The sequence below is a fragment of the Rhinolophus hipposideros genome, assembly GCF_964194185.1.
Source record: "Rhinolophus hipposideros genome assembly, chromosome: 1".
NCBI classification, from domain to species: domain Eukaryota; kingdom Metazoa; phylum Chordata; class Mammalia; order Chiroptera; family Rhinolophidae; genus Rhinolophus; species Rhinolophus hipposideros.
In genome coordinates, this window is record NC_138047.1 from 74,565,802 (window position 1) to 74,709,980 (window position 144,179).

At 35.1% G+C, this 144,179-nt stretch overlaps 1 protein-coding gene across 2 annotated transcripts; it reads right to left on the reverse strand.

Annotated features, from left to right (window-relative positions):
• Positions 1-13,685: 13,685 nt before the first annotated feature.
• On the reverse strand, positions 13,686-109,713 carry EMCN (endomucin). Of its 2 annotated transcripts, XM_081046030.1 has the most exons (12): positions 109,400-109,713; positions 70,727-70,843; positions 62,252-62,329; positions 52,941-53,051; positions 42,107-42,145; positions 35,967-36,059; positions 35,339-35,392; positions 33,666-33,761; positions 29,656-29,680; positions 27,585-27,646; positions 22,549-22,622; positions 13,686-16,601 (listed from the first exon to the last, which is right to left on the reverse strand). In XM_081046030.1, exons 1-11 carry the CDS (start codon positions 109,464-109,466, stop codon positions 22,588-22,590), a joined length of 777 nt encoding a protein of 258 aa, XP_080902156.1. In that variant the 5' UTR covers positions 109,467-109,713; the 3' UTR covers positions 13,686-16,601; positions 22,549-22,587. The 2 variants fall into 2 exon arrangements, with proteins under 2 accessions (XP_080902156.1, XP_080902155.1); XM_081046029.1 differs by lacking the exon at positions 22,549-22,622 and having other exon boundaries at positions 13,785-16,601; positions 109,400-109,696.
• Positions 109,714-144,179: the final 34,466 nt, after the last annotated feature.

Here is a 144,179-nt window from a genome sequence, read left to right on the forward strand (position 1 = left end):
AGGTTTTCCTATTGAGGTTGGTTTTATTGAATTTTAGTGCCAATTTTATTTCCTTCCCACTTTGTAATATGGCTATAACTATAACAAAGGCCAATGACTTGATTTGGAAGCTTTGATATGCAAGAAATTGTATTAAGATCAATGATTCATTCCACAAACATGTACTGAGTGCCCATTTACACTGACACTGGGCCATGACAATCTTCTTTCTAGCTCCATGGGGGATAGGGGTTGGTGGGTGGCTAAATAAGTATGAAAAACATAGGTTAAATATATTTTAATACATTTAATATCAGTATTTTTATATTAAGCATAATTATAATATATTATGAGATATAATAGGCTTATGTAAGATGTGCAGGGAGATACAGAAGGAGTAACATTTAACTTGTGCTATTGGTCTTTAGAGAGAACAATGAAGGTTAATAGAATGGAAACCCAAGAGAAGGACCATTTCTGGGGAAGACAGTAATACCCAGAATCTGTAACATTTAGGGAATTATATATAGTTAATTGTGGTTGAAAAAAGAATGTAGATGCTAATTGACAGAGTTTTGAAAATACAGTTAGCGATGGATGACTGAGGATAACTTTTACCTAGAATGCGTGGATGGTACTAGATTCAGAAGGGTTGTAGACCATAAACCAGTGTGATAATGATTGGGGAAGACATGTGAGTGTGGGACTATGAGAAGTATATGTGGGTAAGGTTATATAATTGGATAAAGCTTCCTACGAGGAAGTGGATTTAAAATAGTATTGTATAGTTTAGAAGAGAGAGTGGTGAGACAATTATTTTACTTATAGGAAGAGATGTGTATGTGTGATCATAAGCACATTTGAGCTAGAATTTGAGCTGTGTTGCTGCTTCAGTCAGCCAGCATTTATTTGGTATCCCATGGAGTCATGACTTAAAACACTGGCTCAAATCCAAGACAGGAAAAGCACAGACAAAATTAAAATGTAAGCTAAGAATGCTTGGAGAATAGAACAAAATGAACTATCAGTAAAGTTTTTGGAGAACCATCATCACAGATCTTCAAGGACTTTGAGCTGATACCAAGGGATTGTATAATCTTAAATAGTAAACATAAAGATGGAAAGCTGCTATAAAGCTAAGGAAGGGGTTTAGAGCAAGAGTGGGTCCGGGAAATCAGAATATGAGAATTACGATGTTAAAATCATTAAGAATGGATTTTTCTTTTTGTCAGTTATAGTTGACATACCATATTATATTAGTTTCAGGTGTACAACATAGTCATTAGACATTTATATACCTTGTAAAATGATCACCCTGATAAGTCTAATACCCATCTGGTACCATACATAGAGATGACACTCACAAGAATGAACACTTACTTTTATTCACAGTGCAGTTCCTTATCTCTAAAAACTGTTGTATAAACCCCGTCACGACAGTACCAAACCTCTACCACTTCATTCAAAACCAAATTCCTCTCCTACCAATATTGGCTTCATTTCTTATATCCCTTACATGTGCTCTTTGGTATAATCTAGGTTTTCTAAACTTTTATTTCTTCATACTCTCTTTTAGAAGTGGTATCCATTGTTATGACTTCTACAATATGTATATAATATTCACCGTTTAAATTGTTATAGAGGTCATGATAATGGATGCGACTTGTAAATGAGAATACACACACACACACACACACACACACACACACACACTCAGGTGATTTTAAAATAACTTTTAAATTAAATCTAGAAACTATAGTATACCCAAGAATGTTCTTGAGCTTTTATTTATAAAGGTGTCCAAGTATCCTGTGGGTGGAGATAAAAATTTTCACTATTGTGTCATATCTTTTAGTTACCTAAATTATTACCCCACCCACAGTGAATATTTATAGTGCTGAGATAGCTCTACTAACTTCCCAGTTAGTAGATATCTGCCACTGGACATAATAATAGGAATCAAGGTAATGATAACATTAAGATTTTTTTTCCTTAATATAATTCCATTTCTGGACTTCTTTCTAGAAAGACACGTGCAGCATTACAACAACCACTAAGGGTCATTGCTCAAAGGTGCCCGAGTCCTGTGGGGCAGAGGTGTGTGGGAGAATACCTGGGTGAGAGGAGTGGGAGCTGCTTTTTATCTAAGAAGTGTTTAAGTTTGCTTTAAAAACTAAAAATAATTTTAAAAGAAACAAATAAAAATAACGAGATAAATCCATCTTTTTGTTACCAAGCATATTAAATTAATGAATTAATATATTGATTAAATTTTGAGTTTCCTGATAACTTAGGCAAAATTGGAGGCATGTTAGTTTAATATTATCTAGTAAGAGAAATAATACCAGCTCATCTGCTGAGACAAACTTTGGTGGCACAAATTTAAAGAGGCATCCATTGTGTGAGCCTTTATATAAGGGCTATGGGGTAACATATCTAGCATTGTTTTCAATCAGGATTTTGCAGAGGGCTCACCTATGTTAGTCAAAATGGAGTTTTATGTATCACTCGGGGAAAGCATTTCTTCTGAAAAAAATGAGTTTGATTCAAGAATATTACATCCTAATGATCTTTTTAAATACAGGGATTAAGTTTAGGGAATCTAGGAGAATGCTTTGTTTAAATGGCATTATGTTATTTCTCTGACATCAGTTGCTTAAAATGATCCATTCAAAAATGATCAGAGTTGACTTTTGGTATTTATCTGATAAGAACCCAGAGTAGGGCTATTATTGAATGAATCTGCCTTATTGGGATTCATGTGTTTGATTCTCAGGAGCTGAGAATTCTATTGATGCTTACCTCGATCTGCTTTTGTGCCATTTCTCCCTCTTGGTTAGTCACCACCATCTTACTATTCAATCCTGATTTTCTTTCTGTCCATCCTTTACATGTTGGTACTTTTCATTGTTTTATTCTCATTGTATGAACTCTTCCTGTGACAGAGTATTCATTCTCTTCAACCACATGCACATGCTGATCCAGTTGGGACATCTCTCATGAAATCCAGGCTTTTAATTCCAACCCATCTCCACTTGGAAGAATATATGTTTGTATAAATATATTGCAAACTCTACTTCTTCAAAATCAAACTTATAAAATTATTCTCACTTCTATGTTTCTTAAATTAATAACACTATTCAGCCAGTCATTCAAGAAGGCCAACCAATCAGGGAATCAACCAGGATGTATCTGCTTTACTCATCTTTCATATCTTACATTACAGAATTCAGTCAGTTTTCTAATTCTTCTTTTAGGCTAATTGTCTTAGTACAGATACTAATAAAATTTAAGTGGAACTATTATAATAACTCCTCCCCCTCACACACACTAGACTAGAGCCCCTTAACAGATGAATTTTTGTCTCATTTTTGCTTTATTTCTACGTGATAAATATTTGCTGGATAGGTGTGTAATGGGACAAAAAGAAAGTCATTGAATTATGACTGGCTCTATCTTTCCTGTTTTTCAAAAGAGGTTAGAGGTTTTATCATTTTGTTTCCCTTTCCTCAGCTTTCTGGAGGTTTCTGCTTCTGTTAGACTGGACAGTTCTTTGGGATTTTGTAATAGAGAATTAAGATAAGAAGAAGGGGAGAGGTAAGAGAAGTCTTGAGATAAGGCTTGGTTAGGAATTACTCAGAGAAACTTTGGAGAAGATTTGAGAAAGGTAAATGTAATATATGAGTAAAATCGATATGACAGAAATGAGCGATTTCAGAATATGTTGTTTTGGTCAGGAAATACCCTGCAAGTGTTGAGTAACACATGTAGAAGACAAGAGATATGGAAGATATAATTTGAAATGACTTTTTCTTGCCTATTTGGGAATGCACCTTGATAAAAGAATCACAGACTCAACGCAGATACAAATAAGTGAATGCAGAATACATAAATGATTGAGTGAATGAGTGGATGAATGAATGAATGGGTAAAAGCCTGACTGCCATTGTCATCTGGATGGAGGGTATTTCATATCTGCATAGAATTTACTGCAGGTTGTCCTAAACAATGGTTTGTAACCCAGAATTCTGAGGCATTTGATTTACAAGAGGCAATTTTGATTTAAACACTTTCAAGTTCAGATGATAATTATTTCATAATGTTTTAATACAACTTTATCCTTATGATAGGTGATTTTGTGACAAAGCACTGAATAAGTTGATCTGTTTGATAAGATTAATTAATATTTTCCAATTAAATTGTATTTGCAAATATAATGAGTTGAATTTTAATGTAGTTGGTATGGAGATTTGTATGTATATATTTTGTTATGGATATTGTTCAGCTAATATATTCAGCTCTCTTTAATTCATCTCCTAGTTATGATAGTAAAACTATTATCAACTTAGCAAAGAATGATTGCTCTAGCAGATACATCCACTCACCTAGTAGTAACTATTTAAATGTATGTTTCAGATTGAGGACTTTAGAACATAGGCTTGATTTTCACATCATTACCAATGGATGTTTACATGATGAGTAGTTGGTAAAATTGAAAATAATCTACCCTTATCTTTATCTATATTAATTGTTATCTTACTGTTGATACCAAACAGAAATATCTGCTGGGTCTATGTGTAGGATTTTAGATATAAAACCTAGTTGCAACATTTTTTGAGAAGAAAACTGGAGAGTGAGAATATCTAATAGGGTAACTGATTTATAAATTAAGGTAGGTTTTTTTTATAAAGATACTGTATACAAAACTTTATTTCAGATAATTACTTGGATAGTTTGACAAACATGATTCCATCACTAAGAACAGCTTCTGAACTATTTGATAATCTGTTTACTTAAAATATTTTTCAACTACAGTTGTCATTAAACATTATTTTATATTAATTTCAGATGTACATCATAGTGGTTAGACATTTAAATAAGTTAAGAATTGATCCCCTTGACTAGTCTGGCACTATACATAGTTATTATCATATCATTGATTATATTCCCTATGCTTTACTTAACATCCCCATGACTTTGTAACTATCAATTTGTACTTCTTAATCCCTTCACCTTTTTTACCCTCCCTACCAACTCAGTTCCGATCTATCACCTCGATAAATCTAGTACCCATCCGACACTATACATTGTTATTACATTATTGACTACATTCCTTATGCTATACCCTATATCCTCATGACTAATGTAACAACGAATTTGTACTTCTTAATTTCATTCCCTTTTTTACCCACCACCAGCCCCCACACCCATCTGACAACTATTAAAACGTTCTCTGTATCTATAAGATTGTTTCTGTTTTTCACAACCAGCTATTGTGAGGGCTCCTCTTCCCAGTACTAGTACCCTGGGCCGGAGAGCCTGGACTGTCGCTCGGGTCCTTCACTCCTCCAGGGGGAACCTCTGTGGCTGAGGCATCCCTCTCAGTTTTCATCCACCACAGGAAGGTTTGGGACCAACCCGTTTCACTTCTCCACCCTTTCTACCAGCCTCAACATGGCTTCTTCTTTATATCCTAGTTATAAAACTTCTGTTCAGCCAGACTTCAGATAGTTCTCCAGGTTCTATAATTCAGTTGGAATTTTAATGTATCCATGAAAGGATGCAGGCACAGTGTTTATCTACTCTGCTATCTTGGGTCTCCTAAATTTAGTTGTAATTTTAATGTGGTCATGGGAGGAGGCAAGCACAGCTTTTATGTACTTTGCCATCTTGGATATCAATTATTTAATATTTTAAAGTATTTTCTCTGTTTCCCTGCTCCCCCTTTTCAGTTTTGGGTATTGGAGTTTGTAAATCTCAAGATTCAGATCCTTAGACTCCTTAAACCTGTGCTGTTCAATATGGTAGCCATTAAACATGGTGGTTATTGAGCATTTGAAATGTGGTGAGTGTAAACTGAGATGGGCTGTAAGTTTAAAATGCCCACCCGGTTTCAAAATTGAGTTAAAGAAATGTATTTATTTCATACTTTTTATGTTTTTATTTTTTACATATTAATACATATTAAAATGATTAATTTTATCTGTTTCCAGTTTTTGATGTGGCTATTAGAAAATTTAAAATTATATATGTGTTTCACATTCCATTTCTATTGAATAGATGGTCTTAGACTATAGATAAATTGTCATAGGATTATGAGTCTAATGATATAATTTGCTTAGATGTGAGTGGATATCTGAGCTTTAATAATTCCATTAGCCCAATACATTTTGAAAATAAGTGTCTTCAAATATATACCTATTAAATTCTTTTTTTCCTCATGAAGCTAAGGTATTGATAAGAGAATTTGTTCTTAAGTCTTTGGTGACTAAATGGCTTCTTATTGACAATTTTTGGTAATCCGGTCACTATTACATTCCAGGCAGGATTGGCAGTAGCTGATCTTTCATGTCAAGGGATAGCAAACATTTTAGCTTCTCTGATAAAAATGGCTCTGAACTGGAAGTCAGAAAACCAGGTAAAGCCAAAACATTTTTGGCCACTTACAAACTTTCTGTATGTTCTCCAGTAATAAATTATCCTACTGGGAGCCGACAATGCATTTCCATACCTACAAGAGGGGAAAATTAATAATAGCAATCTAACCTATCCACAAGGTTGTTGTGGCAAATGGAATCAAAATTGTTAGTGTTCAGTAAGTTTTTTTTGTAAAGCCTCATTGCATAAATAAGATGAGATTTCATTACTTTTCAATATACAGACAGTGAGATTATATGTATATTTGTTTTATGTTATTTGAAGGAGGAAAAAACATATGTAATATTTATATAGTAGAGGTCTTGCCAAAGCTGTTATTTACTTTTACCTTCTGCTCTCGAATTCAGCCAGAGATAACGACCTTGGCTGTTTCTGTTTTCAGTTATTCTGAGGCTTATTACCACAATTGTAAATAATAAATGTATATCATTTTCTGTAACAACTTTTGACAGTGGCTAATGATCCCATGCTATGAATAAAAAAGAATTTAGCTCACTAACTCTACTTTGCACTTTCCCTCCTCTAACCTCTGAAGTTATATAACCTATATCACTATTTACTGGTTTTATTGCTTCTTTTTTTAACTATAAATAATATAATGAAACACATCATTCTCTTTTTCATTAACTTCGGCAGTGTCTTTTGGTTTCTTCCTGTGTAAAACGAAGGCGTTCAGGTCCCTACTGTATCTTTCACCTCTCCTTCCCTCCATCTCATAACTTTTTTTAACTATACAATTATTTTATATCTTCAAAGTTTGGTTCAATCTTGAATTCTGTTTACTGAGTGATTCCAAAATCGAAAAACTATAAACACATCTTACATTATCATGATTAGGTAAAGTGTATACACAGCAGAACTTAGCAGGAAGGTTTACTTTTCTTAAAAGAGTTTTTGGACAATTCGGAGGCTTCCTTCCTGTGGACTTAAAAAAACATACCTAGGTATGACAGAGAAAGCCTTATGCTATTCTATTCAAATAGACAATTTATGTATAAGATGAAAATTATAGCCCAGATGCACTTAAGTCATCATAGCTTGCACATTTATAAGAATTTCTTCCTACATGAAACTTTGCAGTGTCTTTTAGAGAGTAATGGAGACCTGAGTCCTGATTCCCATAATATTAATAGGAAAGTACAGACTGTAATTGGTTATTACTGTCCATGACCTTGGGAGAAAAGAACAGGCAGCTTACCTCAAAAGACACATTCAGTGATCTGTAGACCTTGACCATGGATAAATAAAAATTAAAAACTCCACCCCTTTTAAAATGGGGGCAGAGTGGGGTGAGTAAAAGAAAACCTTGGGCCTTTGAAACAGTTAAGAGAGACTCAGGTATCTGAAGTTTGAGAATCCCGTGTGTGACAGTTGATTATTAATTAATACTGTGTAGCAAACAGAGGGATTTTTTTGGAAATCTTTAGACTGATGTTTGTAACTTAAGGGTGTGAACTTTTTTATTGCTTTAGTAAAATACCTTATTAATTAATTGGGCTCAGCAAGGAAGAGGGAGTCGTTCTTGATCTTTGGCCAAAACTATGCTCTAAAATAGACGAAGAGCAGGAAACATGATCCTGTGTCATTCAGTTGTGCCACTTGAAGTACACTACTCTAAGTATCAAAATCACATAGGTTCTTTTGGAAACATTCTTGACTATGTTTTTCCCTCCTTTCTGCATTAAAAAATAATAAACAAAGCAAAATTAAAAGGATCTCTTGCATCTCTCTTAAACAATGTCTTGGCCTCCATAAGATACTACTTAACTGAAATACATTTAGAGTTTCTTCAATGCCTACAGAAAAAGAGGCAGAACTTTTCTAGGATGTGGCTCCTGTTTACGCTCTAACCTTATACACCTAATTATTACATAACTCTCTTTTTGTTTGTTTGTCTTGAAGTTACCGTTTTTCATGCTCGGTTTACATGTTAGGCATTGTGCTAATCTTCTCAAAACCTTAATACTGCCATTTTAGAATTGAGAGGGTAACTAATGGAACCTGGACTTAAGCTCATATCTAACTTAGAGCTCATCGTTCATTCCACTCCTGTGCACTGTACCCACTGTATGCAGACTGAGAACAAGCAATGCCACATAATTGTTAGTGTTCCATTTAATCACTTCAGTTCACCTGCCCATATTAGCAGTAAGTCAAAAAGCCCTCACCTTTAAGCTATATGTCTTATCTTTTGTACTAGACAATAAGCTCTTTAAGGAAATTATCACTTATGATGTCTTTTCATAATTCCTGTGCCTAAAATAATACCTTGGACTAGTAGGAGGTAATAAAGCTATATTGATGATAAGAAAGATAACAACTATTGGCACTTGCTATTAATAGATGATTTCGATTTCTATTCCCTTCCCACACACATTTCTTAAAGCTTCAATCTTTGAAAGCTTCCCACGCTTCTCTATCCAGACAGTTTGACTTCAATTCCATACTTCACATTCTGAACCTCCACAGAGTGAGAAACTCAGCTATCAGAACTTTAGAGTCACTGTTTTTCTTTTGAAATAAAGATTTATGCCTATCCTAGGGAGTGGGCCATATCACAATGATGGGATGGAGCTGAGATTGAGCCCATCTTTCTAGAACGCGAAAGTGCAGTTTGACACTTTTCTGACCCATGAGTCTAACAATATAGGCATTAATTAAAATCTGCCTCTTGCAGAACATGTGACTAACAGTGGTATTGCACTCAGCAGATAAGTGGGCTTTATGCAGAGCCAGAGGAAACCTAATCAGTACCTTTTCCAATCTATCAAATCATCTAAGCTCTTTGAGATAATTAAATGGCATTGCGATGGAAACAGCAGTGTAGTGACTGACGGTTTTTTTTTAAATGCCTTCATTTGCTTTAGTTCCAAGCAAAATGCTCTAAATCCTGCACAGTGCTTACATTTATAATGTAAATGCACACAGTATTATTATACTACACTGCATCACCAGCAAGAGAAGCCCTCTGCTAATATTATCACCAGTAGACCAAAAAAGCTGTGTTCTTTATCAGAGCGCACACACACACACACACACACACACATTTGCTATATTTGTGAGCAACGAAGGGCATGGATATCACAAACACCTGAGACTAATGAAGGCCAATTAAGACCTGACCCTAAAATTGAGTGCACATATAAGGTTTTATACTTTAAAACATTGCAAAAAATTATCGTGTTGTAGGTGTTTTTCTTACATTGAGGGGATCCAGGCTTATATTTGGTCAACAAATAAACATGTTTACAGAAATAAAACAAATCCACATTTAGAAAAAAGTTCTCTAAAATTACTCATTCTTATTATCTTCTTCCTCATTATCAAAACACGGCACTAAACACCAGTGATATGTAAACTAACTAATCATAGGTATGGTATGGGTCATTGACTTATAAGAACAGATAGCCTCCCTTTTTCCAGGCATTAATCCTTTAGGTGTTGGATCCTAAGGAGATCTAAAGTCCCAGGGGAGAGTACCAGGGGTGCTGTGATGGAGGGCACTTGATAATGGCGTGAGCTCAGGATAGCAGCTATTTATCAATTGTACTGAAGCATTTCAGTATTTTCACAGGTTTTCAGACAAATGTTAACCTGGCTAAAAGTTCATTTATATTAATAGGTGGTATTAGAATTATGATACTTAGAAATGTAAATGATTCTAATCTAGTGGTAGAAGAGAAAGGTTTAGAAATTCTCCCAGTTGTTGGAAAGGGATATCAGACTTGCACTTAATTTTGAATGTAAATACAAGTATTAGGTTGGTGCAAAAGTAATTGCGGTTTTTACAATTATTTTTAACCTTTTAAACCATGATTCTTTAGCATCAGCTTAATAGTTCCAATCTTGACTGTCACTGAGAAGATCAAGGAAGAAAAAAGTTAATATTTCTTATGTCCCCAATACATCATAATCTCACTTAATTACATCAACAATCCTGTAGGAAAATGTAATAGTTTACTTGGGCTACTGGAACAAAGTATCACAAACCGAGTGGCTTAAACATCAGAAATGTATTCCCCCTTAATTCTGGAGGCAAAAAACGTTGCATTTTCAGTTTACTATGCTCATTTTAAAAGGAGAATATTCAGTTTTGATAAAGTTCAACTTATCATTTTGTCTTCAGTTTTGGTCTTTTGTGCCTTATTTAGAAAATTTTTACTGACTCTAAAGAATGCAAATGTTATAGATCTGGATTCAAGTTGTTTTTGCATGTGCTATAGGTAAGTGTTGAGCTTCATTTTTTCTGCACACACATTCTATTGTTTCAGAGCCATTTGTTGAGAAGACTGTTCTTTTCCCTTAGAATTACTGTGGCATCTTTGTCAAAAATAAGTTGACAGCATATGCACATGTATACAGGGGGACAGCATACACTTACTGTTTAATTTCTATTTCATTCCATTAATTACATTCTGTTCTCAGGTCAATATTGCACTGTCTTGATTACTGTAGCTTTATAGTAAGTCTTTAAATCTAGTGGTGATGTAGGAGTATTTTCCTGTGAGTCCCCAAATGATGTAGATGATGTTGGATCTGCCGGCAGTTTCTGGGCATGGGCCAGGGTCGTGTCTCCTGAGACCAAAGAATGGAAACACGGACCCAGGAGAGGCAAAGAGTTTTAAAAAGAGGACAGTTTATTGAAAACAAAGAGTCAAAGCTCCAGAGTAGGAGAGGGTCCCGAATGGGGGTGGCCCTGTGATTGAGGCAAAAGCTCTTGCTTTTATACCTTCCCTTCCCTGTTTGGGGAAGGGGAGCTGTTTGAAGAAGGGAACTGGCGCTTTCTAATGAAATCCGTCTACCAGGTTTGTTCTGCTTGCCAATCCTAAAGGAATTAGCAAAGTAACCCACTCTTATCTATCCGATCTGCTCCATTTGTCAGGACAAAAGGGAAGTTTATGATTCATCTCAAGACCATGTTACATTATGTCAAAACCTGGAGTTTTAGGATATGGCTGTCTTTGTTTATTCCGACAGGGACCTCCCTGTCTACCTAGGGACATGCTAGCTAACTTGTATCAGTAGTGTGAGTCCTCCAAAAAAAAAATAAAAATAAAAATAAATGTTTTCAGACTATCTAAGTTTGTTTTATTTCCACATAAACAAAGAATCATCAGTTTCTACAAAGAGGAAAACTGGATTTGGACTGGAATGGTGATAGATTTATAGATCAATTTAAGTAATACTGACATCATAATATTGAATCTTTTAATCTATGATCTGGTGTTCTTTAATTTCTCTCAGAAGTTTGACAATTTTAAATGTACTAGGTGTGCACAGATGTAAAATTTATCCCTAAGAATTTTATATTTGATGGTATTCTAAATGGTATATTTTTTAAATTTTCATTTTTCATTACTAAATAAATCCATTGATGCTGTATATTGATCTTATATTCTGCAACTATAACAAATCCATTTATTAATTCTATTAGCTTTTTTGTAGATATTATAGGTTTTATGTATTGTTCTGTTATTTTCCTTTCCAATCTATGTGTCTAAAGCATTTAATTTTTCACCATTTATATAAAAATTAGCTGAAGGTTTTCCATAAGTGTGCTTTCTCAGATTGAGGGAGTTCCCTTTAATCCTAGTTTAATAAAACATTTTTCATAAATAAGTATTGAATTCTGCTAAATATTTTTTCTATATTTATTGCAATAAGCATATGGAGTTTCTCCCTTACTCTGTTAATATGTTGAATTACAGTGACTGAATTTCAAATGGTAGACAACATTAGATTTCTGGGATAAATCTTACTTTTTTTTTGGCTAATATTTAGTTAATTGTTTTGGTATTTTGGTTTTTGGTATTTTGGTATTTGGTTCATGAGGGCTATTAGCCCATAGGTGTTTTTTCTATTTTTTTTCTTTTCTTTCTTTCTTGTAAAGTCTTTGGCTGGTTTTGTTATCAGGGTGGTACTGTTCTCATGGAATTAGTTGTGAAATGTCCATCCTCTCTGCCATTTCTGAGTTCCTTTTTATTAATTAATTTTTCTCACGGTTATGTTCCACAGTTGTTGTTTTTTTTTTTCGTTTTTTTTTTTTTTTTGGGGGGGGAGGCATCTCTATAATTTTAGATTGGATGATGAATATTTGGAACCTCATGTTGTTGAGTTGTTGTTTTGCTGTATTTTGTTTTGTTAATAAAAGATTGTCAGACTTTGTCTCAGGAGGGCTTGAGGCCTTTAAATATTTTGTGGATTAGCAGCTTCATTCTTTTAGGCTGTGTTGGAGGTTTACTCTAGGAGTATTTTAGCACAACTACTAAGGTGTGAATCTTCTGGGGTCATTAATCAAGGTGATCAATGAGGATTTTCCACCATGGTTAATCAGACCTTGAATGTATGATACCTAGGAATTTTCAGCATACAACTTCTCAGTAGTTCTTTGTCTGGTTTCACGGAGTTTTACCTTAAGTGTATGTACAGCGTAACATTCCATTAACAGATACAAAGTCACCTACATGTAGATTTTTTTGAGGTCTTTCTCTGTGTAGTTCACTCCTGTCTAGTACTGCGCTCCACAAATTCCAGCTACCTTAGTCTCCTTGCTCCAGTCTATGTCTTCTCAATTCAGGGTGACTATTGTGTTCTACGTGGGGGTCCTCCAGTGGTCTGAAATGTTGCAAAGTCGGGGCATTCGTGGGGCTCACAGCTTTGTTTCTTTCTTCACTCACGGATCACAGTTCATCTCTGTGTTTGTCCACTGTGGAAAGCAGTTCAGTTTTTTAATTGTTTGTAGTGGGATGATACATCTGGTCTCTGTTTTTAACTATGGCCAGGAGAATAATACTTTAACCTCTTTTATAGATAAGTAAGTTGAAACTAGAAAGATTAAGTAGTATAGTGATGAAGAACGGATTTGGGATTTAGGTTGGAATTCAAATTTTTGCTAATTTACCAGTTGTATAAACTTGAGTGAGTTATTTAACTTTCTGTCTTGGTTTCTGTATCTGAAAAATGGATTGCTTATGATGATGATGATGATGATGATGATGGTTATAATAATTGAATAATAATAATTGAAATAATAACATAATGTTAGAAATTATCTCTTACTATTGTTGTGATGATTAACCAAGATGAAGAATGTGAAGATTTTAGCACAGTACCTGACACATAGTGAGTCTTGGATAGGGTGTTAGCTAACTAGTGATATTATCCATGATCACTTGGGTAGAATTCTGACTTCAATTTCAGGAATGTAATATTGACGGGCAAGATGTTTTTCCATTATTTATCAAAATTGTGTTTCCTTTAAAAAGTATCCAGAACAAGAAATTGGTATATTCAGGCCCATAGGACAAATCTCTTTGAAGCAAAGACAAAGTATACTCATTTAACGGAACATGAGAATTCTTAAACAAGATTGTTTATGGGGAAATTTTTAAGGAAAGTTTTGTGGATAATTCATTACAAATTCTCAGTTCAGGGTACTTATTATTTAATTAATCACAATGATGGATATCTTTAATATCAAGCAACAATTAATAGTTTTATAGTCTTGAGACTTCATTACTCAAAACACAACTTTTAAAGGACATATCCCGTTTTCTTTTTAGAACCCCCCCAAAATCTTCAATGATCATAAATAGAGTTCAGCAGAGAAAAATCAGGGAAAGCTAGCAGGTTTATTGTTGAAGATTCCTTGATGTCCTGAGTTGATCCTCATGAACTTAAGCATGGCAGGTAGACAAGAAATAAGACACAGATTTGTTAGAAGTGTAATGGAATATTTTAGCTCAGTAGGGGAATTTAGAAGTCTTTTCTGCTGGCTGATCACAGCTAGTGTGTCAGCCAACAACATCAACTGACTCTCAGATGACAACGGTGCCAGTTAATTAGCTTTTGTTTATGTTTTGACTATTGATAGACTTAAATTATATTCATATTGTCATGCAGAACAAACACATAAAAAAGTTTGTCTTTGATCTAAGTACAGCCAATCTTTTGCTGCAGCGACATGTGAACTATTAGGTTGGTGCAAAAGTAATTGCAGTTTTTGCAATTATTTTTAACCTTTTAAACCGCAATTACCTTTGCACCAACCTAATATATAACAATAAAAAGCTTATGGCAAGTCAGGCATAAAAAGTAGATCATCTAAATCAAATATTTTTTTAAAAAAAACATTTAATTAGTGATGATAATTTTGTCTTGATAACAAAATACCCTATTTCAACAGAAATTTAAGTTGATTTATAAAAATCAAGACATTACCTCTGAGAATGATGCTACAAAATGCCATGAATATCTCTGCAAATTCCTCAATCCTCTTATCCCTTTGACTTTTTAAAGATTTAATGTTATAATTGTTAGTATAAAGCATATTTTTATGTACAGTTCTTGAACCAGAATGAATTTCATTCTTTCATGACTATTAAAAAGCTTTCCCTCCTCCTGATTGTTATAAACCCTTCCAACAATACTTATGAAAAGTCAAGAAAACATTATTTTCCAAAAGCTAGAATATCACTTGCAGTCATTTAAATTGCAGAAGAGCTTGTTTCTTTGCAATACATTCTGTGTAACAGGTGTCTGCTGAGGAGCTGAGTAAAGCATGCTAAGGGTTGTTGGAATATTTTTCTTCTGAGGACAAATGCCCAATGGTTGGCATGCTCTAGCCACTGCTGCACTCATTTGAAAGACCTCTAGGTTGGAGTTACGCATGGACAAAGCATCTCTCAAGGGAAAGTGTGTGTGTTGGAGCTCCTAGCCATTTTCTCTACGCTCTTACTTTCCTTCGCCCCACCTCAACCCCCCAAGTCCCCATCTTTCTTCTCAAAGAAACAGAAGGGGACTCTAATCAGAAATAGAGATTAGAAATTGGTGTCCTTGATTAGAAATAGTCGAGACATCATGAAGCTAAAAGCAAGATGATTATATAATCCTTAAAGCTGAAAGTTTTCAAATACATTGCAATGGAAGAAATTTTAGTAGGCAGTTTTATACACACCATTCTCTCTCCACTACACTGCCCTCATATCACTAAGATGATTTAATATTGAAATCAACTTAGATAATCATAAAAGTTAAAGAGCTGCCACTGGCAGCTTATTAGTTTCAAAGCTTTTCACAAAACTTCAACCAACGTGACATTTTGATCGCACGTGTCAAAGAAGTGGTCAAGGTTCATCAGTCAGCTTTCAACAGACGAGTGTGCTCCTGGTGGGGTGGCAGCTATAAGTGTGTGGTGTTTCCGGGAAAGGGTTACACTGAAAAATAATATCACAGTTATGTATTCATGAAGTGCTAGTTTCTACAAACTGGAGCTTTCACACTGATTGCTAGAACGAATCATTATATTTTTAAAAGATAAAAAATGCAGAGAGAGTATTAACCAAAAGAATTATGAAAAAAACTTAATCATGTTTGTTATCTTCTTAATGAATGCAGTTCAGTGTGTCATAAATGCCCTATATCCTTGTCACACAGTGTGCATTACAAGTGGAAACACTAAAGAAATTGTATAACTTCCCTCTAACAGGGTCTGATATGTGAATTCTTTGTCTCTTTCTCACTTATTACAGATGTCTTTCATTACTGAGTCCTTATGTACTAATAATCAATACAAATATTCATAATTATGGGAAGACAATACCACTACCATTTTCACATTCATATTATGATATTTTTAGTGTATTGAATACAGTAATTATTTATTAAAAGTAACATGAAAATATGAATAAAATATCTTTATGTACAAAGTGGCACATTGTGATTTCTACCTAACATTTAATAATACACTTGCAAATTTTCTCTGCATTACTATAGTAGAAAACAATAAATACAAACATTAGATAATATAAGAACACCAAGAAAGTAGGAAAGACCCCCATGAATAAAAACTGTCATCTCTGGAAACTTTAAACACAAAGGAATGTCATGTCATCTGTAAATCCACTTGCCTGGGCTGTCAAATTGACTGCTCACAAACGCCCTTCCTAAAATTCACTCTCCTGAGAATATTCCTGTAAGATGTAGTAATGTGCTTTTTCATGTCTCGAAGGATAGGAGAGGTCCAAGATTCTTTTTGATTCTATCAGATTATCGCATGTCATCTGGGCGTCGCTTTTTTGGGACAGGTGACTGGTGCAGACTGGCGAGCAGGATTGGAAGTCAGGATTAATTCCACACGGCTTTCTCTCTTTCTACCCCTGGAGCATTGAAGCTGAAGATTAAGCCTGTGGGAGGAAAAAAAATGTTCAGAGTCCATGAAAGCAAAGAAGTAGAGATGTTGGGGGAGACTTTTGTTTTTGGTAACAAAAGTTAGGGGCTAACAGAATTTTTTCCACCCAGTCGAGTCAGTTGAACACCTCCCAAGCACTTCAAAGTCAAACTCACGTCTGAAAGGAAAACCCCTATACTGCCTCCCTAACCTGTTCCTCCTCACTCCATAATTTCCGTCTTTTGCTCTTAACCTCCATGGCATCATCTGCAGTCCTAATCTTCCTCATTCCCCACTGCCTACATTCAGTCAACCACCTCTGGAAAATTTTATCTGCCAGACATTTCTCTATTCCATTCTGTCTCTTCATCTCCATCCCTACTGTCCCTGCAGACCCGGCAAGGCCCTTGTTCTTTTCCTAGGGAACACTGCAATAGTCTTCTTTCTAACTTCTGTTTCCAATCTCACTCATTTTGAATTAATCAACCCCAGTAAATATCAGTGATGTGTCTCAAGCACAAATCCTATTATATTCCTCTTCTGATTAAAGTCCTTAACTGTACCTTGTCACTAATGGGACACAATTTGAGGTATGTTGCTTGGGGTGATAATGTGAGTCTTAAGAAATTTATAGGGAGAAGACTACGTATTAGGGCAAAGAATGAACAGGCAACTCTCTACTTCTTCACAGGAAGGAGAGCCAGGGCTTTGGTTGATTACTTTGTTTTTTTGTTTGTTTGTTTGCAGCACAGAAACTACATTCTCTGTTGGTCCAAAGGGAAGCAGGAGATGGAGGCTTTGTGACCCAAGTGGGAAAGGGGCAGGTCCTGCAGGGGTTAGATATTGTCTGCTGCTGTGGCAATACTGGTGATTTGCTGGAGTCTGGGAGGAGAATGATATGCTGGGGGTTAGGGGGGCAGTGGTGCCAGAGTGGAGACCGGCACCCTGCTCTTTCATGGCATGGTTTTGGCAGAGGTAGAATCTTTGGTTGGGATGGTTGCACTGTTGTCTTGAATGAGGAGAAAGCTAGACACTGGCTGCCAGGACTTGGAGGGCAGTTTGAAGAGCGGAGTAACCACAGGATCCACGTGAAGACTTAGTCTGTGGGGAGGACTGTAGAACAGGGTATTTCCGATGTTCTCCTAGAGCCTCTGTGGCGGATAAAGGGCCCAGCCCCTGCCAGAGCATCGTGTAGCTCTAGAAAGAGCACGATGACTATAGGCATGTCAGCAGAACAGCCCCCCTCTCAAATTTTGGACTGATTTCCTGGGTGTGTTTTACATTCAAGGTTGAAGTGTCTCCCAAAAGGAGACAATTCTTGATGGCATTAAGAAAGAATGATTTTACTCTGCTTAGAAAAGGAAAGTAGTTCATTCTTGCTTTGTGAAGTCCTTTCTAGTCCATTCTTACCCTGGGGAAAAAAGGCCTCCCGAGATCTGCTGCCCTCTACTGCTTCAACCTGATATCCCAGCCCTTCTGGCATGGAACTGAAGGCCAGTGCTTCCCAAGCTATCTATGGTGAAAGACTAGGTTGTTTTTAAATTTATACTCAGCTGCCAACTGATATTTTTAAAAAGACGGTAACATGCAGAGAATGTTGCAGCGATATCAAATTGTTCTAAAAATTTTTAAATGCTTACACACAGTTTCTGTTCTTAATCTTATTGTGGAACAACAGTATCCATAGTTCGCTGACACAGCAGCAGATGTGTACAGCACAGCTCTAGGCTAATCAATTATTTCTAACTTGTTTCGTATACCATACTGTTTCACAATTCTTTTCATTAGTATATGCTGTTCCCTGTGCCTAGAAAAACCTAGGTCACTTTTTTTTCTAATTCTGTAAGTCTCAGATCAAATACCATCCTCGCTAAGAAATCTGCCGTTAAACTTCACGGTTCCATGTCTATATTTCCATACCACTGTCTTATTATTTGCTGTTATGCTAAAGTGATCTTCCTTAGATGTATTTCTCTTCACTTCTAAAAGCTCCTTGAGGACAGCAACATGTCATATACAGTTTTATACCTGGCCTAGTACTTGGCAGAAATAAGATCTCTGTCACTTTTTGTTCAACTGAACCATACTCCTCTGTAGGTGAGTTTCCAAGTGGAGTCAAGAGTTTGCAGCGTAGATCACAGCTATGTAAACATCTGGATTGGTGTGAGTAGGATAATGCTCATGATTAGTATTATATTGACCTTTGTTTTAAAATATCAGCAACCAATAGAGGAACAAACAGGAGTTTTTATCACAGTGTCTTCCCTATTGATACTCTTTCTGAAGAAATGCATCTTGCTTTATTAATGATTTTTTTTCATTAGTTAATAATTTGTTGTGTTTCCAACATTATAATCCTTCTAAACTTCAGAGTGTTGGCTTCAATAATAACAATAAGGCAGGACTTTATCGTCACTGAAGCTCTCAGAATCCTATAATTTTATAAATTTGTGATTCTTACAAAGTATAAATGATCACGTTTATAACAAAGTATCATGATAGATTCTTGAAGAATATAGACAACACTTTATAAACAAAGAGGCACAATGGTCTTAGAAAAGATTGTTCTGTCCTGGCTTTATAGATGCGGAACCTACATTGCAAAAATTGTTCCAGCTTATACTTTCAAATGCAACATATGAAACTATTTGTTTCACTAGTATGATTTTCAAAAATTACAAAAAAACCCAATTCAATTGGAGGTTATAATTTTTTTGGTCTTGATACACATTTTTGAATAGTAGTAGTATAGGAACTCATCTATTTTATGTTGCCCTTTCTATTCCCTCCTCTAGGAGTTATCTATTCATAGCCTTTGCCCATTTTTCTATTTCCCAATATATATAAACATCTTTGTATATTTAGGATATTAATTAATTGGTGTCATCTTTATGCATTTTCCCAATTTGTTTTTTGTCATAAATTTTGTTATGATAATGTTTTTATATTTAGAAGTTTTAACTCATGATATGGTAGAATTTATATCTTTTCTATTGAACTTTCTTATATTGTTTTATGTTTTGAAAATTCTTACTCAGTTAATAAAACATTCCTAAGTTTTCTTCTATTTTCTCTTTTTAATTTTTATTTGCCTTTCGGTTTTTATACATTTTCTTTGTAGAGATATTATTAGATAATATCCCCACCTGCACATTCATTTATTGATTAATTTGTTCAGATCTTTCATTGGCATCAATAAGAAAGGAATGTGTCTGCCTGCTCCACATTTTTGCGAAGACATTCTGGCCTTGGCAGAAGTTCTATGTAACAGCAAATACTTTAGCGATGTCATCCTTGCCACTCCTTGTCATAAGAAAATTAATCTGAGAAAATAACAGCACACTCGCCTTGTAAATGAGCACAAACATGCATAGAGATGTATATAACTAATGTACATCTAATCTTTGATTCCGGTGGCCTTCAAAACGAAACATGTTATTTTTGTATTCATAGCTATTTTGAGAGGGGTTTAAGTGAATTATACAGAGAAAATGTAAGCAAAAAGATATATATATTTTTTATTTTAAAGAAATTATGGTCCCTAAATGTAGCAATGAATCAGTGTGAAAAAATAAAAAAAAATTTGAAACACCTATTAACTTTCCTGTTTTTTATATAAAAGTCTTGGAGATTTTAGAACTAATTTGAATTGCTCAATCAGTATCAATCATGCCCATACAGTTTTTTAATTTTTTCTCAAATTATTTTCTTATTTCTTGTATGTGGTGTCACTCTGTCACTAGACAAAGATTTGCAGAGGGCAAGAACCACAGATTATGAATACTTTGGAATTTCTGTCTGCCCTGCCAAACCGCAATAAATATAATACTCTGTACAAAATAGATCAATATATGAAGCAGAAAACATTAAGTATATCTAGATTTTTATTTTGAAGTGAAAAATGTTAACGAGTGAATATTTCCATATTAGTGTTTGCTGTTGCATACAGATCCAAAGATTTCTAAACTTCTTTTCCCAAAATTTCTAATTCTAATGAATATATTTCTATTTATTCTAAATCTCTGAGTTGATATCTAATTTCTAGTTGATAACGTAGAAAGTAATTACTCACTGGTTACTACATTTAAAGTGCCATAATTGCTAAGAGAAATAGTAGAATTAAAAAAAGTAAGACAAATAGTAGAATTGACAGATGTCAAACTGGTTCCCATTATTTTCTGATCTACACTCTTCCGAATATCGTTATCTAATTCCAAAGTTATGTAGAAGAGCAACAAAAGCCATGTATCACTGCAAATTAAAAGACATGAAATTAGGGGCAAGAGTATTTTTTAAAGTACAACTTTTGAATGGGAAATGGATAATAATTTATTTTGTTGAGCTTGTTTGGATCAGCACTATTCCTTGTTTGCTATACACTTTTTCTTTTCTTTCCAACTGAATGGAAGTCTTTGTCTTCCTCCAAATTGGACAATTAATTACTAAGATTTGAGCATTTTGATGATCTAGAAAGCATCCTTTTACTAGCCACAGGGTTGCAAAGAAACCATAGCTGGTAATGGAAGAGAGCTTTCCATGCACATGTCTCCACAAACTTCTCAAACTTCTCAGCTCCTCGAACTTTGCACCCGCAAGTGTCCATTGCAAAAGGATAGACAAACTTCCAGATTTTTCTCATTCTAATCCACAAATTGCTGAGTGGAGAGAGACGGAGTTCTGATACTGATGCGTATGTCTGGATGGTACTCCTCTGTTTGCCTCCTGCTACTGGCCAGAGAAGCATGGCAATCATCATTTATGCAACAAGCATTTGCTGCATGTCTGTAACAGCATCGTATTTGTGGCTGGGCAGGAGACCATAGGTAGTGGACACCAGAAGGACAGTCTTTCCCCTGGACATTACCCAGAGTGACTGCCATTGTGGCCAGGCCAATTATGGGCTTATACATATTCATTTGTTCTTTTTCTTTTTTAGTTGCCAAAGGGCAAATTCTTCTGCAGGTTCAAAAAGCATCAAACACTAATTGTGAGGCTGACCCTTAATCAATGATTTGTATGAAAAATAAACTAAAGTCAGAAGAAAATCTCCTAGCCAATTCTAGGAAAGTAAAAGACAATACCATGGTAAGCTGGGAGGGTTAATTCCAGCAGACCTGAAATTGGCCTGAGCTGTTTTACTGAAATAAGAAAGGTACCTGCTTTTGCACGGATTCCTGGTCAAAGCATGGAACATGAAGAACAACAGTGTTGCTTGGAACCATAGTTTTGAGAGGTTTCAAGTATTTATTAACTATAATTGTAAGGAAATTGATCATTTGCATCTAGTTCCATTGAAACACGTGGAGGACTCTGTCCCTCAGCTAGTTATGAAGCAAGAAATTTAAGAAACCCCACATGAGAATATATTTTGGATCCCTTTGTTTGAGGTGCTTTGTGCATACATCCTTGGTTCCTGGCCCCAGAGATGAAGTCCGCCCTGGTCTGGTCCTTGCAGAAGGAGGACAGTCAGACCTCCTAGCTGGCTTTTCTGGACCCCATGCTCTGAGCCAGCCTTTGGCTCTGATGTGTATCTTTTACGCAGCTGCTGTCTCATGTCCTTTTTCTGCAATCAACTACAAATTTCTAAGCATTGTCATTTTGAGTCCTGTGAGTCTTTGTTAGCCATAGAACCCTGTCTAACTGCCACTGTCAGTGTGTGTACAGTCACCCAGGAAAAGGCAAACTGCATTTATAAGGAAATATTACCAATAGGCACAAAGAGTGAACTGTGTCATTCTTGAGGTAGCAGCACAACTGGAAGAATATTTTACAGCTCCCAAGACATTCATTTCTCTAGCAAGTCTTTTTAGCATTTGTTTTTAAACAAAGAGACAATGATGGCTTTACTGACACAAACCATTAACTTTGCAGCTTATAAAAATCTTTAAAAATAATCTAAGCTGCAGCAGGCTAACAAAACAGATATTAATGAGCATCTCAGTGAATGAAGTTAGGAAACTTACATATTTACTGCCCAGGTGAAGGGAGGGTTCACCAAGCTGTCAGTTCTTGGTTTTTCCTTGTGCAGAGTGCTCACCTGAAACCAGAAGATACACTTTGACCTATAAGCTCAGAGAATGAATAAGGACGAAAATAAAAGTCTCTTGGCTTGTTTTATGTTTTTCAAGAAAGGTCCAATTTTCCTGCAAGAATGTCACTAGAGCCACAGTTTGCCTTTTGGTATGGCCCAGAAATTGTTCACCAAGATTTATGAGCTGTTTTTGGCCATTGTCTGTTTTCACCCTAAAGGAGCAACACTAACTCCTTGGTCATGAGGGTATGTGAGGGTTGGGAGGCGATAACAAGAGAGTCACCCTAGAGAATGTTATTGATTTTTGCTTATTCCGTGGGCTGGCTCTGCCTAAGCAAAACTGTGTCATATATTAAAGTGCCATTTTATCAGGAAAACTTTCTAGCATCCTCTGTTTAAATAATTCTGTAAGAGTTTTGTGAAAATGAATTTATAGGCCAACATGAACACTTTGGTGATATCCAGAGCAGCACAGGGGACGTTAGTTTAAATAACAGTGTTATCCCATCATCCAATATAAAGATAAATATTAGCCTACAATGATGGGAAGCGGAGAGACCCCAAGTATTTCTACATGCCCCTTATTTGTGATCATCACATTTCATATTACCTGTATGTTTTAGATAGATTCACGTATCAATAGCAGCCACACTTTATAAAACCAGCTTTGAGAATAAATGTCATCATTTTGCTCCAGCTTTTATTAGCTGCCAGTTAGGAAACCTGTTTTATGGGGACTCCATTGACATCACCTATTACCTGCACAGTCATGGTGATAACAAATAGCGCCAGAGACTTATGAAAAGAACAAATCGGAACTTTTCTTCAAGAGCTCCTTAGGTCCTGTCCTCAGAGAAATGTCAGGAACAGAGTGACAGCCCTCATAGCCCCTACCCTAGATACAACCCTTTGCTCACTATTGTGTGTATTGCAAAAGGCACAGCACCTCTTGGAATTCATAGGTATGAAGTACAGCAATGAGAAGTAAACAAAATAAACATTTATTAAAACACTACTGTCAGCCAGAAGTCATATAGAGCAAATCGTATGAGAATCATTACAATTCTTAATATCTTCCTTCAAGGTCTGTCTAACTGGGAATAAAGAATATGAGAAAGATTCAGTACCAGTCTGATTCCAATAACAGTTATAACAATAATATCTATGGTAAAAGCAAATGAAACACATACATACTGTGGGGCAGGAAAAAAAGAAAAACTGGAAGGAAATACACCAAATGCCAATAGTGATTACACCAAGGTTGTGTTTCATGAGTAATTTTGAATTCTTTGCTATTTTGTATTTTTTTTCTATTTTCCATTATGCATAATGTAGTCAAATATTAAAATGGCTGTTTAAGGCAGTAATACATCCTGATTTCCCAAGTTATTATAAGAGGAGAGAAAGACCATGTACAGCTGGGACAGTCAAGGAAGCTTTGGTGGAAATGCAGAGAACGAGCCAAACATTGAAGTGTTGGGAAAGAGAAGTTGCGTCTATGTGTGGCTTTATAAATCTATGAATCTTTTTGCTGATCTTTACATTTTTATTCATTTCTTGTTGTTAAAAAACTTTTATTTGTAAAAATAAGCAAAATAAGCATCTGTGCATTTACTAATTACCATAATATACTAATTAGTATTAGTGTACTAATACTATACTAACAATGTGTAATTACCACAATGACGAGGAGTGGGAGGTAGGAGGAACAAAGGAGACCAAGCCACCGACTCCTCCTTCAAAAGAGCTTGAGTGAAGCTAGGTGGACAGGGACAGGAGATGAATGATGTCTGGGAATATGCCTTATTAAATGGCTCACAGGACCAAGAGAAGCCCCATGCATCCTAGCGTCTGGTAGACATGACAAAGAGTTTGAACTTAATCTTAATAACATATGTTTATCAGAGTTTTCTAAGCAGAGCAATATTGTAATGAATTCAGATGGCTTTTTCTTCCTCCACATTTTTCAAAATCATACTTAACATGCATTATGTCACATGTATATTTTGCAGTCCGTCGTGGGGGGGGGGTGTTAACTTGGCCAGATTCCTTACTGAAGCTGCCTGGGATCTTATGTTATCATAAAGGACTCCTTGATCTGCCACGTTTGGTGTTCAGTTTTTCCTGAAAGCACATCCTTGTTGTGCTCTAGTAGCTTTTATATTAAAGAGAACTCCTAATGTAAATAATCAAATTTTAAACATCTGTGGGCTGCATTTTCAGCAGAAGAACCCTGCCTGAGAGAGAACACATTTAAAGGAAGTAGGGAGTGTTGGTAGGTGAACATCATGGCCTAGTCATAGGAGGCTTTGGGGCAAGAAACTGTTTTATCAGAAGACAATGACCAGAACAATAACTATGGTTCCCTGAGGCTTCTAGAAACCCAGGCAACGTAGCATCCACTGGCATTTCCCCTGAAGGTGGGTGGCTGTAGAGCTCTGTTTCCTTGGAAGCATGATTTATTGACCTTAAAATGATACAATTTATTTTCAGATATAAGACCAGAGTTTATAAATGGAAGTACTGACCAATCCAACAAATTCCTATGGACACTGAAGCTCAAATTTCATTTTGTTACCACTTAGGCACATTAATTCTCACTATATTTCCTAGGCCATGATGCAAATAACATGAAATGTAGCACTCATCAGTTCTGAGTGGTGCGTAGTCAGACATTTGTTCTATCAAATTATTTTCTGTATTTTTAAAATTGCTGAAAATTGTTATAAAGGAGATAGGGGAACATTGGGCTAAACTTGTGAACTTAACATCACACCTAATCATTTCAGATTTTATTCTAGTTCTGTTTTAGGAAAGATGTCTCTATTGGGAAAAAGATATTTAAGTAAAAACGATTATAATATTGTAACTTCTGTTGAGTATGATGATCATAAAGAAAACATATTTGAATAAGTTTGAAATGCAATGAAAAGAGATTTGTTGGTGAGTGTTTCAGGAGCCAGACTTTAATAAAAATTGTGGTAGTACACAGAACACTTGGAGATCATTATGCTTTCCATTATTAATTCTAGGCTTTTGAAATCAGCTCTGAAACACCAATTTCATTCTTGTCCTCTCACCAAATATTTTCCTTCGTAATCAAGTGGGTTAACCATTGACAGGTTATTTTATTTAAAAAGGTGTGAGTCCTAAATTGAGGTTGGCAGAAATAAAAGTACCAGAGGATAGATCTTACTATTGCGATGATAATATTGCCTCCTTAGACCGATGTCCTGAGTTGCTTATGAAGAAAATGGAGCTTGGAGAATTAAGGGTCTTCTTAACAATCCCACCATAGGCTATTCTCCTTATTATGACTATTATTATGAGAGTGGGGATATCAGCTTATCTAGAACTTTCCTTGGGCCTTAATGAAGAATCAGATATTAAATTTACCACCAAGAAACACAAAGTTCTCTAGAGTTTTTCCTTCTGGAAGTTTCGATTCTGGTGTCAGTTGTCATTATCCTGGTAGAAAAGGGTGCTACAGTAGGTGGTTCTGATTGCAGCCCCTTCCTCACAAGGAGAGTCAGCTGATCAGCATGCCACTTACAGCTTGGCGAGACCTGAGTCTGCAGTGTTAGGCTAAATTCTCAAAGGAGTAAGGGAGAGTGCATGAAATTATTACAATGCTTGCTCGCAAGTCACAGGCAGATTCAAGAACTCTTCTTGACAAATGACATATTCATACTCAAGACCTTTCATGTGCTTACTCAGGACTAGTTCATTTTTAGGCTGCTTTTCCCTGACCTAGTAGCTATTAATAGGCTTGGCTACTTAGTTAAGGCCAGTAAGAAGCCAGGGGAAACCTGTGAGTGGTTTCCAATTATGTTATGAGTGAATTTGACTCCTCGGCCCCTGCAGATGGTTACCTCAGAGAACTCTGTGGGAATAAAGAAAACATGTACGGCAAAGAGTAGAAGAGATACAAGAATGAGGAAAGTCTCTCTTAAATGACAATGGCTCACATGAGGGGTTTGGCATATCTCTGCACATTTTGGGTGCCCTCACTTTTCAAGTCTTCTGTTGCCCTCTTGTAGTTTGTTCTAGTTAGAATTTCCTACCTGAAATTGGGTCATTTTTAGCCTTTGATATCTTGCTCTTGAATTGGGACAATATAGCTTTTTGTTTTCAAACAAATTTGCTACATATTTATAATGTATTTTATCATTCTGTAGCTCTCATTCTACATAAGATCTGTATTCTGGGATTATTTTGTACAGGTATAATTGAGGGAACTGAATATGGTAAATGTATTAATGTAACTTGATATTTAAACATGGATTTTTTGTAAAATTAGTAATTTTTATTTATCTGTTTTGTGATATCATTGTTTTAAATAAGTGTTCTACTCAAAACTTTAAGAAAGTAAGCTGTGCTTTTTTATATAAAAGCTACATAGCATCTCATTTATTATTGTTCTTGATATAACATAACTCATACAAATCATATGTACATTTTGAAGAAAACATTTACATTTCAAATCACGTGAAATCTAAAACTAAGAAACGGAAAAAAGAAATGTAAATTTTATCAACAGGAAATTGTGTTTTGTCCTCACGGGTAAATCTAATTAAAATTATATGAAATTATACAAAATACGATTTACATTTTAACTGATGAATCCTGGTTCCAGTGAACTATACACAGCCATTACCAAAAATGAAGCAAAATAACAACAATAATAAAGAAAACCCTAGTACATGTTCTTTGACATTACTACAGAATGGAAAATGCTTCTAGTTACCACTCATTCTTTAGAACACATCTACATGTTATTAAAAGCAACCTCTGACAGCCAAGTAGACTGATAATTTTATCAAAAATAATATTTCTAGGGCTAATCTTTCCTTTATAGGAGACTTTTGTACTTATTGGGAGTTATTGACTGTTCAGACATGAACAAAATCCAAGTTAGTTTTGAAATAACCATCTTTTGTCTAATCATCAATCTGGGAACTTACTTACCAGACTCATGGGAAATTGTCTTAACAGTGAGAAGCTTCACACTCTCTTTATCAGACTGAGGTCTATTTGGAACAGAAAACATCCAGTTAGCACCACAGAATTAGCATTGTATATCTCTGAAAGAAAGTAAACATGATATACACAGAATGAAGAAGATACACAAACATATGTATTTGTATGTGTTTCTGTGGCAAAACCTGTGTCTTGTCACATACAGACACACACATACTTTTATAGCACTTTCTACTTCTGGAATCAAGCCAATAAATCTCCATCCTTCTGTTACAGCAATGCAATGATAAGGTAAATTAAACACTAAGATATGTCATTCGGGAGACCCTGCTCACTGCGCCATGTGTCACACAGGGTGGCATGCGAGGTCTCTGGTCCCGCTCCCCACATAAGAATGCAGGACGTGGCGAGGCCAAAAAGGAACACCCACGAAGCCATAAATAGGGGAGTCATACCACTATAGTCTTGCTTACAGCTGGGTTGGAGATACAGGAAGCAGGAGCCACACGATCTGCAACCTGCTGTCCGCTTTTCTGCCAACCAACCAACCCCATTTACTAGCTGCAATCCGCGCTTGCTAGCCCAACCACCATCTTCTTGCTAGCCCCCATTTCCTGCTAGCGTAGCCATGGCAGTTATATTAGTGGCCAATGGCTCATTGATTACAGCTGACGGCCGACCAGCCACAGCTGATGGCCATCCACTCACAGTTGATGGCCATTTACTACCCGAGCCAGCACCTTTCTATGTGAGGCCGAGACCCTGGAAACTGCACTCCTGGCTCTGTCCCCACAGATAGGTCATGTGAACACTTGTCACAAGGTCTATATGGTACAGATCTCCAGTCCTGAATCAAGAAGGGGAAGACACAGAAATGTTTCCAAACCTTTTGGGCTGGTGTTGAGTTCTGGGGATGTCCTTTTCCATGAGGTCCTGGATACTACAGTATAGTGTCTGAACTATTTTAATCAAAAGTTCCCACCTATCTTTCTCAGGTTCTGAATTGTGTCAAACCCAAGTTCCTTTCCTTGGACGTGTCAAAAGCCTCTATTTCTAATTATTACAAGAAGGGTAGATGATCTACGGATAGAATTTCTAAAGTTCACAGCCTGATGAACAAAAGCACATACATAAAGGCAGGCTACAAATTGAGGTCAACAAAGAAAACTTAACCACAGAATTGGTTTTTGACACTAAAACAATTTGTCTCTCCTCTTGTAGTTTGTTCTAGTTAGAATTTGTAGCACCTTCATTGCAACAGTTGGCTGGATTGGTAACAACAGCTTTTTAAAATTTTATTATTATTTCATTTTTTTGCAGTTACAGTTGACATTCAATATTATTTTATATTACCTTCAGGTGTACAGCACAGTGGTTAGACATTCATATAATTTATGCAGTTATCCTGATTGGTCTAGTACATCCCTGGCACTATGCATAGTTGTTGCAACATTGCTGATTATATTCTCTATGCTGTACATTACGTCCCCGTGACTATTTTGTAATCACCAATTTGTATTTCTTAATTCCTTCAGCTTTTTCACCCAATGCCCCAAACTCCCTGACCTCTGGAAACCAACAGATGTATTTGAGTCTGTTTCTTTTTTAAAAAACTCAAAGGAGAACAAGCATCAACTGTTAAGGTAAAGCCACTAATTGCTGTCTCAAGGTGCAGGCATGATTTTTCCCTAATTGTGATAAACATACTGAAATTTCATTGGGAAACTATTTAAAAACTCTAGGTATGTTTCCTATGATATTTATCCATGTAGTTATATTCATTCTTCTATGTTTACTTTCTATCTTTTGATTCTCCATTTTACTACTTTACCCAAGCTTAAGAGCAATCCTCTCTTTCAGTTGTTGGAATTTCTCCGCTGAATAGAGAGAGCCCTGATAAATACTTAGCCAAACTCCATTTATAGTGTTTTCTACACAAATTCTTTAAAAAAACAAACCAAAAATAAGTATAAGTATAGAATCAATACTCTTCCCTGTGTAAACGATAGGGTCAGAGCTTGTAGGGGAAAAAAGATAAAAATGATGTGGCATTACTTACTGGTCATTTCCATTTTCTGGTGTGCCTAGGGGAGGAGAGAATTGTTATCAGAGTTGCAAGAAGCGTGGCTACAAAAAATCTGAGATCCCTGCAACTTTCTGTGCAGAGATATTGCTAAAGACAATTTTTACCTTTTTTTTTTAACTTCTCCACTCCCTGCCCCACTGACCATTTTCTTAGATATGGTTACCATTCATTTCTCAGGTATGACTAATACATTCATGAAATAGTCCTAACTAGGTCAACTCCACAGAACTTAGTTCCAGACTAATTTTAGTCTTATAGTTTCATCACTATGTGAAACTGCTATTTGTTATCACACATCTCTCAGAAACCAGAAAAGTCTCAGTTTATACCAGTATCTCTGAAAAAAAAATTCTCTTTTGAATATCAAATTACCTTTTTAGACCAGATAATCGAATTTATGACTTTCCTTTATACATTGCTCATCTTGAGAACACAAATCACTGTATCTGTGATGAACTATGATGTAGATATTGCTTTTAATTGCATCTGAATCCCACTGATTCAGTCTCTCAAAAATGCCCACAATGTCACTGAGGCTACTAATGGCAACTAATCTTTTGTATGCTTTGCCAGGCTGCTCCACCGGGACTGGTGAAAACAAAGTGGGGTTAGAGTGAGACTCAGATGATTCATTCTGCACATGAACGTGCCCTCCAGGAGCTGATGTTGGTGGTCAAACCTCTCATTAACTGTGACCTACCTATTAGGCAAGCTACTCGTATAATGCAATAGCTTTGTTTTGTTCCCAGTTTTTCTGTGGTTTTAATTCATTACTACTCAGCTCCTGTCTCTTGGATTCCATCTCTAATCTAGCTCCTGTCATTGGATATGTATATATAAAGCCCTGTGAATATAGTTCTCCTGGCTTTGAACATCATTTTTTTGTGCAGACCTTTATTTCCACTAGTTTTTTGGCTACTTTTTTTTCTGTTACGTTGGCTAAGGTATTCCATCATGACACTTACTCCTTAGGAATTTACTTCAGGGTGCCACATGCTGTTCACCAACGAGATCTAACCTCATCTTCCCTACCATAAGTAGGGAAGCATTTTGAAAAGTTCTGGTATAAATGCTATGTGTGATATCACCTGTGACACTCATAGCCGTGTTCCAAAATGATATCTTTTGCATGCCTATTTAAATTTTTTTCTTACAATACTGTAATATGGGTTCATTAGCACATAGATGCCTACCAACAGACTACTTTCTGCATATATGCTGTTCTTATTTGGATTAAAGCTCAGACTATTGTTAACATTATCCAGATAAGTATAATTTCATACTAAAATCTCTGATTCATGTTGTCTTCCAGAAAGCAGAGTTAGTTTATAAATTTTCGGAACTTAATGAAGTCTCACCAACATATTGAAGAGTGATTAACTGAGGGTTTATAATGTTGCTAATTTAATGATAACAATGTTATAAATTCTGTTTGGAAAACAGAGTTAACCATAACCAAGAAGATTTGGCTAATGGTACAATTGTTAAACTTGGTTATAAAGTATCATATGTCTTTAGAATAACTCTCCACAGTGGTAGGAATTTTGTACATTTTCCCCCCCCAAATGATCCAATTCATCCACAGAGTCCTCCTTAATAGACAATGTCCACTTTGTAAATAACTTATTTGCAAATCTTCCTATGCAAAGCCATTTTTCAGAAAAGGGTATTTTTACAAATGGATTTAGCACAATAATTTTTTTTTAACCTTTCCTGTGTAGTCAACACCCACAGGATTCAACTTGGATGGGTGATTTCCCATAAAAGATAGGATTGGTGGGTTAGCAATTTAGAGAAATTAAACTGATGTTTAAACATGCCATTTTCCCTCTGGAAACTGAGTAAGAAAACATATTTTCGACATTATTAAGAAGTTTATTCATTAACTCCCAAAGGGAAAGTAATTGATTTGTTTTCTTGTTATTTTCCACCAAGAGCTAAAATGAACACTACTGTTTTTGTCTTGTAACTTTCCTTTCACTGTCATGCCTTAACCCAGCTGTTTGTGTGGTGGGCGTGGTTAGGGACTGGTCTCAGGAGCAGCATTCATTAGTGTCCTTGTAGACACCCTGTCCATGGGGTACACAAAGGATAGTGTGGCTTATATACCTGTGTCTCATCATATAATTGATTTTTCTTTTTCACCGTATTTGAGATTTAGGTAGAGTTCCGTTAGTTAAATATTTAGAATGTAAGTGAGGAAAGGCAAGGTTCTATTTTACTGAAAATATAAAAATTTAACTCAGCAAGCATATAGTAAGGCTCTGCTATGCATTATGCATGATGCAATGTGAACAATGTGTGTTTTGTGACTGGAGAGGTTGCCTGAAGTTGTGGACTGAATGTTTGTATCCTCCTAAAATTCATATGTTAAATCTGAACACCCAATGTGATGAATTTAGGATGTTGGTTCTTTGGAAGGTGATTAGGTCATGAGACCTGAGTCTTCATGGGATTGGTGCCCTTATAAGAAGACCACAAAAAACTCTCTTGTTCTTCCCAACATGTGAGACACAGAGAGAAGGCAGTTAGCTATAAACCAGGAAGAATAAATACCCTCACCCAATCTGATGGTTTCTTGATTGGACTTCTCAACCTCCAGAATTATGAGCAATAAATTGTTGTTTAAGCCACGCAGTCTACAGTATTTTTGTTATAGCACTCAGAACAGACTAAGGGGAAACCGGCACATAGAGAGGTAACTGTGCACTATAGCATGATGAATAATATCACAAAATTCTATAGAATTTAAAGTAAGAGCACTCCATTGTGCTTAAAGAGATGGTGTGTTATACAAAGATACATTAAATTGGTGTTTGAACTAGATGCTAATGGATAAATTGGAGATTAAATATGTTATAAGAATTAAGTGGTGGGCTGGACATTCTAGAGGAAGAAATAGCATGGACGAAAACAGGGACACGTACCACGGCATTTCACAAGCAGGGCAGGGGTCTGGAATGGAAGGATAGACTGACATTTAAGATAACAGAGAGGAGTACTGAGCCATGAAAACTGAAGGGGGATTCTGATGAAGTGTATAATAAAAACAGCTCAAGTTCCTGGAACCGAAAAAAAAAGACTGAATAAAGACTGAAAGATATCTGAGTAAAGTAGGGACTCTAGTTAACAATAATGGATCAATACTCGTTAAGTAATTGTGACTAATATACCATATTAATAATAAGAAAAACAGGTATGGGGTGTATGGCAATTCCAGCTGTCTTTGCAACTTTTTAATACATTTTAATGTATTCTAAAATAAAAAGTTTATTTTTAAAAAAACACAACAATATAATGTAATTATGGGAACCATAAATATTTAAGATTTAGGGAGAATGTAAAAACAGCAAAAAGAAGAAAACAAAGTGTGAGGATGTTTTAAAAAGAGCAGTGTCATTTTAAAGGAAAGAGGAAAGACTTCTAAATGTTATTGGAGGATTAAGGAGGATAATAAAGAATTTCAGACTAGACTCCCACTAAAAATTGCAGTTGTGTTCAATCCTGAGGAACTAATTCAATTAACAGAGCCCACATCGTGGAAACCACCCTCATTGGAAGGAATCAATGCCTCCCAGGAGAGAACAAAGTCACAGAACACTCTTCTTGAGATTATGGGCCCCTAAGCTAAATTCTTAACAAGCTTCCCTTTATCGTCTGTTATATGGAAAAGGAACAAATCTTCACCATAGATAATGCATGTCATTGTCTGTCTTCTTTACTACCATACTCCCCCAACCACCCACAAAACTGGGGCTATTTCATTGAAAAGAATTTTTCCATATTTGATAATATCTGCCACTAGTGGTTAATCCCTACTACTTACTTCACCAGCACACAATGGCTTTCTCTACCCCTTTGTCTCTATTTTTGGGATCAAGCAATATGGCATTTTATTTTTTTCTGTAATTCCTCTACACCCTTAAGAGTTTAGACTGAGCATGTATATTCTCAACAAAATGAAACAAAACATTATTACCTACCTGGGTCTGTCTTCCGGCACATTCGACACAAACCCACCAGAGCAAATGCTGAAAGTGTTATTACAATCAAAGCAATAACTACAGGCAAAATAATACCTAGGAAGTATAGGAGACATTGTCAGAGTGGCAATTGAATGTCACAATAAATAGTTGATGCACCGAACAAATGCATGCATGCTTTCTTCTTTAAACATCATTCTATTAAAATGTTGTATTTTAGGCAAAGATTGATCTGATGCATGAGTTTTGCTCCAGTTGTCATTTCTGACGTATCCACTTGATGTCAGTCTTGTAGCCTTTCTGAAATAAAATTTCAAACCTAAGGGAGATAGTTCCCCACTTTCTGTAGACTTGGAGGAGTGAGAAGATGGAAGACTGGAGAGGCAGAGACGTCCTCTAGACCCACAGTCAGACCCACATTCACACATTAGATTCTTTACTACCTTATAACAAAGTTACTGGAAAAAAGAATATATATATATATATATATATATATATATATATATATATATATATATTCCACATTAGAACTGCTCTAGTTAATAAAGCTGGTTTTCTATTAAAAAAAAACACAAACCTCTCAAATATCTTTCCACAGTAATATCTTAGAATTAGAAAAGGCATAAAATAACATAAATGGATACAATTGGATAGCACAGTACATGTGATTTCTAAACATGAGCAGCATGGTTCAAGAAAGATGTGCATGTGTGTGCGTAAATGTCTATTTGGGGAAGTACATTGCTGCAGTAATTAGGGTGTTTTTTTTCTGTTTTAAGAGGAGGGTTTGCTGTTTGTTTTTTCAGCATCTGCCTTCTTTTCTGACAGTCATTTCCCGGATTAAAACAACAGTGATGAAAGGAAAACACTGCCTTAGGGATATAACTAGTGATATAGAAGTTATAGTTACTAATTAGTTAGGTATTCTCAAATGGTTGCTTATGTGTTCCTCATGTTTATCAGGGAATGAGAATAATTACCAAATTCATTTGTAGGGTGGTTTACACTTGCATTGTTATGATTAAATATTTGTTTTAAGTAAGTCCTGCTGGGTTCATATTAGACCTTGAATGAGATCACCAGTGCCTTCCAAAATGAGGAAGCTACGAACCAGCTGGTCAATAAATGCAATGACGACCCATTGGAATGGAATGGCTTACCTAAACTTAAGATCACCTTTTATCATCCCAGATTCATATACATTTGTCTTATTTTTAATTTCCAGGAAATTAATTAATATTCTCTATTTAGTTCTAGCATATAAATGTATGTTATATGACATACATCTGTTCTACTAAAATGCAATATTTCTTTAAAAGTCATTTTTAGCATTAAGACAAAGTTCTGTAAAGGTGAACAATTCATTTTTTTATGGGTATCTCTGGCTGTTCACTTTGGCTTATCTGAGACTGGCCCCATCAATTCACCTTGACCCTTGGTGGTAATTGCTTAGCGTTAAGGTAAGAAAATAATCCTAATGCTGTGCTCATTTAAACCAGACTCACAAGTAGGAAATTCTCAAAGCATGTGGCAGTTAGATAGCATTATTATGAGACTACACATTCAGTAAAGCTGATAAAAAATCTATCTATAATCAAATCTCTTCCCATACTGATAACATTCAAACATTCTGCATATCTACTGCCATAAATGAAGATACATCTGTTACTCACTGGAATAAGAGGGGCTGGTTGAAGAAGAGCTTACATTTTTTGCATTCTCAGTGCCTATTATTTGAGGAAAGAAAAACATCAGTGACCTTTGGTTAAAGAGTGCCAGTCCTCACAAGCCTCCCTTCATCCCTCCTCCCCATTTAAGTAAGCCTCTGGGATCTGTAGGTATGATGTTTCAAATATATCTGATCTCGTTCTGAAAGAGCTCTATTTTGCAAATCAAGATTAGTAGAGAGTTAATGTATACAATTTGATGAGTTTGGACATACACCCATGAAATCATCACCGCAATCAAGGTAATAGACACATATACACATCACATCCAAAAGTTTCCTTGTGACCCCGCTTCTTTTTGTGGATGTGCTTTTTTTTGTTGTGGTATATCAATTATATCTAAATAAAACTTTCTTTCTTTCTTTCTTTCTTTCTTTCTTTCTTTCTTTCTTTCTTTCTTTCTTTCTTTCTTTCTTTCTTTCTTTCTCTCTCTTTCTCACTTTCTCTCTCTCTCTCTCTCTCTCTCTCTCTTTCCTTCTTTTTCTCTTTTACTTTTTTTTAAGATTGTAACAGTTTTCTTGGTGAGAAGGGGTTAAGCAAAGCCAGTTTGCACTCAGGCACACAGAAGTCATACCTTGAGACTGTGAGACGTTTTCTGTAATTGCTGTTGGTACTGAGGGTGATATACTGGTTTCAGAAGGTAAGGCATCTGGTTGTGAAGAGCTAACTGTAGGCAAAATCATAAATACAGTCACAGTATAGTATCAACTCTTCTTATTGGATTTCTTTGTGATTCAAACAGTTTGCATTTCTGAAGATCTGTGAATACTGTTTCTTTTTGAATACATACAATTGTACTCTAAATCCTAAATTCATCTATTCCTCTTGTAACAAGGAGTAAATTTGGAATCACAAAAAATGGGTTTCTGTATTATATCTTCAAAAACTGTTAAGAAAACTTGAGTACATCTCTTATTCTAGGCTGCAGCTGGTATACCATACTGTATGAGACTCTTATGGGATGAAAATCTATGCAAAAGCATTATTCACATGTCAGTTATTATAACTTTGAGTAATAGTGATGTTCTTTTCTACCACACATACTTAAAGTGAACATAAATGCACAAGACTTTTTTTTTTAGAGTGTTTCTTGGTAAAAGAGAAAGATTGCAATCAAGGCTTTGGTTAAAAGGATTGGGGAAAAATCAAAGATTCCTTCATGTTCACCTTAAAGCTCAGCAGTAGTTTACGCTTAAGTGCTTTATCTAGAGTAACGGCTGCTTTGTTGCATTTCTACCGTGTTTCCCTGAAAATAAGACCTAGCCGGACAATCAGTTCTAATGCGTCTTTTGAAGCAAAAATTAATATGAGACACGTATTAAATTATATTATATTATATTATACTATATTATATTATATTACACAAGGTCTTATAGTAAAATAAGACCCAGTCTTTTATATTATATTATATTATATTATATTATATTATATTATATTATATTATATATTGTATTATATTATATTATATTATATTATATTATATTATATTATATCCCGGTCTTATTTTACTATAATATAATATAATATTATATAAGATTTGGTCTTATATTAATTTTTGTTCCAAAAGACACATTACAGCTGATGGTCCGTCTAGGTCTTATTTTGGGGGAAACAGGGCACCTCTGTCCGTGTTCTCTTCTTTCAAAGAAAATGTAAATTTTAAACTTATAAAGTTATTATAAATTAAACTTATTATAATTATTATTTGTTTGCTTAAGTCAACCTTTGCCATCTTTAGTCAGAAGGACTGACACAAAAAATAAAAATTTATTATTCAAAATCCACAAATCTCAGTACATTTCAAGGAAATACAAATAATTAAATGTTTTATAAGTGTATATCATTTATTCTTGTGAGTTTGGAATAAAATGTAATTTGTATTTAGAAAAATATTGAAAGATCTTTCTCTTTTTCCTATAGTATGAAGTGACATCTTTTTATCACACCTATTTGCCTTGTCTCTCTACTGAATTGGATGTTCCTGGAGTGTGAAAGCCATAACTCCCACCGTAGCCCACATATTCATGGAGCTCTGACCACAGTGGGTATGCAGTAAAACGTAGCTGATGGCCTGGCTGAAATAAGAGGCATCTCTTATAATTATGGCCTCCTCAGGAGTATTGAGACCATGTATAATTGCATCAAAGAAATTGATATCACCTAGGACTGCCTTGCATCTTTCCTTCTTTGCCACCCACAGTACAGTACGCATTGCATGCTCAGGCATTTTTGACATCTGTGGGGGAAGAATAATGTTTAAGAGTCTGTACTGCTTTTGCCATGCAAGATATCTGTGGGAGGAAGCTAGATATATGTCTATAAGAACAAAGAAAAATATCAAGTTAGTGTACTAAGCAGACAGAGAAAAGAATATTAAATGACAGAGTGGGAACTACTTGAAACTTTGGTACTTTTAGTTGCTTTTTCCCATGCCAAGTGTTTTAGTAAGGATGAATGCTCTTTCAGTTGTGTTGGTTGAGAATGAGATGGCTGATTAAATAAGCAATGGCATTAATCCATCTGGGATTCCCCAAAGGTTGTTTTAAGACTCCTACCTTATTACCTTCTCACAGACAGGCTAAGTGGTAGCTATAATTCTGAGTATAATCTATCTGGTTCAGATGAAACTCCATGCTTTCCTATTTAAAATGTGTTGATGGGCCAGTGCCAACTGTTATTGATACTGATATATAGGTAGGCAAGAGAATTAACTCTTCTAAAATAGAGGATTTATTTGATCCTTGAATAAAGACTCAAAATTTTTCTTTTTGTTTTTAATTTTAGCCTTCAGTTAATTATTTCTGAATCCAGTACACACACACACACACACACACACACACACACACACACACACACACACACCCCTTACCTCTATTACATGTAATGTCTTCTGGTGTTTTATTTTCTAATTTCTTTAATTTCATTGTTTAAAATACTGGTCATGAATGGGAATTAACTCACAACTTGAGAAACCCTGCCCTTTAGCATGATCATATTGATGACTTTATGGGTCTTGACTAAATTCACCAATTGTGATCCTAATGTGATTCTTTCTGTGGCTAAGATAGTGGGAACCATGATGTTTTCAGAGCTGATGATCTCCGAGGGTTTTGCTGAGACTCTATTATCTTACATTGCAACTAAAGTAGCATTGGAAGAGGAGGTACAAGAGAGGTACAGTGGATAGTTAAGAGCATGATACTGAAGTCTGAGTACCTGGGTTCAAATGTGACTCAAGCACTTATTTGCTGTGAATCTTGGACAAGTCACTTAAAGACTTTGCACCTAAGTTTTCTCATCTACAAGTTATGATTTTAATAGTTCCACATCACAGTGTTGTGAAAATTAAATGAGTAAAAATAAATTTAAATTGCCTAGAAGAGTACTAGATACTAATATGTTTATATTATATATATAAAACACTATTATAAAATTATAATGATATGTTAAATTATATTTTATTAATGTATATTATTTTATAATATCCTGTTACTATATTGTAGTTAGGCCCCTGAGAGTTGTACCTTTCAAGCAAGGTAGATTTGTCTAATTTTCTCAAAAATTTTAAATGTAAAAATATATGAAATAGACTATCAAGAAACATCAAATTGAAATATTGACTCTTTTTTGTTTTCAAGCCTGCTGGCTTTCAGACTAGTATTTAACCATTGGTTTTCCTGATTGTCAGGCCTTTGGACTTGGACTGGAATAACACGATCAACTTTCCTAGGTCTCCAGGCTGCCAGCTTTCTGACTGCAGATCTTGGGACTTCTCACCCTCCATAATGCATGAGCCAATTTCTTATAAGTCTATCTGTATATATCTGTATTATCTATCTATCAACTATCTATCTATCTTCTATCTATCTTATTTTTTCTGCTGTTCTAGAGAACACTAATACAGTAGTATTTTCCAGAAAATTAAGGACAGATGATTTATTCTTTTTCTAATACACTGAAGCATACTGATCAATTTTTCTTCAGAGCTAAGATCTCTTATCAAAGAAATAAAGAGGTTTATTTACAAGGACATGTCTGTGGAAAAATGATAACACTAAAGAAAAGTGAATTCCATCACTGCTTAAAATTGTAATGGCTACATGATGTCTGCATATATATCTAGGGAATAAACAGTCTTTCATAATTTTTTAGTAGGTCTTTCCAGCTCCTCATGAGCTCTGAACTTAGTGTTAGAAAAATGAGGAGGTAGAATAATCTGGCAGCTAGAAGGTCACTTCTCCATAAATTATGAGTATTTTTTAAACTGCTTTCCCCCCACCCAATGTATAACACAACCACAGCTACAGGGGGAAAAAAATTGTTCCCTCTACAAATCTTAACTTAAGGTTACCTGAAGCTTATCTGCTAACATATCATTTTATACCAACATGACTACTAGAGTTATTATAGTTATTTATAATGTTGAATAGTCTTCCTTGGAAACGCTTAATGACAGCCTCCATATATCACTTACAACTCTTAGCTAGTGTTACTGTAATGGAACAGAATGATTTTATTGAATGACTCAGTTAGTAGTGGTTGGTTGAATATACTATTCTGTATATTTAGCAGGGTATCATACTACATTTGAACTCTTACCAGATCTGTTACAGTGGGCAGTTGAAGTTTGACTTTTCCACCTGCTTTAGACATTGAACATGAATTCCTCATGTTTAGCATTGTTAAATACAGCTATCTACTTTATACTATTGAGTGGAATGAATATATATGTCCTCAGACCTGGATTAATAATTTCCATGTAACTATGACTATCGTTTTAAATCTTTATTATGTAATCATAAATATCATATCTATGTATAATTTCTTATAATTCACATTTTATTTAGAGTTGCCTTACTTATTTTGAATTCCCCTCAAAAGTCCTATATAAAACAATCATCAATTTCTAGACTTTTACTAATAGTTTTTGAAGTGGGTGGTAAAAAACAAATTTTTAATAAAATTAAAGCTGGATACAGAATATGAAAAACTATCAAATGTGAGAGCTATGTATCATCTATTGAAACACTAAATACATATTAGCTCATATTTATAAAAAGGAAGTATAGTAATAATTCTATAGGCTGAAATTCTACCTCAACTTCTACCTAAAAAAGAAATACTATTTTAAATAATATCCATATCCTTGATCAAATGGGTGAATATTTTACCAATTTGATATTTGAACATCTTTGATAAATATACATAACTGGAAATTTTAAACAAACACAATTACAGTTGTTAATAAAGATATAATATATCTGAATATTTGGATAACATATATCCGAAGCTTGAGACTGACTTTTCTTGAGGCTTATAAAATCAGTTTCATTTCTTGCTAGTCCACTATTCAAAGCAATGGCCTGTTTTACTATCTATTTTAGGAGAACTGGTTTCCATAATTCAAAATTAAAATAGCCTACGTGGGTTTTCATTACATTTAAAAATCCATTATAGTTAAAGCTGGAATTTTGTGAATACAAACTTTCTGAACAAAATAAAAGATGCTTCAGTCCCTCCTTAAAAGGAATTGAGGATTTTGGCAGCCTCTCAATTCTCCATCTGTAGCTTCTCCAGGATAACAAATCCATGAAGCAGAGGGGAAGGACTTCTCCAGCACATGTACAGCATTGGCCAATGCAAAGCCTCTTTGCCTGGATGGACTGTTTTATGTTTTGTTTTGCTTTGTTTTCCCCAGTGCTTTTTCTAGTGCATTTGTAGACTATATATAGATGGAAAGACAAATTTAAAAAATGGTGATGAGGTGAAATACAGAGTATTAATAACATAAAAATAACTTCATTCATGAGCTATATTTTGTAGAAGACAAATGAAAGTTAAAAGTAGAATCATTTCAGTTTTGAATTCCTCGAATACGAGGTAGAAAGTAAACTATGATGATTATTTAGGACATTTGCTGTGGAAATCTTATTAAAGGCACTCATAAATTTCATGGCTTTATTTTTATTTATTTATTTTTTTTACATTACATGATCTTCTAGGTTTATTTCACATATTTCTCAGTTTATATTAGGTCGATGCAAAAGTAGTTGTGGTTTAAAAGGTTAAAAATAATGGCAAAACCGGCAATTACTTTTGCACCAAACTAATAAATACCAAAGTTGACTAGGATTGAGAATCTAAGAGATTTGTCATTTATTAAAATACCAGGTAGGATGTAGGAACATAAAAATCCCCCAAATAATTGTGATTTCAAAACAACAGGAAGATTCAATGTTACCATCTTCCCCTGGCCAATGATCTTTTCCAGTTCCCATTGCTCCATCATCCGAAATTCATTTAGTTTAAAACTAAGGATGGCAAAACACGAGCACTTGTTGGAGTGTTAACATTTTAGGCTGTTAACTGTGGTTTATAACATCATCTCTTTGGATGGCAGGACCAGGCTTTGTTAGGAAATACTGAGAGGGCAGTTCACAAACACACTACGCTTCTGGGAGAGGACATGCCAACCATTGAAACAGAGCAAGAACAGCGGGTTCTGGGCAGAGGACAATTCCAAGGGCTTCATACATTTATCACTCCAGCCATAGAGCATTCAGGCACGTCCTTGTATGTTCTTCTGGTCTGCTTTTTTTTTTTCCTTGTACTACTTCACCCTGCCCTCAAACTGGTTGATCTACTTATTCTTGGGATTTTACACATGAACATACACAGAGAAAAGCAAAAACAAAAACAAAAACATGAACTTACCTGGTTTTCTTGTTGTTTTGATTGAACTCTGATTGTCAGCTTTAGAGGAAAGAAAAGGAAAGAAAATCACTAAAATTAAATGTTGAATGTCAGATCTACTGTCATAATTATTTCAGGTGACAAATGGACATAGAACTCATTTCTGATTCACTCATTTCTGATTCACTTTTCCTCAAATTATAAAATCATGAGGCTTCACGATTAAAAGATACTTTAGATTAGGGGTCAACCAACTTTTTCTAACAGGGTCAAATAATAAATATTTTAGGCTTTTTTGGGCCCTATGTCTCTGTAGCAACTTTGCTGGTTTCATCTGAATGAAGCTTTACATAATACCTGTATTCCAATGAAACTCTACAGAAAAATAGGTGGGGGTCAGATTTGGTCTGCAGGCCACAGTTTGTTGTTGACCTTACTTTAGAATATCTGGTACAAACTCACATCTTGAATATGCCTGATAACACAGACAACTACAGATCCCTTGGCAGGTGCTTCACGAGTGGCACTGCCACGAGTCGTATTTCTAGTAAGATCTGATGCATCTCCTGACCTGGGGAAGATTCAAGAAGGTTTAGACAGATACCTTTGAAACTTAGGGAATTCCTTTAAAGTCAGTACAATCCAGAAAAGCTTTCTGAAAGTAAAATTACTTGAGAGAATTATCATCAAATTTCACTTCAACAACTTTGAGAATATGCACCATGAACAAGATTTGCCATGTGAAAAATATAGAAAATATTTTTGAAACAAATGGAGGCCCAATTAAAAATGTTTCAAATGTCCATTTGCGTCCTTTGTATCTTCACTTGACTGTTTATCAGCATCTCCAATTTAACATGCCCAAAGCAAAACTCCTGACTGGTAGCCTTAAAGCTGCCTCTTACCCCCGCCTTCTTGGTTCAATGCATAGCACAATTCCCCAGTTGCACAAGTCAAAAACGTAGTGGCCTTTTTTTGATTCTCCTCTTTTTCTCACCCCCATCAGCTCTAGTTTCATAATATATTCCAAATATGTCTCACCATTTAATCAGCTACTGTTCATCTGGAACCCATATTTCTTCCCTCAGTACCTGCAATAGCCACCTAGAAAAAACTCTTTTTAAATTTAAACTTGGCTGCTCCAATGGTTCCTTATTTTTTTGACGAAGGCTGGCAAGTCTTTATAGGATGCAGTCCGTGCGTGCGTTGCTCCTAAATTCATCTCCAACCATTCAGCCCATTTAGATCAAAGTGGGTGGGGGCTCTTCTCACCTCAGGCTTCTTTCCTTGCTCTTCCCTAAATCTGTGTTGTTCCCTCAAACCTGTATTGGCGTCCTTTTACCTTTTATGACTCTGCTCAGATGTCACCACTCCGAGAAGTCTCTTCCAACCAACTTATCTGAAGTTGTCTCCACATTTCCCTCCACACTATAGTCTACCACTCTGCATCACTTGCTCAACAGTACTTTTTTTTTTAACTACGATGACATTTACTTTATTAAAATTTTGTTGTTCTTGTCAGAATGTAAACTCCATAAGGACAGAGATCTCTCTTTTTTTTGCATTTTAAACTTAAAGTACAGTTGATATATAATATTATATTAGTTTTAGGTATCCAACATATTGACTCAACAGTTTTATGTATTACAAGGTGATCACAGCACGTCTAGTAAACCATCTGTCATCATGCAAAGTTATAATATTATTGACTATATTCCCTTTGCTGTATATTATATCCCTGTGCCTTATTGTTTTATAACTGGAATTTTCTACCCCTTCACCTTTTTCATCCATGACCCCCACTTCCCTCCCCTCTGGCAAACATCATTTTGTTTTCTGTATCTGTGGATCTGTTTTATGTTCTCTGTATCTCTGTTTCTGTTTTGTTTTGTTTGTTCATTTGTTTTGTTTTTAGATTCCACATATAAGTGAAATCATATTGTATTTGTCTTTCTCCATCGAACTTATTTCACTGAGCATCATAGTCTCTAGGTCCATCCAAGATTTCTTGTTTTACTCCAAGCCAATTCCAGTGCTCACTGCCTGAACATAGCAAAATAGGTCTCCAGTAAACACATACGGAATGAACAAATGAGAAATAATAATAATAATAATACCTACCTAAATTTAATTTTAAGGGAAAATTAATGCTTTATTTAAAATAGCTAGTTGGATAATCATAGATGCCATTTTTAAAGCAACTCTTATGATCAGTTTCATATATTGGTTGTTGATGTCTACAAGAGAGATATTATTCTCATTTGGCACATCTGCAAATATTTTCTGAGAGAAGTGAAACAACTTCTCAAGGGGGTGGGCAATGATTATAATTCAGGTCTGTGTCCATCTTCTTTTACTAAAATAGATAGCATTTCCTTTCACTAAACTGTTCTGAAATGAAAACTTATGTAATTTAGTCCTACTTTTGATAACTAGTTAAAATAGCTTTGAACATGGCAAAATTTGTATTTGGAAGATACAGTTAAAATCTTTATAAGCTGCTAGAGGATTAGAACACAAAGAAAATCAAAACCCTTTGTTCACCTTGCTATTAATATCAGATCATAACCTTTTCTGCTGATAGACTTAATTGATAATGAAAAAATTTTCAAGTCATATTCTTTATTTGTGTTTTTATCAGGCTTCAAAAATGTATAACAATTTTAGAAGGACTTATCATATAAAAGAAAAAAATAACTATGACTTAAGGTGTGCCAGAGTACTACATATATATATATATGTATGTATATATATGTATGTATATATATGTATATATGTATGTATATATATATATGTGTATATATATGTATATATACCAATTCAAAACTCCTATATTGAATCCTAAATAAATTTGTTGTTATTCTGAGGACAAAATTCTGCAAATTTTAAATATTTAATAAATACTGGGATATATACCTTTTTTTCTGAAATCAAGAGCTATTGTTTTGAAGATAATACAGCATTTTCATACTGTATACCACTTTCAAAATTGGACTCAGTTTTGTGGATATAAAAGCTTAATAGTGATTAGTGCTATGAATATTGCTAAAGTCATGGGCACTAATGAAAAGTGAAGATAATTATCATGATCCCTGGTTATTATTTATAGCCTTCATAGTACACATGTGTTTCAAGAAAGAGTCAAGCTCTGATCTATAGGGGAAGTGAGTAAAGTCAAATAGCAAACAAGTGTAGTGCATCCTGTTAATACATTCTCAAACCTAGATGTTTAGTAAAGACCAAAACCTTAGTCAGGGTGGTCGGCAAATTAAAATGTTTGTTGACTTTAATTCTCTAGTATGAAACTGAAGTCTTAGGAAATGCAAATGAATTTCTAAAGTACTAAACTTTAATCTACATTAATCCAAAGCTAAAGTTTACTCAAATAATTAGCTTTTAAAATAGAAAGCTTAAACAATAAACACACAACTTTGCTAAATATTCTTATTTTGCAAAGAATATTATGTTTTCCACTATATAGAGCTGTATATAGTTACACGCTGAACATGATATAGGTCCAGGAGAAAAAATATATGCAGTCATTCCCATATATAATTCTTTATTGATTTGCTTAAAAGTAATTTACAAAGAACACTTGAAGTTTCCCTTATCATTCTCCCGTACATGGCATTGACTGAGTCATTATATGTGAGATTATTTCTCCTTTGTCTAAACCATGGTTTGTGATTAAGACTTTGTTATCTTGTGGATTCCTCTTGTATCTGCCCACAAGAAATGATACAACCTAATTAAGTAGCATATAAGAAACATTATGATTAAGTTCCCAAATAAGTGGCATAGATAAATAGTGCCATTCACAAAAGAAATAATGAGGCTGGGATATCAGATACATTAATGTTTTCCAAAGGATGTGATGCATAGCATTGGATGAGAGATTCTAAAAGGTGATACTGGAAAGCGGCATTAAATAAGATTGAAACGCTCAATTAGAAAGTTATTTTCTTTTCAGCTTCTTTTCAGTTTATTTGATTATTTCAATGAGGAAGTTTTAAAATTTCGGTTTGATGTAAATATGTCATTAATACCTAACATGGGTTTAATCTTGTTTTTTTTTTTTTTCCTTTTTTTTCAGGGGAAAAGGGAGATACAGTCCATGACTAGCACAGATTATGCAGTCATTTCCCACATTTGGCGAAATCTCAGGGGTCAGCACATCTGGAGTGCAATAGACAAGCTGGGCTCTGGGAAAACTATCTTTGTGATCATGATATCTCCCCTGTCAGGTAAGTGTTTGATTTATTTATTTTTTAAACTAGAACAAGGAAGCCTTAAACTCAGAGCCTTTGGAAAGTAATTGAGCTAGAATTTAATTTTATTTTGCTTACCTCATAGTGATTTTATAGCTCCTGTTTATGCCAATTGAAATTGATTTTTCATTTATGATGGTTTCCTTTTCAAACAAATTTAAAAATAAAAAGTGCATCAACTTGAAGAAAATACTAAATAAAAAATAGTGCAGATAGTACACATATCTGGCAATACTCATTAAGTTATGGGAAATACTGATCTAAAATCTTGTAGCAGTCCTTGATGGATGTGTATAATTCAAATAAGCAATTGGAGGAAGAATGAGGGGAAGAAGAAATAAGGACCATACACATGAGGAAGGCAGGAAACACACACACACACACACACACACACACACACACACACACACACACGAATAAATTTGTCATGGTGGGTAACAGCAAGAGAACAACCATGGTTAGAATTGTAGGTTTATATTCAGCCAGTCAGTCAACCTTTTGTGTTATGTTGAACACCTACCTGTCAATCATATGATACACCCAATTAAAAGCTAGTTGTTTTCTACTTCCTTTAGATACTTTATGTAAAATAGTTGTGACATGAACAAATATGGTATAGTGACTTTATGGGGTTTGAGGCAAGAAAAACTGTGTTTGAATTTCATCTTTTTAATTTAACATTGGCCAAGTTATTTAACCTTTCTGAACCTATTTCCTTATTTGTGAAACTGGTATTATCAACTTTGCCTGACTTTTTCAAGGACTACTAATAATAAACTAACAGCTAAAATATATTAATTGTTTATTTAGACACTGTTTTAAGCTTTATGTGTTTTTATCTCTTTTAATTTTCACAAGAATCCTGTAAGGGTGTAACATTATTAAGCCTGTTTTACAGATGAGAAAACTGAGGAGTCAAATAGACTACCAAAGACCAAATAAATTGTTGTGCTATCATTTGAGCCTAAACAATTTGACTTCAGCATCATTATTTATAACAAATAAGCTAAATTCCTCTTGGCATGATTAGAATGTGCATTTTTTATTTTAAGAAGGGTGTGTTGCCTTGCAAATCAGCCAGTAATATATCTAAAATGTCTACTTGGTTACTGTACAGTTGTCTATGTTTTTTGTATGAAAATAAACTCCATATTAAACTAAGATAAATTATGCAAAAGGAAATATATAATAAATTATTTATTATATGTAAATGCAATTAACTCCTACTTAATAACCTATTGATAACTTGTAAGATTACTTATAAATGTTATTCATTTCTACTTAACAAATTTTCCCTTCAGATTTCAAGTCTATAATACTATATATGCTGTGGTAGCAGGAGCTCTGGCTTGGAAAAACCCTTAGACATATTTCTATTCAAGTACTTGCCTTAGTAGAGTTATGTATGGCATTTTGCCCATCTCCATTTGCCTTCTACCTAAAATCTTATTCCACATTTTTTCCTCTGCCAAGTCAGAATTTACCAAAGGAAGAAAGAGCAATAATCTCTTCTTCGCCAATCTGTCAGGCGTGGTGCACCATGAGTGCTTTCAAATCTGGTTATAGAAAACTGAATGACTAAGTTTCCAGCAAGGAAAGCATATTTTTTCTTTTTTCTTTCCATCTTCTTTTTCCTTTTCTTTCCTCAGAAAGCATCGGGATGTGCACAGGAAATGAAAGAAGAGTCAGAGAGGATGCCACATTTTTAAGAAATTAATAGAAATAGGGAATTCAGGAAGAGGAGAAGATTTGTATTAGGTTGGTGCAAAAGTAATCGCAGATTTTAAGGTTAAAAATAATTGCAAAAAAAGCAATTACTTTTGCACCAACCTAATAGTTTTATGACAGAGTTTTACACCCAGTCTTTACACTGTGTACATCCTGGAGGGCGGGGACTCTTGTAAATGACATTTCCTTTCAATCATCCCTTCAGTTCCCAGCAAGGTAGCCCTGCATAAAAACAATGACAAATGCATGGATGATGAAATCTAGGTGTAGCCAGGGTAAATTCAGGATCTGATCTGGAGTGGGTAAAATGGTGACCTCCTTCCATCCATGAAAAGATATGTATACCTGGAATTTGTGACTGTGACCTTAGTAGAAAAAGGGTCTTTGCAGATGTAATTAAGTTAAGGATCTTGAAATGAGATCTTTCTAGATTAGGGTGGGCCCTAAATACAATGACACGTGTCTTTATATGAGAAAAGGCACAGACAAAATAGGAGACACAGAGGAGAAGGCCATGTGAAGATGGAGGCAAAGACTAGAGCCAAACCTAGGAATGCAGAGGATTGCTCTCCATTCCCAGAAGTGGCGTGGCATGCTGGTCACAGAGATGCCCCCTCCCAAGGTTTTTTAGTGACTAAATCAATGCATTAGTTAATTCAAAGGGCCCTCATTTTTTAAATTATACAGTTAGAGCACTGAATTAATGAGGATTTCTACCTTAAAACTTCTAGGATTCTAGCAATGTGTCTTCTGTAGGCAGAATAAAAGAGTAAAACTGGAGAAACGCTAAGAGCTTTAAGAGAATGGGAAAAGATTAGAGAGCAATGCTTTGAGGCTATGCTTCATTTTGACCTACATTCCACCTTTCTGGGGAATAAAGCAGCAAATCTCATTAACTCTTCTCTACTCTAAATCAAATCTGCACTTGAGATGATGTACCCACAATGCCTTTATTTGATTATCACTATTCAAGGACTCATTGCCCATGTGTTTAAAAGGAAGATGAATCTTCAGCTGTTCAAAGTTCCCCAATCAGTAGGATGTTTTATTCTCTTTCTGGCTCTCTGTCTTGGCTCCACTAATTCTGAATGCTTGTGTGTGTGAGGAGTGGAGATGGAAGGGAACATTGATCTGCTAACCAGGAATCTGGGCAGGCTCCTGGTTTCATCATGCACAAATGGAAAGGTTGAGTCCATGCTAAGTAGGAAGCATCTTGAGGAATAAGAAGCAGGTGGGGAGGAATGAGTTTCGTAACAAAAACAAATCTAAATGGCTTAGTATAGAACTGGTTAATTAAGTGACCAATGCAAAGGGTAGCAGTAAATACACTTATTTCATTATCTTGCTTTCCAGGATGTTTCATTTTTTCAAGAAATAGCTTTGTGGCTGTATTTTTTTTTTTTTTTAAGCTGCTTGGAAGAAAGCCAATTCTGTGTTTAGAAGCTGAATAAATACAATATTTCCCATAACTGAGATACAGAGGGCATTTTACTGCATGAATCAAAGTAAAATTAGAAGTCGTAAGTGGCCCATGAGGCTGACCACACTTTTGTATAATTGCTAATTTTAATAAACTATGATCTCTGAATGACATTTTCCTCATCAGTCACTGAATGGGTATTAATGCAGCATACAAATTATTTAAGTGTAATTTTCAGCTGCTACACATTTTGCAGACGTATATTTACTTTTATTCTTGTTTGTATTTGGGGCAATCATATTATGAGATGAATGGGATTTTGGCTTGCTAAGGGCACCTTTCAGACACAAATTGCCTACAAAATAGATTCTCCTTATGAGAAGCAAAAACACTCCCACAAGGAAGTGTTCATCATATGAAGAAGAAATGACCTAGCTCATCAAATTCCTCTATGCGGTGACTATCTCATGAAACAAAATTATTAGTTCACAATTATGGTGTGAAATTAGACTCCTTCTAGATAATCTCCTTTTTGTTGTGCTTAAGATAATTACAATAAAAAGGAAGAATATTTATGTTTTTGATGTGTTTTGAGACAAGAGTGGGGCCTTGGACATCCATGGTTTCCACTTGCCATCTCCTTCTATCTTAGAGGTCTCTCAAGAAGAAACTTGGAGACTGTGAGTCATTTGTAGCTGCTTCTTATTAAGGACTATGGCTATGCCAAAAATGCATCCATTATTTATAATGAATGATATCTGGTAATGCTGTTATGGCAGATTACTAGACTTCTGGTAATGATGTTTTGACTAAAAGTACATGTTACTTCATATCATGGAGGCCAGGATGTGGGAGGTGCTTGTTGTAAAGATATATGTGGACTGGAACTGGAAATTTGTCAGAAATTGGGGAGCTCTAGGTCCTGCTACCCTCTCTGTCTCTCATAAACAACTTTATCTTGATCATGTGGTCTCTCCATCTCCAACATACCCTTTCTCCATTCTTCTCTGTCAACTCTAATTAAAACATTTGCTTCATTATGTCATAGACATGCATAGAAATCACCACGGCTTTCTCAGACTCACTCACTCTACCAAAACCTTGCTGCTTCAGTTCCCACAGCTAATCACTTTTTAAATTACCCAGAAAGGAAATTTGATTGGCTGAGTTCAATATTTTCTTCTCTTCTGTTTTTAAACAATGTTTTATACAGAAATTTACAACTAAATTCATTCATTTTTCAGTACACAACTCAAATAATTTTTAGTAAATTTATAGAGTTATGCAACCATCACTATAATTTAGTTTTTATTCAGATTATGTTTTCATCAATGCAAAAGACTCCCTTGAACCATTTTGAAGTTAATCCCCCCCTCCTACCTCCAGCTTTAGGCAAGCACTTACCTGCTTTCTATCCCTATAAAAATGTTTATTCTGGATATAAATGGAATCATATAATATGTCATGTTTTGTGAAAGGCTGTTTTTCACTGAGCATGATGCTTTTGAGGCTAATTGTGTGATAGCATATGTTGGTATTTTGTTTCTTTATATTGCTGCAAAGTATTCCATTGTATGGATATCCTGTGTTTTGAAATACTCCAAATCCATTCCAAATGGAAAATCCCATTGAAATGGGATTCATCATTTCATCAGTTAATAACCATTTGGATTGTTTCCAGTGTGATGATTATGAATGATGCTACTATTAATATTCATCATCTCAATAACCCACAGTCTTGATAACTACAGCTTCAGAGTATGTTTTGAAATTGGCTTATATAAATTCTCCTACTTCAGTCTTCTTTTACAAAAGTATTTTGACTATTCCAGCTCTTTTTCATTTCTAGAGGTATTTTAGGATCAGCTTATCAATTAAAAAACAACAACAAACTATGATTCTGATAGGGATTGCACTGAATATATTCATCAATTATTTATCAACTTGGGAAAAACTGTCATCTTAAAATTTTGAGTCTTCTAATCCATAAATACGGATTTAACTAATATCTGTCCATTTAACTAGATATTTAATTTCCCCACAGAATTTTTTTGTAGTTTAGTGTATAAACCTTACATTTCTATTGTTCAATTTATTCTTAAATGTTTTATTTTTTCTGATGAAATTGTAAATGACATTATTTCCTTCATTTTATTTTTGAATTATTCATTTTTAATATATATATAAATATCATTTTTTTTGTATATTTATGTCCTGTGATATGAAATACTCTTTATTAGTTCTCACAGTTCTCTATCCAGATTGGATACTTTGGATTTTCTACATAGATAATACTGTAGTCTGCTAAGAAAAAGTGTTTTATATTTTTCTTTCCAATCTGGATGAATGGATCTATCTATCTATTATATCTATCTATCTATCTATCTATCTATCTATCTATCTATCTATCATCTATTACCTTTTTGTACTCTAGAATCATTGATTATAACTTGGAATAGAAGTGGTGATAATGGACATCTTTGCTGTGTTCCAGATCTTTAGAGAAAAGTATTAAATTTTTCACTAAGTATGATGTTTGCTGTATGTTTTTTATAGATGTCCTTTATCAATTCGAGAAAGTTTGTTTTATTTTTAGTTCACTAAGAGTTTTAATTATGAATAGGTGTTAAATTTTGTCAAATGTTTTTTTTTCTGAGCCTGCTAATTCTACTAATATGGTATATTATATTACTTGATTTTGATATACCAAACCAACATTGCATTTCTGGATAAATCCCACTTGCTCATGTTTGATACCCCTTTTTATATGTTACTGAATTTGGTTTGCTAATATTTTATTAAGGATACTTGTACCTGTGTTTATGAAGAATTTGGTCTATAGTTTTCATTTAGTTGATTTTTCTTTTCATTCTTTTCTAGCTTTGGTATTAGGGTAATAGTGGCCTTAGGTCATTACTTATACAGTGTTTATTCCTCTTTACTTCCTGAGAAAGTTTGAGAAAATTTCCTATCGTTTCTTTTTAAAAAAATATTTTATAGAATTCACTAGTGAAGCCAACATGGAAGTTTGCTTCATGGAACCATTTTAAATTTCTTATGCAATATCTTTAAATGTTTTAGATCTTTTCAGACTTTCTATCTTCTTGAGTCAGTTCTAGTAATTCGTTTCTAAGAATTTTTCCATTTCATCAAAGTTATCTAATTTGTTGACCAAGCTCACCTTTTTGTGCCAGGTGATATCATAGATTACTGCCCAGCCTTGAATTGATCTTCCTTGGTACTCACTCACTTGTGGCTATGGATGGATAGTGTATCACTGTGCAAAGCAAAGCTGCAAAGTGGTTGCACTGTTTAGTAGAGACTAGGAGAGAATAAAGGTAGGGCATGGTTCTTCGATAACAGTGAGCTAGAAAACATTCTGAGTCTAATTCTACTCAACACACTAGTTTAACATTTCAACACAAATTCATATACTTACTCTTGTGTTGAAAACTTTGGGATGTTGAAAAAACATTTGAAAATGGAAGATCTGTCGCTGTTTTTTTCGTGGTGATGAACTCATTCTTCGCGGCACCATTTGTTTTGGCTCCTAATTATGTAAAAAGAGCAGATTAAGGGTATAACCAATCACTAGACAGTCTCATTAGTATTAATATTAATATCCAGTCACAACTTGAAAATTAGTTACTAAAAGTCTTCTGATCAAGATTTAGAAATCCAGCATTTCGATGTCTACCTACCTTTTGGTGATTCCGTTAATTACATTAAAGGAAATTTGTGGGGGGGGCATGAGACCCTGTTAAAGTTTGTCTCATTTGATCATAATACTAACTTTATGAAGTAACAATTATGATCATAATTATACATATGTGACTCAGAAAAGTTAAATAATTTCCCCCACAATCATATAACTTGTAACAGGAGAAAGCCAGAATCTGAATATAATCCTTTCTGATGCAAAAGTTAATCACTCAGCTACCCTAGAAAGGGGTGGTAAGGAAATGATAGTAGTTGAAGATGGTAACATGGTTCCCGTGTTGTCTGGGAAACAAGTTTCGGGTAGGTGGAATAGCCAGGAGGAGAGGGATAATAGGAAGTAAATATATTTTTAATAATAGTTCATTTCTTCAGAAAAAAAGGAAAATTTATTAAAAAAGAAAAGATATGTTGAGCTTTCAAAAGTAACATTAGAATAAGATTACCCAAAACACCTATATTTGCACAAATATTATAAAACCAGAATGATTGATGCCCTTTAGTCTTTTCAAAATCTAGTATGGGGACATTGCGTTACTGGTAAAGTAAAGGCAGGCATACCAGTTAGTAGTGTATGCATAGTGAAGCTGGATATGATGTTGGCCAGGGGGAAGCAGTTTCATAGATTCCTATCACAAAGTAAGCTGGACCCCTGAATTGCTGGTGCCTTCCATTCTATGGCAATAAGCATCTATTGTGTAATGCAAATTCTTAGTGCAGTTGAGTAATTCATTCTAAATAAATTAATAGTTTGCAAGAAGACCTCATAGACAGTGGGTAAACATGACTTCAGGCAAAAAGTTTTCAGGATTTGGCATGCAAACAGAAGTGAAATAAGTTCAAATATAAGCTACAGACTTAACACTGTATATGAGAAAAATGAGTGGAACTGGGAATAAACTTCAGAGGCATCTCGAAGTATTAAATTGAGAGAGAAATACTTCAGGAAGCTTCTCAGTTTAATACTTTGAGATGCCTCGGATATTTATACCCATATCCACTCATTCTTATTGTAGTAGGAAGGCAGAAATTGATGTTAGTATAGCATGGAAGTGGGGAGGTCACCCAACATGCAGGAACTTAATATTTGATGATAGAGGTATTTATGAGGGTAAAAAGTTTGCTTCTCACTGGAATTCTAAAAACATGTGCTTAGAAAACATCAGAACAGAAGAGTCTCAGAAATCTTTGGGGAATTCTTCTACTGAGCAAACATTGGAAAATATGAAAAAGCTATGCTGATGGCTTAAAAATGTCATAGAATAAGGCCAACTCAACAGTCTTTGTGATAGAAAAAAGAATATATAGCTATGAAAGATGTGGGGGGCTGTCAGATCAAAAAATACAAAGGGAGGAGTAGAAAAATGGAATAGGTGGGTATGCAATGCCAAAAATTTTGCTTAGAAAATTGCCTATTACTAATGTGTAATATACTTCACAAATCAGAGTAGAATTAGAGCTCACACTCAATTCAGGACAGGCTGTCAATTACACAGTGCCAATTAGGCAATGGAATGAATCTTGAATGTTTTAAAGGCAATCAAAATATTTAAAAATATCCATTGTGGACCTAAAATGAATGGAATAAAAGATGTGGAGACTAATGCTGACACAGCTGTAAATTCTCAAATTTTACTAATATACTGAAATGTTTCAAATCCTCGTCTCCAGAGAGAAAAAAATTGGGTGATTGACATTTATTAAGATGAGAATCATAGTCTTGTATTACCATCTTGTTAGAAAAATTCTCTCAATTGCATTTTTGGATTCATGCATAGTATATTCTGGATTCCTGCCAAAAAGTGACTGCCACCTCAGAGAAAAATGGAAACAAGCTTGAAAGCTGTTCTTTAAACTTATATGGTTTGCTCTCTTTCAGTTTTTCTATCTGCCATTTCACCCCAGATTATACTATGTATATGCTTTGATCTATGTTCACATTGCACCGTAAGTCTAGGAAATAATAGAAGTATTAGGTTTGATGAACACTATTTTACTTGAGAAATACTTAAGTTGCAACATCAAGATAATATTGGCTTACTTTTAGGACTTGTGTTTTCGAAATTCATGTCCTTTTAGGTCTTAGAATTGTGTTGAGTAGAGTGCATGAAAAAAATATAAGAAAATTTTAATCCATGTTTGAATTGCAATAAGGAAAATCTAACACTAGAGATACTTGACAGAGACACATCAGTACCAGAGAGTAAATGGCTGCAGCCATACCCTTAAATGAGAACCATTGGCCAGGATGAGCAGAATGAGTGTGAAATAGGGGCTATTTTATAATTGTTTTGGGATTATTAATATGAGATTCATTTTGTATATTTTGGGAGATTAAATTTTTGGGAGGCAGCAATAAATGTGGATATTATTTATATTAGAGATTTAAGGTGTGTTTACAACAGATAGAGTAGAAAAGGATGGATTATGAAATTAATTTGTACAGGGAAGGTGACTAAGCAGCTTTATTCTTCTGGAATTATGTGATTTGAATTACAGTATTGTTTTATCTAATGCACATAACAAAAGCTTCTTGTGTAGTCCCTTTGTCTTCAGAAATAAATATTGGATAAGTGACTTTTTGAGTAAGTTAGCATTCACTAAAGCATATGCAATAGAGTACTAGTGCTCCAGTATATAATTTAGTTTTGTGTTTTAAAAAAGATGTTTTTATAATCAAATTATTTGGAGCTGCATGGATTTTAAAGTCAAATAAATGTCTTTGTGTTAGAATTACTAAAATTAAAAAAAAAAATGTTATTGTGCATTGCAAAACCCTAGGGGTAGCATTTTCTAAATCAATTTCTAAGGACCTCAGTTTTCAGGGATCATTTTATGGACTAGTATTCCATAGAATTCTATCCCATGACAATGTGGTAGTCTAAGATAAACTTATTTAAATTAATGTCTTGATGCATTTAACTGACTTCTGGAGTAATATTAAAGAGCCACTCATAGAAAGATTATAAGGAGCATAAATGTTTATACCAATGGTAATAGAGAGATGTGTCAAAGCATTGGTGAAGACTGGAAAAGAAGCATCTTAAGGTTTACTTAGAGTCTCTCGATCTTCTCTCTTGGAGTAAGAAACAGTACCCCAGACTAAATAAATTGAATTGCTAAGCTCAAAACAAAACAAACAAACAAATAAATAAATAAGTAAAGAGATGTGAAGTACTAAAGGCCAAACACCTGAAAAATTCAAGGAGAACTTAAGACTGCATCTCCTTTAGTCCTTTTGTCCTAAGGAAGAGAAACTCAAATAATTGAACCAGGCTATAATGGAGTTACAAAGATTTTTTAGAAAACAAAATGTTGGTGATGAAGAAATACAGGTAAAGAACTACAGCTTTCAGTGGAAGTCAAGAAAAGGAGTTTTATTTCCATGTGAATTTTATATATTTTCTTCACATTATTTAAATGGAGGGTTAAGGGAGGTGTTCCTGGCCCTTCGGAATTGTGTGTTTACTGTTGTCCTCCTTTTTGCAAGATCAATTAGGACCTGGGTATAAGCTCAAGGAAAGTGAGTCAGAATCGACCGCTGTAGAGCTCCCCTACAACTCAAGCCTTGCCTAACAGGGTGTTTAGGTGTCTCCTGATCTATCCATTATCTTACCAAGGTAAGTTTATATAGAAATTTAGGACTGATCCAGGCCACGAATAGTTATACTTGTACTTAGAGAGGCTCTTTGCATATATCCCCCAGAAATCAAATGGGTTGCAGTAGTTTGGTGACTTCAGAGGGATCTAGTAATTTGGGATTTTTTTCCAATCCTTCTGCTCTTTCTTAGAGACTTTATTAACAAGTAGATATTGACTTTTTACTTCCCCTAAAACCTATTTGAGCAGTGTTTCTTGGAGCCAGAGCAAATACTGGTAGGGGCTTCTCCTTTATTTTCTCATATTTAGTGGTCCTATTTACCCACAAGCTCTTACATATCAGTCAATAATTAACAGCAATGCTTATGGGAACTTTAAAAGCTTCTGGAACATTTTAGTTACCCTTTTTGAAAACTGTGGTTCACAACAACTACCAATGGAGTATTCTCAGGTTAAGTGGTGAATGAAAAAGAGTTGCTTTGCTTGTTTTCCAATTATAGAATACACATTTTTTAAAAAAACTATGAATGGAATTTAAATAAATATAATATCTTATTTCAGTAATTTTTAACTGCACTAAGGGCTCAGTGGGGGAGCCTCATGGACTACCTTTAGTAATAGAAAGGAGAAATGGTAGAAGTCCACCCTGCCCACAAACACGTAAAACTACCACACTGCTTCAAACTGAGCCGTTCAACGTCTATTTGTTTGATATATTGGCATTTTGGTCTTCCTCATGAGATTTTCTGTAAATGTGTTTCTGCCAATTAAAAACATTTTAGATAACAATTGCCTTACTTAATAATCAGTTTCCAAAATGGTAACTTTGTTCACACTAAAAGTAAGACAAAGAACATCAGAGAAGGCAGAACAAGATCTGTTGTAATTGTGAAATTCATAGGAGAATAAAGTTTCTACACTACACTCAAGAACATGGCCTTTCACCTGGACTTGTTTACTCTTTTCTAAACGCAATTCCAACAAGTTGTTGTTGTTGCTGTGAGTGTTAATGTGCTCCCACTTAAAGGAGCAAATTCAAAGAAATAACCATCCATAACAGATAGGCAATCTCACAAAAGGAATACCCTGACAACAGGGGGGAAAAGCAAGAACATGCACCAAAAACAGAAAAGCAAAGCAAAAAGTTACAGAATTTGCTGACAGTTTTGTAGAGAGAGGGGAAAAAAATGCCATATAAACCTTGTTAATACTTGAGGGGCTCAATATTTAATAGCCAAGTGTAATAATTCAGATTAAAATAATAATACGGATTCATTAAGACATAGCTGATTATGAATTAGTTAAGTGGAAAGAAATATTTGAAGTTAAAGGGCCAGGTTTCAAATTCCAAACTGTTATTATAAATTTTGTACATTTTTAATTAAGTCATTTGGCTTTTCTGAAACTCAGTTTGTTCATCTTTAAATAATAACTTTTAAACAATCTTCTATAAATGATAACACACTCCTTAAGATGAGGGCCAAATGCACTATTGTAAAAATAGTACTTTGAGAAAGCTTCAAACTACTTGCAAGTCATGTTTATTACGCTCTGCCTAAGGATATCCAATAATATACTTTAGAATAGTCTCTATATCATTTAAAGAATTAAATTAAATTTTAAAACTAGATGCTCAAACGGAATAGCATCTGGTAGCAAATACACAAAAGAGGAAAATAATTTTTAAAAACATAATGGGAAGAAATTCATAAATATTTAGAAATTATATAATGTAAACAATATAATCCTAAATAACCAATGAATCAAGTATTAATCACAAGGGCTAGTAGAGAATACTTTGAGATGAAAGAACATAGAAACACAATGTACTAAAATTTATGGGGCGTAGGTATAAATATCTAAATCAAAAAAGAAGAAATATTTTATATCAATATACTAACCTGCAAACTTAAGAATTTAGAAACAGAAGTGCAAACTAAACCCAAAGGAAGCAGAAGGAAAGAAATAATAAAGCCTAGAGAGGAAAGAAATACAACTGAGACTAGAAAAGCAATAGAGAAATCAATACAGTCAAAGTTGTTGTTTTTGAAATGATCAACAAAATTGATAAACCTTTAGTTAGACTGACAAAGGGGAAAAAAAAGAGAGGAAAGAGAGGACATTACTACAATCTTTATGGAAATAAGAAGGGTGATAAGACAATGCTATGAACAATTGTATGCCAACAAATAAGATAACCTACAGGAAATGTACAAATTCCTAGGAAATCACCAACCAACAAACTGAGTAAAAAAAAAAAAAAAAAAAAAGTAGAAAATCTGAATAGGCGTCTAATAAGTAAAGAGATTGAGATAGTAATCCAAAATTTTTCACACAGAAAAGCTCAGGACCAGATGGCTTTACTGATAAATTCTGCCAGATATTTAAAGATTAATTACCTCCAATAAACTCTTCGAAAAATTTGTGAAGAAGGGAACACTTCCCAATTCATCTATGAGGCTAGTACTAACCTGAGACAAAAATCGGACAGAGATCACAAAAAAACTACAAAGCTGATCTTATAAATGTAGACACAAAATTACTTACAAAATAATACAAATCAAATCCAGCAACACATAACAAACGTTATGATTTATCCAGGAATGTAAGGTTGATTCAACATACAGAAATCAATGTCGTATGCCATATTAATAAAATAAGGGATAAACACTACATAATAATCTCAATATACTAAGAAAAGGCATATGGCAAAATTCAACACCCTTGCATGATAAAACACTCAATAAACTAGTAATGGAAAAGGACTTCCTCAACTTGATAAAGGGCATCTATGAAAAACCCACAATAACATCATATTTAATGGTTCAAAACTGAAAGCTTTCCCTTGTAATTAGGAACAAAACAAGGATATCCCCTCTCACACTTTTATTCAATGTTGTACTGAAGGTTCTAACAAGGGTGAGAAAATAAAATAAAGGTCATCCAGATGAGAAAGGAAAAAGTAAAACTATCTCTATCTGTAGATGAATCTTGTATATAGAAAATCCTAAGAAACAAACGAGATCAACAAGTTGGCAGGATACAATATCAATATATGAGTATAAATTGTATTTCTATATAGTAGTAATGAACAATCCAAATATAAAATGAACAAAATGATTCCATTTTTAATAGCATCAAAATGAATAAAATATTAGGAATAAATTGAACAGAAGAAGGGCGAGTCTCTGCACTGAAAACTATAAACATTATTAAAAGAAATTAAAGAAAACCTAAATAAATGGAAAGGCATCTCATATTCATGGATTGGAAGAATTAAGACTGTTAAAATGGTAATACTTCCCAAATTCATCTACAGATTCAATGTAATCCCTATCACAATCTCAGCTGGGCTTTGTAGAAATTTACAAATTGACCCTAAAATTCATATGGAAATTCAAGTGACCCAGAATAGCCAAAACAATCTTGAAAAAGAAGAAAAATATTGGAGGACTCACATTTCCTAATTTCAAAACTTAATGCAGAGGTATGGTAATCAAGAATGTTTGCTTCTGGTGTAAAGATAGACATACTCATATAGATAAATGGAGTAGATCTGAGAGTCCAGAAAAAAAAACAAAACATACATTTATAGCCACTTGGTTTTCACCAGGGTGCCAAGAAGATTCAAATCAGGAAAGAATAGTCTTTTAAAAATTGTTGTTGGGACAACTGGATAATTATATGCAAAAGAAGGAAGCCAGATATCTACCCTACAAAAATCAAAGGCTTAAATGTAGGAGCTAAAACTATAAAATTCTCAGAAGAAATCTTTTGTGTAAATCTTTATGACTTTGACTTGAGCAATGGTTTCTTAGATTTGACCCCCACTACATAAGCAGCTAAAGAAAAAAGAATATGTCACTCCCAAATAAGGCTCTTTGACATAAAAATTTAAAGCTGAAGTCAATTAAGAAACAGCAAATGCAGAAAAACCTTCATCCTTTCTGCCAAAACATGGGATATAAATTCTCTTTTTACTGGAGACAGACTCTTATCAGCCCAAAGTAGGCACCAGAGGAATTTGCAAACAAATCTTGCTTCATTAGTTTCCTTTCATATATTTATCTTCCCTCAGTTTGCTACCGTTGGAAGACTTAAATGTTTTTCTTTGTCCTGTCATTTTTTTTTTTTTTACAAATTTATTGGAGTTTTTTGTTGAAGATTGTATATAACCTGAATTCTAAGCCACCTCTGAGTTATTGTTTCTCACTCATGTGCACTGCATGCGTTAATAAACTTTTTCTTTTGTTTTTGTCTTTTTTTGTTACAGTCCCAGCTGAAAACCTAAGATGGGTAGAGGTAAAGTTTTGCCTCCTTTACATGACAAAAGAAAATACAGATCAATTTTACTATATCAAAATTAGAGAGGTTAGTGCTTCAAAGGATATCATCAAGAAAATGAAAAGACAACCTATAGAACGGGAGAAAATATTTGCAAATTATCCAATAACGGTCTACTCCAAAATATATAAAAAACTCTTACTACTCAACATTAAAAAGACAAATAGCCCAATTTTGAAAAATGGGCAAGGATTTACGTAGACATTTCTCCAAAGAAGACTTACAATGGCCAATAAGAACATAAAAAAAACAATTCTCATTATCATTAGTCATTAGGAAAATGTAAATCAAAAGCACAGTGACATACCATGTCACCCTCTAGAACGACTATGATGAAAAAGACAGACAACAAGTATTGGCTAGAAGATAGAGAATTTGTTTCCTCATACATTTCTGGTGGGAATGTAAGGTAGTGCAACTGTTTTGGAAATCAGTTCTTCAAAATGTTAAACAGAGTTACCATGTGACTCAGCACTTCAAGTATATAACCAAGAAAAATGAAAACACGTGGTCACACAAAACTAGTACAGGAATGTAGTTAGCAGCATTATTTATAGTAGCCAAAAAGTAGAAACAACCCAAATGTCTATCAATTGATAAACAGACAAACAAAATGTTGTGATCCATACAATAAAGATTAACTCAGTCGTGGAAAAGAATGAACTGCGGATACAAACTACAGCATGGACGAACCTAAGAACATTATGCAGAGTGAAAGAAGCCAGACACAAAAGATCATAGATCATATGATTCCATTTATATGAAATTTCTAGACTAGATAAATCTACACAGACAGAAAGTAAGTAGTAGTTGCCAGGACCTGGGGGAAGGTGGGAATGGGAAGTGATTAGTAACAGATACGTTTCTGTTTGGGATGATACAAATGTTCTGGAATCAGATATTGGTGATGAATGACAATCTTGTGAATACACAAAAACTATTGAATTGTGTACTTTAAAAGGGTGACTATGATGGTATGCAAATTATATATATATATGTGTGTATATATATATATATATATATAAAATTTAGTGGCATGTCTCTGTTTATATATATATATAAAGGATGGCAAAACACATTATTACTTACCTTCACCTTTAGCTGTAGTGGTAAGTGAGGAATGTGTTGTCAGCGGTAATGTTTGTGAGGATTCCTTGTTGGTTGTTCCTAGTTTGATAAGATAGATGACATTATTATTAATCACAATTTCATCTCACCTGTCAAGGAATAAATACAAGAAAGTCAAATCTGGAGGTGGACTGTAAGCCGTCTATAGAGATACTGGGTAAGCCTTTATCTATGTTTAATTTGTCCCTTTTCCAGCTCCTTTTGTCCAAAGTGAGAAGTGTAAGTTCTGAATGCTTGAGTAGCCCAATCAAAAGACACATGCACTCGTGTGAACATACACATACACACACACACACGTTTTTATACGATAGGCCCAAAAAGCAAAATTTCCTTTCAGATTGTTACTTGGGTATCTTTAAATGTACAAAAAATATTATTGTAAAAACAAATAATTTGAAATCATTTTATTTTTCTCTGGTCATTTTTTTCCCAAGTTACATTTCATTTTGTTAATTTAGTTATTACATTCAAACTTCCAAATAAACATAAACCAAAAATAAACTTGCAGACTCTTGCAATTAATTAATTAGTTTGTTTACTTATGAAACATTCATTGAGTTCCCACTCTGTCCAAGGCCCTCTCTTAAATTCTAGAGGGCATTATCTCACTTTAAGTCATTTTTTAAAAATCTGATGAGTATCAAATATAATTCCTGGCATAGAGCCTACATGTAGTAAATGTTTCAAACAAGGTGGCACTCATACAGAGCAGGGGACCAACAAAAGGACAAAGATACACTTTAAGTAGTGAACACAGCTCACCAGTTAGATACCCATAATAATTAGCATTCTCTTCTTTTTTAAAACACCTTGTGATTAGGGTGCAGGTCTCATTTTTACTCTGTGATGTATATAAAATCTTGGTTCTTACATATCTTACATGCTGTATTTGGGGGAGGAACTACTTGGCTCTGTATAGTTTACCTAATGCTTTAAAACCAAACCATAGTCCAGAGGAGAGTTTTCAAGGGTAAGCTGGCTGGAGTTGTGTATCAGAAGACAGTAAGGAACCACAAGCAGATAAGACTTTTGCAGGATCACTGAGGACAAACACCTGTAAGTAGGTACCATGTTTCCCCGAAAATAAGACCTAACTGGAAAATAAGCCCTACCATGATTTTTCAGGAGGGCATCCCTTGATCATAAGCCCTAATGAGTCTTTTGGAGCAAACCTTAATATGAGGCCCGGTCTTATTTTCGGGGAAATGCAGTAATTAAGGTTTTGTCTACTACTCACTCTTCTATCCTTGTTGCATATTAGGAGATATACGTTATTATAGCAATGAACAGTGGCCCTAACGGGTGGATTATATGAATCATAATGTGGAGTGCAACAAACACTTAAGGCTTTCTAAAAGTTTTCTTCACTCATATGTGGTCATATCTTAAAAGAAGAAACTAACAAATGAAACCTTCTTTATAAAAGCCAGGTTTGAGATTTTGCATTGCTCACTTACATGATGCCAACATCTTAAAGTGAAAATATAATGATATGCATGAAGTGTCCCCTCCAGTAAACATGGTGCCTTTGTTTTCACTTCATCCCTACTTTTGGGACTCTTGGTACCAAAACCAGGTTGAATTGATTTTGTACAATCACTTTGCCATTATGTTTTAGTGGCATATGTCTCATATATTGGTTGAAAATTCAAGGCATAGAAATGATTATATGTAATTATTAGGACACATACAATGGTATAATACAAATAGGAAAACTGTGTGTAATCTTTGAATTTCTGAAGTTCTCAACCCTTTTCTTTTATACCTATCTTGACTTCAGTTTGGTGAAATAGATGTAACAAAGTTGAGATTTGACCCAACTATTTGAGTTCCCTTTCTATTTGAGTTTACTTTCAGTCTGGTCTTTGGAAAACTGAAGTGCTAAATGGCCATACCTTTCTGATGTTTCTGACCTTGTGTTGTGTGAACAGTGATCTTGTAATCATGCTGATGATCATCATACAATCAGTGTAACAATATCTATAACATAAACAGGGCACAGTTTATTCTAGATTTATTGTTAATCTATAAATATTCACTTTCTTTTCATTTTTCTTTTTCTTAAACTAAAGTTTATTGGAGTGACAATGGTTAGTAAAGTTACATAGATTTCAGGTGTACAATTCTGTAATACTTCATCCATACATCACATTGTGTGTTCACCACCCAGAGTCAGTTCTCCTTCTATCACCATATGTTTGATCCTGTTTACCCTCATCGCCCCCCCCCCCCCCCCCGGCCTTACTCTCTGGTAACCACTAAACTATTGTCTGTGTCTATGAGTTTTTGTTTCCTTCTTTGTTTATCTTGTTCCTTTGTTGCTTTCAGTTTTATATCCCACATATCAGTGAAACCATATAGTTCTCGACTTTTTCTATCTGACTTATTTCACTTAGCATAATAATTTCAAGATCCATCCGTGTTGTCGCAAATGGCACTATTTTATCTTTTCTTATGGTAGAATAGTTTCAAGATCCATCCATGTTGTCGCAAATGGTACTATTTTATCTTTTCTTATGGTAGAATAGTATTCCATTGTGTATATATACCACATCTTCTTTATCCACTCATCAATCGAAGGATGCTTTTGTTGTTTCCATGTCTTGCCGACCGTAAATAAAGCTGCAGTGAACATCAGAGCACATATATCTTTACAGATAAATGTTTTCGAATTTTTGGGATATATACCCAAGAGAGGGATTCCTGGTTCATTAATAATTCTATTTTAAATTTTCTGAGGAACTTCCATAGCGGCTGCACCAATCTGCATTGCCACCGACAGTGTACGAGGTCGGATTATTAAGTTCACAAACTCATCCTAGAAAAAGTGCTACATATCTCACTGCTGAATATCACTATGGTCACCTTCAAAGTATTACCCTTGGGAAGCTATGCATCGACACCAGTGCCTAGTCCACCCTTCAAAGCAATTTTGGAACTCTTTTTTTGGAATGGCCATCAGAACTGTCATTGTATTTCCCTTGATGTCCTGAATGTCATCGACATGTCTTCCTTTCAATATTTCCTTTAACTTCGGGGAAAGAAAGAAGTCATTGGGGGCCAGACCAGGTGAGGAGGGAGGGTGTTCCAATACAATTATTTCTTTACTGGCTAAAAAGTCCCTCACAGACAGTGCCATGCGAGCTGGTGCATTGTAATGATGCGAGAGCCATGAACTGTAGGCAAAAAGTTCAGGTCGTCTAACTTTTTCACTTAGCATTTTGAGCACTTCCAAATAGTACACTTGGTTAACTGTTAGTCCATTTGGTACAAATTCATAATGAATAATACCTCTGACATCAAGAAAGGTTAGCAACATTGGTGCAACAAGTTCACAAACTTAATTGTCAGGCCTCAGATGAGGGTTCCTTTTTCTCCACAGGCTCTCCAACACTTGTTGTCTTGTTGATGATATCCATTCTAACTGGTGTAAGGTGATATCTCATTGTGGATTTGATTTGTGTTTCTCTGATGATTGTTGATGTTGAACATCTTTTCATATGTGTATTGGCCATCTGTATGCCCTTTTTGGAGAAATGTCTATTCAGGTCCTCTGCCCATTTTTTAACTGGATTTTTTTTATTTGTTGTTGTTGTGTTGTTGAGTTGTATGAGTTCCTTATATATTTTGGATGTTAGCCCCTTATTGAAGGCATTGTTTGCAAAAATCTTCTCCCATTCGGTTAGTTGACTCTTTATTTTGTTGATGTTTGTTTTTTTTTGTTTTTTGGGTTTTTTTTGCCCTGCAGAAGCCTTTTAGTTTGTTATAGTCCCATTCATTTATTTCAGCTTTTATTTCCCTTACCTTTGGGGGTCAAATTTATAAAATGCTCTTTGAATCCAAGGTCCATAAGTTTAGTGCCTGTTTTCTTCTATGCAGTTTGTCGTTTCAGGTCTTATGTTTAGGTCTTTGATTCATTTTGAATTAATTTTGGTACATGGTGACAGATAACAGCCTAGTTTCATTTTTTTTGTGCCTGGCTTGCCAATTCTTCCAGCACTGTTTATTGAAGAGGCTGTCTTTTCTCCACTGTATGTTTTTGGCTCCTTTGTCGAAAATTATCTGTCCATATTTATGTGAGTTTATTTCTTGGTTTTCAGTTCAAATACTGACTTTCAAATATGTGTTAGGATTCTACATATAACTTATAGTGAAGTTCTTTTGTGTGCTAAATATGTTAAAATTCTGAAGTGTAAACACATTCATATTGCAAATTAAAATGTAGGAACTAATGAGAATTGTGACTTCTGTTAATTTTATGTACAAAACAATGTTTAATACGTTAAAGTGGTTAGTAAAAGAAATAGACAATTTAGTATAAACATTAATATAAATATTTAATGTAGTATGTTTAATGATATAGTATATTTAATATAAACATACTATAGCTACATATCTTTAGGTATATGATATCATTTTGAATCAACAAATGTATATAAAAGATTACATCATTAAAATATAATTCTACTCTTTGTAAACATTTTTAGTAAACTACCGTTCAGAACATTTTTCAAAACAGCCTTTTAGAACTCTGTTTAATTCTACTTAAGACACAAAGATTTCAAGAAAATGTCAATTTATAAACATTTTATATTTTGTGAAGATAAACTAAATTAAAATGTCTTTAGCACTTTGAAATTACATAAAAAGGAAAAAACTGAAAAAACGTGTACAAAGATACTCAGGTAATTCATCTTTAATTCAAAATGAAGGAATAAAAAAACATTTGATTCAAAAAAGAAATATATGGGAAAAAATGAGCTACCCAAACCATTTTTTCCCCATTAGTAATACAAGAAAATTTATAAAATTGACCCCAAAAGCCTGCTTTTTATAGATTCATCTTAGTTTCAAGAAAAAAAGTGCATCTTCAACATCCCCATAAATGGTAACTGATATGGAAGAGATGGCCAAAATATCTGGCTCCTCTATTGACCTCAGTTGAAATGTAACATCTATTTAATATCAGAAATGTTTAGTATCAGTGCTGAGAAATTTTTATTCCTGCATTTTAATTCAGCTCATTAAAAAAATTTCACTATTAAATGTTTTAAAAATCAAGCTGAAAAATAATTACATTTTTAGAATGAAATTTCGAGTATATTTTTGTATCCTAGAAGTTCATTTTATGACAATGATATTCATTGCCAAATGTTGATTTTTAACTCTGGCCATTGGCGTTTGAACAATGGGCTGTGCACTTGATACACATCTAGGAAGAGATCAAATCCCATCTTTCTAATTGGGTAAACCTCTGAAAACAAGCCCTGCTGTGGGCAAAGTTCTATTCGTCACCTCTGCCACTGTGACTATGTCACTGCAAGAAGAACTCCCATCTAATTTGCAATTTGCACATTTTCCACTTTTCTGATGATAAAAATTCTGCCATTTTCAGGAGAAAGAAAATCTCTGCTTTAGATAGACATAGCACTATTAAATCGAGTGTCTTTTGACCTTTAAACAAGAAAGTCTGATAGCGAAGTCTTGCAATGAAAATAAAGAATCTTCTCAATGGCATACTTTTTCTTTGTTTGCTAAATACTTTTATTTTGCCTAAAATGATTGTGTTGGCCATGAAGGAGGGAGAGAATATGGAATCATTATGCTATAGACATACCTTTTGTGGTATTCTTGTGTAATCTAAAGACAGTTATTTTGGAAGATGAGACAATATAGAAAACTCCCCAAAATGTAAACCCCTCATGAGCCTGAAATTAGGAAGACATCTATACTGATACACTGCTTATAATATGAAAATTTGAGAAACATTTCCCTTTATTTTCATTATCTGTGTATTAATTATGTTGCCTTTAAGAGCATAGGCAATATCCAACATACATAGTTCAATTCAGCTACACTGTTAATACACAAATGGTGATGAAGTAAACCAGACTGTTTCCTCATTTTCCTATAAGCTCCACGGCCCCCCGCTACCTGATGCCTCCACCTACCCAGACCACTGTGCCAGATTATCTGTTTCTCATACTGGATCAGGGCAGACTCTGGCCCTCAGAACCTGTCTTTTCTTCATCTGCCTTCCACCATCACTCCCAGCTGGTTTCCTGAGAGACCCCAGAATGGACTCATGTCCTTCTTGTAAAACCCCTCTTCATTGCTATATTCATGGTTACTAGAATTTAGCCCTTAAAATCCCTCTAAATAGATATTAGATGATTCTAAGATTATTACTAATTTGTAGGATTTCATAATGACATTGCATCTTTGTAATAAGTTACCCATATTTTTTGAGATGCACATTTAATGTGTAGAGGTAAAATGGTATAAAGTCTGGATTCCTTTCAAAATACTTTGACAGCCAAATACAAAGAGAGAAGAGAAAGAAAAAGAAGGAAGGAAGAAAAGAAAGAAGTAAAGAAGGAAGGAAACAAACAAGGAAGGAAGGAAGAAAAAAAGGGGAAGAAGGTGGACAGAGGAAGGAAGGAGGAAAAATGAAGCAAATGTAGTAAAATTTTGATAATTATTAATTCTGGGAGATGGGCATGTGGGGATTAATTACAGTACTCTCTACTTTGATCATTTTCATAATAAAAGTAATAAAAAGAAAAGCTGCTTTGACCTATTACACTTTTTACAATTGAGTGTGAATAATTTAAAATTTGGAGATCTTTGGAAGAACACAGACTAGAGAATAATTTTTGTTAATTGGGTACTATTAATTGGGTAAAGTGTGCCCAAGAAAACAAATGAATAGAAATGTGTGTATGCGTGTGTGTGTACATAGAATCTCAAGTGTTCTACCAGTTGTTAGAGAAGGTACTTCAGTGCCCCTATACAGGAGCCAGCAAGTGTACAGTTGCTAGAAATGTTTCTCAGTTAGGCTTTACAGAGTTTCCCTTCCAAGTCAGAAAGAAAGATAAGATGCATTGATACATTCCCGGTATCACAAACAACAATTCTGCCTGAATTCCTTCACTGAACCCGCCCACCCACCTCTGCCCTTTCTTAGTCATTGAACATATAGTTAGGATTTCTGTTATTATTTGGACAGTGTTAGGCATCATAAATTATTATACATGGGGCTAGGAGCCTTCCCATTGAAGAAGCATAAGTTCTAAGTAGTTAATATAAAAATTGTGCAATGTCAATGCTTTGGGTCTGCATGAAAAGTCAGCACCTATTTTGGTGTGGGGAGGGGCATTATTGATTGCAAAAATAATATACTCTTACCTAATTTGTGCATTTTATGCTAAGGTCTCAGCTGGCAACTCAGTGAGGGAGACAGACAGAAAAGATAGAGAGAGAGGGGAGTTCAAACCTGGGAAACATGGATTTGAGACACTTTTTAAAAGTAAAACCAAAATATAGCATGCAGGAGTTGGCTGGAGGTCCCATGGGTCTTTGGCTTCCTGATTATGTGATGTGGAGTTTCCCTTGGTTGGAAATAAAGGTTGTATCACATTCTGGACAAAAATTTCTCTGTGCTACCCTCATTGTGTAGCAATGTGTAATGCTTTTCCTGGGTTGGTAGAGAAGTTCTAGGAGAATTGGTTTGGTTTCACCTTAAAATTAAATATTTCAGATATAAAGGACTGCATTCATAATACACTTTTTCTCTGAGAATCACCACCCTATTTAATCCCAGCAAACTAGCCCACATCCATTTCTCGGTATGTGTCTGAGCCTGGTCATAGAATGAAAGACAAATGAAAATAACGAAGAAAGAAAGAGAGCTGTGAAAATGTCAGTCATCCAATCATTAGGGTATATGATTTTCTGGTCTTTCTGTGTCCTTAGCATTCTCACCAGGGTTTCTGCCCACAGGCAATCAACAAATAATTGTGTCTTACTCCTCCATTGATTACTGGACCTGAAAGGTATGCCTGATTTTTGGCATGTTGCAGCATGGACAATACAGTATTCATGAGATTGATAACCTCTTGGGTTTTTAATTGAATGACTCTAATGGCTCATTTTATTTTTCATGGATGATAAGGTAATCCACTTTAATATCTAGGGCCATAAAACATGATGTAGTTGTCACTTGGTCCAGTAACAATGATGACATTGCTACAGAAACCTATAAATTAAACCAATTATCAACCCAGTACAACTAACAAAATCAGTTTATTAATACAGTTTCACCGTGTCGGCTGCTTAAGTGGAGGACTGGAATATTTAGAAAGATATTTTTATGACTTAGGAAATGGTAATTTTTTTCTTCTCTAAAAATAAACTTTGTGTATGTAACATTCACAATAGGATGATTCTTAAACAGGAAGTGACCCAAAAGGATATTGTCAAAGAAGCTCACTGAGATCTCAACGTTCTGCATTCAACCAAAAATAGCACAAGTTTCAAAATAATGAAATAGCACAGAACTTCATTAAAATAGATATAAGATCCCAAATTATTTTCCTTTGATTAAATTACACAGGTGTTAAAGTTAGAATAAATTTCACTAAGAATTAATCTTACCTTTGAGAGATGTTGTTTTTGTAAGATTTGGTGATGATGTTGGCTTTGTTGTTGATACAAATGTTTGTATTGTAGAAATCGATTTTGGTGGTCCAGGAGTGGTTACATTTTTATCATCTGAAAAAAGTAAATTCTGTTAAAGTAGTTGCATTAAAATTTATATTTATTATTTACATTTATTTTATATATAAGTAAATGTATGTGAACTTCTCCCAATCCAGTCAGTAAGGCATGAATTTGGAATTAGTTTTCTGATTGTTATGAATTCAGCCTTTAGCTCAATATTGTCACTAATCCCATCAGTTTCTCACCAATGGCATGAATTTTCAAGATGGTTGGCAGGAGCAATCTGAGGTTCTGAAACAAAATAACATCTGACAAAACTAGTGAGGAATAAATGTGTAAATCAGAAATTTAACAATATTTTAAAGTCAACTAAATTAATATTTTCTGATTAAATAAATAAACACTCTCTAGACAGTGGATTATTTACTAAATAATTTCAAGATACACTTATATGTAATATGTACATATATAAATGCATCTATACGTACGTATGTAATATATGATGTAATATATACCCCTTTTCTCTGAAAATAAGACCTAGACGGACAATCAGCTCTAATGCGTCTTTTGGAGCAAAAATTAATATTTTAAATTTAATATAATTAATATAATACCCGGTATTATTACATTACATTACATTACATTACATTACATTATATTATATTATATTATATTATACCTTGTCTTATAGTAAAGTAAGTTGGGGTCTTATATTAATTTTTGTTCCAAAAGACGCATAAGAGCTGATGGTCTGGCTAGGTCTTATTTTCGGGGAAGCACAGTATCTTTAAGTATACATTTTAAAGAAATTAAATAGTTACAACATGCCTAAATTTTTATTAAATTTATTTATTGTGGTGACAATTGTTAATGAAATTACATAATTTCAGGTGTACAATTCTGTATTACATCATCTATAAATCCCATTGTGTGTTCACCACCCAGAGTCAGTTCTCCTTCCATCACCATATATTTGATCCCCCTTATCCTCATCTCCCACCCCCCACACCCCTTACCCTCTGGTAACCACTAAACTATTGTCTGTGTCTATGAGTTTTTGTTTCTCATTTGTTTGTCTTGTTTTTGGTTTATATACCACATATCAGTGAAATCATAGGGTTCTCTGCTTTTTCTGTCTGACTTATTTCGCTTAGCATTATACTCTCAAGATCCATCCATGTTGTCACAAATGTTCCTATGTCATCTTTCCTTAACGCCGAATAGTATTCCATTGTGTATATATACCACAACTTCTTTATCCATTCATCTATCGAAGGACATTTTGGTTGCTTCCATGAACATGCCTAAATTTTTGATGATAAAGTCACCATTAATCTGCATTTTCAAATGTTTTACTTCTATAAATTGTAACAACCAAAGGCACAGAAATGAAGTCAATATATTGTGATCTATATTAAAGTCAATATATTGTAATTTATTTTCAGTAATTCTTTTTTGACAATAGAAATTCAACATTTAATAACAATTCTTGAGACTTTATCAATGAATCAGTGGGGAGCTTGGGAAAATGACCAAACAGAAAGTCTATTGTAGGAAAAATGATGGGAAAATGGTGGCGCAGAGAATGAAAAGACACCAGTTGAACTGAACTGAAAGTCCCAGTTTTTGTGTTTACCAATGTCCTTTGCCCTCTTGAAGTCATCAGGTGAGATCAATGAGTTTCCACCCATGAAATGACTTGAAGCAAATTACAAGTAGGCAAATTTCTAACCACTGATGTGGTAAGATTGAAATGTACTGTAAGGCTTCTCTTCCTTACTATGCTTTCACACATTTAGCCACTGATTCCCCTAAGAAAATCTTAATCCATTAGTACTCGTAATTAACATCTCCTCCATTATTATTTCCTCAGTTTGTTCAGCAGACAGTATGCCCTCTTTTGGCAAGGACTGACAAGTCCTAAATGTAGAGTGTCACCACGTGCCAGGTTCAATGTGAGCTCTTTCTGTGGATTATCTCATTTAATCCTAATGAAGATTCTACAATGCCCATGATCTTATGAGCATCATATTACAGATGAGGGCACTGCAGCTCAGAGAGACTAAGCAGTTTGCCCACATTATACATGGGGAAGTAGCATAGTCAAAATTTTAATTCAGGCAGCTTTGACTCCAGAGAAGATATCCTTAACTACTACACATCTGTCAATGGGAAGGTGACTTCATGCAAAGCCACATACCCCAGCCCCATCTGTTCTCTGCCTTGAACAAGGTATGATATGAAAAAAGAAGGAAGTCACTGGATAGAGAGATGTTTTGCCTTTCTGTACACAGAATGAAGAAAAAGACATAATAATTCACCATTTTTTTAAAAAACTAACATTCATTCTTTCATATACATACACATACATATAAAATGTTTCCATATTATACATAAAACTTTAAAATAAAATGTCAATCTGCTGAAGCTATTTATAATTAAAAAATAAAAATAGGATTTCCTCAGTTTGAAAAGTTCTGCAAATAGAAACTGTCTCTTATGATATGGTGAAAATGAATTATTTTCTATAAATATGGCTCTTGGAGGTTTTATTGGCCATGATGCACGAAGCAGTTATGTTTCTATTGTATTACCTAATGTTTCTTCCAGGTTTTATTGGATGTGTTAATAAACTGTTTTGAGATGTTATAGGGGAAACAGATGACATTTTGTCCTAACTCCACCATATGCCTACACACCCAGACTGAGAGAGTACAAAGATACCGTGACATTAGTTTCCTATACTATGAAACAATGAAGCATTGCTGATTTTAATCAAATAACTACTTTAATTATAGAAATTATATGGTAGATTTAAGGTAAAGTATTTACATAGATCCTAAATAGTCCTCCATTTTCTGAAGTTCAAGGTAGGAAATGTCCACTCTTCACCTATAACACCATATAGGACCTTTCTTGTGAACTTGTATATCTTGTCTTTAAGAATTCAGCTTCTGGCTGGAAACCAAGTACCATATTTTCTCCTGTTTGCAAATGCCCAAGTCATCTACTCCAATCTTCTTAGACATGCTTTGTAATTACATTTCAAGGTAACTCAAAAAATAGTCTCTAAAAGTTAGAATATCATCTATCCTTATAATGAGCAGCTTTATCTCCAGTTATCTTTTCCCCTAACAAATCTGTGTTTGAAGTCCACTAGAAATCCACTACTACAGAGGAGAGATCTTGCTTCTTCTAGGTCAATACGAACACTCATTGAATGTCAGTAAGTTAGAATTCTAGGACTTGAGATCTGGTGAGAACTTTTTAAATATCCTAACTTAATACAATCTCTACATTTTATGGCTTAGAAAATACATGAATTTAAGGTAGTTTCAAAAGATCACCTCTCCAGTTAAAAAAAAAAATGTTCCTTTGATTCCCAATTCAGCACTATTATACAAGGTAGAAAAATATTATTATTTTTTTCTCATTCTGCTTTTTAGGCATGTGAAATGCACTGCTGACAGAAACAGTGCTAAATTCCCCCTGGAACTATGTCTGAGAAAACATTTACTTTGCCAGTTTTAACCATAAACAAAATTTCAGAAGAAAGTTTTAAATGATTTAAGGAAACAGAAGAATGGTTTATTTAGAAATATATAATTACAAAAACAGCTAATTACTAAATAGTCTTATAAACCCTCAAAGTACTATTATTAGATAATGATTTCATAACCTAGACCAACTAATCTATACAATTGAAGCTAAAGTAGATAATTCTATATTTCAAGAGCTTATGTATTATTTCCGCTAAGTCATATTGTCTTCATGCAATGCCACCTCAATATATCCCTACTCCCTCAGGCTATTAAAAATTTGACACAGATTTTACTGTGAAATAAAGGAATGATCCATTGTTTAATTATGATTTGCAGATGCTTATCCCCTTGTGCATCACAGTGTATAATGAACACGGATCCATGTCTTAAGTTTGCATGTGATGGAAATGCGTAAATCAGGGTATTATAAAAGGTAGGAGGGTCCATTTTCATAATAATTTGTCAGTAATTGTTAGCATTATAATCTTGTTTAACCGATACCTTATATCTTCTTTGTTAATAAACGATCATTAGTAAAGTTTAAATTGAAAACTTCAATTTTCTCTTACTCAATAAAAAATATGTTAAAATATATTAACATATAAAAATACACTATAAGATAAGCTTATATGTAAAAGTAAAATATGTTTATATATAATTAAAATAAATTTAAAAATATGGCATGACTTTTAATATTCCCATCAAAACAGAGCCTTCATGAAAGATAAGGCACCAACTCTTTTTTATTATTAGTTTCATATCAATACATATTCATACTAATGGCAGTCCTTCTCTTTGGACATAGCAAAAGTCTCTTTGGTCCACTGCCCATCAAATTAAATGCAGTTAATTATTTTCTCAATTAAAAGAAAAAAGTTATAATACAATGATGTATTTTTGAGGATTTCTTCTATTTACACTGGTCCAAAAATTTCATAATATCCTCTATGAAGTAATAAGTAAATCTCTAACTAATAATTTATTTACCTTAATTAACTTTTATTAAGAATAAATTTCAATAGAAGAAAAGCAAAAATTAAAAATATGTTTTGCCTAGAGGAACTTAGAAACTTAATTTATTTAGCTATATACTCATATACATATTAAAAAAACAACTGTAAGATTATGCCAAGGTGCCATATTAAATGGTGCTATACCATTAGTATTATACATAGTTGGTTCTACAAAAGGTTAAGTAAAATTAAAGGAAGGTGATATCTCTTTATGTATCTGAAATATTTAGAATCATTTTCTTGGAGGAAGAGCTTTCAAGAGGAATCAGATAATTGAACACAACAAGGATAAAATATTTTATGAAAGAAAAGAAAGGATATTCAAATAAAAGAGGAAAGTAAACAGTGTCAAATATAATGTAAAGTAAGGGCATTAGTGATATTAGACACTATCAGCATACTCTTTTGGCATAGGAAATGAGGAAAATCCCGTTTTCAATGAAAACATCAGATCTGGTGGCTACTCTTAAAAAAAGAATTTTAAATTTTAAGTACATTTTCAATTAAGCTAACAAAGTACTGTCTCAAGCAGAAAAGTTTTGAGAATGTTTAAATTTTCTAGATGGAACGAATTTTGGGGGACACGAAGAAAATCTCGCTTCTCACAGAGGAAAATATTCAGATCAGTGGGAGAAAGCTGTGCCTGAAAGAGGAATCTCCTCAGGTTGCCAGCCATCTGTTGAGGTGTGGAGGGAATGCCAAGCCTGGCAGGATCCGAGTGTGGACAGGTGTCTCAGCCACCTGGTTCCTCTAGAGAACAGGAAGGCAGCATTACATTGGTGAGTTTATTAAAAAGAAAACAACAATATCTGCAAAATAGACCTGAGACAGGTGTTTTGCTGACAAAGGATGGAAGTGTACAAGGTAAATGCCTCCACTCATTCAGGTATTAGGTTTGAAATTATGGGGTAATGCAGTTACTTTTCCTTCACAAAATAACTGTGATTCTTTAAAAATAATTTTCCATGATATTTTTAAATTGTAAACCGTATGATATTCTTTTTGTATACTGTACTAAGTTTGATTGAGAACTTTCAACTCTGTTAGGTGTAAAGAGGCACAGATTTTATCTGATATGTATAGGGGTTAGAATAGGAGGGGAAAGGAACAACCTGGCCATACTTCTGGGCTCTTAGACAATTGTCCCATGATCCCTTCCAACAAGCCCTGACTCCAGAGAGGAACTGTGGTTCTGCAGCTCAAAAAGTATCTTTCAAGAAAACAAGATACTTATTAGGCTTTACACATACTTGTAAGGACCAGCAATTTTTACATGCAAATCACTTGGGCCCATCTCATGACTTCAGAAAGAGGATCAATTTGGGTGCCATCTCAACCCCGGGAGAAACAACACTACTCTGTCCCTTCTCCGGGCTCCACACAGGGTAGCAATAATAGAGGACAGTCCAGTCCTCTTATCTCTCTAGTGGTATCTCCAGCTTTCCTCTGAACTTAGAATGCAGCTACTTGAAGTTGTGGGTCTCAACTATAGCCTCTCCTGAGCACTTCTTCAGAAACAGAGGTCTCAATAGATGCTTTCCCCAGAAGATCGCATTACTTAAGAATAATAACTTACACACATGACATGACATCAGGGGACGTAGAAGGAAGACATAGACCTGGCAATTCTGCCATTAGCTAACTATGTAACTTTGTGTGCGCCACTTTACCTCCCTGGGACTCAATTTCCTCTTTTAAAAGTGTTGAAGAAGTAAATGTCTATTCAGGCCCTCTGCCCATTTTTTAATTGGATTGTTTGTTTTTTGCTGTTGAGTTGTATGAGTTCCTTATATATTTTGCATATTAGCCCTTTATCAGAGGCGTTGTTTGCAAAAGTCCTCTCCCATTTGGTTGGTTGCCTCTTTATTTTGTTGATGGTTTCTTTTGCTATGCAGAAGCTTTCTGGTTTGATATAGTCCCATTCATTTATTTCAGCTTTTATTTCCCTTATTTTTGAAGTCAAATTCATAAATCCCTCTTTCAACCCAAGGTTCATAAATTTAGTACCCATGTTTTTGCCTATGCAGCTTATTGTTTCAGGTCTTATGTTTAGCTCTTTTCTCCAAATAGGACATACAAGTGGCCAGTAGACATATTTAAAAAATGCTCAACATCACTAATCATAAGAGAAATGCAAATAAAAACCACAATGAGATATCACTTTACCCCAGTTAGAATGGCTATCATCAACAAGACAAATAAAAACAAGTGTTGGAGAGGTGATGGAGAAAAAGAAACCCTTATACACTGTGGGTGGGAATACAGATTGGTGCAGCCACTACGGAAGGCAATGTGGAGGTTCCTCAGAAAATTAAAAATAGAATTACCATATGACCCAGCAATACCTTTCCTGGGTATATACCACCAAAATCTGAAAACATTTATCTGTAAAGATATATGTGCTCTGATGTTCATTGCAGCTTTATTTACGGTGTTGAAGACATGGAAACAACCAAAATGTCCTTCGATAGATGAATGGATAAAGAAGTTGTGGTATATATACACAATGGAATACTATTCTGCCATACGAAAAGGTGAAATAGTGCCATTTACGACAACATGGATGGACCTTGAAATTATTATGCTAAGCGAAATAAGTCAGAAAAAGTCAAGAACAATATGATTTCACTGATATGTGGTATATAAAACTAAAAACAACAAAGGAACAAGACAAACAAATGAAGAAACAAAAACTCATAGAGACAGACAATAGTTTAGTGGTTACCAGAGAGTGGGGGGGGTGGGGTGTGGAAGATGAGGGTAAAAGGGATTAAATATATGGTGACAAAAATCTTTAAATGATGGATATTTCAAGGACACAAGAATGTGTAACAATAATTACTTTCACTTATCGTTTGATTTTAATAATTTTGTGAAACAATTCAACAGACACTACTGTTATCTCCATTTTATAGATAAAGAAATTGAGTCTCTGGTGACTAATTGTAACTTGTCAAGATGCAGAGTTAGATGGTGGAGTACCTTGTTTAAGCTCAGATGTTCCAATCCCATCTTTCATGTTCTTTTCCTCTTCATGTTCAACACAGTCAGTAGGTTTAAGATAGTAAAGTTTTTCTGAAAAAAAACTTAAGCTGCTCCCTAAATAACACCCAGAGTCTCCCATTTACGTTCTAACTTTGATAATCATTTCGTCAGATTTTATGTTATTTTTATTCTCTTTTTTTACTATCCTTATATCACTTTTTAAAAGGAATTATGATTATAGCAATAGAATGCAAAGATTGCATCATAAGGAAATGAAAACTTAGAAACTGGTAGTAGAAGAAAGAGATTTTACATGTTGGAGTGACAGGCCATGGTTGCTGCCATGCTGTGTGTATGGTACTATTGAAATCTGCAAAGATTCTCCAGAGAACATTGAATCTGTATTCACACTCCTCATTTTCTGTATATCGAAAAAAAAATTCACAGATATATGCTACCACTTTTAAATATGTATAGATTCTATTGTGATTGATAAAATACAAAATTTTTTAAATTGTGAAATACTTAAAAGCATTCTGTTTTTAAATATGTGCATGCAATTATTATCTTACTGGGGAGTTCACAATAATTTCCATGTCAATGAGGTATTTATCTTCAAACAATTGGGGGTCTACTTCCTTGTGGATCTCAGTATATTAATAACAGTACAATTTTGTTAATTTGACTGAAGGCTACATCTAGCATCACAAGCTGAATCAGAATTTGATATCTTGTCTCCTCCATTCCCTGCAAATAGTTAGGGATGCTCTTTAAACATCTGTGACTCATACTTTTTAATTAGAAACAAACAAGCAAAGACATACAGAACAGGGCATTTATAACTCTTTTGGTTCCAGTATACCCCAGTTCTAAGTGCTTTCTGTGAATCTGTTTCCCCACAGTTTTTGCACGTTGGCGATGAAAACACCGCTCTGAACCTCATGCCCTGTAAGGAGCCAGCCCATCATGCATTTATACAAGAACAGAGAAGAAGTCATGGTGTCTACTTTCTGATTTTAAAGACCAGCTTTCATATGGTATGTTTTCCAAATTAAAAATATTTTTAAAATTTCGTTAGGATGTCATCAAAGGAGTCACTTGTGGTGTGTTAATTAAATCTAACACATTTAAAAATAGCTCTCTGTTTCATGGGACAGATGCAGCCTTTGGAAAAAGAAAGAGCTTACACTAAACATTGCCACAGATTTTTGTATTTAATAGTAAGCCACAGACATGTTTCCAGAATATGCTCTCAAAGTCTGTTTGGGAAGTATCTGCTCTGCCGACAGTGAGAGAAATCAGGAAATCCATATTTAAGAAGAGCAAGAAGTAAACTGTACACTTCACTTCTCAATCAACTTAAATTTCTCTCATTATTTAAAAGTAGTACCCTCATGCATGATATCGTCCAATTTTAACTAGAAGAATGAACCACTCCAAAATCCCTTCCCAAATGCCAAGATGAAGACTAGGATTGAAAATTTGTTCTTATCTAAGAACACATCGTCAGGTGTATCCCTGCTGAAGGTGATTTTGGAATTCAAAAGGATATCTAGAGAGTTAGTAAGAGACATTAAAAAGAAGAGCTAAAGAAAACTAAATTACTCTGCCCAGGAAAATAGAAATATTTTTTTAATTTTTTATCCCTGAGGGTGAGAGAAAGGAAGATGTAGGAGAAGAGGAAAGAGAAGAGGCTAAGAAAGAAGGACTTTTAAGAACAGAGATATCTAAAACTCACCCTTAACTTTGGTTCACTGTAATGTAAAACCTCCCTTCTTCGCAAAGTCAGCTACAACTCACGAAGTCTGCAAATATTCTACTAGACTTTAGTTAAGTGGCTCTTACCCAGCATGCATGAAGGTAAGGTGAACTACATTTTGGTTGTTGCTAATGCAAAGTTAAATGTTGCAAGATGTCAAATGGAGTACAAGATTTGAAGGATGCAGGAAGTTGGGGGAAAAGGTGGGCAGGAGAACTTAATCTTCCCTCTGCCCCAAAGCATTTGCAGAAATGTGAGCCACTGGGCTTTCCCCTGTAGCAGAGTAAGTCTTCCATATGAGCATGTTTTTATATTAGAGGATAGAGATATCCAGGTGACATCTGAGTTACATAAAATTATTTTCTTAGTTTATTAAATGCTGTTCACTAGATTCAGAATTGCTGAGTCACAATTATGAGTTTGTTGAGCAGGGGATACTCGTAAATTTGTTCTCTAGCAAATTATTCCAGACAGAATTGGTTATAAATTGTTTGCTTCACAAATGTGGCAAGATAGATAACCAGAACAAACAGATTCTGGAGCTATGTAATAAACATTTCAATGCAGCAGCAGTAATTACTTAAATCTGAGATATCACCAGCATTAAGTAATAAAGTATTTTCTAAGTGAGAAGGCTGTCATTAAATCACAGTTGACATTTATTTGTAAACCGATTTTTTTTCTGGTTTTGAAGACAAATTCAGACCAGAACAATTAAATTTATTTTCCTGACAGAGTAACAGAGATATTAAGAAAAACCAATAGATAAAATCTCTTATTATTATCAATATATAATCAGTTTATTTTGTCCAAAATGCCCAAGAAATATGGTGATCTGTATAATTAAATATTTTTATTGTTCAGAATCATTATGTAACAATACCAGAGTGACAAATTTTCAAGCAATTAGAATTAAATATTAGGATAGCGTTAACATTTATCTGTGTATCTTTCATTTATGAGTGTGGTACTTGACATAGGCCTTTATTAAATACTTATTCAATGCTAGATATAAGTAAATTTTCTTGAATAGCTAGAATCTTTAAAATATTACAATTACTCTATCATAATAAACAGAATTACCAATGGCGAAAAATAGAAAGGAGAACCTTGGGCTGAATATATATATATATATATATATATATATATATATATATATATATATATATATATATATATATATATATATATATATATAGAGAGAGAGAGAGAGAGAGAGAGAGAGAGAGAGAGAACATATAATCAACTATTGAAATTTTAAATTGAAATAAAATTTCTGGGTTTAAATTGCTTGGTAAATCATTATTCCTTGTGCTTTATTATTCCTTATGCTTTATTTATTATTATTTGTAAATATGTCTCTGCTCTATTGTTACCTCAATAGTGTTAAATGCTGGCTAAATTTGGATTTATGATTTTCTTTTTTTCTGATATAGGGTCACTTTAAAGTATGGGAAGAATTTGTGGGTCATTTCGTGTGCTCTTGGCATTTTTCTTATCTCTAGTGAGGCTTTTGTAATATTTGAAATCATTACACTTTGTATTCTTTCAAGTGATAAAGGTTGAAATAAAATGTATTTACTAAATTCAGAAGTCACTTACTAACTACCAAAGTATCCTCAAAACTCTTGTCTGTTTTAGCAGCCTACTAGTGAGATAAAAAGAGTAAACAAAAGGAAATGTCAAATTTGGCTGTAGCTGCCTCCTAAAGTTTAATCTCCAGGAAAATGTATCCAAAATTTCATTCATAGAAGCGGGTAAACAGGGTCAAATATATGGTGATGGAAGAAGAACTTACTGGATGGTGAACACACGATGTGAGATATAGATGATGTTTTACAGAATTGTACACCTGAAATCTATGTAACTTTACTTACAATTGTCACCCAATAAACTTTAATTTAAAAAACCATTCATTCCTGTACCACTTTTGAATTTTTCATATTCTTTTAATTTTTAAAATTTTTAAACATATTTTTAAAACTTTATTTTTCAATTACAGTTGACGTACAATATTATATTAGTTTCACATGTACAACATAATCATTAGGCATTTATATACCTTACAAAGTGATCATTTTTCATGTCTTTATATTTAGTTCTCTAATCTATTTATTGGATTTATTCTTGTGTATGGTGTGGAGTTTGGATCTATTTTCATCATTTTCTAAATGACTAACAGTTATCCCAGCACCACTTAGAAAAAGTCCATTTTTGTCCAGTGATGTGAAAATTTATCTCTAGCATATATTAAATTTGCATGTCTACTTGGGTTTATTTTTGGACTTTATATTTTATTCCATTGGTCTGTTTGAAAATTTATGCACCAGCACTGCACTGTTTCAATTATGGAAGATTTATAATATGTTTACATATCTGGTAGGGCTGTCTTCCCTCATAACTTTTTCTTTAAGAGTTTTATTACAATAGAGCTAACATAAATATTATATTATTCTTAGGTTTATACCATAGTTATTCAACATTTATACACATGGTTAGTCCTACAGCTATCTGACACTGTACTATGCTATCAAAATATTATTGACTATATTCCATATGCTGTACATTATATTTACATAACTTATTTATTTTATACCTAGAAATTTGGACCTCTTAGTCCTCTTCAACTTTCCCTCCCTTTAAAAATTTTTCAATTACAGTTGGCATTCAATGTTATTTTATATTAACTTCAGGTGTACAGCATAGTGGTTAGAGTTTACATAATTTAAGAAATGATCCCCCTGACTAGTCTAGTATTTGCATGGCACTATACATAGTTATTACCATATTATTGACTATATTCCTTGTACTTTACATCCATATGACTATTTTGTAACTACCAGTTTGTACTTCTTAATCCCTTCACCTTTTTCACCATGCCTCCCAACCTTTTCCCATCTATCACCCCAACAAATCTAGTATCCATCTGACACCAGACATAGTTATTACAATATTATCAACTATGTTCCTTATGCTATACCATACATGCTCATGATTATTGTGTAACAACCAATTGTACTTAATGCCTTCCCCTTTTTCACTCATCCCAACCCCTCTCCCATCTGGCAACCATCAATATGTTCTCTGTGTCTATGAGTGTGTTTCTGGTTTGTTTATTTTGTTCTTTAGCTTTCACATATAAGCAAAATTGCATTGCATCTGTCTTTCTCTGTCTTACATTCCACTTAGCACAATACCCTCCAGGTCTATCCATGCCAACACAGATGGCAAGAACCCATTCCCCTTAATGGTTGAGCAATATTACATTGTATATATGTACTACCTCCTCTTTATCCATTCTTCTATCAACAGACACCAGGCTGCCTCCACATCTTGGCCATCGTAAACAACGCTGCAATGAACATATGGATACGCATGTCCCCTCAAAGAAGCATATGCGTTTCGTTAGATAAATACCATGTAATAGGATTACTGGGTCATTTTTTTCTCTTGTTATAGCCTTTGTTTTAAAGTCTGTTTTGTCTGGTATAAGTATTGCTACTTCAGCTTTAATTTTTTTCTTTTTGGTTTCCATTTTAATAAAATATCTTTTTTCATTCCTTTACTTTCTGCCTGCATGTCTTTCAATCTGAAGTGATTCTGCTCTAAGCAACATATGTAAGGATTTTGTTTTCTTATCCATTCACCCCCCCCATGTCTTTTGATTGCAGCATTTAATCCATTTACATTGAAAGCAATTGTTGATAGAAAAATAGCTATTGCCATTTTATTACTCATAATTTTTTTTTTTTTTCCATCTTAAGGAAGTCCCTCTAACATTCCTTATATTACTGGTTTGGTGATAATGAACTCCTTTAGCTTTTTCTTATCTGGAAAAAAGCTTTGTCTGTCCTTCAATTCTAAATGACAGCTTTACTGGGTAGAGTAATCTTGGTTGTACTTCCTTGCTTTTTATCACTGAATATTTCGTTCCAATCCCTTCTGGCCTGCAAAGTTTCTGTTGAGAAATCAGCTGACATTCTTATGGGAGCTCTTTTATAAGTTACTAGTTGCTTTCCTCTTGCTGCTGTTAGGATTCTCTCTTTGTCTCTCTTTAAACTTTGCCATCTTAAGTATCATGTGTCTAGATGTGGGCCTGTTTGGGTTCATCCCGTTTGGGACTCTGCACTTTTTGGACTTGTATGTCTATTTCCTTCACCAGGTTAAGAAAGTTTTCAGTCATTATTTCTTCAAATAGGTTGTCAATCCCCTGCTTTCTTTCTTCTCCTTCTGGTACCTCTATAATGCAAATGTTACGCCAGATGTACTCCCAGAAGTCTCTTAAACTATCCTCATGTTTTTTAATTCTTTCTGCCTTTTGCTGTTTCGATTAGGTGTTTTCTGGTCCCTTATTTTCCAAATCACTGATACGATCCTCTGCTTAATCTGGTCTGCTGGTGATACCTTCTAATGCATTCTTCATTTGAGTTATTGTATTCTTCACTTCTGACTGGTTCCTTTCTATGGCTTCTATATCCATTTTCTTTCTTCTTTTTTGTTAATTAAAGTTTATTGGGGTGACAATTGTTAGTAAAGTTACATTGGTTTCAGGTGTACAATTCTGTAATACATCATCTATATATCACATTGTGTGTTCACCACCCAGAGTCAGTTCTCCTTCTATCACCATATATTTGACCCCTTTTACCCTCATCTACAACCCCCTCTACTCCCTCCCCTGTGGTAACCACTAAACCTTGTCTATGAGTTTTTGTTTCTTTATTTCTTTATCTTGTTCCTTTGTTGTTTTATACACCACATATCAGTGAAATCATATGGTTCTCTACTTTTTCTGTCAGTCTTGTTTTGCTTAACATTATAATCTCAAGATCCATCCATGTTGTGGCAAATGGCACTGTTTCATCTTTTCTTATGGCAGAATAGTATTCCATTGTGTATATATACCACAACTTTGAGTCTATATTTGTCCTTGTAGCTGAGATGTGTCTCTTAGAAGCAGCAAATGGTTGGGTTTAGGTTTTTGATCCAATCTGCTACTCTGTGCCTTTTTATTGGTGAGTTCAATCCATTGACATTTAGCGTGATTATTGATATATGATTTCCTATCATTCTATCTTTGGTTTTCTGGTAGGACTGTGTCTCCATTGTTTCTTTGCATTCTTGTCGCTGTCTATTATTTCAGTGTGGTGATATTCTGACTTTTTCCCTCTGTTTCTTCTTTCTTTATGCTATATATTTCAGTTCTGGATTTTTTTAGAGTGGTTACCATTAAGTTTATGTAAAAGAAAGTTTCATATTTACATATTTCATTTTCCTCGGCATGCTTACTTTCTCCATTACCTTGTGCTGGTACAGACCTTTACTCTCTCCCTTTTTATGGTTTTGCTGTCACAAATTATCCTTAAATTTATAGTGTCTTATTTGGTGTAGGGGTTGCCATTTCCTTCTTCTGTTTGACTGTTCATAGTACTTCTCATGGTTTTGTATTCTTTTGCTGTTTTGTTTCTGGTGGAATAGCCTTTTTCAGTATTTCTTGAAGGGTAGATCACGTGTTATAAAATTCCCTCAGCTTCTGTATGTCTGGGAAGGTCTTTATTCCTCTTTCATATCTAAAGGATATCTTTGCTGGATATATTATTCTTGGCTCATAATTTCTCTCTTTCAATAGTTTGAATATTTGGTTCCACTCCCTCCTGGTTTGTAGAGTTTCTGCCGAAAAATCTGATGATAATCAAATGGGCTTTCCTTTGTAGGTTACAGTTTTCTTTTCCCTGGCTGCCTTGAGGATTCTTTCTTTGTCGTTGATTTTTGACAGCTTCACTACAATATGCCTTGGAGAAGGCCTGTTGGGGTTGAGGTAATTGGGTGTTCTATTTGCTTCTTGGATTCAAGGATCCAGTTCTTTCCACAAGTTTGAGAAGTTCTCGACTATTTGTTTTAATATACTCTCTGTTCCCTTCTCTCTCTCTTCTCCTTCTGGTATGCCCATTATTATTATATTGCTCTTTCTGGTGGAGTCCAAAAGTTCTTGTAGAGTTATTTCATTTCTTTTAAGTCTCAAGTTTCTTTATTCTTCTATCCATGTCATTTCCAGAATTCTATCTTCGATGTCACTGATTCTTTCCTACATCAACTCTACTTCCTAAGCTGGCTAGTACATTCTTTGTTTCTTTTATTGAGTTCTTAATCTCCAGAAATTCTATTTGGTTCTTTTAAAAGTTTCAATCTCTTTGGTAAAATGTTGATTTTGTTCTTTGATTGTGTTTCTGAGTTCATTAAACTTCCTGTCTGTGTTTTCTTGCATTGAGTTTTTTGAGAACTGCAATCTTGAATTCTCTGTCATTTAAGTCATAAATTTCCATGTCTTTAAGTTCATTTTCTGGAAACTTTTCACTGTGTTTTCATTTCTGCCTTGTTACCTTTGTTATTCATGGCAGTTAATGAATTGTTATTTCTCTTCCTAGGCATCTACCATCTGCAACAGGATGGTAGGAATAGATCTTTCTTTTGCTTTCCAGTAAACGTTGGTAGAATGCTTTATTTTCTCTCTGACTGTAGCCTTTTATTCTAACAGTACACTGTGGTGTTATATTTTCTCTGCATTGTTTCGTCTTTTCACACAATGGGGGGATTCCTTGGAAGGTGGGCTTCTCCTCTGTTTGCAGGTCACCGGTGTCTCAGGGCACAGCCTCTACGGTGGGATGTGGAGAGCTTCTGAAGTTCTAAAACTCTTTTGTGTCAGTTTCAGCGTTCATGTGTTTCAGCAGTTCTGTTTACCCCTGCGGGGCCCCCCACATAGGTGGGGGCAGTTGTAGGATGGGTCCTGAGGGGTGGCTCTGAACAATGGTGGCTACCATCAGCACAGCCAGTCCTGCTCCCAAGTCTGTCTCTTCTTTGCCAGAAATAGTTGAGCTGTGATTTCTTGACTGCAGGCCACAGTTCTCAGAACTACAAATATTCTGTTCTTTTGATCTAACACTGCTACTGTTCTGCTTCTAGCACTGGGCAGATGGGGGTGCAGTGAGCTCCAGGAGGGTAGGGAGGGTTCAGCCAGGCTCCATGTCTATGCCTTTCATACCCTGCTTGGCAGTGAGGGCATAGACTGCTGTTTTCACCCGGCTTCCTTCAGTCTTTGCTCTGAGGTCTCTGCCATGAGTGTTGGGTTCAGTTGTGTTATATGCTGATCCATCAGGCAAGACTGTGGGCCATAAGGGGAGCGCTAGCAGTACGAATTCTTCCCTCTCCCGGAACTGCAGTATTTCTGGAAAGCAGGGAGCATGGCGCTCCAGTCTCCATCCCACCCACAGCCCATATCTCCCCACGTCCCCTTTATCTCCTCCCTGCTTGCTCAATTTGTCCACCTTCAGATTATTTCAGTTGCACATCTCTTAGTCTTGCCTGTTGTGCAGGGAGTCCTTTGTGGAATTCTGGTTGTTCAATTTGTTGTGAATTCCAGGGGAGAGTGCAAGAGGCTTACCTCACACTGCCATTTCTATATGTCATCTCTATATCCTTTTTAATGCTTGCTGTCTCTTTGTTAAAGTTCTCACTAAATTCCTTGAACATCCTTATAACCGTTGTTTTGAACGCTGTCTCTTGTAAATTGGTTGCCTCCATTTTCTTTACTTCTATTTCTGGAGTTTTTTTCCTGTTCTTTCATTTGGGGAATATTTCTTTGTTTTCTCATTTTGGCTGTGTCTCTGTTTTTTTCTATGTATTAGGTAGAACTCCTATGTCTCCAAGTCTTGAGTGAGTGGCTTTCTGTAGTAAGTGTTCTGTGGGGCCCGGTGGCACAGTCTCTCTGGGCAGTGCTCTGGGTGCTCCAGGAATGTCTTTTGTGTGGGTTTTGTATGCCCTCCTATTATAATTGAGCCTACTGCTAATCACATGTCAGTGGGTGGGATTCACCTTTAGGTTGATTGGCTGTGGGGTTTGGCCTCATCCACAGCTTAGAGGCTGGTTTGTGGGAGCCTTACTCCACTGATTAGGATTTGCCCCAGCAGTCCCTGATGCTTATTGAGACCGCTCTTTGGGTGTGCCACTTGTGGGGCTAATTGGGTGGTGCTCTGCTATAGTCTAAAACCAACTTCCAAGTGTATTAGTTCTGAGGCCTCTTGGGAGGTGATCTGGTGCAGGCCCAGGTTAGCCATTGCCTGTGACCAGCCAGGGACTACCTGGCTGTTTTTATGCTACAATGTGATCTACGGTTGTTCACTGCCTATACTTACCCTGGAGGTGTGTGGCAGAGGCCATACTGCGAACTGAGGACAGCTGCCACCAGTACCAGACATGGGAAGCTTTGCAAAAAGCCAGGATACCCCAAGGCTTGTTGCCACCTTCCAACTCCCTTATTGTTCAACCCCTGATAAAGCCTCGTGAGGTATAAAAGTTGGGTGAGTCAGGGTCTCAGGGAGTCACTAGGGTGGGAAGAATTGTGTCAACAGGTTAATGTATACTCTGGTTTGGTTCCAGTGCTTAGCCTGGAGCTATACAGGAAATTTCTCAGAGCACACTGAGGCCAGTCTTCACGTGCGTGGGGCCCATGGACTCCAATAGTTTTTAAAGAAAGAAGGCAATGTGAGTGAGGCTGGCTGCTCTAAGAGAAACTGCCTTTTTTGTTGAGCAAGTTGGGTGGAATGGAGTCTCAGGGAGTCAGCAGGATGGAGCAGTGGAGCTCACTAAGCCAATCAGATTCAGATTTTACCAGTGAAGAAGTGTTCAACATGGGAAAAATGGTGCCCATTTTGGAGAAGGACCAAAAATGGAGAAGGACCCCACACAGGGAAAACTGTGACTGTCCTCTAGCCCTCGCTCTAAGACACGCACTTCAGTCTGCCCCTGGTATGCCTCTGACACCTCCCTGCATTACTATCCCTCCATCAGAGCCCAAGGTGAGTGCCTGTAAATGAGAGAGTTTGTGCGCAGCTTGTTTAAGAGGACGTTTGGGTTTCCCACAGCCTTCCATTCAATCAACCTGAATGGTTGGAATTCCCACTGTTTTTTACAGCCAAATGTTGTGGGGTCTCCTCTTTCTGGCACCAGTACTCTGGGCTGGGGAGATCGGTGTGGGGCAGAGATCTCTTTCTCCTTTGGGGGGAACCTCCATGGCTCAGATACCCATTCCGGTTCTCAACTGCCATGCAGAGGTTTGAGGCTGGCCCATTTTGCATCTCTGCCCTTCTACCAGTCTGAACATGGCTTCTTCTTTATATCCTTAGTTTTAAAACTTCTGTTCAGCCTAACTTCAGATGGCTTTCCAGGTTTATCATTTTATAATTTAGTTGTAATTTTAATGTGTTCTGGAAGGACGCAGGCACAGTGTTTATCTACTCCACCATCTTGGATATCCCCCCTTTCATATTCTTTATCTACTATTAGCTCTTTACTCTTTTTCTTAAAATCAATATTTATAATTAAATTCAGTTTTTAAAGTAAATATTATAATACTATCATAAAAGAGGATAAGATCACTCATCATTGATTGAAGTAACCATAAAAATAAACACTATGAAAAAGTCGTATTTTATATAGATACCATTAAAGATACTGTGATGGTTCCATGCTTGAGTTTTGCCCTCTTTATGTTGACAGGTAAAATTAGTGGGTATTAGGCATAAAGACATAAGAACACAAAATATACACTTAGAAGACCAGAAGTAAAATAGAGATTTGAGTCAATGTTATTTAATTCTATGGTTATTTCTACCTAAATTTATCTCAAGTATCACTAGTTATACCCATTACACACCCTGGAAATATTGCTTTAGGCAAAAGCCTTTTAAGGCACCCAATCAGTATTAAAGTACCTTTGTAATGTACCAAATTATAGCTTCTCCATATGGCAGAAAGTCATCCCTGACTCCATTTTTATCCTTCTGTTTTCTCATACTAATATGCATTAGATTCCATACGTTAAGAACCAAGGTCAAAGGAGTCCAAAGATGAGTATTGTTTAAGGGATTTATAATATACTTATAAAATGAGGGCTGAGTAGGTGATTAATAATCATTTAATATGTCAAATACCTATGTGGAGAAAATATTATATACAGTCGTTTCCCCTCCTTATCCAAAGTTTCACTTTCTATAGTTTCAGTTACCCACAATCAACGATGGTCCAAAAATATTAAATGGAAAATTCCAGAAATAAACAATTCATGAGTTGTAAATTGCACACCCTTTTGCGTAGCACAATGAAGTTTCATGCCATTAGCCTTCCCACCCGTATTGTGAATCATCCCTTTGTCCAGTGTCTGCATGCTGTGTCTGCTCCCTGCCCATTAGTCATGTAGTAGCCTTTTTGGTTATTAGATCAATCATTATATCACAGTGCGTGTGATAAAAGTAACCCTTATTTTACTTATAATGGCCCCAAAGGACAAGAATAATGATGCTAACAATTCAGCTATGCCGAAGAGAAGCCATAAAGTACTTTTGTTAAGTGAAAAGGTGAAAATTCTGTACTATCTGTGGTTTTAAGCACCCATTGGAGACCTTGGAAGTATTACCCACAGATAGGGGGTACTGCTATACAAACCAGAAATCATAAAGCCTGCAATAATTTAGTTAACCTTGTGTAATACTTTTGACTTATGAAATTACAAACTAGACTAAACTATAAGCCAATAAGGGATAGAATCAATTCAGAAAAATATTTAGTACAGTATTTCAAATGAATCTGATCTTTATATTAAAATAATTCCAGGTCAGGTTTTAAAAGGACAGTATGTTGAACTGCATTTTTAACATCTTTGATAATAGTAAACAAAATGACAATATGAAAATAATAATTAGATGAATTATTGTTTATTTACAGGATAAAGTTCTGTTGGAATAAATATAAATAACAAAAGAGCAAAAGCAAAAAATATGCAATTTAGTAAAACAGTATAAGAATAAATACAGCAGGAAACGATGTAAAGCCAAAGAAAGCCCCAAGCAAGAAATGAATAATTAATATATTTTATCTTAAAATTGTACTTGCAAATGGAACTGTAGTGATGAGATAATACTTTACAACTAAAAAGTAAATACTGTTACTTTGCTCAATAATGGTTAGATTCTTATTAAACATGAATTCAATTTCTATGTCTGCCTTTCACACAAGTATAGAAACAAAGTTGTCAGAGAAGAGGAACTAATGTGAGTAAAGATAAAAATTGGGTTCCAGGAGGAAAAGAAAAGGAACTGGAATAATTTACTGTTTAACACAAGGAAACAACGTCTGAAACTAAATTCAATCCTTTCCAAATTAAAGTTTCTCTATCATTTATCTCTCTAACTTCATTTCCTAATACATGAATGGAAGTGAACAGAAATTTCACCTTAGAATTTCTGATATTTCATTAGATAAAAAATCAGTAATTATTTTACTAATATTCAGAGAAAATAAATAGGCAAATATAGTTCATTAACAAATTAATGTTCATGTAAGTACATCAAGAAATGCAAATGATAACCAAAAGCCAATTTCATTAGTAAAATAAACCTGCTGTGAAAATTACATACCTTCCATAATTATAATGCCTAACTTTTTAATTATTTGGAAGACTAGGAAAAACTATAATGCTTATAAAATTTATTGCTATTTAATTATAGTATTACAGAGATGGTGATAAAACATCTTTCTAATTCTACCTGTACAAGTTCTTCAACGATCAATTAAAGCTCTGAACTTAAAGAACTTAATAGGCAAGGCATATGATCCTAAAGATGTTTGGGGCTTTATGAAGCAAGTAAATCAATTAAATAAATTCAGCCAATATTAATTGAAATTTACTGTTGATGTAGCTTGAGAGAAAAAAATTTACCTTGCAATCTAGAAAAATTTCCTTGATACAGGTGTCCTTTCTGTTGATCTGTCAATCACATTTGTGTCAAAAGCTTGAATATGTTATGTTTTAATTGATGACACTTCTAGCTATCTGCGGTTGTACAACAAATTATACCTAAAAATGTATCTTAAAACACCAGTCATTTATTATCTCCCATAGTTTGTATGGGGCAGTAACTTTAGTGTAAGCTTTGAGCAATTCTGGCTTGGGGTCTCTCATGAGATAGTAGCCTCTAGAACTTGCAGCTGGAGCTGCAATCAGTTCAAGGCTTTATGGGTATGGAAGATTTATTCACAGGGTGGCTCACTCACTTCTCTGGCAAGTTGATGCTGGCTGTTTGTGGAAGGCTTCAGTTTTTCTCCACTGGGTCTCTTCACGAGGCTGCCTGATTGTTCTCACAACACAATGGCTTGTTTTCCCAAGAGAAAGCAATCTGAGAGGCTGAGGTAGAAGTCTCATGTCTTTTACTACCTAGCCTTGGAAATCACACATCACATCCACTATACTCTGTGAGTCACACAATTCAGCCCTAACTAAGCGAGAATGATCCACTCAAATGTTTGAGTACCAAGAGGCAAGAATCACTGGAGGCCATTTTGGAGAATGGCTACCACAAGCTTACAATTTGTGAATTACTTTGATACACAGACATGATTAAATTTTTTTTTTAATTCTGTATTTAGAAAAAAAATTTCAAAGTTTTATTTATAACCTGAATTTACCTACTCAAATTTCCCATTGATTCCCAACAGATAAGCTGGTTTCTTTGTTATCCTTTAAATATGGCATTTTTATTTTCTACACTGTAGTTTTATTCATGTTTTCCCTCTGTCTTTTATTTGTATTTAATAAAACTCCTAGAGAATATAAATAATTTTTCTTTAAGGCTCAACTGAAGTTGTACCATCTGCATGAAACCTTATTTATTATTTCCATGTACAGTGCCTATCCCTATGTATATACAATGCTTAAACCACATAATTGAACACTTAATGAGTCCTTTTCTTTCATTTAGCACAAACAAGATCTGAATGTGTAGTGTGTACTAGGCCTGTATGGGTGATCCTATAAACTGAATTATTTATTTCCTTTATCAATCCAAATAATTCACTTATATATCACATATTCATGATGCTAATATTTAATATGTTTTGTGAGTATAGTTTTCAAATTGTTAAATGTAAGTTTGTTTGTTTTTTAAATGTCCCCAAGTGTACATTTTGAGTGCAGAAAATGGGTTTCAGAGGTTAATTCAATTTTGAAAGTTAATATTCAGGGTTTTTTTTTTTAATTCAGAGAATAAAAAATGTATTTCTCTCTCAAGCTTTTAAGTTCAATTTTGAAATGTTATTCTATTTGTTAATATAGAAAATTTATCTATAAATTTCCAAACATGGACATTTTAACATTTAATCTCATTTATATATTTGGTTAATTAAACTCTCATAAGTATTTAAAGTTCTATTCATAAATTGGAAATGGTTAACATATACCAATTTGCCTGCCTGCCTTTTAGGGTTTTATAGAGATAACACATAAAAAAAGTACTTTGTAAGTTCTCAATTAATACACAAATATGACATTCTTGTTATCAAATTATCAAGTCAGATGTGCTACCATATTGAAATGATTCTATGGAAAACAAAGCACATAGCATCTTCTTAAAAACAGTTAAAACATTTTTTTAAAGTACTTCTCTTATCCTGAATTAGATGCAGATTGGAGAAAGTTGATTTTTAATGAAATTAAAGTCCTCAGGAGAATTACAGATTGTTCCACTCGTAATTGCCTGTCTTAAATACCGAAAGGTATACCAAGCAAGCTTCAATTTACACGTCAGAAGACAGGTTCCTGCCTCTTGAAGAGGTCCTGGTGGAAACCAGAGATCTTAGGGTGTACTGCTAGGCATGAGTCTTTGGGATTAGCCATCAGTGCAGTGGGACAGACTTACAAATCAATTAGTGCCTATCAAATTAAAGATAATGAAGGACTCTAACTGCTAAAATTCTGAGTAGTAACAGCTTACAGAAGGCATCCAAAACACAAGGTACAAACCTGAGCAGAGGCAAGTCTTACATGGAAGGCACGTGACCCTAAATAAGTAAGGGTGAATGACAACCTAAAATTCAAGAGAATAACAGAATGAAATTGAGAGGAAATTGAAAACAGCTAAATTAAAGTTTAGAGACTTTCTTTAATCTAAATTAAACTTCAGAGATTTTCTTTAGAAATGCAGAGAAATGGCGAATTTACAAATAATTTTTGATAAATAACAGAAATTTACTTGCTGAAAAGAGATTTTCTTGTCACAAAATGCTTCAGAAAGCTACTGATATTTCTCTTCAGAGCTTTCTTTTCTTGGTGTTTCCTAAGGTTTTCTGATTAAATATATTTGTCTTCTTTTATGTACTAATCATTCTTAAAACCTTGGTGAGTTTTATCATATTCACCCAATAAGATGACAGCTTATTTCCCTTTTAATAGATCTAATTTTTTAAGTTTCTTAAGTTTGGGATCTGTGTTTTATTCCTTCCTCCCAACTTTTATTATAATTCTAAAACGTAACATAGACAGAAAAGTGCAAATATAAATATAAATAATAAATATTAGCCAGAACCTGATGTAATTATGACCCCAACTAAGAAAAAGCAGTTCAGAAGCTCCTTAGGAATGTTCTATGAATTACATCCCTCTCCCACTGCTCTAGAGGTAACACATAGCTAATCTGATTTATGGTAATCATTTCTAGCCTTTCTTTATAGATTCACTGTCTATGTGTACACGTGATATGATAGAACTTAGATTTGACTGTTTATAACTTTATGCAAAAGGAAATATATTGTAGGTATTTTTTGCGTTTTGCTCAATATTATATTCTAAGATTTTTCATTTTATCGATTATAGTTAGTACATTCACAGTCACTGTATACAGTTCACTGAATGAAAAACCGTAATTTAGTTATTAATTTTGCAGTTCATAGGCACGAGCTCTCACTAATTTTTGTGCATAATAAAAATGTTGTTATAAGCATACTTGTATATCTATTCTTGTGCAAAAGTTAAGTACCTATTTAAGTCTGCTTTTGTTTTCGGATTTGGTTGTTTTTATTTTTCTTACTGATTTTGTTGTTTTTTGTATACATACATAGATGAAGATTTTTTTTTGTCAGTCATATCCATGTCAAATATCTTCTCCCATTTTCTGTCTGTCTTTTTACTTTTGCTAATGTGTCTTTTGATAAATAGAGTAATTAATTTTAATGCAATGAAATGTATGTCTTTTCCTTTGTGGTTAGTGCTTTTTGTGTATTCTCCTAGAATAAAGTAACAAAGATATTCTCCTACATTTTTTTTTTTTAATTTTTAAAGTTTACATTCTAGTAAGTAATTCATCTGAAATTGGTTACTTGAACTGTTACATAGGAATCCAACATAATTTTTCCCAATAGCTATTTCATTGTGTCAGCAGCATTTATTGAAAAGGCTTTCCCAGTTCTGTTGTACCATCTTTGTTTTATATCAAAGATCCATGTATTTGTAGAGCTATTTCAGAGCTCTCTATTCTATCCACTGACCTATGTAACACCATGCACCAATTTGACAGTTTTAATTACTCTATCTTTTTGATATAGGACTTGATAACTGATAGAGCAAATTCTCCTTTTTTGTATTTCTTCTTCAAGAATTACTAAGATTTTCTTGACTTTAAGCATTTCCACATAAAATTTGTAATCAGCTTCTTATGTTTCATAATAAAATCTATTAGGATTTTAATTGGAATTATATTAAATTGATAGGTCTGTTAGGAGACAATTTACATCATTAAAATATGGGGTTGCCCAAGGAACATGGTATATCTTTCCAGTATTTAAAGTTTTCTTTAATGACACAAGATAAAGTTTTATTCTTCTTCTTTTATTAGAATTAGTTATATCTTTTATTAGAATTATTTATAGATACTTTATGTTTTGATTTTCTGTAAATGACATATTGCTAAATTTTCTTTTTCAAATATTTGTTGCATAGAATACAATTAATTTATATAAATTTTATATCCAGAAACCTTGATGAATTCTTTAATTTTAATAATTTGTTAGTAAATTCTTGTGAATTTTCTACTTATACAATCATATTATATCATCTACAAACATTAACAATTTTGGTTTTTCCTTTCTAAATATTGTAATATTCATTTTTCTTTCTTTTTTACAGCATAAGCCAGAATATTTAGTACCACGTTTTATAAAAGTAGCATTGCTGGGGAAAAATTGCCTTGTTCTTATTCTTAAAGGAAATCTAACATTTCTCCATTATGCATGTTGAAGACTCTACATTTTTGAAGCTACTCTATCAGATTAAGAAAATCCTCTATAGTCTTAATTCCTAAATATTTTTATCATGAATAAATTTTGAATTGTTAAAAGTGTTTTTTCTGTATCTGTTCAGATGATCATATATTTTCCTCTATGACCTAGCAATGTAGTGAATTACATTGTTTGATTCCCTAGTGTTAAACCAACTTCACATTGCTAATAAAATTCCAACTTCTGCAACAGAAGAGAATTTTCAATTATTATTTTGGATTGTACATTCAAATTCTGAATTGATACACTATGCAAATTAACTTTCAACAGAATTATCCATTTATTAAGAATGAACAAAAAAGTCATGGACTTCCAATGTTTTTATCAAGGCAGAAAGTTAATGTCCAAATAAGTGGTAAAGAGATTGCAGAAAATAAAAATAAAGTAGAATTTTAATCACATTTTATACATTCTTTAAATCATTTTCTAAATGTTATGCTTTCTAAAGGCTATGAAACTAGAGTAGTAATCAGTGCTGTTAATTATTTATAGAAATATTTTAAGAAAAGCATTGTTCTTTATGTAAACAAAATCAACTGGTGACTAGAATATGTCTTAAAAATTCTCAGATTGAGCTGGCAAGCGTAGTCAGTTGTAGGAAATTGCCCCCAAACTCTGTCCTTTTAAAATCCATTGAACCACAACAAACATGGTGATTCATATTTGATAGCTTTGCAAACTGCATACCTAATGCTTTGATGAAATCCTACAGATTCTATGAAAAAGGTAAATGGATAAACTCAGCACTCACAGGGGCCGGGCAGAGAGGTAAATGAGAGAATCAAGTAGGATATAAGGGCACACGTCTTGTAGGAGAGAGAGCATTTCTCAATTTAAAGGGACATATTACTCAGATTTAACTGAATGCTGCCATAAGGAAATGTGACGCCCAGAGTTGCCAGAAGAGCTGAAAAACATGATTTTCTCCTTTTTTTTTTCTGTCTCACTGTTGTTTTGTGAAATATTCTTATTTTTAAATACTATTCTCCCATAATCATAAAACACTGTGACCAAACAGCACACACCTGCAGGTTATGTCAGAGGTTGCTAGTTTGTGAACTTTGGAAGAAATGCTGTTGACCTTTTATAACTTATCCCAACTTGTTAAGTAATGGCAGAATAATGAACCAGTTGATGAATTTCATTTTGTCATGTTCAATACTAGACATTTTCTTACATGTCTAGCTTAGATTCATAACATCACAGCTTTTCTTTTCATGCTCACAAAATATTTATTAACACTAGTCATTTAATCCTCTCTACCTTCTCAAACTCCTCTGGCTCTTAACAGTTTTCTGAGAACCAGAAAATATTGTGTTTGGATTATCAAACATATCCTGGCTCCACTTGAAACTTTGAGGGGAGTTCTGTGGCTATTTCCCTAATTAAAATACTGTATTATTCAAGGTGGCTAATTTTCTTGAGAAGCCTATAGGGCAGAGGCCCAGGGTCTTTCAGCGTTAAAGAAAACAGAGGGAGATTAATAATAGGATTGAAAGCAATCAGTAAGATCCTATAATGAGTAGGGAGTGAAGGGTATCTCCTTTTGAAGAGATAGTCAAAAAAGGTGGAATTTAAGCCTATGTGCCCAGGATGATTCCAGTGCTTCAACTAATATTTGTCTTGGCCAAATTTAGTTTCTGATTATACTAAACTAGTACAAAAACAACAACTAAAATAGCTCTGCATTAATAGCAAAATATTCCCTGAATGCACTAAACCCCAGCACTTTTATTGAAAGGTAAACATCTCTGATTGTCTTGGGGGTAGTAAAAAGAGCTCAGATGACCAGTCAGGAAATTTGAGTCTAGTCCAGAGAGTGTGTTGATGTACCAATGTGTAAAAATTATCTGTAGTGCTGCTGGAAACAGTGCTTTTTGCTTTTACTTAAAAAGATCCTAGGGTCTCTGGGGTGAGCCCTGGGAAAATGTATTTTCAACAGATACTTTATGTGATCCCTGTGAGTAATAAATGTTAAGAGCTACTGGTTTGTGTCACATAGTGTTTGTCCTTGGGCTTTCCTCCTCTGATAATGAGCACAAATGACACCAGCCTGCCCAATCCCCTGGGCAATGGCAAAGATTCAATTAGATACTTGATCAATGAAAATGTACAATATTCTGCAAGTGGAATGGATGGAGAAATGAAGGTCTGGCAAGAGATTTAGTAAAAAGAAAGAAATTCACTGGGTACTGGGCCTATAAGAGTGGCTAAAAAGACTATGGGGAATACTCCTCCCAAATTATTAAGAGCATTTAGTACGCCCCTAACATTTCTATCATTTTCCCTCCCCTTCTTATTGTTGGTCTTTCCCAGCACAAACATATTGGAGAGAAGCTCTCTCTTTCTCCCAGTCTCTATCGCTACCTTGATTTCTTTTAACTTCATTCTAACTCAATTTTCTTCTGGATGTCAATGAATCTCTCTGTCTCTCTCTGTCTCTCTCTGTCTCTCTCTCTCTCTCTCTCTCTCTCCCTCTCTCTCCCTCTCTCCTCTCTGTCTCTCTGTCTCTGCCTTTTGTTTTCTATTTCTCCCACCACTAAAGCTCTCCAATTTATATACAAATAATACCACATGGAAAATAAAAAATGAAGTATTATTTGTTGGTGTACCTGTATAGTGTGAGAAATGTCTCTTATGACAGAAAATAGGCCTTTCACATGCAGGGCAGTTTCTTTCCAGCAGCCCTATCTGAAGATTCCCCAAGGAGGTAAACATTAAGGAATAGAATTGAAATGTGGCTCCCATGAACATATCTAGGAATAACAGGATGAAAGTGAGGCAAGATAACTTGGGGAGAAATGTACTGAAATTGTTGCTTACAATAAGATCATATAATTGTAGATTTGGAAGAAAACTTTAATACCGTTTAGTTAAACCACACTCATTTTGTAGATGAGGAAATTAAAGCACTAAGAGGTTAAAAAACTTGTTTGCCTCAGTGTGGGGACAGAGCGCCAGAGAGCAGTTTCCAGGCTCTCGGCCTCATGTGGAGAGGTGCTGGCTCAGGTAGTAGATGGCCATCAGCTGTGGCTGGTTGGCCATCAGCTGTAACCGTTGAGCCATTGGCCACTGATATAACTGCCTACGGAGGGAAGCCGAGGAGAGTGGAGGAGAGTGAAGGAGAGTTGAGGAGAGTCGGTTGGTTGTCAGCAAAGCAGACAGCAGGTCGCATGTTGTGTAAACCCAGCCTCCAGTGAGACCATAGTGGTATGACTTCCCTACCTATGGCTCCGTGAGTGTTCTTTTTTGGCCTAGCCATATTCTGTGTTCTTATGTTGGGAGCGGGAGCAGAGACCCCATAGGAAACCCCACACGACAATCAGTCAAACAGCAAGTTTGTGACCCATGGTACTGAAAGCCAAGGGTTCTTGGCTCAGAAGAAGTGCACTTTCCACCATTGCACAGTGTTGATTTATGACGTCAGTCAGAACTCGATGAGAATATAAAAACTTTGTCGTATTGTCAAATATATAGGTATGAGCTAAAGTAGCCTTTCTTTTATGTAATATACTGGTAAACAGCATATGTACTGTAAGGATTTTGTGTCTTTATTTGACAAAGTAAAAAGCTGTTGATCCCATGTGAACTCTCCAAAGGACATTTTGGTTATTTACCAATCAACAGAAGTTTAAAAACCTGGGAATACCTGAATTATCTGATGCCTTTGTTTCTGGACAGGATTAGAATAAAGTTAATTACTCAACATACTGAACCAAAACTTCAGAGGTGGAGAAGAGAAATCTGTAATCAATGTGTCTTTACTATTAAATTTCTATAAATGTACACTTCATTCTAGCAAGGGTGAGAATTAGTCCGATCTAAATGGTTCAGGATTACCTGCTGAATGACGCATGGAATTATAGGATACCATTTTTTTTCTCTGTGAGCAAGACTCAGGAATGAGTCACGACTTGCATTCAGATAATCATGCCTTCCTAGGCGACATTTTCTGCTGTTTATACAATAATAAGATGGCAGGTCAACTTCATAAAGCAAATTGAATAAATCCCACTAACCAAGAGAGTATCCCAAAATGACACTCACAGCTTCTCCACTACACAGGCTAAGGATTAAAACGAATATTGCCCTCAAGTTATTGAAAACAAGTCCAGGAATGCCTTGGGTATTTTCAATTCTGCTGACTTTTGAAGAAACATAGGTCTCCAAATTAAAGCAAGAACTAATTAGTAAGCATCATCAATGTGTTCAAAGATGAGTTCTGGCGGGGGGGGGGGGGATCAATTAGGCATTGTCCTTGCTCCCAAAAGATTTCTATTCGGTTAAGTTGTAATGGACCCTAATAACAGGTTTTTAAAATGTTTGGCATCGTTGTCATTTTTCTTTCTTCTACTTTGCAAATCTATAGTTTTTAAACTTAATTGATATAAAACTTGTACCCAACAAATGAGGCTGTCAGAGAGTGAAAAAAAAGAAAAGAAAAATAACAAAGCTTATTGATTTGCATCATTGAATTATCTTAATTCTAGTTATGCAATTACTATTAATAAATCTTTAAAACAATTCTATGCATTTAAAAAGGTGAGTCTTACTTTTTAAAACTGGATTTACAAGGAGATAGGTAATTGGGTGTGTCTTATTGTAGGACAGAGGAAGTTGTCACAATGGCCTTGAGCTGATGAATGCAACAATGGCCTCAGTACCCTAGGGATAGTGCCCAAGAGTTCAATGTTTGTGTCCCCACACTTGCTGAATGTCCTAGGAGGACAATTTCATAGTTCTTAGCAAAAAATAATTTATTTTCCCCCTTCAGTTAAAAATAAATTCCATGTGTCATACAAACATTTTCCCATGTTCTGTGTATGTGATTTCTATAACTCAGGCATTATTTCAACACATGGCAATTTGAATGTGTGCCAGCCATAAAAAAATATGTAAAGATATGGCTAAAAGCAATAGCAAATTGGCAATTAAAAGCTCAGCTAGTAAGGAAGAATTCTCAAATTTATGAAATGCCTTCCTATTTATCCATTGATTCTGTGAGTTAAATGTTAGTTTGCATATTAATAATTGATATTTTAATAGTAACTTATAACTTGCCCAGCATCTAAAATAGGTATTCTGATTTTCATGTAACACCAATACTGTCACCAAATATTTTTCTCATTTTTAGATAAATTGAGACTAAGAAATATTCAGTGTCTTGAGCAATTTCATCATATTAAGAAGCTAGATTCAAAGTCTCACATTAAGACCTAGGTTCTTTCCACTAACACATTCTGCCTCAGATTAAGCAATGCTTTATAATTTAAGATAGGTAATATTATAATTCAAAAATGTTAATGATTCTCAGACTGAAAAGTTATACTTCTCATTAAATACAAATACAATTTTGCTTATTAATTTGAATGATTAGTTTACACAGTGAGTTTAATAACTTACAAATCTGAAAGGAATTCTATAGAATACACCTTTCTGTATACACCTTTCCAATTGTGCCTCTATTGTGATTAAAAATATAACTTGTCAATCATCTTTCTACTATCCAATATCATTTTATTGTGAAAATTTTTCATGTGCCAGTTTTTCACTTTGTGAGAATTAACATAATTATTTAAATATTTGCTGTTTCTGGGTTGGAATTAATTTGCAAATAAAGTCGCTTATCTAAGCAATGGGATATAATAAACTATAGGACTCTGCATTCTAAAACTCAGCAGAACTTGGGGGTTACTACATGCCAAACACTATTCTAGATGTTTTATGTACATTACCGCATGTGATCCTCTCAGTTCCCTATGATGCAGGGACTGTACTCTTTCTATTTCACAGCTGAGAAAAGCTGAAGTTTAATTTACTTGCCCAAGTACATACAAATAGTAAGTGGCAGAGCTAGAATTTGAACTTAGACAGTCTGGCTCCAGAAGAATTTTGAATATGACACTAACTATTAATTATAATAGCTACTAATTCACTGAAATTTATTTCCTCTTGGCTTCTTTCCTTCCCCTTCAAGTCCCACATTAGCTGCACTGACATTAATATTAGAGCCAAGCACATTTATTTTTTCCAACCAACATAACAAATGGGTAGGTAGGCAGATGTATATGATTCTCTTCAACCCATTCTCGAAGAATTCGTTAAATCCAGAATGTTAAGAGGATTATCACTAAGTAGAAATTCATTCATAGCTCTGTGGTCTTGGTTGTTGGTTTAGAAGTGCCAAGAGATAGTAGTGGCTTCTGAATTACTCAAATGGCAAATCTCTATCCTTATTATTTTCAATCAGAAACACTCAACTTATTGCAGTTTCACTACATTGGAAGGTAGCAGACTATAGAGGAAAATTTTGAAGAACAATATACTTTGATTTAATTGTAAGCCACATCACCCTAGCATAATTTTATATTACCTCCAAACCTCTGTTTCCTAATCAGTAAATAGGAATGATAAAGCTGACCTTGAAATGTTATGATGGAAGTAATGTGTGTAAAGTGCCAGGCACAAAAGTGGTAGATGTCAGTTGATGTTATGACAGTACTTATTTGGTTTAACTTGTACCAAACCCAATGGTGATTTCCAGTCTCTAGTTTTTGACACAACTAATTTAGGTTTAAGCCAGAATATGATTGATGAAAAAGATTAAAAAGCAGTTCAGATACAAATCTGCAGATGCTGGGCTTCAGTGCCAAGGAGGCAATGCCAGCACTGGGGACTGGGCACAGGTTCGCATCTAAAAGGACAGCTGGCTCTTCTACTCCAGGTTCTCGGTTAGGGTGGGGAGTGGAATTGGGGCTCAGTATTGGCCATATCTTCCAATTTTTCCATAGATTTCAATAGAAGACATTGTATGTGAAATCTTCTGATTTAAAATCTTTAACTGAAAAATAAAAATTTAAAATGTCCAAAAAACCCCCAAAAAACGCATTTCACATTTCAGATGAGCAGTACACCAAGAATTAAATCAATGACATTGATGTTTTTGAGTATTAACCTCACAATATAATTCATTACTGACTCTATACAAACAAACAAATGATTGCCTTAGAATTGGACGTGCTTAGAATATTGTTTAACTTATGTAACAAAAGATTGGTCAAAGCTTTTTAGGTTTCTTTTTTGTTTGTTTTTGAAGTGAAGAAGAAGAAAGGTAGTAAATATTAGAGTATGAGAGAAACTGTAACTAATCTATACCTGTATATACATAATCATCCAACCCAAAATGTTCTAATTAAGCAAAATAATAAGTCCTGGGTTTCTCCAGAAAGAAGAACCTCACATGAGGGCTTGTGTGTAGACAGTTTACATAGGAAAGTGATCTCAGGGAAAGGAATAGAGATCTAAATAGTAAAACTGTAGCAGGAATAGAAGAGGAAAGCATGTATTTACTGGCCCCATTCCCCCTTTGGGCAAGAGCTGTCTCATAAAGTGCTGTTGCTCTTGCACTTCTGGCTGAGACATACAACAGTGCCAAGTGCGGTTTTTGCAGATGAAGCATGCCTTGATATCAGAATAACAGCAGACAGGAAAGCTAGAGAAATGCACTCATGTGAGGCAAGGTACTGTCAAGTGATACATGTGCATAGCAGGTTGCCATAGCAACGGCTGGACTAAACATGGCCAGAGAGAATACGGGGAAAACACAACAGGTGTCTAATACTTACATGATGGTTGCTTCTATTTAGAGACTAGTTATGATTATCTCTATGACTATGTCCTTCTACAAGAAGGACCTAAAAATAGTTTTCACGTTTAGAAAACTATTTTTCTTATGGTTGCCTGAAATTTGGGTACTGTGTAGTGGCCTTTCTAGATATAATTGACACCACTAATGTTTTTCATGCTGGTGCTGATATTGTGAGTAACAGTACAAAAAGGATCTTGTTTGCTAACTAAAAGAGCTTTTTCTAACACCCAACAGGCTTTATGATCCTACTTGATAGAGCTATTATGACCCACAGGAATTCAGTAACAGGAAAAGAGACACTACACAGGAATTGAATGTTCCTTAGATTAAATTCCTGCTTTGACATTCACTGTTTACAAATGTGCATCTCAAATTGTTCTCAGAGATGAAGAGGAAGTTGGGAAGTGATGACTAAGAAAAAAATAGTATAAGTTACTTGGATTAGATAATTGCTTAGAAGTTAATATATTTACCTGAAGCTTGAAATGTAACTTTATCAATGAAAAGGAAAAGGTGAGAAATTATCCAGTAAATTAAAAGCCTTCTGAAATTCTCAAATGTTCACTGTGTTTTCTGATTATCTGAATAATTACAATCAGCAAGATAAAATTGTCAGAGAATTTGCTGGTGATGACTGTTATGAATCTCTTGAAAATAAGAATTCTGGAATGATCACCTCTACTTTAAGTAGATAGAGACCATTCAAAAAAATGAGTAGTGAAGAAAGAATGCTAAACAAATGGATTGGGGACTGAATACTTTTCCACTGGATTTGTTTCCATATTGGTTCACTCTTCCTATAATAGATCCCCTAATAGTAATGACACTAAATGGAAGGATAAGTAAAATGATCTGCTCTAAAGCAACTTATGTTACCTAAAACAACAAATGAATTAACAGTGTACAGTATTTATTTAACTTTATTCCAGCTTCTCTTTTTGTGAACTTTGTTTTTTCAGAAAGACATTTTGTATTTTTGAGAAGTTGGTTTAGAATAAAATTTCTCATTGAATATTTCTAACTGTATGGAGATATTACATAACATATTTGATACCCAAAAAGGAAAAAAAAAGTAGTCAATTCTATTTAGATATTCTTCCTTCCAAGGATTATAGATGCAATAGTTTCTTCTTCCAGATTTGTTGTAAATTACAATCACCTGGAACTAGGATGTCCATCTGTCCCTAGCATCTTCTCTCCTTCTGGAGTTTGGGAATTGGCTTACTTTTGATAAGCAATCCCTTTCCTTATATTTTGGTGCCTACTTTCATAGCCAAGAGTCAAGATAATCCACTTGTATCCATGTTCTGTGATTCATACCTGTCCATAACCTTTTCATAAGGACAAGGTAGTAAACTGATCAGTGATTGTCATAGGAAGAAACTATAAATATAAACAATAAGAAAACAACTCTATCATTCATTTATGTATTCATTTAGCTAATTGTGCCCTTATTATGTGTTTAGGACTATTACTAGAAAAACTATAATGACTATGACCCCTATTTTCAAAGTGCTTATACTCTGGTAAAGGAGACAAGATATGCACATAAATAACTATGACAGGTTTGGAAAATAAGTGACATAAGAGACTTGGAAATATGAGCATCCAGAAGAGAAATAAATTGCTTCTCTATGTTATTAATCTTACAATGGGCATCACTAAGAATTCTTGGGATTCAAGAGTAAAGAAAACTCACTCCCTCACCATCACCTCCACCTCCAGAGGCATTCCAACTGCCTACCAGACAATTTCAATTTACCACTGTACATCTCTATTTGAATGTCTTATTAGTATTAAGCTCACCATGTCCCAAATAAGAAAAAAAAATCATTTTTCTCCTTAAACCATATCCTCCTATCTTTCCCTACCTCAGCTCCCAAGCCATCTCCCTACGTCTAAGTGTTAAAATAACCCTCTCTGTACATCTCAGTCATTTTATCCCTAACTGCCAGTCAATGACATGGCAAATCACAAACTTTCTACTTCCTTAAAACTCTTCCCCAGAACTTTATTTTTATTTTATTGACAGACACTTAGACTTGCAATTACATTTGAACTATTTTCTTTAACTTCTACCTCTCCTGACTGCAATAGTCTAATCTATATCTTGCTGACAGATTACTCTTCTCAGGCTATCACCCCAGTAATGTAATTCTCATACTCAAACACATTTAAAGGCACTAAACTAACTATATGAGTCAATATTTCTTATCCTGGTATTCAACATATCCTGAGCCTATATTTCCAACCTTATTTCCCAACACTTACGTATCTATGCCCAACCTGTGACCTCCTCACATTTATAAACTAGAATATACTGATGTTTTAATGTTCCAACTCAGGAAATTACATCCATCTGAAACCTCCTCATTTTCAAGCTTCAGAGTTCATCCTAATTTCCACTTTTATATGAAGACTTTTCTGATGTCCTTACACTCAAAACTAAACTGGTTGTGAATTCTCAATACCATTCTTTATTTACCACCTAAGGCCTACAGTATAATCAAACTTATAATTACTCTCTCCCCCACTTCTAAGGCAAGGGCTGAGACTTACTGATCTCTATAAACCTATGCCGTTTAGCATAGTGTCTGTCTTAGAGTGTATTCAATCCATTTTTTCCCCATGAAATTGAATGTTCAATCACTAACAAATGAATTTCTCCAAGCAATTGAATCTTTCTTCATATACCAATAAAGTTATCGCTTACAAATGCCCAAGACATTTTAATCTTTCCTAAATTAATGTAAAGTTCAAAAAGCAAATGGTACTTGAAGAGTAAATTGCTTCCAGGGCCTTCTTTTTCTTGGAATCCCTCTTCATTGACTTCTCTCACTCCCAACAGTCAAAAACACTTATCGATCTAGCCTTAAAAGCCAAAGGGGCTTAAAAGCCACTGTAGGGGTCAACTCAGTTTGAAATGTAATTTAAAAAACCTCAAGAAAGAATGACAGTTTCTTTTCAGGAACCTCCCATACATATCTCAACAGAGCAACATTCCAAATTGGAGAATGTAAAATATTATACCACCAACCAAGTAATAGAAAGTCACTCACTGCCATGTAGAAAGATACCCTTGATTTTCACAAAGAGTACAAAAGAATATATTGTATGTATTTAAATCTCAGAGTAACAAAAACATCATAAAGGAAAAGAAAAGCAGTCAATTTTTCTAAAAGATCATTATTTAGGAATAAATTACTATGCAAGAAAGCATGGATCTTTTTGACAACTTGTAAATTTAAGACAGATGAAATGCCTTCCTTTCCACCCCCAATAATCAACTGTGCCAATGAAATATGTTTAGTATTCTAAGTTTGGGGAACATATAAAACTTTTACATCAATGTGTTTTTGGTACAGGGGGTTAGGGGAAGAACTTAATAAATCAGCTTAGGAAATGCTTCATTTCCTGCACGGTATCTGGAAAGGAAGACATAAAACAGGCAGAGCCAGGTGCAACAAAATTATACACGTGGGTGGGAAAATCTCTTCTAATCCCTTCTGGGCACCACTCAGATGGTCAATTTATATTCCCGAGTTAGAGCTTCCTTTTCTCAGATAAATGGAGCGGTTTTCACAGACACTTGCCTGAAGTTAACAGATAGGCTTGTTGGCAGAAGTTGAAGAATATAGTCATTATGTAACTGTTGTCTCTGTTCCAATGGGAATTTATCTTACTTGGGTTAATAGTTCATTAGAAAGAAGACACCAGTTAACAGAAAGGTTGGGCTCATTACCAGTAAGCTAAAGGAGGTTGGTATTTTCCCAAAATGACCATAACAGAAAAATCTGTGAGGTCATCTCTGGGTTGTACTTGAACTTTCCATCTTCCTTATGGCCAGGTTTCACAGGCTGCTTCTGTTGGTCCTATTGCAGTTTGCTTTCAGAAGGACATACAATCCATTCAGAATTTAACAATGTCAGGAAAGTAGTGTCCTTACTGATGCTTACAGACCTGAAATGGCAAGCAGCCTAGCCCAGACTTCCAGAACTTATACTGATTGACATGACACCTGTTTTGGAGCAGTATTTTGCATGGCATCAGGATTTCTATCAATCTTTCCCATGCATACTGAAGAGTTACCTGTAAGCTAGTGTATTAATTTCTGTGACACATCATATTCTTTATTTTAAGAAACCATATTCTTAGTAACTCTTCTAAGTTAAACTTTATGGCATTGATATCCATAGTAACTTAACGCTGAAAACTTGTAGAAGCATGGTAAGCAATCATATGTGATTTTGAAGTGTTTGAGAATTTGTGCTAAATTTACATATATATTTAAGAAATTAATGACAAATATTTTTCAAGAAGGAGTATGCCTATTTTTTCCTACATTATCACTAGAAATTGGAATTTTGTGGGAAACAAACTTTTGAAAAATAAAATAAGAAGTTTTATTTAAGAAGGAGTTTCTCCCCTGCCCCCCCCCCCCCCCGGGCTTCTCAGAGTCAGAATCAATCTTTCCCAACTGAGTTCTTTTATGATACTTTGTACTTTGTTTTTCACATTTATTAAGTCTGTCTTATGTTAGAATTACATGTTCATGTCTTCCAGAAGTACATTTACCACTGTGGGCAAGGACAACATCTTGCTAATCTTTGTGTTCCTTGTACTGCTGAGACCACGGTAAGAGCCTAATAAATATTGATTAAATATAATTGCTTACTGTGAATCCCTCAGGAATGGTTAAGAGTCAAATGTAATCATTTCTTGTAACTGGTCATTGCAGTAATATAGTCAGGGCTTAGGTAGGTACCTATATATATGCATTTATGCATATATATATATGTATATATGTGTATATATATATATAATATATATATATATATATATACACACACATATATATTCTTTGTCTGAGTGTCAAAACCTGCAATCAATGGGTAAAGTTTTTATGTCTATAATTCCCTTAAATGTTATACAAAAATGTGTGTAGATATGTGCATATTTCTGGAGCAAACATCTATAAACTTTAATCAAATGACTCTCTTTACCCACCCCCACTTTCTCAAGATACTAGGATACACTCCCTTAGGCAGCTTTACTCAACCTCTCAATTTATCAAAGCTGAAATATAATTGGGACAAATATAGGCCAGCATCTGCAATGCAGTATTTCTGATTACAGCATTCCCCCTACATGAAAATCTTGTTATTTCTAGACTTCTGTCTGAAGAGAGCACAGTTGAAACCAGCGTTTAATCCCCAGATTTTTATTCTCTAAAAAGGTCATTGTATATCCACAGTACCTTTATGATGCCATCAACTACACTTCAAGACTGCTGCCCTGGCAAACATTTCCCCTCAGTGAAAACAAACATTCTCTCTGTGGAGCTTTCACGATGCACAACTAGTCAACACCCACACACTCCACTCAGCAATGAATTGCTGCATCTAAGTTTCAGGGGAAGCTCCCTGAAGGTAAACTGAGGCTAACAGCCCTGTGCTAGTGATATCTGAACCACACCATCAGAGAAATAAGAGAAAACAGTACCTATGTCGTCGTCACTGCTACAAAGACTGGACAGAAGACAAAGGATGGTCACTTGAAGCAGTTTCATGGTGCCCGTGGATGGTCGCAGTGGCTTCTCACTCCAGCGTCAGCCAGGGACAACTCCCTTCCAGTCTGGCAGGACCTTATTAGCAAATGGAAAAGGTGTGCTGAATGTGAACAGCCACTGCCCATTCCTACTTATTTCGGGGGCTCTGATAAAGAACAGGAGGAAATACACACACTCCCTTTGGGAGTTCAGCAGAGAGGAGATTTATTGTTTCAGTCCCTTACAGGAACTTTTTTTTTTTTCTCTCTTCCTTTGGCAGCCACTTGTGTTTTTGTTACTACATTATTTTGTTCTTCTTCAACAAAAAGGTCAGGGCGGGTTTTGAACAGAAACAGATCTTTCTTGAGAATGGATCATACAGCGTTCTAACTTTTGTTTTGAAAGTGCACTTTGGAGTCATTATAAAGGGTGACTCCGTTTGGATAAAGAGGATTTAACTGCCTGAGGGTTAAATTTTAGAGCAAAATCCACCAGGAATCAACGTTTCTCTCTTTCCAACTTAAAATCCAGATTAGCAAAGACCACCTTCTGGATATAAGTGCAAAACCTTATTGAACAGATTGTGCTGTACTTGTGAGCAAGCAGAGACGCCTTAGGGATGTTCAGGAAGACTTTTCAGGATACTTCTAATAGAATTAAACAAAGATATATGAGTGTTCACTGCTCATTCTGGTTTTTATTTGTGGAATTTGATGAAGAGGACAGAAAAGTTACTTATAATACTTCCTGATGCTCTTTTTTAGGAAATGCAATTGGAATGGCACTGGGACAGAATGCTCTCCCAATAAATCAGTGATGTTGGGACAGATGGATTCTTTAAACCAAAATGGCAAGATACTTTCTCTATATCAAGGGTCTCTTTGATATTAGTAGCAATTGATTAATACATGGTGATAATACAACCACAATGCTGGCTACAACCCCTGTGTGTGCCAAGTAACTACACTTTCCCTCAGCCACAGGCTGCACATCTAATCTCAGCCAATCATCCTTTTATATACCTTTAGGATTGAAGCTTCCTGGACAGAAGACTGTCAGTGGGTCAATATAGATCCATCTGCTCCACCAAAGGAACCACAGTTCTCCCACAATTATACCTTTACCTGTTTATAAAGAAGACACACATTTCACTACTGCGCTGTGCTGGGAAGGATTCACTACAAGAATGGTTAGAGCAAGTCAACTAATCAAAACACCCCAGAACACTAGCTGGTTTCGTCCTAAGTTATGCTAAGTCTCCATTTTTGATTGAGTCTCCAAGTTTTGATTTTGTGCATAAGCAAGACTTAATTTTACCCTCTTTTTAAATTAATTTTCTAAAACAGACTGCCTTTGGAGTTGTTACTTTTTGGGGGCATATCCGGGAGCGTATAAAGATAGCAATGTATGTGAATAGATGTCACATGCACATTCCATAAATAAGTTGGGGTGTGGCCATGACCTCGCAGTCAAGCACTCACATTGCCTCACTTCCTGCTCCTTGCTTTGCTCTAATTCTGGAATTTTCAGCACACAGCGTCACCACTGATATTGGTCACAATCACTGCTACCAGGATTCATTAGCGTTTTGATTTCTCGGCCCTGACTTCTAGGTATTGGCATGGAAAAGACTAGATAACTCTTCCAAGAATGTTTGATAATAGCATATTACGTCTACTTAAAAGACAGGATGAGTAAATGGAAAACAAAACTAAAACTAAGAAAATATGTTTTTAAATGATTAGGCAAAAAAATTGAAAAAATAGGAGTTATACTGTGGATCAGCTTTGTCTTAATAGCTCATAACGTATTTTTAAGGCAAAATAATTCATTAAAACAGCCACCAAAGAGACAGATCAATGGCATATATAGAATGCACAGACACAGAAATATATATAAATATAGATACAGAGATACAGATACAGATACCGATATAGAGATATAAATATAAATATATTTACTGATATGTGTGTGTCTATGTATGTAGAGAGAGATTTTATATATATAGTAAATGTGGTATGATGTATTATTTAGTAAGTGATTTTTGACAAGTTGTTAACCATCTTTAAAAAAATAAAGATAGGTCTCTATTTTACCTCAAATAGCAAAATAAATTTTGTTTATATTCTAAAGATTTAGATGTAAAAACAAAATCACAAAATTTTAGGAGAGAATGTGGGTGACTATTTGCATATAACTGGGTTGAGAGGACATTTTATGCATGACACCAGAAGTACAGCACATAAAGGAAAGACTTGATCTGTTTTCTTACTTAAAAATTAAAAGATGTTGGCTCAACACACCATAAGATGAAAAGCAAATAAAAATACTTGTAAAAAATAATACACAATAAAGATTTGATATCTTTAATATGTAAAGGCCTCTTACTAATCAACAATAAAACGAGTCTGCGAATGAAAAAGAGACAAAAGAATGTCATAAAAGAAGAAACAGAAGAACAACCAAACGGAAACATATGTTTCTCTCATTAGAAATCAAACAAATGGATATTCAAGAATTGAGAAAAAATTTTGCCCTTCAAATATAATTAGGTATATTTTCTGACAACCCAGTTTTGATGAATGATCAAGGGTGGTTACTGTCTTATTCTTGGGGTTTGACCTTTCTGGGGTGTGACTTGGTAACATACATCAAAACTCTTAAAGAACCACCCTTTGAACTTCCAATTATATGTTTAGAAACATTCCAAGAATGAAGATGCTCATTAAATTTCATGTTATTACAAACACTTGGCAACAACATTAATTATTAAGAATAAGATGGAATATTATTCTGTCACAAAATAGTATTAGAAAAATTTTATACATGTATAAATATACTCATACTTTATTGTATGTACATATGTATTTATATGTACATATGCATTTAATATGTACATATGTGTGTATATGTGTTTCTATCTATCTGTCTATCTATCTATCTATCTATCTATCTATCTATCTATCTATCTATCTATCTACCTATCATCTATCTATCTATCTATAGCCAAAAAAAGTATACATACTTTAAGAAAGGAAAAACTGTACTAAAATTGTAATAGTCAATATATACTGATAACAAAAGATGAATACAAGTCATGTGCATACATTTTTTGGCACCCTTGGAAAAAAAAATATATATACATATATATATATATATATATATATATATATATATATATATATATATAGAGAGAGAGAGAGAGAGAGAGAGAGAGAGAGAGAGAGAGAGAGAGTAAAAGATGAAATGTTAATACTGCTTAGCTCCTATAGTGAATGATGAATGGTTTTTAACTTATATTTGTTTATTTTTCTTAAAAAAAATTCTAAACACACATTATTTCTGCTTTAAAAAAAGAAAAAAGTTTATTTTGACTTGCCATTTTTTTGTTTACTTTAATATTTTGAGGGAATATTTATACAAACATTTTTTTATTCTACCTTACTTGAATATTTTAATTATTAGGAAGTGTGTGATTTAAGAGTACTTTAACGAAAGAAAACATGTGAAGAGAACTAAACCACCCTAACCTGACAGATGAAAAGATGTTTTTGCTTTTGTTTTTTTCACACTTTGTCTCCTGAACTGTGAAGATCTAATCTGAAAGATAAGCCATTGTGAGGTCATGTAAAAGCACTCTCAGAATTCTTTCCAAGTATATAACAAGTTTGTCATTGACATCTTTGACACTGAAGAAATTGTGTAATGAAGACTCCAACACTGATGAATTTATATTAACTCATGTGTTGCTAAGAAGATTTATTCAGCTGGCACCATTATTAAGGCCCCTAATTAAACTTGCTTTCCACACTTGCCTTCTTCCTCTCTGCCAGCTTGTCACTGAATAATCATCTAAAATGGTAGGGGATGCCAAAAGGTGACCTCATGAACTGGTAAAGAGCATGAGCTCTGGGTTTAAATCCTTACTCCCTCTCATAGACTTGACTGAGTACTTGGCTTCTTTATGCCTTGGTTTACCCATCAGTAAAATGGGGACAGTCACCATGGCAACTTCAAATGTTGTAAAGATTCCAGAAAGTCTTCTAAAAGTGTATATTACAACAAAGAAACATTTATACTAATCGTAAACTTCCAGAATCTTTAAGGCTAAAGAAATTGTCTTAGTTCAGTGGTATGTTGTCTGGTCTGTTAGGATTTTATATAAAAATCATCTCATTCCAGAGTGTTTAATCAACTTCTTAAGAGATATTGAGATGATGAGAGCCCCCAAATATTGTTGAGAACACATTAAACAGACTCCCAACTCTTTTTTTCATTAACTTATTTTATGCTCTACTTTAAGGTACTTTAAATACCAGGTGCTTTCTTCAGTGGAGATAGAACTTACACAGCTTATTTTTGTTACCTGCCTATCTGAAATGGAATTGAGGAATCTCCTGAAAGTATTGAAACAGAGCTAAATACAAACAGATATTTAGGCCCATGGTACTAGAGATATTAAATCCTTCTGCTGCACACCAAAAATGGATAATGAGCAGGAATAATGGGTGAGCCCAGACATTGGCCAAGTATCTTCATCGATTACTACATTTCTATTAATCAACTCCCATGGCCCAGGGCCAGTGCTATTTCATTATTGTTCAGATTAAAAGAAGATGTGGCAATCTGATTCTTGAATCTTCCAAAGAGCTTATTTTTCAGAGTCCCCAATGGTCCATCACAATTTTACTCCTCAACATATGAAGACAATTCTCTCACCTGACACCAACTCCCTAACTTCATAGGGGTTAATCTCTTAAGTCTCTTGATACATAAAAACATGGGGGAAATCATAAAAGCACAGTATGTCAGAGATGAGTTATACAAAATGTTATTTTAGTACAAATTCTTATCTAATAGAATCACCCTGACAAGTGATGAATGAGCCTGCATGTCAACAGTTGAAAAGATTGTACCTTGTTATTCTGTGTGGCAGTCCATTCTCCTGTTGAACCACTCTTCTTATTAAAAAGTTCAAAAGCCATTTCTTCATCTTTATTTTGCGTTAAGAAGCTCTGGAAATCACTGCATTGATGAAAAATCATAAACTGATTTTTCATGTACAAAACTGAATTGAAGAGTATTTTTCCCATTAATCATGTAGGTTATATGAATAAGGAAATGAGATTTTTCCAAGATCTTTTGGGGAATAAGATGGCATATAATTCATTTAATTATATCTAATGAATCACAAGTATTATTACTTCCTTAGAAATCTGGACTATGTAAATAAACTAAAAAATAAAATAGCAAGTATATAGTTCTTCAGTGGTTTACACAACTTTTCATTTAGCTGAGCCACTGCTTGCCATATGCCCCATGTCTGAGATTTATGCTCAGATGTCTAATGTTTTGTGTGCCAGAAATAGTATCTTCAGGAAATATTCTTTTCTATGTCAAACGACACCTATTAAAAGTTACTGAGAGTGTAGTATATGCCCAGGATTTTTTTATAGATATGTTCATACAAAAGTGTGACATATAAATGAATGGCATCTAAGACCCTTTACTTTTCTCTCTATATGTGCTCTGATGATTTACTAATTTTGCTTTACTCTTTTACCTATTTATAATTTACTCCTTTTTCTCTCTCACTCATTTTAGTTCTTGCTCTCAGTTTCCCAAACCCCTTTTTGCATAGTCCATCTCTGTGACCATTTCGTAATACTCAAAAGAATCTTTCACATGACCGGATCTGAACCAATTTAAAAGCATGATGAGGTGATTTATTTATACCTCCTTTCCAAACTCCAGATGAACGGAAGTTGAAGTTAATTCTCTAAAAACTGTTGTTTTCTCTCTCTTGAAAATTTTTCCAAATAAAGAAAGGCAACTGCAGGCACAGTTTTCTGGTATTCATAGAAACACATAAACTTAGAAATGGAAAGTCTATACTGGCTCATTTCTCTTAAACCACTGCACACATAACTCCATGAAAGAGTTACCTTACTGATGGCTCCTGGGCTATATACCCTAGGGATTCAAAAACTGCTGCTTGCTCTTTGTCTATATTTCATTCCCAATTTTCTTTAGTCATTTCCTTCTAGGATTGACTTTTAGCCTAGTCTATGCCTCTACTTACAAGTATTTTAGTTTGGTTTTCCATTGGATGCTGTATCTCAGGTTGACATTCTGCTAACCTGTAGAGAGATTTCCCAGATGATTATATTCTATACACTCCACCCCAAATCTTGTCAAAACTGGCTGAGATCTGTAGCCAAAGACTTTTACTGCTTACTGAATGTCTAGCTCCCTGTATTAGGTAGGTTCATGTGGTTAGTCCTGGCCAGAGGCTTTCAACAAAAGTTAATATGTGTCACTTCCAGAACAATACATAAAAGAGCAGGTATAAGTCTTCTATGTTTTCTATTCCCCTTCCATGGCAACATTTGAGACTATATTCCCAATGGTGCAGTATGGGTCCCTGAGTAACAGTGTGGAGCAAAGCCACCAATATCGTATATCTGCTGTGAATTTACATAAGCAACACATAAACATTTATTGTTTAAACCACTGACATTTCAAGTTTATCTTGTTGCATAAGCCTAGTAGAGGATCTTACCTATTACCTTCTGAGGGGACAGAGTCCCAGAGAGCAGTTTCCAGGCTCTCGGCCTCACGTGGAAAGGTATTGGCTTGGTTATTAGATGGCCATCAGCTGTAATCAGAAGGCCATCTACTGTGGCTGGGTGGCTATTAGCTGTTACCGGTTAGCCATTAGCCACTAATATAATTGCCGTGGCTACGCTAGGGGGTTGGTTGGTTGGCAGAGAAGCGGATGGCTGATTGCGGCTAGCAAGTGGGGTTAGCAAGAGAGGATGGCAGACTGGATCCTGTGGATCCTACTTTCTGTGTCTCGCCTGGCTGCCAGTGAGACTGGAGTGCAGGACGACCCCTCGTTTAGTACAGTGCCTAACACGAAATAATTACATTTTTATATCAACTGCTCTGATTCCAAACTTTTAGGAAGGTCTTACATTAACTCTTATTTCCTCCCCCACATTTACTTGCTCCATTTTTCCTTCAGTAATAAAATGCAATGGAAACCTGATTGATCTCATTGAAGGCTCATTGATCGGTCCAGGAGATAAGTGCAGAGGGAAGAGGTCCAGATAGGTTCTTAGAGAACATGTGGAGTTCCTCATTTTACTGAGACACTTTAGTATAACATGAGAATATGAACTTTGGGGGCAAGAAGTCTTAGCTCTGTCATTTTTTCTATGTGACTAAAGGCACATTAACAGAGCCCTTTAATCCTCAATTTCTCATCTTTAAAATAGAGAAAATAAACAATTTTCTCATGGGGCTGTTGAAATAATACCTGAGATTTATATATGTAATTACCTGAAGCAGTTGACAGTTCTCACATTCCAGTCCTGTTATATGCTACTATGATAGAAATAGAAATAACTTTTCTTTGAATCTTAGTTTACATCTACAAAGTGACAATGACAGTTCTAGGTTCTGAAACTCCTAAGCTGATAGTGTTGCTTCAAAAAAGTAAAGAAAATTTGAATGGAAGTATTCTAAAACCTATGTTTCTTTTTACCTACAAGATACTGTTTTTTAAGTTTTCTGAGAATTAAGAATATGTTTCATAAAGTAATCCAAATTGTTCTACAAATGGGGTGTTAATAATTAACAATATAGCCATTATCAAAGGCTTGCCTTGCCAGAATGCAAACAATTTTAGCAAGATGAAAATGATTTTTGCACCAAGCTACTCAAAATTAATCCTCTCCATTTCATCACCAACTAGAATTGTTTATAACTGTTTTCAACTTTATTAAACTAGCACTGGCTTAGTTTTTATCCCTCCCTGTGTAACTAAACATAAAAATATCTTGGATGAACAACAAAGCCGAGACCCACTTTGACCAATCATTCCAAAACCAGAATTTGGTCAGAAGAAATGACATAGTAATAGCTTGTACAGGAAGATTAGTGCTGAGCTGAGCACATTTCCAATCACAGAATCTAAATTTCCTGTCTTAGGAGGTCTTGGATTCTGATATTCTGGACTGGCCTGACACTGTACCACTGGCCATATTGCCCATGTTTATTCATGAATCTTAATATTAGAATCACCCTATGGAGTTTTTTTTTAAATATATTTTTCTGTCTTATCTATAAAATTAACAGTGTCAGGAATACATATAAAAAAGAAAGAAAGAAAAAATATATATATATGGTGATTCTGATGGTTACCTTCAGTTAATAATGATTTAGATCATTATAAAAAAGATATTTTTTTGAAATGTGTGCTTGCTCCTATTTAAAAGGAAGCAGCTATATTTTCTGGTTCTTACTCTCAGCATTTATTCCAAAAGTTTTCATTTTAATATTTTATAAATCTTTCTAATTGACTCACACCAAGCCTTCTTAACATCAGTATAATAAAATTTTCAGAAGCAATAGCAGTATTTTAGAAGCTCACTTTTACAGAATTTTTAACTGCTTTAAATTAAAATATAAATTCCATGTATATTGTCAAACTCACAGCTAATTAAACCTGGCTTGATCTTTTCAAGTGGCAATGAGTCCAGTCTATAGGAAGACATAATTAGTTTTTATGATTTTGAGCCCTTAAATCCCAAATATTCTAAATTTCCTTGAACACACATTCATGAATCCCCTTTTGAATATCATATTTGTATTCTGATTTATAGAAATAGAATAAAATACCCCTACTTCTTGAGGTGATGGTTATATTCCAAGTGGTTTCAGGTTTTTTCTGTTCTGTTTGGCTGAGGTAAACACTCAAATTTAAGACATGGTGACTAAGGTGTGATTCCATTAGAATAGTATTCTGTCTACTCAGTTTAGTTATACCATGTTTTATTGCATGCTGTCCAAATAGTCTTATAATTATCAGTTTACCACCCCAGTAGAATTATCCTCTTGGAAAAAACTCATAGTTACTCATTTCAAGACCAATATCAGCTACAGAGCTTATAGGATTTTCTCATTCTTTAAGTGCAAAAGGAAGAGGCTGCAAAGAGAAATTTTAGGATAAAACACCTAATTGTAATGCAAGAAGTGATTTCCCATTGCATGGGGCTATGGGTATTGTGAGAATGGTGTGCTGGTTATTTAGCCTTCTTCACAACATGCAGAAAGATTCCACCAAAAGTATTTGCAGATGGAGATGGTCCAAGATGGCGGATTAGGTAAATGCTATGACTGCTGCCTGCCAGGATCACATTACAATTAAAACTAAATGAAAAAACATTCATATTTTTATCTTCTTTTGTTTATTTGTTTGTTTTCCCCTTTTTCTTCTTCTTAAAGAAGTCCTTTTAACATTTTTTGTAATACTGGCTTTGTGGTAATGAATTCATTTAGCTGTTTCTTATCTGGGTAGCTCTTTGTCTCTTCAGTTTTCAATGATAGCCTTGCTGGATTGAGTAGTCTTGATTGTAGGCCCTTGTTTTTCATTACTTTGAATATTTTCTGCCACTCCCTTTTGACCTGCAAAATTTCTGTTGAGAAATCAGCTGATAGTATAATGGGAATCTTCCTTGTATGTAACTAGTTGTCTTTCTCTTGCTGCTTTTAGGATTCTTTCTTTGTCTTTAAACTTTGCCATTTTAATTATAATGTACGTTGGTGTGGGCCTGTTTGAGTTCATCTTGTTTGGGACTCTGTAGTTCCTGGGCTTATATGTGTATTTTTTTCACCAGGTTGGAAAAAGTTTCCAGTCAATGTTTCTTCAAATAGGTTCTCGATCCCTTGCTTCTTCTGTTCTCCTCTGGCACTCCTATGATGTGAATGTTGTTATGCTTGATGTTGTCCCAAAGGTCCCTTAAACTATCTTCATGTTTAAAAAAATTCTTTTATCATTTTCTTGTTCTGATTGGTATTTTCTGCCACTTTGTCTTCTAAATGATGATTCAGTCCTCTGCTTCATCTAATCTGCTGTTGATTCCTTCTAGTGGATTCTTCAGTTCAGTTTTTGTATTCTTTATTTCTGACTGGTTCTCATTTATGGTTTCTATATCTTTCTTTATGCTTACTATCTCTTTGTTGAAGTTCTCACTAAATTCCTTAAGCATTCTCATAACTAATGTTTTGAATTCTGTGTCTGGTAGGTTGGTTGCCTCCATTTAATTTAGTTCTTTTTCTGGAGGTTTCTCCTGTTCTTTTATTTGGGACATGTTTCTTTGTTTCCTCATTCTGGCTGCCTCTCTGTGTTTGCTTCTATTTGTTAGGTATGTATCTTATTTCTCTCCATCTCTGCCAAGTGGCCTTATATAGTACGTATCCTGTGTGATCCAGTGGTGCAGTCTCCCTGATCACCTATGCATATGTTCTGGGAGTGTCCCTTGTGTGTGTTGTGTGTATTCTCATGTTGTAGTTGATCCTGGATTATTTTTAGTGTGTCAGTGGGTGGGATTGATTCCCAGGCTGACTGGCTGTGCGAACTGGCTCCACCCACAGTATATGAGCTGCTGTGTGGAGGCTACCCCTCAGAATAGGATTCATCTCAATGGGCTCTTGTGCCTGTTGAGACCACTCTTTGGGTGTGCTACTTGTGGGATAACCAGGTAGTGCTCTGGTGTGATCTGAAGCTGACCTATGGGTATGTTGTTTCTGGTTTCTTTTGGTAGGGGCTTCTATGCAGGCCAATTTCAGCCCTGCCTGTGACTTGCCTGGGCTGCCTGGTAAGAGCCACCAAGCTATATGCCTCTGGGTGTTGCCTCTTCTGGACCTAGAAGCATGTGGGAGTGGCTTCACTGTGAACTGAAGTCGGCTGCCATCAATATTGAACCTGAGGCAGCTTAGCAAAAGGCTCACGGCTCCCCTATGCCTGCTTCCACCTGCTGGCTTCTCCTAAGTCTCAGTTGTTGAAAGAGCCTCCTTAGAGGTGCATGCCAGGCTGTTTGACTTTGTGGTGAGAATATCATGGCAATGTAGCAAATAGCTGGGCAGGGAAGGGTTCCAGAGTGTCATAAATTGTGGCCAGTGATTTTTAGAAATTTAATGCAGTTTCAGTTCTTGCACCAGTGCCAGGCCCATGACCACTTTAGAAAACACCCTGAATAGCCAGCCAGCACTTGCCTCAGGCCTGAAGTTCCTCAGGAGACACCCAAGAGAGTCTGCAGCTCAAGTTTTGGTTGATTGTTCGCCACTGAAAGTTCCCTAGACTGCCATGGGCTGTTGCAGCTATGAAAGCCTTCTGCAGCTTGTGGCGCAGGTCTGGCCATCCAGAAGTTGAGAGTGCCATGGGCTATGCAGCACTACCTGGGAATCAGGGCATCACCAAGGTGGTGCGCACATGTGGATTTTACCAGACCAATGTGGTCTCGGATTTGGTCTTATGGGGGAGGATTCATCATGGGGGGTGGGGGTTGAGGGTAGAAGATGAGGGTAAGGGGGATCGTATATATGGTGATGGAAGGAGAACTGATTCTGGGTGGTGAACACACAGTGGGATTTATAGATGATGTAATACAGAATTGTACACTTGAAATCTATAATTTTACTAACAAATGTCACCTTAATAAATTAAAAAAAAAAAAAAGATGGTGTCCTGTAGGCTACAGGTGATGCAGCCTCCACACTGAAATAATGGTATCTATCCTTCCAGCCCTTTCACCTAAGCCACACAACTCAGTCTTTCCCTGTATTCCTCTGGTACCTCTCAAGTTGCTGCCCCTGCAGCAGAAACTAAGTGAGTGTTTGCAAGTGAGAAAGTCTATACACCAGCTCTTTAAGAGGACATCTGGATTTCCAGCCACCTTCTGTCTCACTAGCACAGACGGAGGGAGTCCCTGCTGCTTTTCATTGCCGTATGTTGTAGGGACTCCTCTTCCTGTTACAGAACCCTTGGGCTGAGGAGCCCTGTGTGGGGCTGGGATGCCTTCCTCTTCAGAGAGAACCTCCTCTACTGAGGTATCCCTTCTGGTGTTCAACCACTGCCTGTGGGTTTGGGATAAGCACATTTCACATCTCTGCTCCTCCCACCAGTCTCGATGTGGTCTCTTATTTATATCTTTAGTTAGAGGTGTTCTGTTAAGCTAGTCTTCAGATGGTTCTTGAGGTTGATTGTTTTTTCATTTATGCAGCCTCTTCCCTTTGCACTTAAAGAATGAGAAAATCCTATAAGCTCTGTAGCTGATATTGGTCTTGAAATGAGTAACTATGAGTTTTTAAAACTGATATGACTTTAAATAATTTATGCCAAATTTCCATAGTAGGCTAGACACATTTGATCTTAGTGATTACTTTGACTCACTGGATGTCCATGTTGCTTGCTTTCTCTTGAGTACAATTTTTGAAAGACATTTATAGTTTATTGAAGAGAAGAAGTCAAGAAAAGAGAAAACTGTTAAGTGAGTAATTAGATATCTGACAATTATTGAAAACATCAAGATTTATCCATATTAATTTCTTGTCTCAACGCCCAATGTTAACTTCTGAAAAATATATAATTCAGTATTTAAAAAATTTTAAACTGGTAGACCAAAAATAAAACAAAGAAACAAACAAAAACTAGAAAGAATTTTTAGATGTGGAAAGACAAGGAAGAGTAAATATTCTATGCTTACATACTAAGATTGGCTGTTGGTCCTAACCCAATCTGATGTTAACCTGAGTAATAGCCATCAAGAGTCTTGGTTTGTCAGCCTGAATTTGGAAACAGTATAGCACAGTCCTTTTCTAAATGTAGTGTTGGACAACAAGCATAAAAATCACTAGGGGTGCTTGTTAAAAAATAAAGAGCATAGGTTTTAAGTCTGGACTAGATAGTCAAAATCTCTAAGGGTAAGACCCCAAAAATTATACTATTGAAATGTTCATCCAGGCAATTCTTATGCATGCTGAAATTTTGGAAGCGTAACTATAGGTTTTTTGTGTGTTTGTTTTTGTTCATTTGTTTTCCCTAGGGCTTATGTGTGAACTCTGTGTGGAGCCTGGGATATGTCAATCAGCAACTAAGAGAACCAAAGCCTTTGTACTTGATGAGAAATGATTTTCTGGAGGATATTCAATCCATATTGGATGTTCGAGGTCAGCTCCAAAATAAGTGAGTCCATCAATACTCTGCCTCCAGCCCTACCCCCTGCCCCAAATCCTTTCTAGTTCATTAGTAAGTGTAGGAGTGAAGGGAAAGGAATGCTTCTTTTTACTTAAATGCTGGCTTAGTGATTTCATCTGCTAGAGAGAAGCCACACTAACTACAGGCTCAGCCATTTTGCTAAGCCCAAAATTGCAGTGCAGTAAAACATGTGTTTTGAAAAATCTGTTCATAGGTAGACCTGAGGCTGAGATAAGTGATTGTCTTATAGAATGAAGTTATTTGTTTGATGATTACAATGATCTGAGACTTTTGAAGGACAAGGACCACATAAAGAGCAGAAATGTAAACATGAGAAAGATATCACTGGAGATGTGAAAAGAACTCAGCCTGAAACTTTCTGTTTTCTATTTTTTCAGACGTGTTTTTATTATGGTAGCTATGATTTTATGCGTAGAAAACAACCTAAGTCTCCAAAAAGGAACAGCAAAACCTGTTTCTTTAGATGATTTTCTTTATGATGAAAACAATGAAAAACAGAAACACTTGCTATACTGAGCAAACATAAATTCATTTTCCCCCTTGACGTTTCAGGAGACAAAAGATCTAGAAGACAAAATATAAGCTTAGGACTAATGGCCCTGTAAGAGCCCATGTGGAGCTACTACCCTGTGGGAGGCCAGACTTCCTCTCCACTTATGTGTCCTCTCACAGTCTTCATTCTGCAAGAAAAAACATAGTTGATGGATGAGATCTAGGGTCAGAGGCAGATTTACCACAAACCTAATGAAATTTACACTTCAGAAACTTTTCACTTGCATATGCTAATTTCAAGGTCATTTGAGTGGAACCTAGCAATGTTTTCATGTAGTTATACATTTTTGCTGTAAATTTGCAAAAAGAAGATGCTTTAAACTGAAATCAGTTAATATTATTGTCTCTCTCTTCATCATCTCTCTTCCTGTCCTGATGGGTAGCATTGGAACGGATATTATGGAGAAATGGTTAAGTGGAAATTGAATTGGGAATTTAGTTAAGATTTGGTGGTATATATACTGGTCACTGCACTAATTGGCTTTATATTATGCATGAATGAGCAAGGCTTATTGTCTGATTATGATATGAAAGTGTTTTATGTCTCTTGGTACTGGAATTCTGTAGATTGTGGAAGCAAAACAATGTCTGAAATGTATCTAGTCGGATGCTGATTTGTGAATAATTCTTATAATCATCAGATGAATCAAGTAATATGCTGAAGGAGTGGTGCTTCTCATTCTCTTCTGTCAGAAAAACACTTAATCAATGTCGTATTCAAGTATAAATGCAGTGTAACTTTTCTTTTTGATAGAAATTATGATAAATAGACTTTATTAGGTTGACTGCATTTCTCACACTAGTATTACAAAAAGCAAGTATATATGTGTGTGCAGTCACATATTTAAGTAACCTAAAACAAATTTTGTTCAACCAGTGAGAGAAAGACTGATTATCTTTCTCTTCTTCTTTTACAAAATGGCTTTACAAAGTCTTCATCACATGAAGAAATGATCAAATATAACGAAGGCAAAACATGTAGAAAAAAAGTACTATAGAAGCATTTTTTATGACATTTTGTTGACTTTTAAAATATGTAAATTTTTTGTTCTTTTTTGTCTCATTCTAAATTAATAATTATGTTTATACCTTATATCTGTTTTCTTAAAAATTACAATCATGTTTTATAAACTTCAAGTCCCATAAAATCCCTTTCTTGTCCTTCCTAAGTGAGTTAAATGGAGAATATTAAAATTTCTAAAACATTCAACTAAAAACATAATATGATTCTGCCAAAAAAAAAGTCTCTAAAACTAAATAAGGTAGCATGAAACTGTACCAGGTCTCTGTATTTCAGTCTTTCTCTCCTGTCCCCCTCCCCCGTCACACATAGACGGGCGCGCGCGCGCACACACACACACACACACACACACACACACACAGAGTCTATCTAGACTTTTCACACTTTGGAGAACAGAGCAGACATTCTCCACATTCAACACTGTGATTTGCATAGGAGCTCACTAAGCCTCAGTGAGAGAATTCTATACTAACTTTGTTTTCTTGTCTTCACAAAAGGCCAAATAATACTTCCCCTCTATTGATTGCAAATCTACTCAGAAAGTTCACTCTTTTCAAGCCTCTGTTGCTAAACGCTGTTTATCTGCTCTCTTTCTGAGAGCAATCTTTAAACTCCTCTTACATTTCTGAGCTGTTGTCCTTAACTATTTATGCTGTAGATGCTAACTAGAAATACAACTTGAAACTATGTAGAAGAAAGGTTCTGTTCTCTCAGGAAAACTGCTTCATCAGATGAACAGATCATACAACTACATTTACAGGATTAATGACGGGATTTTTGGGGGGACACAGCCTATGAAATAAAGGAAAATTATTCAGCTGCTTGAGTTTACACGAAAAGAAACTTGAGAAATCCTCATTTAATCCAGTACTCACACTAAAGTCTCAGAAGCTAAGTAGGTCAGGTTAGGATATGAACCAGCCTCCCTGCTCTGTCATTTTCTGCACTTTTCAGTGATTTTTCTGGTTATATCCCTGTGACCTGTCCACAACTCCAACACGAACCAGCAGGACTATAATAACAATGAATTGAAGTTCAGCATCACAAAATAAATCCAGGGCTTAAAAACTAGATGGAGTGCAGACTTGTGGACAATGTGAGAGTTCTCAGAGAAACCGGAGTCAAACAAATAAAATGCAACAATTTATAAAGATTAAACTATCACTTGTTTATCGCTTGTTTATTGAAGACCTATCATGACCCATCACTGGTATAGGGACTAGGTATAAAACAAGGTACAAGACAGATGTAGTGCCTGCCCTCATCGTGTCTATGGTGTGAAGGCAAATCTTAACTATTTTTAAATTATTTAATTAATAATATTTAATTACTTATTGTATTAATTTACTCAAGCTGCCATAACAAAAAAAACACAGACTGTTCACTTAAACAACAGAAATGTATTTCTCACAGTCCTGGAGGCTAGAAGTTCAAGATCAAACAATGGCTGATTAAGTTTCTAGTAAGGACCCTCTACATGGCTTGCAGAGGGCCTCCTGGCTGTGTCCTTACATGGTGGGAGAGAAAGCACAAACTCTCTGGTGTTTCTTCTTCAAAGGACACTAATCTCATCATGAGGGCTGAAACTCATGACCTTATTTAAACCTAATTACTTCCCAAAGGCCTCATCTTCAAATCCCATCACGCTGGGGTTTGAGGTTTCAATACATGCGTTTTTTGGGGGGGACACAATTCAGTCTATAACCCTTATTTAATTAAAAATATAGACACATAATTCTAAATATTTAATTATTAAAATTATCATTTAATTACAGTTGTGATGAGAGTTACAAGGGAAATGTAAATCATGCAATGAAAATATATAACAAAAAACTCAATCCAGTAATATAGAATTATCTAAGGACTAGACATTAAATCAAAACCCAGAGGATGAGTGGTTTTGCAAAGGCAAAAAGAGAAAGTGTTGGGAAATTGTGAAGGTCCGGAAGCAGAACAATCTGATTGAATTCAAGACAGAGGAAAATAGGTCATTGTGGCTACAGAGAAATGAGGAAGAAGGAGGTAGCACAAAATGAGATCAGAAAGGTGGGCAGTATCCAGGTCATAGCAAAGCCTATTTTGTAGAGCATGATAAAGACATTGAACTTTATCTTAAGGGCCATAAGATTTCAGGGAATTATTTCAGGTAGAGGAGTTGATTGCTAATGCTGTGAGAGAGAAAACATTGTTTACATGGATATATAAAAGGTCATAATGAGAGGACTTGATGAAAGATCAAATCAATGATTGAGGGAGACTAAACTGTTGGTAAGTTTCTGACTTGCAAAATTTAAATCAATAGTGGTGTCATTCACAGATAAAGAACAATGGAAAAAGTTTCAGGAGGAATTTCATAAGTTTGTTTTTCAAATTTGAGTTTTAAGTTCTCTTGAGATATTGAAGAGATACAAGTAGCCACGTGTATGTGTCTATCTGAAGATAAGTGGAAAAACCTGAGCTGGAGATTTGAATTTAGTGTGTTATTTATACATTGCCATTTAAAGGAATATCAATGGGTGAAATTGCCAAGGAAGAAAGAACCTACAGTAATCCTAACATTTAATTGTTTGGTGAAGGAGGGGAGACTGCAAAAACAAAAGGAACTTGTAAAAGATAAGATTAAAACTTCTTGACAAAGGAAAGGGAAGTGACCCAAGAAGAATGGAGATACCTACACTATTGAATGCTATTAAAAGTTAAGTAAGGTGAGCCTTTAAAATGCCTCATGGATTTAGCAGCATCTCATCAAGTAATGTGGATTAAAGCTATCTTGGAATGGGTTAATGAATAGTTAGAAGATTGGGAACCATCTTGAGAAAATGTATAAGAACATTTTTGAGAGGCTTAACTGGGAAGAGTCAGAAAAGAGAAAAAGAATTACTGAGAAGTAAAAACTTTTTTGGAGTGGGCCAAGTATGATTAGAATATGGGACACACGAAATGTAAATTGCAGGTACCTATAAGAAATTTTTCTGTTCAACTGGGAAGAAGAGAGGAGAGGGAATTAATTACTAGGAGGTAGATATGGGGTCTAGGAAATGGTTTTGAAAAGATCACTTCTACTGCAGTGTGACAAATAGATTGGAACTTCCCAGGAGAGAAAATGAATGACAAAGTCATTGTTTTAATACACGCAAAAAGATGGCCTGACAGTGCAGGAATGGACTGACCTAGATGAATTCAAGAAAGATTCTGAAGGTAAAATTTACAAGACTTGGTGATTATTTGTACAAAGAGAGAGAGGGAGTGAGAGAAGTCAAGGATGATTCTCAGATTTCTGGTGTCAGTAACCAGAGGGATGATAGGGCCATCTACTAAAAAGGAGGAACTTTTTTTGTGGGGCAGAGCATGGATTAAAATTTGAGCATGTTGTACATTAAAGTTTGAGTATGGTTTAAAGTTTGAGATGTCTATAAAAACAGCAAATAAAAATAGACTGTCAGCAGTTGGATTGCAGCTCAGAAAGGAGGATTGTCAGGCATAATTTTGTAGGAGGCAGCTCAGGATTATACATGGTAATTGATGGGGTATCAATGGATACCCCATGGAATGGATGGGGTGTCAAGGGAGAACATGCAGAGAGAAGAGAGAACAGTCTAGAATGCAAATCTGAGGAACTTTATCATTTAAAGGAGGAGAAAAAGGAAAGCAGCAACCAGAAAGACAGGAGGAAAGCCAGAGGACTTCCTATCTTGGAAGCCAAGTGCAGAGAATAACTAGAAAAGAAAATTGTTAGTTGGCAGCAAATGATTCTGAAAAGCCAAATACAATAAGGATTGAAAAATGTTATTTGGATTTAAGGTCATGGAGATCACTGATACTGGAGCTAACTGAATATAGGAGTAGTGTGGAAACCAAATTTCAGAGTTAATAGGATATAGAGATAGAGGACCAACATAGGTTCCTTGTCTGGACTCTACCAGTCACTTGCCCTGGGAGTACCAGGCTCTCCCTCTTGGCTACATTATGCAGCCATGCTGACTAATTGCACCGCTAGTTTTTCTGGCTTCTTCTGTCACTTCAGAACTGGGATGAATCCCAACCACACTAACACATTCCAGTATGGAATCTGGCATCCAAGAGTACCAGACCACAAAACTCAACAGAGCAGAGAAGTTAACCCCTCAAGGGTCATACATTGCCCAGTGGAACACAAGAGCTAGAAGGGAGTTAAGCAAATCAATTCCCTTACCTTTCTTTCTCCCTGGGACTACTAGGGCACATTTTGTTCTTGCAGAATGTCCAGAGATAATTGCAAATGCCAAGCACTAATATCTTTTGAACAATCTGCTACACACTTCAGAGCTTATGGTGAAGGAGTAGCTATTTGCTAACACATCAATTTATGTTGCTTTATGACCCTCCTTGCCTCACTTTTCCTTTTAAATGTAGCATCAGAACTTTAACTTTTTGTATCATGCTCTCTATTTTATAGAAGACCTGAGCTAAAAAGGGTCCAGAATGTATGTATGTGTATATATATATATATATATATATATATATATATATATATATATATATATATATATTTAATATGTGGAAGACCTGAGCATGTTTAATTACTTAAGAGAAGAATCTTGTCAGTAAGACAATGGTGAAGATACAGGAAAAAGGGAAAATCATCACTGGAGTATTATTTTCAAGTAAGGAGGTAGGATGGGCTCCATACCACGCATGGAATGTGAAGCTAAGTTGTCTTTTTTTATTGTTTTAAATATTTTTATTAAAAATATAGCTAACATACAATATTATGTTAGTTTCAGGGGCACACCATATTTATTCAACATTTATATACCTAAAGAAGTGACCACCATGGTAAATCCAGCCACCATCTGACACCACACTATACTATCACAATATTATTGACTATATTCCCTATGGTGTACATTACATCCCCATGACTTATTTGTTTTATACTTAGAAATTTAGATCTCTTCTTCTTCTTCCCATTCCCCCTCCCTTTTTTAAATTTATCAATTACAGTTCACATTTAATATTATGTTATATTAATTTCAGGAAAGTGGTTAGACATCTATATAATTTAAGAAGTAATCCCCCAACAAGTCTAGTACCCATCTAGCAGTATACATATTTATTACCACATTATTGACTATATTCCCTATGTTTTAGTTTACATTCCCCTGACTATTTTGTAACTACCAATTTGTACTTTTTAATCCTTTCACCTTTTTCACCCTGTCTACTATCCCCCTCCAATTTACTAGTCCAACAAATCTAGTACCCATCTCACACCATACATAGTTATTAAAATATTATTGACTATATTCTTATGCTACACCCTATATCCCCATAACTACTTTGTAACAACCAATTTGTACTTAATCCTTTCCCTTTCTTCACTTGCACCCTCAACTCCCCTCCCGTCTGGCAACCATCAAAATGTTTTCTGTATCTATGAGTTTGTTTCTGTTTTGTTTATTAATTTTGTTCTTAGATTCCATATATTGCGGAAATCACATTGCATCTATCTTTCTCTGTCTGGTATATTCCACTCATCACAACACCCTCTAGGTCTAGCTATGCTACCGCAGATGGCAAGAACCCATTCTCTTCTATGGCCAAGCAATATTCCATTGTATATGTGTACCACCTCCTCTTTATCCAGTCATCCATCAAGAGACACCCAGGCTGCCTCCACATCTCGGCCATTGTAAACAATACTGTAATGAACATAGGAATGCACACATTCCCTCAAAGTTGCATTTTAGTTTCCTTGGATAAATACCATGCAATGGGATTACTGGGTTTTTCATTGTCTCTTGTTATAGCCTCTGATTCAAAGTCTATTTTGTCTGGTATGAGTATAGCTATTCCAGATTTTTGGGTTTTTTTCATTTCTATTTTTAATGAAATCTTTTTTTCCACCCCTATGCTTTTTGTCTGTTTATGTCTTTCAATCTGAAGTTAGTCTCTTATAGGCAGAATATGTAAGGGTTTTGTTTTCTTATCCATTCAGCCCTGCTGTGTCTTTTGAGTGAATTATTTTATCCCTTTACACTGAAAGTAATTATTGATAGATATGTACCTATTACCATTTTATTATTTATAATTTTGATTTTTTTTCCCTGTCTTAAAGAAGTCCCTTTAACATTCCTTGTAATACTGATTTGGTGGTGATGAACTGCTTTAGCTTTTTTTTATCTGGGAAAATCTTTATCTGTCCTTTGATTTTAAATTATAGCCTTGCTGGATAGAGTAATGTCAGTTGTAGGTCCTTGCTTTTTATCATGTTGAATATTTTGCGCCAATCCCTTCTGACTTGAAAAGTTTCTGTTGAGAAATCAGCTGACAGCCTTATGGAAGCTAATTATAAGTTACTAGTTGACTTTCTCTTGGGCTTTTGGATTCTCTCTTTGTTATCAACCTTTGTCGTTTTAATTATAATGTGTCTAGATGTGAGCCTGTTTGGGTTTATCTTGTTTGAGACTCTGCACTTTTTGGACTTGTATGTCTATTTCCTTCACCAGGTTAAGAAAGTTTTCAGTCATTATTTCTTCAAATAGGTTCTCAGTGGCTTGCTTTCTCTCTTCTCTTTTTGGTATCCCTATGATGAAAATGTTGTTACACTTGATGTTGTCCTAGAGGTCTCTCAAACTATCCTCATTTTTTTGGCTTCTTTTTTTTTTTTTGCTGTTCTGATCGGATGTTTTATGGTCCCTTGTCTTCCACATTACTGATTTGATCCTCTGCTTCATCTATTCTGCTGGTGAATCCTTCTAGTGAATTCTTCCCTTGTTGTATTCTTCACTTTTGATTGCTTCTCTTCTATGGTTTCTATGTCCTTTTTTATGCTTTCTGTCTCTTTGGTAATGTTCTCACTAAGTTTCTTGAGCATCTTTACAACCATTGTTTTGAACTCTGTCTCTGGTAGGGGGGTTGCCTCCATTTCATTTAGTTCTTTTTCTGGAGTTTTCTCCTGTTCTTTCATTTGGGATGCATTTCTTTGTTTCCTCATTTTGGCTGCCTCTCTGTGTTTATTTTTATGTATTAGGTAGATCTGCTTTGTCTCCCAGTCTTGGCCAGGTGGAGTAATGTAGTAGGTGTTCTGTGAGGCCCAATGGCACAGTCTCCCTGGTCACTTGAGCCAGGTACTCCAGGAGTGTCCCTTGTGTGGGTTGTGTGTGCCCTCCTGTTATAGTTGAGCCTTGATTGCTCTTGGCATGTCCTGGGTAAGACTGACCCTTATGCTGACTGGGGGATTTGGCCACATCCACAGCTTATGGGCTGCTGTGCAGGAGGTTTACCCTAATGAGTTGGATTTGCCCCAATGAGCTCTGGTGTCTGTTGAGACCCCCCTTTGTGTGTGTGTCAATTAGGTGGCTAATTAGGTTGTGCTCTGCTGTAGTCTGAAGACAATCTCCAAGTATGTTTGTTCTGGGGCCTTTTGGGAGGGGCTCTGGAGCAGGCCCAGGTCAATCACTATGTGTGTCCAGCCAGGGGCTTCCTGGTAGGAGCTACAATGTGATCTGCAATTGTTCCCTGCCTTTGTTCGACCTGGAGGCACATGGGTGAGGCCATGCTGCAAACTGAGAATGGCTGTCAGCCATACTGGGTCTGTGGTAGCTCTGCAAAAGGCCAGGATAACCCAAGATGTGCTGCCACCTACCAACTCCCTTAAGGTTCAGCCACTGATAATACCTTGTGCGGTATCGGACTTGAGTGAGGCAGGGAGTCACAAGAGTAGTAAGAATTGTGGTCACCAGGTTAATGTAAATTCTGGTTTGATTCCAGTGCTGAGGCTGGAGTGACTCAGCAAAAGTCTCAGAGCACACCAAGGCCAGTCACCACCCACCTGGGGCCTGCTGGACTCCAATAGTTTTCCAAGAAAGAGTGCAATTGGGGCATTGCTGGCTGATTGTGGAGAAAGTTCCTCTGGTAGTATGCTAGTTGGGTGGGGCAGGGTCCCACTGAGTCAGCAGGGCAGAGCAGTGGAGCTCACCAGGCCAATCAGATTCAGGTTGGCCAGAGGGACCAGGCTCAACACAGGCAAGATGGTGCCTACCTGCTGGCTGCATGGAAAGTGGATCCCTCACCAGGAAAATGCTGACTGTCTTCCAGTTCTCCACCCACAGCCACACAACTCAGTCTACCCCCTTGTATGTCTATGAGGCTCCCTAAGTCACTGTACCTCAGCTAGAGCTCAAGGTGAGTGCCTGTGAGCGAGTGAGTCTGTGTGCAGGCTGTTTAAAAGGAATTTCTGGGTTTCTCACAGTCTTCCATCCCACCCAAATAGTTGGAATCCCCACTGTTTTTCGCAGCCATATGTTGTGGGAGCTCCTCTTCTTGGCATCAGTATTCTGGGCTGGGGATGCTGGTATGGATCCTGGGGTCCTTCACTCCTCTAGGGGAACCAAGGTAGCCGAGATATCCCTACTGATTCTCAACCACCACACACAGGTGTGGGATCTGTTTTATGTCTCTGCCCCTCCCATCTGTTTCCACTTGGCTTGTTCTTTATATTTTTAGTTATAGAACTTCTGTTCAGCTAGACTTCAGATGGTTCTTCAGGTTGATTTTTCTGTAAGTTAGTTGTAATGTTGTTGTGCTCTGGAATGCAGGCAGTGTTTACCTACTCTGCCATCTTGGATCTCTCTAAGGTGAAAGTAAGTTTTATTGAGTTCTAATTATCTGCCAGGTTCTATTCTCAATGATATTCAATAATTGAATATATTGTTACTATTTTTCTTAGTCCTCATAACATCTGCTGAAGTAATTTTCATCATTTTCCTCATAGTACAGATGAAGAAACTGAGGCACAGAACTACTAAAGAATTTTCCCAAGCCACACAGAATGTAAGTGGAGGAGACAGAATTTTATTTCAAGAATCTATTTCTAGGACCAGTATTCTTACTCAGTATATTTCATTACTTATTTTTCATTAGAATAAGGTAATTTCCTTCATTGTGATTATAAGAAAGGAAGAGAGATTGAAAGCAGTTGCAGATATGGAGATGTTTGTGGAATGGTGAAGGAGTTTCCTCATTTCCAAGTTTGTGCACCATCAGCTAAGAATAAGTGGAAAAAAAGGGTATGTTGGGAATTTGACAACAGTATAGATGATTAGAAATCATTTCATTTATAGCCTAGTTTGTTGCATTGGCCTCCAAACCTTTCATGCTGCTTCTACCTTCATGTCTCCCCAATCTATTCTCAACACTGCAACAGAATGAGCCTGTAAAAGTTGAGTCAGATCACATCACTCGGCTCAAACCCACCAATGACTTCCCATTTCACTCAGAGGAAGAAATGAACAATTCTTAGGAAGATTTGTAAGTCACATTACTCACTTCTATCCCTACCTATATCCTTTCTAAGTTATTCTCCTATTACTTTTTCCTATTACTGTTCACTCAGCTCCGGCTTCCCATGAAAGCACCAGTCATGATGCCAGTGTAGGACCTTTGTGCTTACCATTTCTTCTACATGGAATTCTCTTTTTCCAGTTGTACAAGTGTCTAATTTCTTAACATCTTTCAGGATTTGATCAAAACTTGCTTCTCAGAAAAGTCTTCCTGGACACACTAAGATCTCAATAGTCCTGCCAACATTGCTTATTCCCATCCCCTCTTTGCTACTTTCTCCTTAGTACTTGTAATTACTTATATTAAATGCTTCATTTTTGTTTGTTTGTTTTGTTTTGTTCATTGTCTATTTTACCCACCAGAATTTAAAGGTCTTCAGGAACAGAGAATTTCATCTGCTTTTTCCTTCCGGTATCCCTAGCAGCTAGCAGTGACTTGTTCACAGATGCTCAATAAATATTTGTTGAATGAATGTATTATTGTAGAGAGTTGGAGAGCCTGGTAGTCAGTAACATGTACTAAGATATCTAGACAATACAGGCCACCAAGTTGAGAGTGATGACCATGAATATGTGATTTTCTTCTATAGCTGAGTAGATTAAAGGCACAGGGAGAAGGAAGGAGGGAAGTTTTCTTCTAACAGAATTGTCTCAGAGATGTCTTTTCTCTCTTCCTTCTATCTTAGACAAGATCTTAGACGTATTTTTATGTCTCATGAATCTTTAGACAGACAAGAACTAAAGATGAGTCACTTTTAGAGGGCTTGTTAACATTCAGATGGGAGTCATCAATTGTTAGATATCCAATAAATATTTTGAGTAAAGCAAATTATTTTCACATCAACAAGATGAGCTTAAGTTCAAAACTTAAGTTGTACATCTGTCTTTTTCATCTACAAAAACTTATTTGTTGGCAGATCTGTGAATTTGCAGCCTCAATGCTCTATCCAATTAGTGTTTAGGTTTGAAGGGTCACAGAGAGGCTTGGAGTCCTGATACATAAGTTGGTAAATTCCCATCTAATTTTCCACTCCCAAGAAATGGGAAAGATTAAGTGACTCAGTGTAGGAAGCCTCCTAACTGTGAGAAACAAATCTTCTAGTGACGCATGGAGAGGTTGACCCAGCCAATCGAGAAGACGAGAAGGTGGGATAAAGGAGATGTTGTAATGAGAAATTAAAGAAGGTACCTTGATCTTCAACTGATAGTGGCACTTTTACAGGAACAGTTGTTTTGCAAATTTCCTGGGCACAGGAAGCTTCTGAGGTGTTTGCTATACACAGAATCCTGGGTCCAGTTAAGGATCTAATGCATAAGTATCTCGAACGTTGGGCCCTAGAATTTTAATTTTTAGTAAGCACCAGGGCTGAGTCAATTGTAAGTTGTCTATAAAACGAACAATAAACAAACATTGTTGTAAAACAGCCCACAAAAAAAAAAAAAAAAAAAAAAAAAAAAGCAAAATTAGTCTTCAAGTTACCAAATCGGAGAAAGTTAGATACTAAAGCTCCTATATCTTCCTGCAGGAGGAAGTTTATGTCCTCATCCAGAGTCTTTTTATTTTTATTTTAAACAAATGTATAATATCATTGCTTGGTTATTCATTTTAAAATTTAATAATTGAATCAAAACAGCAATTAGAAGAGGGAAAGATGCCTGCTAGAGCCAGTCTAAAATCTGAAGTTTAATAATAAGAGCTAGCAGCTGAGAGTCTGTCAGGGAATTAGGAAAACAAAATATTTCCAAAAGCACACAAGAGCACTGAAAGAATTTCAGTCTAAGACCTCTTTAGGTAGTAATAAACCGATCTCAGTAGCTCCAGAGAGTATAACTACATTACAGACTAATAATGTCCCTGAGTTAATAACGAAAAATTCAATCATTTTTAGTATTCTCTGTTTAAGACTTCAGGGAAGTGTAATGAGTCTCACAAAGAGTTAGATGTACAAAAATATTATTAAATATAGATTAGAGTAAATGTCAGTTATTTGGAAAATTAACGGAAGTTAAAAAAGCTTATTCCCTAGATTAATGAAATATATGCTCTCTGTGTGAAATAATGTTCTTAGGTGGGATGTGGGGCTGGATTGGCATAGGAATTGGTCTGGAGGGTGGTGTCATAGTTTGTATTCAGGGTGCCAGAAATTGGGGAAGATTCCTGCCTGAGACAGTGCAGGGCAGTGAGTCAGAAAGGAAAGCCAAGGGCAGTTGTGGACCACCAGCAGCTACAACATCACCTGGGAGCTTGTTAGAAGTACAGGCTCTCAGATCCCACTCCAGACCTCTTGAGTCAGAATTTACAGTTTCACAAGATTCTTGGGCACATTGAAGTTTGACAAGTGCTACTCAGTGAAAGCTGGGATTTTCATGTCAGGGGATGGAGTTGATGTTGAAAATCTGAAAGTTCAGATTTCAGAATCACACAGAGACTGGGAATTCAAAAGCAAGTTCAAATTACTACAGAAAACTGCCAGGAGTAATGCAGGGGCATCCATATAGCTATTGAAGAGGGGACAGAGGTGATCAGGGTCATAGGCAGAACAGATATTTACACATATTTTTCTTTAAAAATCTCACAGGTTTATTTCAAGTGTTCTTTGAAGTGTTCTTACTATAACATAACAACTACTAAAAAAAAATATGTGTACAATTCAATGAGTTTTAAAACTGTTTTAATGAAGTAAATTTTTTATGCAACAAAAATCCATAACTTTTGACAAATGTAAACCCCAGACAATTACCACTCTCATCAGGATATAGAGCATATTCATCAACCCTAAGTTAATTTTATTCCCATAGGCAACTACTGTCCTGATTTCTATCACCATAGTTTTACTTGATCTTGACTTTAGTGTGTACTCTTTTGTATGTCTAGCTCTTTTCCCTTAATATAATGATTTTGAGGACTTTCATAATGCTTTTTTTAATAGACTTTTTAATTAATTAATTAATTAATTAATTTATTTATTTATTTTAAATATTTTATTGGGGAAGAGGAACAGGCCTTTATTGGGGAACAGTGTGTACTTCCAGGACTTTTTTCCAAGTCAAGTTGTTGTCCTTTCAATCTTAGTTGTGGAAGGAGCAGCTCAGCTCCAGGTCCAGTTGTTGTTGCTAGTTGCAGGGAGCACAGCCCACCACCCCTTGTGGGAGTCGAACCAGCAACCTTCTGATTGAGAGTCCGCACTCCAACCAACTGAGCCACCCAGGAGGCAGCTCAGCTCAAGGTGTCTAGTTCAATCTTAGTTGCAGGGGCAGGACTCTTGACATTCCTGCTATCAGGTAGGAGGGCATATGCCACTTCATCTTAAAAGTGGGTGAAGCTTAGTGACTGCCTTAGCTGATGGAGTGTGGTGGAAGTGTTGCTACAACTGAAGCGGCTAGATTATAAATGACTATTTATCCCCTTGGTTCCCTGGGGATACTCTCTCTTAAAACCCAGCCATAATACACCTTGAAACCCCAGGTAACTCTGTGGAGAAGCCCATATGGATAGGAACCAACAGCCAACAGCAACTCGCATCATACAAGTGCACCATCTTGCACTGCTTTAACTAATACTAAGCGTAACAGAGAAAAGCTGTCTGCACTGAGCTTTGCCCAGATTGCAGATTCATAAGCAAAATATAGGATTGTTGTGGTATAAAGCAACTTAGCTATGGGAAGGTGTGAAGCTATGAAGAATTGGAACAGTTTTTAGTTACTACGTAACAAAAATTATAACATGTAACATTGGCTTTGTGATTGGCTGATGAGAGAAAACCAAAGGATATTAATAAATTCTAAAGGACCTCAAGCAGAAACTTAAGAGAATGTAGGAGGATGTCAGTGATGGTTTAAAGTAATGTGGAGAAAATTTAATGGGAATCTGAAGAAAAGAGGATCCTTATAATGTATTGGTGAGAAATGTGCCAATACTGCTATCTGAAGTAATATGGAAAATAGAAAATTTGCCAAATCTACCAAATGAACTCCATGATCAATTTCTCAGGAATCAGCAAACTTTTCCTTAATGCTCCAGATAATAAATATTTTAGGCTTTCATATGTTCTCTGTCACAACTACTGAACCATACCATTGTGTGAAAACAACCATAAAAACACAAATGAGTGTGCATGACTGTGTTACAATAAAACTTTATAAGGATAGATGTTATCTCCCAGGGCATAGCCTGCTGACCTCACATGTAGTTAAAAAGATGCCAGGCAGAATACCAAAAGGACCACCTTATGTGTTTTTGTGTATGATAAAATGCAAGAGGATAGAGATGAATTAAAGAATAAACTGTTAAATATAAGAAAAGCAGGGTTTTTTGGATATGAAAATAAAACTGTTCCTCATTCCTAGCCACTCTAGATGGCAGAGGATTCTCAAAGAAAAAAATTCAGAGCAAAGATCAAATTCTTTCTAATGGGCAGTACTTTAAGATCCATTGTTAAGATCTCAAGAATATCTAAGGTAATGTTTCGTAGAATATTTTAAATAGAAAAAAAGTATGAAGCCATGAGCTACAGATAATTATTTCAGGAAGCAGTACTGGACCCTAATCCAGAGAGTGGCAACATGTACCCTGCTGGATTTTCAAATTGTTATTGACTAATGACTGATGTGTATCTCACATTTTCCTTCCTTTTGAGAGTGTCTGTAGTAGTGATTCAGTTATTCTTTGCCTCTTTCACCAATATGTGTCGAATGTGTTGGGGACAGATAATTTGTGGTTTTAGCTCCTAGATATTCATATTGAAAGGAACCATATTAAGAAGTTAACAAGAAATTAATCTTGTCTTCACCAGTATCTCATTTAGATGACAAGATTCTGAATTTCAAAATTGAGCTTGATGAGATAATGAGTGTGATATTTGAGAGTGTTTGAAGATGGGTGAGTATATCTTATTTATGAAAGAAACATAACTAATTGGTGGCCAGAGGGTGGACTGTGGTCATTTTAAAACATGGTCCCAAAATTCTATTACTTTTCTTCCATTAAGTAAGTGATAGGTTCTACAGCTTCCTCCATTGAACCTAAGTTATGTAACTATTTGACCAATCTAATCTGGCAGAAGAAGCATTGTGATGTTTGGGAAAGACAGTCTTTTGCATGTATTCTTTCAACCCTCATTCAACCATGTAAGAATGGGCTTTGAGCTTGGAATACTTCCTTACCAGGGAAAGAAGAGTCCACAGCCTATGCTGAACACTTTGTGTGGGAATAGTGTTTGGACTCAACACTCCTTTGTTCCTTTGTTCTGCTTCATTGTGTCACACAGCACCTGCCCAACTCCACTGTCATATCTGTACCCTGTGGGGAGAGAACAGGGTCCTTCTGATGCAGCACAAAAAGGGCATGGGCAGGTTAATTGCCCTGAATCAGCTGTCAGGTGGGACCCACTCGCTATGGGATATGGAAGCCCACTACTGAAGCAAGCTCTGTCTCTTCTCTATGTGAATGCTTGACTGTGGTGTGGTCTTTTTTGCAACTTTGATACCAAGATGCAATGGGCACAAATATTTCCATTTGTGGATAGAGGAATATTCTATTCCTCTTAATAGGCAACAGATGCCTCTTGCTCCACAGTGCCAGTTTCTCAGCCTAGAACTTAATAACCTGCAGCTTCCACTTTCTCTTGGGATGTTTACTCATGGAACCCAGCCACTCAGCTATAAGGAAGCAAGCAGCCGCATGGACAGGACATGTGCAGCGCCTGATGAAGTACCAATTACCACCAACAAATGACTTCCAGAAATGTAAATGAGCAAGACTTCAGATGATTCTAACCACCAGGCACTGAGTTTTTCTCAGTCCTTATGCCATCTGAGTTGTTGCCACAGAAAGCAGATAATGCTCTCTCCTTTGAGCCTTTCTCAAATTGAAGATTTGTGAGCAAAATAAATTACAGTGTCTTTTTTTTTTAAGTCATTGAGTTTGGGATGGCTCATTACACAGTGATAGGCAACTGGGACAAAGATTTTGCTCATTTTTTAATTGGATTGCTTTTCTTTCTTTTTTACAAATTGGTTTATAGGCATCCTTCATACATTTAGGATACAAGATACGTGTACTTGTCAGATATACACATTTAAAATATTTTTATCAGTCTATGACTTTCCTTTTCTTAATGGTTAGTTTGGCCAAGCAGAAGTTTTAATTTTGATGTAGTACAGTTTATTATTTTGTTTTTCTTTTAGGGTTAGTGATTTATTTGTCATCTTGAAAAACACTGTGCTTTTTCCAAATACACATTTCTTTTCAAGAAGCAATAACTTTAGCTTTTACATTTAGGTATATGATCCATTTGAATAGTGTATGTGTAGGAGGTGAGATCAAACAATATGGTGAATATTTAAATATTAAAAAAAATTACGGGCCGGCCCGGTGGCTCAGGCGGTTGGAGCTCCATGCTCCTAACTCCGAAGGCTGCCGGTTCGATTCCCACATGGGCCAGCGGGCTCTCAACAAAAAAAAAAAAAAAAAAAAAAAAAAAAAAAAATTACTATAGTGAAAGACACATTGACATTATTCCACCTTAAAATACTCCCCCTTGCTTTGAACACTCTTATCCCATCGTTTTTGCCACTTTCTGAGTGGTTCTGGAATTCCTCTTTTGTGAGTGTCTTTAGTTGTGCTGTCATGACTGCCTCCATGTCCTGAATCAATTTTTTGACTTTGGGGAAGAGCCAGAAGTTGCATGGTGCCAGATCCAGTGAATAATGTGGATGAGGACACACCATAATGTTTTTATTTGACAGAAATTTCCCTACCAGAAGTGATGTGTGACATGGAGCCTTTCTGTTGTGATCACAAAATATGGTGAATGCTGCTGCCGAGTGCCATCCAACGGAAAGGCAGGGATCTTCAATATGCAGGGATCTTCAATATGCAAAGCATAACATTGAATCTCGGTAACTGTGGGACAAGTTTCTGTTTGTTCGGTGCAGTTAGTCAGGTGTGAGCTACAGTTGAGAGATGTGCTTTAAAGTGTGCCATAAATCATCCTCCACCGGGGCAATGTTCCACGTCACACATCACTTCTGGTATTTTATTAACTCAGCAAAACATATATTGTTATAAATATTTTATACATGGGTAAACTGAAATGAAAAAAAAAATAAAGTTTTGACCTACTGTTCAAACAGTGGTCCTCTAGCTTCTAATACTGCGCCATTCAAATAAGATGACTAAAACAATTGGATTTATCAAGAGTGATTTTGGCCAAAAGAAATAAACATAGCATGGGTTATTGAAAAATGCTTTGTGGTCTGTTACCAGCCTTTATCTTAATCTTCAACTATAACTCTTACTGTTATCACAGTAAAATAATTATGATATGTAATCCCAACCTATCCCTGGAGCCCCAATTTATATTTATAATATCATTTTGGACATTCCTGTTTTGCCACCAAGTTTTGCCACCCCAAAATGTACCTTTTGAGATATTGATTTTAAGCTAATTATTAAGAAAAAAAAGACTCAGAAAGAAACTTTGACCTTCCTTTTTCCTGCCTAAAGGAATTCAGATAGAAAAGATGGAAAGAGAATCATAGCATATTCACCTTAGGATTTTCACCTTAGCCTAATTTGAATTAATTATGGTAGATGGAAAAGATACATCCAAAAACCTGTTCTGCTGGATGTTCCCCTCTATCCCATTGTTTCTGGGCTGCCTAGCAAGAATTTGTTTACCATGTTTTTTTCTCTTTCTAGGCTACCTATGAATTTCTTATTCCCCCTTCAAAATCCCAGGCCCCTGTCTGCCTTCTTTTTTTGTCCAAAATGGCATATAAACCTCAACTGCCCAATACGTCTCTGTGTATCATTATGACATCCCTAAATGTACATCCATAATAAGCTTTGGGCATTTTCTCTTGTTAATTGTCCCACTTAATTTGATTATTGGCCCAGCTAGAAGAATTTAGAAGGTGGGAAAAAATATTTTTTATTTAAGACTTTATTAAAATATACCTAACATACAATATTATATTAGTTCCAGGGGTACAACATAGTTATTCAACACTTACATACCTAAAGAAGTGATCATCATAAGTCCAGCAACTATCTGGTACCATGCTATCACAACATTATTGACTATATTCCCTATGCTGTGTATTACATCACCATACTTACTTGTTTTATACCTGGAAATTTGAAGTTCTTATTCCCCTTTACCTCCCCTCCCATTTTTAGTTTTTCAATTACGGTTGACATTCAATATTATTTTATATTAATTTCAGGTGTACCACATAATGGTTTGATATTTATATAATTTAAGAAGTGATCCCCCTGACTAGCCTAGTACTCACCTGGCACTATACATAGTTATCACTGTATCATTAACTGTATTCCCTATGCTTTACTTTACATCCCCATGCCTATTTTGTAACTACCAATTTGTACTTCTTAATCTCCACCTTTTTCATCCTGCCCCAACTTCCTTCCCATGTATCACCCCAACAAATCTAGTATGCATACCATACATAGTTATTACAATATTATTGAGTATATTTCTTATTCCCACACACTCTTTAGATGTACCACAGACATCACAAATAAATGATTCTTTTGTTTCCATCTAACTTTCTCCATAATATTTTGGAGGTTTTATGAGTTCTTTTTGTTTGATTAAATAAATCAACAACCTCCACTCAAAAAGTCTTACTTTATGTTCCTTCCTTCCTTATTCCTTCTAATTAGTCACCAAGTTATTTTTTTTCCCTTCTGTTTAAAATAGTTTTTAAACCCATCCCTGCTTCTGCAAACTTAGACCTCAGCTTCTTGGCTACGAATTATTTTGCAAAGGTGTCTTAACTGGTCTACTTTCAGCCATTTTCTCCTTCAGAAATCACAGTGATAACTACAGCTATTTAACAATCAACCAAATATATAAAATCTTCTTTTGCAGTTCTGACAAAAAAAGAAAAAAGAAGTTCATTTTTTCAACTCACCATTGTTTACATGATAAAGGTCTAATTTTGGAAGAAACCAATTATCTTTACTATTTCCAATATTTGACATGGCATCTATCATGCTTTCCTTTTATTATTCCTATTGACTAGGGTATTCTCTCTTTGATCTCTTCTTGGCCACGAGCTCCTATCTATCATTTATCTATCTATCTATCTATCTATCTATCTATCTATCTATCTATCATCTATCTATCTATCTATCTATCTATCTATCTATCTATCTATCTATCATCTATCTGTCTGTCAATCACCTATCTATCTAAACATCTAGCTAGGGAGCTTTGTATCTATATATCTATTCTTTAAATCTCAATATAAATGTAACTCACTTGTCAAGCTTTGCTTAACTCCTCAACCCAAGTAGTTAGTTGCTTTCTCTTCACGTTCCCTGTTCTCTATTTTTATATCAGAGTTGCTTTAATTTCTTCTTCCATCATTATTTTACCTTATTTTGATATTATAATCTGTGATATGTGCTTAAATATTGAAAGCAAGACATGCATTAATATCACTATAATAATAATATAAAACAAAATCTATTTTTATATATGTATTTATATGATGTGCTGTATACTCATATTTATTTGTAAAAGGGTCAAGAAGGTTAGACTATGCATTGTCTAATTTTACTGTGCTCTGAATAGATAAGTCTAGATTTTTTGAGTGAATTTATATCCATACCTTTGTGAAAAAAAATAATGTGCCAGTGTGCAGCAGTACACTAGCTATTTTATAATAATCTATGATCAACTCACCTTCCTATTGTAAATATATTTTTTTGGTGTCTCTAAATATACTGTGAATTATTTGAGAAAACAAATCACCATTTTTATTCATCTCTATCTTTCTTTATCCTCTGGCACAGTGATTAGCACATACTACGCTCTCAAAAATGGTTAGATAAATACAAATAAAACAACAACAAAACTGTAACTATAGAGGCCAAGACTAAAAAGACTGTATGATATAAAACTATAAAGGGATAATGACTTTCTTTTAATGGTTTATTTTAGAAAAGGGCCACTGAGTTGAATACACATGGTGAAATGAAGGAGCTTGGGAAATAAGACAGATCTATGCAAAGAATCTCATTAAATGTTTAATCAAAATTTCATGATCTGTATAGGGAATTGAAAAGACTCCCTGAGAAGTCATAAAAATTAATTTGGAGGGGAATTAAAAATGAAAACTCATAGTGCTGTGTGAGTGATTTTGTGTCCCACAAAGCTCCCTAAATGTGTTTATGAGCTGAGCATCCTGTCCCGAGCTCATGAAGTAGGAAACAATGCATCAGTCTTGGTATCTCTTGGTATTTGAGATGCTTGGAATTATTATCTCACACTCTTGGCTGCCTCAAAGGAAACCAAACAGAAGTGTATGTTTGGGTCAGGCTTTAACTTTCCAGAAGACTGAAAAATGTAATCACTGTCTGTCCAGACACAAATCTCATCTTGTTTTTCTTTGATCAGGAGGAGCTCGTTTTCCAGGGCCTGGTCAACCATAATTGGTAATACAGAAGGTGTCCTGCAAGAGTATTTCAACATTTTCCCCATATTTATTCTCTTTTCTGACTGTCAGCTTTAATTCATGGTGGGGATCATTGTGTAAACTCCACTAGTTTGTTTTCCTTTTTTATTAATATTAGATAGAAAGTAATGAAATGTCAGCTAAGATTATAAAATATATTTAAGATATAAAATATATTTAATATATAAAACATAATTAAGATTTATTCCACATGTAAAATCTTTAAATTCTATTATTGTGGACTATAGAAAGTATACCATGGGAAATTCTAATTTCCACAAATGACA

Coding starts and splice junctions, on each gene's coding strand:
- EMCN (XM_081046029.1), bottom strand. CDS start 109,466: ATGAAACTGCTTCAAGTGACCATCCTTTGTCTTCTGTCCAGTCTTTGT. Junction 42,146..52,940: donor CCAAAGTTTTCAACACAAGA/GTAAGTATATGA, acceptor TTTCCTCTAAAG/CTGACAATCAGAGTTCAATC. Junction 27,647..29,655: donor CCAGAAAATGGAAATGACCA/GTAAGTAATGCC, acceptor TGTTCCAAATAG/ACCTCAGTCTGATAAAGAGA.